Source organism: Amia ocellicauda, chromosome 15, assembly GCF_036373705.1.
Source record: "Amia ocellicauda isolate fAmiCal2 chromosome 15, fAmiCal2.hap1, whole genome shotgun sequence".
NCBI lineage: Eukaryota > Metazoa > Chordata > Actinopteri > Amiiformes > Amiidae > Amia > Amia ocellicauda.
Window position 1 is genome coordinate 3,870,690 of NC_089864.1, and position 134,564 is coordinate 4,005,253.

The 134,564-nt window shown below is 42.5% G+C and overlaps 7 protein-coding genes across 8 annotated transcripts; 6 read left to right on the forward strand and 1 right to left on the reverse strand.

The window, feature by feature from the left end:
• The first annotated feature begins 28,180 nt into the window (after positions 1 to 28,180).
• Positions 28,181 to 40,196, forward strand: LOC136772082 (secretory phospholipase A2 receptor). Its single transcript, XM_066724774.1, has 6 exons — positions 28,181 to 28,187; positions 36,250 to 36,324; positions 37,221 to 37,568; positions 38,682 to 39,008; positions 39,670 to 39,845; positions 40,108 to 40,196. The coding sequence occupies exons 1-5, from the start codon at positions 28,181 to 28,183 to the stop codon at positions 39,768 to 39,770; spliced, it is 858 nt and encodes a 285-aa protein (XP_066580871.1). The 3' UTR covers positions 39,771 to 39,845; positions 40,108 to 40,196.
• A 3,578-nt stretch (positions 40,197 to 43,774) lies between these two features.
• Positions 43,775 to 46,504, forward strand: LOC136772035 (V-type proton ATPase subunit G 2). The gene is made up of 3 exons (XM_066724707.1): positions 43,775 to 43,984; positions 44,912 to 45,012; positions 45,228 to 46,504. The coding sequence occupies exons 1-3, from the start codon at positions 43,786 to 43,788 to the stop codon at positions 45,399 to 45,401; spliced, it is 474 nt and encodes a 157-aa protein (XP_066580804.1). The 5' UTR covers positions 43,775 to 43,785; the 3' UTR covers positions 45,402 to 46,504.
• A 241-nt stretch (positions 46,505 to 46,745) lies between these two features.
• Positions 46,746 to 53,492, reverse strand: neu1 (neuraminidase 1). The gene is made up of 6 exons (XM_066724706.1): positions 53,253 to 53,492; positions 52,214 to 52,403; positions 51,722 to 51,984; positions 51,384 to 51,566; positions 49,226 to 49,445; positions 46,746 to 48,713 (listed from the first exon to the last, which is right to left on the reverse strand). Exons 1-6 carry the CDS (start codon positions 53,370 to 53,372, stop codon positions 48,493 to 48,495), a joined length of 1,197 nt encoding a protein of 398 aa, XP_066580803.1. The 5' UTR covers positions 53,373 to 53,492; the 3' UTR covers positions 46,746 to 48,492.
• A 97-nt stretch (positions 53,493 to 53,589) lies between these two features.
• On the forward strand, positions 53,590 to 66,063 carry LOC136772032 (mucin-2). 2 transcript variants are annotated; one of them, XM_066724703.1, is made up of 6 exons: positions 53,590 to 54,571; positions 56,180 to 56,233; positions 58,894 to 64,320; positions 65,000 to 65,088; positions 65,598 to 65,704; positions 65,857 to 66,063. In XM_066724703.1, the coding sequence occupies exons 2-6, from the start codon at positions 56,197 to 56,199 to the stop codon at positions 65,858 to 65,860; spliced, it is 5,664 nt and encodes a 1,887-aa protein (XP_066580800.1). In that variant the 5' UTR covers positions 53,590 to 54,571; positions 56,180 to 56,196; the 3' UTR covers positions 65,861 to 66,063. The 2 variants fall into 2 exon arrangements, with proteins under 2 accessions (XP_066580800.1, XP_066580802.1); XM_066724705.1 differs by lacking the exon at positions 53,590 to 54,571 and having other exon boundaries at positions 54,585 to 56,233.
• Positions 66,064 to 81,119: 15,056 nt separating this feature from the next.
• LOC136771934 (uncharacterized) lies at positions 81,120 to 90,816 on the forward strand. The gene is made up of 7 exons (XM_066724518.1): positions 81,120 to 81,663; positions 86,463 to 86,490; positions 87,027 to 87,059; positions 87,231 to 87,302; positions 87,594 to 87,629; positions 87,974 to 88,015; positions 89,755 to 90,816. The coding sequence occupies exons 1-7, from the start codon at positions 81,334 to 81,336 to the stop codon at positions 90,135 to 90,137; spliced, it is 924 nt and encodes a 307-aa protein (XP_066580615.1). The 5' UTR covers positions 81,120 to 81,333; the 3' UTR covers positions 90,138 to 90,816.
• Positions 90,817 to 116,372: 25,556 nt separating this feature from the next.
• LOC136771880 (tumor necrosis factor) lies at positions 116,373 to 120,002 on the forward strand. Its single transcript, XM_066724435.1, has 4 exons — positions 116,373 to 117,171; positions 117,647 to 117,677; positions 118,051 to 118,113; positions 118,791 to 120,002. Exons 1-4 carry the CDS (start codon positions 116,989 to 116,991, stop codon positions 119,192 to 119,194), a joined length of 681 nt encoding a protein of 226 aa, XP_066580532.1. The 5' UTR covers positions 116,373 to 116,988; the 3' UTR covers positions 119,195 to 120,002.
• Positions 120,003 to 125,546: 5,544 nt separating this feature from the next.
• LOC136771613 (lymphotoxin-alpha) lies at positions 125,547 to 127,014 on the forward strand. The gene is made up of 2 exons (XM_066724023.1): positions 125,547 to 125,603; positions 125,858 to 127,014. The coding sequence occupies exon 2, from the start codon at positions 125,860 to 125,862 to the stop codon at positions 126,343 to 126,345; it is 486 nt and encodes a 161-aa protein (XP_066580120.1). The 5' UTR covers positions 125,547 to 125,603; positions 125,858 to 125,859; the 3' UTR covers positions 126,346 to 127,014.
• The last annotated feature ends 7,550 nt before the right edge of the window (positions 127,015 to 134,564 follow it).

Sequence of the window (134,564 nt, forward strand, 5' to 3'; positions counted from 1 at the left end):
TACCCCTCCGCGCTGCTGGGAGTTGTGTACGAACAGCCCTATAGGGATTATGAGCAGTAAAGTATAAAATGCATTATTCGTGGACTACCTGCAACTATATTCCAGGAAAGATACAGACAAGTACAAAATACAGGAAATCAAATGTACTAATCACATTAGACAACATGCTGAGTGATAGCATTGTGGCTGGTATACTGAACTGGCAGAAATTGACCTATGAAATGTGCAGACAATCTTACTGTGCAATGATCGGCAACATTAACAACATATGTCATAGGCCTACATTTCAAAACCAAACTACAACCTCAAACACAATGTTGCCAGACCATAATGTGTGCATCTCTCTTAATTAAGATTTTGTTTGAGGGGGAAAAAAAGTTACTTTTGGTGTAGGGACTACAAACTGTCATTTCTATATGTCATTAATCACCTGTATACTATATCATTCATAGTTTAAAACATTATTGTTAATCTGACTTTTCCTCCACAATTTAATAAAAGAGCTTTGAGTCATTTTAGTTGTTGACTTTCTTGCATTTTTGTGATACTGAGAGTATTTTCTCCTCCATCATTAAAATCTGCATTTACAGTAGATGTATATTCCTTTCAAATGCAAAGACAATAACCAGTGTCCTTGCTGCACACGGAGACAAAAGCAGACTCAGAGTGACGTGCGAGAGTCAGTCAATGGGACAGCCAATGAGAAGAGACCTCAGACTCTGCTCAGCCAAGGGGAGGGGAGGATTATATTAAGTTATCTTATTGTATGGATGTTGTCTGTTATGGTGTGTCTGTGTTATGTATTAGTGTGTGTGCGTGTATAATGTGTGCTTCAGGTAATTTTCAAAATGTAGCAGTGAGAGGAAAAGCCTAGGCACTGCACAGAGTGAGAAGCAGAGCATTATCTGGGAAGAAAATACTAAAATATTTGGAAAATAAAAATTCAACATGTTTAAACTGTTTTGAATGTTGAGTTTCTCTCAAGTACAAACAGGAACAAACAAGCTGTGCAATAAAAGCTGTAATCAGCAGCAGAGAGAGAAACCCCTCTTTGTTCAGTACAGGTGCTGATTTGCATACCTGTGTAAAGAGAGACACAGGGAGTAAATGATTAGAGACAGAGCAGAGAGTCAACCCCATACTGCGGGACACACGGACAAATAGAGACAACGGTATGTGTCTACTTCTAATTCATCATTAGCCCCAGTAAGCCCTTGCATTAAGTAGGGCCTGACTACATTAGTATATTATTAATGTAACAGCAAATTGCTGGAGGTCTGAAAATACATATTGCTATACAAAGAAAAGAGATAAATCTAAGAAATGATTACTTAATACATAAAACTGTGTCAGTATTAGCACTTTTGGGATTGGTTTATTTCCACTTGCAGTTGACGCTGGTTGTGGACAGAGGTGTTGGGGGGGGAGTGTTTGCTTCTTCAGGTTCGCAGTCAGTTTTGTTAGAAAAATAACCTTTAAGGACATGGATTAGAACCATTTTTAATTTTCACCTTCAGTGTGTTTGTTTTACACACATGATTGTGTTTCTAAACATACATACTTAATATATAACATATATCATTGATCTTGTCAGTAAGTGAAGAGGAACACTAATTTCAGAGTATCTGACTTTCTGTGTGAAGTAGAAGCAGGGAGGCAGGGGGAGCTGGGGGTGGAAGGACAAGGAGGAGGGGCAGAGAGGGAAAGAGAGGAGGGGGGAGTGGAGGATGCTGGGGAAAGGGGGAGAAGGAGAAGAAGAGATGAGGTGAGAGACTGAGGGGGTGATAGGATAACTGACAATTTTGTATTTTACAACTTGGATGAAATTATGAATTATACATTATTATTGTTACTGCTACTACTACATGTCTTTCTTTATTTTTTATTAAAGTCTCAAATTAAAATAAATCTAAAACAGGACAAATCAAATCAAATCATAGCAGGTTTACTGATTATCAGTTGCAGGATGCTGTCTGTGTTTCTGTGTGTCAATGTGAATGTGAGTGTGAATGTGTGTGTATGTGTGTGTGTGAGAGAGAGAGAGAGTTTCATGCATTTGCATTACTGAGCATTAAAGATTTTTTCCTGCATCATTACAATCTGCATTTGCAGTAAATGTATATTCCTTTCAAATGCAAAGACAATAACCAGTATCCTTACTGTGCTCGGGGACAAAAGCAAACTCAGAGCCAGCAGTGCTTGACGTGCGAGAGACACCCGTCCTGTCTGTCAACCAGACAGCCAATGAGAAGAGACCTCAGACTCTGTTCAGCCAATCATCTGTGACTTGTCTCACAGCAACAGAGCAGAGAAAGACACAGACAATGTGCTGCTCTCTTTTATCCCACCCCCCAGCACCCGCCACCCCCCGTCTCTCCAAAACTCTCCAGTAACATTAAAACACTGAAGGAGAGCCTGTCAGTGCTGGAGATGGAGTTTGCCCAGTTCAGGGAGCAGACCCTGTCCACCCTGGCCCAGACCACCCTGCCCCAGCAGCTCCGGGGGGAGATGCACAGGCTAAAGCTGGAGCACACAGATCCAGGAGCTGAGAGCAGCAGTGAGAGACCTGCAGGAACAGAGAAAGATTTGGTTGAGGGGCTTCTGGGAACAAATTTTATGGGTTTTGTCATTAACTACATTTACGTGCAGTTATCTACATCTAAATGTCTAAAATCTTTAGCATAAATTCTAACAGCATTTCCAAGCCACATATGATATGAGACTTTTCTTTCAAGAAACACTGAGGGATAACTAGAACCTGCAGCATGAATACTATATATCAATATTCATATTGATATTACAGCCAAAGATCGGCTCATAATATTCCTAAAAAGTGCAAAAAAAGAAATATTGGTATGGCTCAAATGTTGCCCAGATTAGAATTCGTCAAGTGTATGTTGCTTGCATTAATTTACCTCGTTTTATGATGGTTTCATCCTTTGTCCAAGAGGTCCGAAATTTAGGGAGAAGGATTGGAGCTGCGATGATCTCAGGATCTTCAAACATATGCTTGAATAGTGTTTGGATTCCTTGTTGTAGGGCATCCACAAGGTGGCCACAGTACCGGAGAGAATGGTGGATTCCCTGAAGTTTCAAGCTTAACTGATGGACACTAGGCAGCAGCCACCCCAGCTGTGTAATCATTTCCGCTTGCAAGATGTCGAGTACTTTTGCAGCTGGACGCATTGTGTTGGCCCACTCTGTCAAGAACAGCATTTCTGCTGGATTAAACCTACAGGAGAAAATCGGCATAATCAAAGAGTATACAACAACAACAACCTAAAATTTGTTTACATCAATAGAGGGGAAAAACACTTACATTGGAACCTCAAGAGAGGTGCATATATTCCTAAGTGCACCTTCTCCTGCCTCTTTGCAAATTTGAAGAATTCTTTTAACAGCCATGAAAGTTGAATTCCAGCGCGTTTGGTTTGGCCTTAAAAGCTGAAACCTGTTTTCTGCTTCAACAGCTTCAGCTGCTAGAGCCGATTGGCTGCTTTTATTCCATAAAGCTTGACACTTGCCAAAGACAGATCTGTAGAGTTTCTTGTAGTGTTAATTTGAGAGAGCTTTTTGGGCATCAACACTTGAGACTAGGTTTAGTATGTGGCAGGCACACTTTTGATGTTTTGGTAGCTGGAATTCAAAGCCATCGTCATGGTCCAGGACTCGAGAGGCGTCTTGGAATTCCACACCATCACTTCCCTCACCACAGCCTTCAGAATCAGTGTCATCACTTTCACACCTTCTTGCCTCAGTCTCAATATCATTGTTTTCCACACCAAAAACTCTGAAAGCCTTCAGGAAGTTGGAACCACTGTCTGTGGTTGTGCAAACAACCTTGTCACGTATTTCATACTCTGAGTGGATATCATTCATAGCGCTGGCCAGTACCTCAAAAGTATGAGAGCCCTTTAATCTTTTGCATGCAAGTGCAGCGGAATGTCTTTCAAGACTTTCAGGGTTGATCCAGTGAGCAGTTACACCAATGAATGACTTTCTATGTGCAGTCCAACAATCCACTGTGGTTGCAATCCATTCAACTTCACTCATGGCAGCAGTCACTTTCTGTTTCATGATCAGAGCAGCTTCAGCTATCTTGGAGCGTAAGGTAGGCCTTGTAACAACAGAACTGCCAGGCTGCAGTGTACTAATCAGCTCTTTAAATGATGGCAGATCAACAGTGCTGAAAGGATGAAGTCCTTGAATGATGTACCTTAATATAGCTTTGTTCACAGTGACTGGAGACACATGTTTGACTGGGAAAACTGAGTCAACTTTCAGTTGCTTGCTGCTGGAAGCATGGGTGGAGGTCCCAATCTTTCTCTTCTGTGCTGTCAATTTAGAGTAGTTTTTGAGGTAATTTGAGTGACTATGGTCCCAGCTGCCTTGAGATCATTAACAAGATCCTCCCGTGTAGTTCTGGGCTGATTCCTCACCGTTCTCATGATCATTGAAACTCCACGAGGTGAGATCTTGCATGGAGCCCCAGACAGAGGGAGACTGACAGTTATTTAGTGTTTCTTCCATTTGCAAATAATCGCACCAACTGTTGTCACCTTCTCACCAAGCTGCTTGGCGATGGTCTTGTAGCCCATTCCAGCCTTGTGTAGGTCTACAATCTTGTCCCTGACATCCTTGGACAGCTCTTTGGTCTTGGCCATGGTGGAGAGTTTGGAATCTGATTGATTGATTGCTTCTGTGGACAGGTGTCTTTTATACAGGTAACGAGCTGAGATTAGGAGAGTCCCTTTAAGAGAGTGCTCCTAATCTCAGCTCATTACCTGTATAAAAGACAGCTGGGAGCCAGAAATCTTGCTGATTGATAGGGGATCAAATACTTATTTCCCTAATTACTTTTTTGAAATGCGTTTTTCTGGATTTTTTGGTTGTTATTCAATCTCTCACTTTTAAAATACACCTACCATTAAAATTATAGACTGATCATTTCTTTGTCAGTGGGCAAACGTACAAAATCAGCAGGGGATCAAATACTTTTTCCCCTCACTGTACATGGTCTGCAACAATGCTTTGGTAGGTGGTACGTGGCAAAGTAACATCCACATGAATGGCAGGACCCAAGGTTTCCCAGCAGAACATTGCCTAAATCATCACACTGCTTCCGCCAGCTTGCCTTCTTCCCATAGTGCATCCTGGTGCCATGTGTTCTCCAGGTAAGTGACACACACGCACCTGGCCATCCACGTTATGTAAAAGAAAATGTGAGTCATCAGACCAGGCCTCCTTCTTCCATTGCTCCGTGGTCCAGTTCTGATGCTCACGTGCCCATTGTTGGCACTTTCGGCAGTGGACAGGGGTCAGCATGGGCACCCTGACTGGTCTGCGGCTACGATGCACTGTGTGTTCTGACACCTTTCTATCAGAACCAGCATTCACTTTTTCAGCAATTTGAGCTACAGTAGCTCGTCTGTTGGATCAGACCACACGGGCCAGCCTTCGCTCACCACGTGCATCAATGAGCCTTGGCCGCCCATGACCCTGTCACCGGTTCACCGTTTTTCCTTCCTTGGACCACTTTTGATAGGTACTGACCACTGCAGACCGGGAACACCCCACAAGAGCTGCAGTTTTGGAGACGCTCTGACCCAGTCGTCCAGCCATCACAATTTGGCCCTTGTCAAAGTCGCTCAGATCCTTACGCTTGCCCATTTTTCCTGCTTCTAACACATCAACTTTGAGGACAAAATGTTCACTTGCTGCCTAATATATCCCACCCACTGACAGGTGCCATGATAACGAGATTATCAGTGTTATTCACTTCACCTGGTCAGTGGTCATGATATTATGGCTGATCGGTGTATATATATGTCTTCCCCCTAAACCTGTATAATATTTGGCATATTTAGCTAAAAACAATTGCCTTTAAGGCAGGTTTTCACATAAAAAACACCACCATAAGAAATAAAAGAGTTGGACCTGGGAGATTACCAAGAAAGGGAAAGGACTGTAGCTGGTGTGATTACAAGCTGAGAAATGTAAGTGGAACATTTAATTTTAACTGACAATGTTCAAAATTGTGATTTTAATATGCATATACTTATAATACATATAACATGAATTTAAAAGTTTGTGGGTAAATGACTGCTATTTAATATTCCCCTCACTGATTGTGTTAGCTTGCATAGATTAAAACAGGTGATGGATTTGTGTATATCTTGCTTGCTTCATTTTGATAGTTTGTAATTAATAGTTAATTGTGCAGAGGAAAGTGATTTTGCTATGAGTTCCCAGAATAAGCAAAAATACATAGACATTGTATATATTTAACTTTCATCACATTAGATGTTTGCGTAATTTCTATAGAGATGCACTTCTGTGTACATATTGTAGCTGTGGTGTCAGTGCACATGTGTGGTGGCACTGTTGCTGTAAGAGGAGAGTTCAGGGCAGGGTTGCCAGATTGGGGGGAAATATTGCATGGGGGGAAACATTGGGGGAAAAGGATATGAAACAGTGGGCAAAAGTAAAAAATGGGGGATTATTTTCCTCATTGTAAATTCCCCTCAGTGCTCTCAATAAGAATTCACTTCACCAGCACCCCCAACCATAGGCGCTGAGTTTTGAAATTCCCGGGGGGGCTGAGTTACTAAGCTGAAACTCCTAAGACCACTGTAATTAGCAAGAGTGGGAGGCTGACAGTGTTTTCTCCGGTAGGAGCGGGTTGGGGGTGTTTGTTTTATTTTCTTCCTTGAATGATTAAGTAACTCATCAAAATTCCAGGGGGGGCCAAGCCCTTGAGCCCCCCTGTAGTCGGCGCCTATGCCCCCAACCCAGTCCCTTCCCCAGACCTGACTTCACCAGCCCCCAGCCTTCATCAGTGTATATAAAAAAAGTATTCACTCTACTATTAAAGGAGTGTATAGGCCGACACGAATCATGATGCTTATCACAATATCAGCCTGCAAGGTGGAGTCCATGTTAATTCCTCTGTTCAGTGAAAACTCACCGAAATAATAATCACTATTTCACTGTTATTTGTATCCATAGCATCTATCCATCCATCTGAATCTATGGTTTACAGATTTGAAGCTATAAATGCCTCTGCACTGAAATAAATAAGCTTTTGAATATCAAACTGCATTGGTAGACTTGTGTCGTGTTTGTGTGTGTGCATTGGTGGCGCTAGACCCTGTATTTTCTCTCACCCCCCCTAAAAATATTACCACAAAAGAATCAAAGAATGAAGAAGTAACGCAAATAGCACAGGATGTTGGCCCGACGTCAACATATGGTTGGGATGGTTGGACAACAGTCGCAGTTGGGGGGGTGGCATATAGCTGACTTCGGCATATGGGTGGCATGGTCTGACAGCAGTGTTGGTCAGAGGGGTGCGACATATAGCCGACGTTGGATTATGGTTGGCATGGTCGGAAAACAGTAGGTCCAGGAGGTGGAGGATGACTGACGTTGGCATATGGTTGTCCTGGTTGGACAGCAGTTACGGTCAGCAACATGGATCATGTCCGACTAAATGCAGACAGATGCGATATCAGTGCAAGTTGTTTTACTAAATGGACCTATACAAGTTTAAAATATCATACCTATGAATAATAATCATTATGACTGTCAACAATATGCAGCTTCAATATTGAAGACGCTCAGCACTCTTCCTCCAGACTAGAGGTGTGTCCTCAGATGACCTCAGACCGGAGAGCCGCTGGAAAGTAAGTTCACCTTCATTATTAAATTGTTTAAATTTACTGTTTAAATGTACTGAAAAGTAAAATATTTCATTGTCTGAAGTACCAGATTGTATGTATGACTGTGGTTGTTTTCAAAATATCAGTTTTAAAATATCAAATGATAGGCTTTTAATTTTGTGTATCACAGAATGGTTTAAATTTAATTTAAATGACAATATATAGCCAGTTGGTTAATTCATTATGTACCGAATGTATTTAAATTTGTAATTAATTTGTAAGAACTGAAAAACAGAAGTGTTCACATTTTCTTCGTATTGTATTTTTCTTCAATGAGCTGGTTTCATTCCTGTATATAGGTGTAGTGTGTGAAGATGCCACGAAACAAGTTTTTTGTTTGTATTATTACTTATGACAAGACATGCACCACCAAGACTGGTACACACAAAACTGGATGAAGAAGACACTGAATTAGCCACAAATGTGACTTAATGGCTACAGGACAGAAGGGTCCATATAACTCACAAATATTTCAAAAATGCTCAATAATGATAATTAAGATTACAGTTATAAGAATTAATACAGCTTTATTTATTGAATGCCTTGTAGTTTACAGTTATTTTTTGTTTTTCTGTTTAGAATTGATCCAAGTCGTGTCCAGAGGATTCCTTGGGTTCACTTCAGGACCGCAGTCATTGAGAAACAAGATCAGACGTTTGTTGTTTATTCTTTTAAATGTTTCATCAACTATTTGTAAATGAAATTGGTGCTTATTATTCCTTAATAGTGGCTACTGCACATTTACTTATTTAATATTAAATGCGTTATTTAATTAGGCTTGGTTCTGTCACCTTGGTTCTGTTCTGTCACGTCACCTTTTTAAATAACTGAGTGTATTGGATCATACAAATTTTAGAAATACTCGGTTAAGCTTCTCATATTCGTACCTCACAGGGAGAGAGAAATGAAGCAATAGCATTGACACAGTGTGACTGTAGTTCTACTCTTCTGCAATATATTTCTACAAGATCAAGAGCGGGCTTTGAAAACACTGAGGCTACAGGACGAGCACAGCGAAGCAACAAGCAACACTGGATACAGGATAAGAGCAAAGGATAATTTGGGGATTTGCAAATCAAATCAAGGATGGGCCGATGTTGGACTGACGTCGGGCCATCGTCGTTTTGCTCACTGGCCTAATGTGGGCAAAAGACAAAAAGACAACGTCCCGACGACCACTCATGATCAGTTGGCCCAATGCTGCTGTGCTATCTGGGAACCTTGCAAAACACTGTCAGCAATCCCCACCCCACTCTGACCCGAGAACAAAACTTCCTCCACTCTGACACCAGCACCATCACATATTAATTATTGTAAAGCAATTATTGTTTGATTGTAAAATGTGTTGTCTGTTTTTTCTACCCTAAGTTCAAAGTCATATCTTTGAGTCAACACCTACCACATTCTTTTTTCTCTTTTGTCTATTTCTCTGCTTGTGGTGGTGCTTTTGAGCATTACTTGTATATGCATGACCAGTTTGCTTGTCTTAGTTCATTATTAATCCAATGAAATTACAATATGTTTTTAGATTTAGATACATATATATAAAGGACTGCTAGAAGTGTTGGGAACTCTACAATGCATGAGTGTTGATTTGAAACTTGTTGGACAGTCATGTATGTACAGTTTAAAAGGGTTGATTTTAACACCTACAGTGTTCAATTTGCTAATTATGTTTTGCTGTGTAGTGTTGCTTACACTGGTACAGAGTAAATTTTTGACTGTACCTAGTGTTGGAAAAATGCTGTTTCAACACTGAGTACAGTGCTATTAGCATTGATGTGGTATTAATTTTGAACACTCAGAGTGTTAAAAATGAACTCAGAGACAGTGTTAAAATTTCAACACTTTTAAAAGTTTTTGTGGTGGTTCCGATATATACATTTACATGTTACATTGAACACTCATGGTGTTAAATTCAAACATTCAAATTTGCTGTGTGTGAAAAAGCTTTAGGCAGGTGTGAAAAAATGCTGTAAAATAAGAATGCTTTCACAAATAGACATGTTAAAATATTATACGTATCAATTAACTAAATGCAAAGTGAATTAACAGGAGAAAAATCTACATCAAATCCATATTTGGTGTGACCACCCTTTGCCTTCAAAACAGCATCAATTCTTCTAGGTTCACTTACACAAAGTCATGCATTTTGTAGGCATATAGTCAGGTGTATGATTAAACAATTTTACCACACAGGTGATAATGATCATCAATTTAATGTGTAGGTTGAAACACAATCATTAATTGAAACAGAAACAGCTGTGTAGGAGGAATAAAACTGGGTGAGGAACAGCCAAACTCAGCTAACAAGGTGAGGTTGTTGAAGACAGTTTACTGTCAAAAGTCATACACCATGGCAAGACTGAGCACAGCAACAAGACACAAGGTAGTTATACTGCATCAGCAAGGTCTATCCCAGGCAGACATTTCAAGGCAGACAGGCGCTTCCAGATGTGCTGTCCAAGCTCTTTTATAGAAGCACAAAGAAACAGGCAACGTTGAGGACCATAGATGCAGTGGTTGGCCAAGGAAACTTACTGCAGCAGATGAAAGACACATCATGCTTACTTCCCTTTGCAAATGGAAGATGTCCAGCAGTGCCATCAGCTCAGAATTGGCAGAAAACAGTGGGACCCTGGTACACCCATCTACTTTCCGGAGAAGTCTGGTCAGAAGTAGCCTTCATGGAAGACTTGCGGCCAAAAAGCCATACGTCCGATGTGGAAACAAGGCCAAGCGACTCAACTATGCACAAAAACACAGGAGCTGGGGTGCAGAAAAATGGCAGAAGGTGCTCTGGACTGATGAGTCAAAATGAAAAATATTTGGCTGTAGCAGAAGGCAGTTTGTTCACCGAAGGTCTGGAGAGCAGTACACGAATGAGTGTCTGCAGGCAACAGTGAAGCATGGTGGAGATTCCTTGGAAGTTTGGGGCTGCATTTCTCCAAATGGAGTTGGGGATTTGATCAGAATTAATGGTCTCATCAATGCTGAGAACTACAGGCAGATACTTATCCATCAGAGCCCTGATCTCAACATCATCGAGTCTTTCTGGGATTACATGAAGAGAGAGAAGCAACTGAGGCTGCCTAAATCCACAGAAGAATTGTGGTTAGTTCTCCAAGATGTTTGGGCCAACCTACCTGGCGAGTTCCTTCAAAAACTGCATGCAAAAGAATTGATGCTATTTTGAAGGCAAAGGGTGATCACAACAAATATTGATTTGATGTAGATTTTTCTTCTGTTCACTCACTTTTTGTTAATTTTGTTAATTGATAAATATAATCTATTAGCATGTCTATTTTTGAGAGCATTCTCACTTTACAGCATTTTTACACACCTGCCTAAAACTTTTGCACAGTAATGTGTATATATATATCTAAGCATATCATATCATATGCTTTCACATGATCTACAGCTGCATTTTGGGCATATTGGGCAGCTTTGGTACATGCTTTCAATTTCAATGTATATATCCGGTTCGGCTTTGTCCAAGAACTTCCACTCAGTCGATGCACCTGGAAGTTGGGGTTTCGCATCATTTCGAGTCTTTTCCAAACAGATTTTCCACTGGTTTGAAGGCTCCAAGGTTGTGCACAAAATCTTCTTTGTAAGCAGGGTTTCCACCGTATTTACTTGAAGACAAAATCTTTGAGGAAAGCAGGGCCCTGTTCGGTTCCAAGGGTCAAGTTTCTTAAGACTCAAATAGCTATTTAAATGACTGACACTTTCGTATACAGTCGACTTAGTCAATTGTCCAGCTGTAAAACTCCACTGATCAGGTGGGCACAGGCGGGCAGCGCAGTCTGTAAAGTTCTTTATTTAATAAAGTCCTTTAAAAGAATTATTCGTACGGCTCAATCTCCTTCTCCCAGTTTAACTCTTCTGTTGCCACCAAAGACTTCTTTGATTTCTGGTTCCGGTTCTGGCAACAGAGCTACAGGTTGAGCTGTGGCATCGAGTTACTGGTTCAGGTGAGAGAGAGAGAGATGCCGTACGCTACTTTTTATACGCCTGTCAGATCAATAGATGATTGGTTCTTGAGTTTGTGAGATTGGATTTCGGTTTCAGCCCCCAGTGTCCTATTGGAGGGGGGCTTGATTTATGACTGATGTCAATCCATGCCATCTTTTGGAAATGCCGGTTGGCCCGGGTGTGTAGCTCTGTGTCGGGATTTCGGCTCTCGTCCATTTCTGCATTTCAAAGAGTTTTTATTACCTACAGGCCCCCTTCCCCAGACATCTCACAGCAGGATTCCAAACTATTTCGCCTATTCTCGGTGCCATCCTCCCAAGACTGTCACTTTGATGTAAACCAGTTCACAGCTGATGAGTTAAGGAAATCTGATAACTTTGGGGGGGAGAGGTCTTCTTTAGATCAGTGCTTCAGCTCAGAGCTAAAATGCTCTTATCAAAATACACCCAACATAATGATACAGCACTGACGGAGAAGTGGGCTGCATACACTGCGCTGCGTTTATGGAGGCCACACACTGTAAGAGCGCCAGGAACTCCCCATTGGCCAGCCACTGCAGTGGAGGCTCCACCCACCACTCTTCTGTGGGCTCGGCTCCGCGCAGACCCCCGGTGAGTGTCTCTCTTAGAAGGCAGTGCTCGTCTTCCTCTTGAGTTTCACAAGCAAGGGTGCAGTCTGTCTCCCCCTCTCTGCCTCCTTGCATGCTCTTCCCCAGGAGGAGAGTGTGTTCTCCCAGATGAAAGTCCCCATGAGCGAGGCAGATCTGCTAGATGCTCCGCTCCACGAACTCCTCCACGTTGCAGGAGACAGGAATCGGATGGAAGCTCCCCAAATGATTAAGACAGTTGGGGAGCTGTCGCACAGACTGGAATCCCAGGAACAGATGCTGAACTCTGTAGTGGAGTGACTCCCAGCGGAAGATGACATTCATTGTCTCCCTCAGCTACCATCACTGCTACCACAGCTCTCCATGTTTCACAGAGGAGACCAAGGTGGTGAGTTCAGTGTCAGAGCACTTTCAAGGGCTGAGCATGGAGTTCAAAGCCCTGATGAAGCATGCGGCTATGGGAGTGGCCATTGCCCGGTGCCCCCAGGAAGAGGTTCTGAAAATCCAGTTTGTGAGGGAGAAGACCACTAAGCCTGTGAAGATCCTTTCCCTCCTTGATGATTACGTGGACATTGTGCAATCCACGTGGAACCAGACGGCATTTGCTCCTGCGACTTCTAGGCAGGCGGATGCCATGTATGCAACGGCGGGGGCAGAAAAGAATGGACTGGGATCTTTCACACTGACTGGGGACTCTGTGTCCAGGCTGGATCAGGCAGGAGAGGCCTCACCCCAGGCCGCAACGGTCCAATGGCTCACAGCCTGAACAACACCACAGAAGCCAGCTGCAGGCGAGCAGGAGGAACAGGCTCTCCGGATGGAAGCGTAAGGGCAAGACAGACGCCCAACAGCCCCCTGCGAAGCTGCAGGATCGTCCCCAAAGGGACACAGCCACCCACGCCAACCCCACCCCCCCAACAGACCGACCGGACTCGACCATTGGCAAGCCTACACCCAGGACTCCTGGTGATGACCTGCAGATATGCCCTCTAATTCCACTCTGCCCCCATTTTCACCATGGTCTAGCAGACAGACACTTCCTGGTTCGGACAGACAACATGTCAGTGGTGGCCTACATCAACCAGCAGGGAGGCCTACACTCCCCCAGACTACATCATGTGGCGTGCCGGCTTCTCCTGTGGGCACAAGATAATCTCCGCTCCATAAGGGCAATACGGCGGACATTCTCTCCAGGGGAGTTCCAGACAGCTCAGAGCGGAGACTGAATCCTCAAGTGGTGGAGCAGATCTGGAAGAGGCCGGGACGAGCTCGGGTCGACCTCTTTGCTACACAGGCAACGACTCACTGTCCTCTGTGGTTTTCCCTGGAGATGGGAGGTGGCTCCCTGGGTGTGGACGCCTTTGCTCATCCATGGCCACAGGACCTGCTGTATGCCTTCCCCCCACTGCCACTTTTTTCACTGCCACTGGAGAGGATTCACCAGGAAGGAGCTCAAGTTCTCCTGACCCCCCCCGGTGGCTGAGACAATTGTGGTTTGCGACGCTGGCACAGATGATCAGCGCGGATCCATGGCAGCTTCTGCTGAGCCAAGCAGAGGGACTGTTATGGCATCCCAACCCAGCACAGCTGTAGTTGTGGGTTTGGCCCCTGAGAGTCACCACCTGATGTCTCTGGGGCTGCCTGTTAATGTCGTGCAAAAGCTGCAATCTGCCAGGGCACCCTCCACCAGGGCCCAATACACTTACAAGTGGTCAGCTTTCCAGAACTGGTGTCTAGAGAGACGTGTGGATCCCGTGTCGTGCCCCATATCGACAATCCTGTGCTTCCTGCAACAGGTGCTTGAAAAGGGGAAATCTGCATCAATGCTGAAAGTTTATCTGGCTGCCATCTCGGCTTGCCATCTCCACAACAGAGCTCCGCTTCCTCTTGCTCAAGCTTTCCTTGTAGCGATAACGCGGGCAAGGAGAATTAGTGAAATTCACTCCTTGTCTGTGGATAAAGCCTGTCTGATCTTCTCGGGAAGCAACAAACAGAGTCGCTCTCAAGACAAACCCAGCCTTCCTGCCCAAACTCGTGTCGGCATTCCACATACAGCAACCAATTGTCCTGGAGTCTTTCCATTCCCCTCCACATACATCGGATGAAGACCTCAGACTACACACACTTTGCCCTGTCTGGGCTTTGAGGTGCTATATGCAGAGAACTGCGGAGAACCGCAAATCCGACCAGCTGTTTGTCTGCTATGGTTCCACCATCAGAGAGAGGGCGGTTTCAAAACAGCAACTGGTGCACTGGGTGGTGGACACAATCTGGCTCACCTACCAGACTGCTAATGTTCCCATGACTGAACACATCTAAGCACACTCAACAAGGGGACAAGCCACATCATGGGCTCTCTTTCACGGTGCCACACTTGAAAAACTGTGCAATGCTGCAATCTGGTCCGGTCAACAGACCTTCACAAGGTTATACTGCCTCAACGTGGCGGACCAACTGCACCTAAGCTTGGGCTCCCCGGTACTTCAAACTGCTAGCCCTCAGGCGCGGTGAGGCTCTGCTATCCTTGTCATTGTGGGTCAGACTTAGTCAGGTGTCAGGACTAGCAACAGCTCTGGTATAATCTTCCCATTAGGTAATGGCTGTTTTTCGATTTGAAAGAGAAGGTTAGGTTATTGTCATAAACCTAGTTCCCTGAAAAAGAAAGACAGCCATTATTCTTCAGGGGTCGCTCGACCGGACGACCTTCCTGATGAAGAAACGGCAGGCAGTCAGGAGGAGACTTTTCACAGACACCGGGGGTGGGTCTTCCCGCAGCTTTGGTACATACTTTCAATGATTGGCAGGTCAAAAGGCTTTTCCCATTAAGTAATGGCTGTCTTTCTTTTCAGGAAACTGGGGTTATGATAATAACGTGTCGTTTTGTATTTGTTTAAAAAAAAAACTGTCTCCAAGAGAAGACAGGATAAGATGGCGGCGTGCTGAAAATGCTCACTACATGAGAGCGCTTTTAAAGTAGTCAAATGGGGGATGTTTTAAACATTTTACTGCCTTTGAGAACGGTAAAATTAAATAAACTTTTTAGTATTGTAAACTTTTAATTGGGCACATTGATTAGTATTGTACACAGTTAGACAGCGATTTGGAAGAGGGGGAGGCAGAAGTTTATCACAAAAATGTGGGAAGATACAGATTAAGAAGGTTTTAGTTTATTTCAGCTGATCGAAATAAATGTCAGAATCTCATTTTCAACACAAATAACACATAAGACAAATTGACACAAAAGAAAGCTGGTAAGATTAATAAATACACAGTAGTAATAGTCAGAGATGTATTTCAACATGGCAACAATCAACGGCCGATTTCTCCGTAAAGGAAAAAGATCTGCCCCAAACCGAACACACGAGTTTACAATCAATGCAAAGTAAGCAATGTACATGTATTATTATTATTATTATTATTATTATTATTATTATTATTATTATTATTATTATTATTATTATTATTATTAATGGTAGTAATAACAAGTACAACAACAATAATCTGTACATTTTTAAGATGCTTTTATATTTATTCAACACACAGCACAAGCTGACCTGCCAATTAGTTAAATTTTTGTTGTTTTGCTGTTAAATTCTGACTAGTTTCTAGAAAGGTGTGCTCCTTGCAAAACATATTATATATCTTGATCATGTATTTTTAAACATCTGTTTTTTGTTTTGTTTTTAAAAAGAACATTCTGGGGATTCGTATGTATATGATTTCTTAAGTGTTTATAAGCCAGGTTAGTTCTGAAAATGGTGTTTGTATAAGTTTTGTTTATTTTCCAATGCACATTTCTGTATTAATTCCCAAAACAAACGAATTATAGAAGAATGCAAAACATCAGTGTCTTACGTTTCTTGTGATAGATAGGTTTAATATTATGCTTATATGTATTTATGTAAAATTAAGTAATTTGCTGCACTATGTTAAGCACTGTGATTTTTTTTTTGTGAGCGCTCTAGGCCTGACGCATTAAGCACCCCTGTGGGCCTAGTGCTCTGAGGGTTAAAGGGTGATGTGTTTTTATTTTTTTCTTAAATATAAAGATACCAAAACCATAACATTACTGTGGCCCACAAACCGTGATACATACTGAACTGTGGGCCCACTGTTCCGTGCATCCCTAGCTGTTATAGATTACAAATGTGCACCACTTTATTTTAGGGGTTGCAAAATGATGTACAAATGACAAACAACAGCTTATCAGCTGTTATTTTAACATTAACAGTTATTTTAAATGTAAACACCTTGTATTTTAAGCACAGGTCTATATAATGGTGTTAGAGTTTAAATTTGTGTTTACTATTATTAATGAAAGCAAGTGTGGGACCTCGGTAGAATGTTGAGCATAAAAGTTGACACCCCCCCACCCCCTCATAATGATGCCCCCTTAATTATTTTTTTGTTAATTTGCTTAATGCTTTAATAAAATCAGACTATGTAATTTTAAATATACTGTACACTAACATATTATGTAATGCAGATATATTCAGAGATTAAAATATGGTTATTGTCACTTCGGAATTGTTTAGCCAGCTTAGAGGTCACAGGTAAGGTGCGCACAGTTTGCGTCATCAGGAGTAGACCGAGGTTGCAGTGCGACAGGAGCACTTATTTACATGTACTCCTGTGTTTGTGATTTCAGATGCAAAGGAAAATAAACCCCTTTTAAACCCAAGCATGCCTGAAAGTCGCCGTTATTGTTCAGGTGTGCAACACAAGTAATTGCCAGTTGGCACCAGGCACTCCCGTTGAAGAGCTAACGGGTTTCAGAGTTCAAGTAGTTCAATGTTTCTTAATGACATGGGCCAGAGAAGGTTTAGCTGTGCAGTGTGTCCACCACACCCTCCATAGTAAAAAGATGAAGCATGTGATAAAGATCCAACAATGTAAAAGATGTTTTGATGACTATGAGCAAGCAGTAGCAGTAATAGGTGTCTTTTGTTAAATAATTATGATGTGACTTACCTGGGTTATGTATTACCTTTCAAAACACATTGTAGGATGTAGAAGATACTACACGATTCAATAACAATTTAATTCACATGGTTATCAAGTATCCACAAGTCTGGATGGAAGGTGTGGACATCATCAATTCATTGGGATATGTAATGTTTTTATCCCAGTTGCATGTTTTGCAGGATATAAAAAGTGAAGACAAAAGTTGCTGCCATATTTATTTTCTTTGTAATGGTTCAGAATACCTGGCAATGTAATGAGAAACATACAAATAGAACACAATGATTTTCTGTCATATCAAAGAATAGACTTAGAGCAAAAACATATCACAATTCAGAGATACATCAGTAAAATTGATTTATAAATGGTACTTATAAGCTTACCTTATAGGTAGAGCTATAACACATAATGCAGTCTTTTTGTAGGTTATGTAACTAAATAGCATTATAATGTGTTTAATAGCAGCAAATAAATGGTATGGCAGATTATGATAATAGATCGATGTCGGCTTGAAAATGTCATGTTATAAAACTTGTTATTAAGTATGTTATTAAATATATTTTAACATTGCATTTTTTAATACAAATGTATAATATATGTTTAAGTTGTAATAATCATATAACAATAACATAATAACATGTTAATAGATTGTTTATAATGGACACTTAAATAAAGTGTTACAGTATTTTGTATTTTACAACCTAGGTAACAGGATGAAATGATAAATGATTATTGTTACTGCTACTACTACATTTATTTCCTCCTTAAATGCTTAATCATCCTGTACTGATTTTGTGGAATAACAAAAATGTTTAAACAAGTGTAAAAAGACAAAATTATTAAAGCCTACAACCCATATTATTATTATTATTATTATTATTATTATTATTATTATTATGAACAAGATCATCACATATGTGCTTTAGTATTATACACTCTACATAACTGTGTGTACATTTATCTTCACTGGGCCCTTGTTATGATTGTGACTCCCCTGTTTGTCCAGAGGCAGAGCTGAGCCCAGAGAGACCGTGTGTCTGTGTCTCCAGATAGACCTGCTGCCATGGAGGGGAAGGGGTGGCTCGTCCTCCTGCTGACAGGTGAGCTCTGGATGTGTCTGCAGTGATCCTTCTCCACAGCACAGCCGCTCTAATAATGCCCAAGCACTGCTCTCAGGATTATTACAGCTCACTGCATTCACTCGCTACAGCGACTGCAGCACAATCAGTTGTTTCTCCTTGGAAATGGCGCTGATTTCAGATTAACAGGATGAAATGGACACAGATCTGTCCTTGCAGAAGCACAGGGAAGCCATTTGGATTGAATTGTGCAGCAGTCTAGGCTTCACACATTTTGTTCTGCAGATGACAGTTGTGCAATTTGAAGGTTGATCGAGATTTTATATAGATCCACAAGCACGTGCAGTTTTATTGCCACTGCATCAACCATCACAGTCACTCATCATATCAAAACTATCAGTACAAACCTGAGCATTTATTAGCCAGAAGAGCCAGTAAATATGGGCAATACAGTTACCCATGTGACACATGTTTGATATGTCCTCCCCTGAGTGAAATTTGAAGTTTGTAAAGTGGGATAATGACTTTCTGGACCACAACTTAACTGTGTTAACAGTGCGTTTATTTACACATGAGGGATGTGCTTTTGAAACACAACTGATACATGCAGTTGGTTGGGGTTGCAGTACATGTGTTAAGAGAAAAACAGACAGATGAAAGGATTTAATGGTTGTTCCTTTTTGTCAGTAGGTGTCACTATGGGTTAATACATCCTCAGAGCATTCAAGAATATTTGTTGTATTATTAGAGTATTATATTTTCCTATATGTCTGTTTGCGCAAATGCTATACTGAGTGAATCCTGTGTCAGAATTATCCTCTTTGTGTTTCTGCTCCCAGTGCTCTGTCCTCTTGGATCCTGCCACTTCAGACAATTCTACTTTATAAACAAGACCCTGAACTGGACTGAAGCCCAGAGATACTGCAGAGACAATTACACTGACCTGGCCTCCATTGACAAACAAAAAGAACTAGACCAGCTCCTCAATGTCACACACAGTCCTGGCACAGAGACAGCCTGGATCGGGCTGCGCCGAGACTGCAGAGAGAACTGGCAGTGGTCTGACGGAGAAGAGCTGAGATTCACTCACTGGAAGAGTCACCTGCCCTGCGCTGCTCTCAACACAGAGGGAAGCTGGGAGAACAGAAGCTGCCAGGAGACAAACTACTTCATCTTTGAGACACAAGGTAGGGCCACACTGAGCACAGAGGGCAGACTATGCCTGCGTCCCAAATCGCATACTTGCTCCCTATACCGTTTGACACTTCGTGTGACGTTTACTGACCTCTGAGAGTGTGTATTTGAGTGAGGAGGGTGTAGGTGCAGGGCAAAGCTAAAATAGTTAAATGGGACACACTTCAACATCATCATTCGGTGCCTTTACCGGTGACCTGAGAAATTACCTACACAATCTTTTCTTGTCAGATTGTAGTTTTAAAGAATGGAGACTGCATTAGCATTTGCACTGTTCCTCTTCCAAATATGTTTTCTGTCTGTCTAACTGTCTAGCTTGCTATATTTACATTACATTTGTATGCACCCATCGAGCTAATTGACATGTCTCTGCCTTTAATGCACAGAGTTCTGTGACTTCAGCGCTAACACACTAACACTTAAGTGCAGTGAAGGACACAAATAGATCGATTAGGCTCATTCACGCGTTCCCTAAGGTATTGGGACACCCCTTAAGATGGCGACCATAGTAAGTCCACCCCGCAAGGAAAAGGAACGAGGGAGCAAGTAAGCAATTTGGGACGCAGCCTAAATAGATTAGGAGGGAAGTGGAGTCAGCACAGTAGACATGCAATGCACTCTGGGATCTGTAGTCCAATTGTACATTGTTGGCAACAGGAGAGAGCACTCCAATAGTTAATTTGTTTGACACCATGAAAATCCATGAAATAGACAAACAGTTATGAACACACATTACTTCCTGCTCTCTAACTACAATTATTGGATTAATTTTAAAACAATTTATTGACCAACTGAACACTGCACTGTAACATTATGAAACATGGATTAATTCACTGTTGCAAAATGTCCAATTTATTTAGGGACATGCAACTTTCCCAATAAAAAGTTAATCACATTAGTAAGCTGCCGTTGTCGTTTTAAGACAATGTATTGTTTGTGTATTAATAGATTAATTAGAGGGAATAATGATTAACTGCTGATAGGCACTACGCAGTGATGTACACAATATGATTTGTCTTTTCAGAGAAACTAAACACCAAAAAGACGTACAACCTTGTGATGCAGAACCAGAGCTTCAGTGCGGCTCAGAGATACTGCAGAGAGATGTGTACAGAGCTGCTCAGAATAGAGGCAGATCAGGAGTATAAAGATGTAAAGCAGGCAGCACAGAATCACACTGTGTGGATTGCTCTGTTCCAGGACGGCTGGCAGTGGTCTGATGGGAATCGCTCTTGGTATCGTAACTGGCAGAGTGGGGAGCCTAATAATAATATTATATTGATAAATTGTGTGGAGGTTTATTTACAGGATACAGCTCATCCTGAGAGACACAGAGGCAGATGGAACGATGCTGGATGTTCCCATAACTTACCCTTCTTCTGCTATAACGGTGAGTCTCAGATCTGAGTGAGGGCTGGACAGTGTGTTTATCCTGCCTCACTGAGAGTTCACATTCAGTTTAATTTAAAGCATGATATTGTGCAGTGTAATTCAGTGCAATTACCAAAGAGCAAGATTCAGTTTGTTACTGTGTCAAGAGACTTTCACAAGGGAGAACATAAGAACATAAGAAAGTTTACAAACATCCAGTTTATTTTTGAATGTTTGTAAATTTTCAGCTTCAACCACTTTGCTGGGGAGTTTGTTCCAGATTGTAACAAGACAGTGTCTCCTGTTTTCTGTCTTGAATGCCTTGAAGCCCAATTTTTATTTGTGTCCCAGGGTGCATGTGTCCCTGCTGATCTCGAAAAGCTCCTCTGGCTTGATGTGGTCAATGCCTTTCATGATTTTGAAGACTTGGATCAAGTCCCCACTTTCTCTAGAGCAGCTATATATTTCTTGAAGTGTGAAGCCCAAAACTGTACACAGTATCCAGATGAGGTCTAACTAATGCATTGTACAGTCTTAACATTACTTATCCTAGTTTTAAATTCTACACTCTTATCGCCACCAGGCGTCTCAAACACTTCAGCTCTACTTTCACCTTCTCTGGCTTTGTTTCTTACTGCACCTGTTTATTTAATAATTGCCCAGTCTCTTCTAATCATTTCACTCACTCCAGTCCCAGTTACTCATTCCCTCCCATAGTATATACAGTTAGGTCCATAAATATTTGGACAAGGACACAATTTTCAATAATTTGGTACGGTATGCCACCACAATGGATTTGGAAGGAAACAATCAATATGTTTTTTTTTTTTAGTGTAGACGTTCATCTTTAATTTGAGGGTAGTTACAGCCAAATTGGGTCAACGATGTAAGAATTACACCCATACATTACCCTGAATGCCTACAGCTTCCAATTTTAGGATCAGTCTTTGGTATGGAACCTTATCAATAGCTTTCTGAAAATCTAAGTATATCATATCATATATGCTTTCACATGTCATATCATATATGCTTAAACAAACTCTAATAGATTAGTAAAACACAATCTGCATCGTCTAAACCCATGTTGACTATCTCCAAGAATATGGTTTTCATTAAGATGCTCCTCTATTTTCTGTCTAATCATTGTTTCCAAAATTTTCGGGTAATGTAGGTGGGACTGATTGGTCTGTAATTTCCTGGCTCAGTTTTGTCCCTTTCTTGTGGATTGATATGACATTAGCAGTTTTCCAGTCAGTTGGCACATCCCCTGTTCATTTGGAATATTTTAGTTAGTGGCCCATAAATAATGTCCCTCATTTCTTTATCCCTTTGCGGGCCTATGTCGAACTGGATTTGACATTGTAAAAATGCAATTGAGGTCCTGTGTCGGACATAGACATAGTCCGACATTTCTTTAAACGCATCTTTTGTATTGAAAAAAATTATTCTCTTCCGGAAAATGCTAAGCACAGGCTTCAGCAGCCTTTGAAACATCGTGATAAGTTGGAAAACACTCGAAACTTATGGGCTAACCCCCCCCGAGAGTGTCTGGAGTCAGGAAGTGATAGAGAGAGACATGCAGGCTTTCACTGCAGGCTAAACATGACGCGTCAGCATCACAGAGTCAGAAAACAGCACGCATATCTGCACAACTGTTACACATGTTAGAATAAGCAGACCGTGAAGTAAATAGTTATTTAGATGGAGGCAGAAATGAGACTACATTCTTATGCAAAACCTACAGTAGAAAGACTGTCTTACACCAAGATGAATGCTTCAAGAAGCATAATACACAGCAAAAACACAGATAGACCATTGAGCATTGCATCACAATTGTACATTATATATAGCTTTCAGGTGATTGTTTGTTATAGCATATTTTTGTGCATTTTACATATTTCTCTTTATTTTTTGTTTTCAAACCTCTGCACATGTAAATAGTTGTAAATATTGATGTAAAATATTTTAGGTAATTTATTGCCAGAAAACATTTTTTTTTTAACCGTTTTGCACTTTTTTAAATTCATTTGCACCCGGAATAAGAGTCAAAAAATGACTAATAAAAGGCTTTTTTTCAAAATGTTTGCAATATTTTCAAATGTGAGGGTGTCCTTTGGAATAATACTGCTTTTGAATTATTTTTTGAAAAAAAAGTTGAAGTTATTTCAACTTGAACAACACATGGTCTGAAATGTAATTTTCTTCACAAAATTAAATTGGACCTGTGCAACCTGACACCTACAAAATAATTGGACTGCAAAGGGTTAAGTACTGTTGGAAATATACCATCTGGCCAATCAAGCAAACAGAGATGAAACTAGTCGTGGTCGGTAATTTGGTTAGAAAGTCAGGCCATCAGGCAAACAAACTGTATTTGGGAATCTAGGAAACGTAATACAGGGAAACCCAGCAAGGGTCAAAACACTATTGGGGCAATACAAGTAGAAAAGGATCAGAAATTACATGGGAGAGTAATCAAGACTTTGTAAGGATGTCTGGGAATGGAAGCATATAAAAACTGATGGAAAGGGCAGGGTTAACTGGGGACAGGTGTGATGAATGATATGATATGAGGGAATGAACTGATCAAATGAAATGTTAGCAGCAATCCAAACATGGACAACAGTGACCTCTGGTGGTAAACTGAGGCTTTCAGATCATTATTGTCTATGTGAGAGCAGTTCTGATGTCCCGGAGTGCAGCTGGAGATCATAGCCAGAGTCCCAGACCAGGATGGGCGGCTTCAGCACTGAGGGCCCAGATCTGTAGGATTGCCCAGAGTAGCCAAACAGCAGGAAGCAGCTCTCAGTAGGGATGGCGGGCAGTTCCCTCTCTATTCCTGCTCACATGTGTATAGGATGTGGATTGTAAAACTGAAGCAGCAGCACTAACAGCTGATGGGTTGAAATACAGACTTAGAATCTGAAGCAAAGGACTGATGTCAGGGGGTTCAGAGGCACTAGAAACAGTCCATGTGTCTTCCATTGTGTTTCATTTGAAAGGGGTAGAGCTGTGTATTACTCAGTCGTGCTGTTGTAAGAGGAATCTTTGCACTCATGATTGTCAGATAATCCACATAACATTTTAAATGAACCTCACACCCTCATCTCTATAGGATTCTTTTCTGATGGAAAACACAGCCAGTCACTTTGCAAAAATCACTATTCATTTGATGTGAAACTAATCTCATGTGATTATATTAGTAGAATATGAAATCTGAGCTTCTGTTGTGAGAAACAGAGAGAGCGTTATCTGGGATTCCTCCGCAATCAGAGAACAATTGTTAGAACTGAGAACAGCAGGGCTGGAGTCAGGACTGCAGCTGGATTAGGGGACCAGCTCTGTCATTTCTGTCTTTAACTGTTTTACAGCTGCTGTAGAGGAAAGGTCACCTGAAAAGTACATATTCATACAATTTAAATTGAGCTGGGAAGCGGCTCGGAATTACTGCAGAGCAAATCACTCAGACTTGGTCACAGTGTACAATAAAGAGCAGCAGGACCAGCTTCTATCACTGACAAATAATACTAAAGAAACTGGAGCCTGGATTGGGCTGGGTCCCAAATCAGAGAGCGCCTCCAAAGGGCAGACTGTTGGCTACTCCAACTGGACACAAGGGCATCTGTGTGTGACCCTGGACTCAGAGGGACAATGGGAAGAGAGAGACTGCGGGGAGAGCAACTACTTCTTGTGTTGCACCTCAGGTAGACACAGATCTCTGCATTATATAGTAAATATGAATGAGCCATAAGCAGATTAATACATTTGCCCATTTATAAAATGTATTTAACCACATACAAAAAAATCATTAAAATAATTAATGGTTGAATTATATCAATATCTAATCAGAGTTTCTTTCAGAGTGGCAATACATTTAAAAAATATTTAAATGGAAAGAACATAATTAAGGTCATTTCCCATGAAAATTAAAAAAAAAACATAAATACAAATAAAGTGAAAGAGGTTTTTGTGATCTTACCTTTGAATAAATTTGATTAAACGTCTGTGTGGGTATTTTAAGATACGACAGACACTGACTGAATTGCAGTTTGGAAATAACCTCCAGACATGTTCTGTATCTCAGAAAACCTTAACATCACCCTGATTCAGGAAAACAAGACCTGGCCTCAGGCACAGAAACACTGCAGAGAGAAGCACACAGAGCTGCTCAGTGTGAGGAACCAGAGTGAGAATGATGAGATCGCAAATACGATCACAAATAAGACAGCGCAGGGTGTCAGGGTGTGGCTGGGTCTGTACAACGAGCAGTGGAATTGGTCAGCCCAGGGGACGGCTTGCTTCAGGAACTGGGCAGAAGGGAAGCCGGCTGGAGACGAGTGTGTGGGGGTGATGGTGAATGGGACACTGAGAGGACAATGGACTGACGCCAACTGCACTGAGGAAAGGCCCTTCATATGTCATTATGGTGAGTACAGCTCTGCTCTTATATTGGCTTTTCTACCTGATGAAACTGATGGGAAACATTCCCTCTTGTGGGAGACCATATGAGGTGCATGTCCTGAGTGGGGTTCTGGGGAAGCCCACACTGGAACATTTAACAGGCATTTCTTTGGTTCTTGGACTGAATAGCCTGTGAGTATCATGGTGAATGAGCTAACATTTTCTCCTGAAACATGTAACCTTTCTAATGCTTCCTCTTCTCCTCCCCCTCCACCCCTCCCATTTCCAAAGATGTTTTCTTCCTAATCGAGGAGCCAAAGATTTGGTTTGATGCCTTGACTCTCTGCCAGTCTAACCAGTCTGAGCTGGCTGAAATACACAGCTCTGAAGAGCAGACACAGATTCAGGACTTGGTTAAAGGCAACCACCCAAGCCTGGTCTGGCTGGGCCTGAGAAAGAGCCGGATCTGGGGTTTCTGGTTCTGGGTGAGCGGAGAGACTCTGACCTACAGGAACTGGAGTGGTGGGGAGGCCCCCCAAGACCTACAGGACAAGCACTGTGCTGCCCTGGACAGAGAGACAGGCTCCTGGTATGGCCACGACTGTGAGGACGAGCTGAGCTTCATCTGCAGAAGAGGTACTGAACTGGCTCCTCAGGGTTAAAGTGTTCATATACTTGGGATTTATTTAAGGGTACAATTATATACTATTTATGTCATGAATATGATGTAATCCATGCATTCAAAACTTCAAGCCTTCAGTGACATCATCTTACCATTATTCAATAGGGTACCTTTTACAGATAATTTTTAAATGTATCAGTTCATAGAACTGTGTATGTTTACACTGCCAAAGAAATGGAAATGTTTCAAAACAAATCTTTAATACAATGGTTAACGTTTCATCAAGGTGTCTGAATTATGTTATTATATGTAATAAACAATCATAATTAAACAAGAAGGGGAGGTGCACATCAGTATAACACATCTGCAGTTATTAATTGTGACTAGTTTTTTATTTTGTACATACTGATATGACTGTGTGAGACTGTGTGGATATCTGTATGAACTTTGGACCAGAATTGTCTTTGAAAGAGATACTTTAAACTACAAGTTTCATCTTTCGAAGAGAGTCTGCGGTTTGTGTTTCTCTTCCTCTCTGGACAGAGCAGTGACAGTGCTGGAACTTCTCAGTAGGATGTGTAGCTCACCACACCTCAGCACCACACCTGCTGTACCCCAGGACACAAACTGCAGCAAACAGCTGTTGACACTATGTCTCTGGAGTTAGTTCTGCTTTCCTTTGTTCACTACACTCTACCATGAATACAGAACGATCTACATATCCATCATGGTACACCAGGGGATGAAGTTCCAGTGCAGATAAGCACAGTATATGCATGTTGAACGCCTGGGACTGCATTGTAAAGTGATGTTAAAACCACATTGAAACCATGTTCAAAGAGGAAGAATCCTGTGCTACATTTACCGGGGTACATTTGTTTACTCTGCGTGTGCCTGAAGGTGCTGTGTGTCCAGAGCTCCTCCTGATTCTCTGTGTCTTTCTCCCTCAGAGTGAGCAGAGTGCCCCCTGTGGGTCACAGAGCAGCTGAAACGCAACTGCAAGAGCACCGGCTTGGAATCATTGTGAAGAACAACTAGAGTCAGACTGGCCCACTTCACAACACCCTTCAACTCACCTTACATTAGAGTAGGAGACAATTGAACCACTTTAAATAAGGAAGACTATCTAAATGTGTAGATAGATAAACACGAGTTTGTGTATGTAACCCAGGCTGTTTTGTTCTGATAAAATTATTTCCAGTAAATGTATCAGCTTAGCTTAATAGCTTATTTTACAGCATTTTATATCATACATTTTGTATATACTGCGGAATTCGGTCTTTCACTCGTGTGGAACTCATGTCATAGGTATGATCATTGTATGTGAACCAGATATTTTACTTAGGGGCTTATTTTTAGGGGCTTTTTCCCCCTCCCATGTATCTCCCCTGTCTCTCTTTCATTTGGTTTTAATTTCTTCTCTGTGATGTCATCTATGTGTGTGTGTGTGTGTGTTCCCTCCAATGTTTATAAAGCACCCCAGTTAACCAAATAACATTGTGACAACTTTGTAAAATACATGCGTTTGAATACATGAATATAATGTTTTGGATACACAAACTTGTAGAATCCAGGTGATGTGGTCAAGACATTGTAGTAACGGATATAAATTGACTTGTATACACAGGTAATCCTCGAATAGTGTGATAGTTACGTTCCTGGAAATCGCTACTTTAAGTGAAATCACATTATTAGAAACCTGTGTAAATGTTACGAAATATCAGTCAAGTACATAATGCCAACACAAAGTTGATATTAAAAAGTAAATTAGAATCACAGATTGCACGCAGAGCCACAATAACTGTATTTCACTTTATGGTTAAGGCTATATAAAGATATCAAAATATGTCCTGGAGTTGTTTCTGGGGGATATAATTTGGCTAAAATGAACCAAACGATGATGGGAGTTTTGGAGCAGGTACCCCTCTGTGATGCAGGGAGTCATGTACAAACTGCCCTGTTGGGATTATGGGCAGTAAAGTGCGTTATTCAAGGACTACCTGTAACTATAGTCCAGGAATGATATAGACAAGTACAAAATACGGGGAATAAAATGTTAAATGAATCACATTAGACAACATGCTTATGTTGTAAGTCGCCTGGATAAGGGCATCTGTCAAGAAATAATAATAATAATAATAATAATAATAATAATAATAATAATAATAATAATAATAATAATATAATAATAATAATAATAATAATAATAATAACATGTTGTGTGTATGCATGGAGTGATAGCATTATGGCTGGTATACTGAACTGGCAGAAATTGACCTATGAAATGTGCAGACAATCTTACTGTGCAATGATCGGCAACATTAACAACACAATAAGATCAGCATTGAGCATATAATGTGCTACATAGTGCTGATGTCATAGGCCTACATTTCAAAACCAAACTACAACCTCAAACACAATGTTGCCAGACCTTAATGTGTTTGCTCTGCGTCTCTCTTAATTAAGATTATATTTTTTATGTGAGGGGGAAAAAGTTAATTTTGGTGTAGGGACTACAAACTGTCATTTCTATATGTCAATAATCACCTGTATACTATATCATTCATAGTTTAAAACATTATTGTTATTCTGACTTTTCTTCCACAATTTCATAAAAGAGCTTTGAGTCATTTTAGTTCTTGACTTTCTTGCATTTTTGTGATACTGAGAGTATTTTTTCCTCCATCATTAAAATCTGCATTTGCAGTACATGTATATTCCTTTCAAATGCAAAGACAATAACCAGTGTCTTTACTGCACTGGGGGATGAATACAAGTTGGAAGGATACACAAAGTTTAGGAGAGGGGGTGGGGTAGCATTATATGTGAAAAATGACATTGAGGCAGAAGAACTTGTATTAGATCCCAGTAATGGAATAGAATCTTTGTGGGTGAAACTTTTGGACAATAGATCTGGAGGATTAGCGGTAGGAGTGTGTTACAGGCCACCAAACTCAGATATTCAGAAAGATGCTGCATTGTACAGTGTAATCAGGACTGCATGTAGCAAGGATGTGGCTGTTATAATGGGGGATTTCAATTTCCCAAAGCCCAGTGGGGACTACAGAAGCAGAAATAGAAATGGTTGAGATGGTAAATGACTGCTTTCTAACTCAATTTGTCAGGGAACCAACCAGAGAGAGTGCATGCATTGACTTGAACTTTTCAAATGACCAAGACAGAGTCAGGGGGACAGTAGTTAGAGAACCAATGGCAAATTGTGATTACAATATGGTTAGCTTTGAGGCATTCTTTCAAAAAACAAAGTCCAAGTCTAAAACAATGGTCTACAATTTTAGAAAAGCAAACCTTGAAGGTATGAGACGACACTTAGAAGAGGTAGACTGGAGCACACTGGATACAGAGTCAGTTGAAAATGGATGGGTATATTTTAAGAATATACTACTTGAGGCTCAGGAGCAATTTGTACCAAAACTTAGCAAATTGAGGACCAAAAAACACTGGCCAAAATGGTTTAATAGAGGTATGCAAAAAAATATAAAGAGAAAGAAAATGTTGTATAGCACATACAAAAGGGATGCTGACGAAACAAAATACATAGAATATGTTGAGCTGCAAAGAGATCTTAAGAAAGGGATCAGGAAAGCAAAGAGGGAAATAGAAAGAAACATTGGAGCTTGGAGCTAAAACTAATGCAAAGAGTGTTTTTCAATATTACAACAGCAAGCGGTCAATAAAGGAGGAAGTGAAACAGATCAAGGGCAAAAATGGAGGTATCTTGGAAAACGAACAAGATATTCTAAATGAGTATTTCACAGAGGTTTTTACGAAAGAAAAGACAGATAACATGCCACAGGTTGACAATCAGTCCAGTCAAACCCTAAGAGAGATCAGGATAAATGAGGAGGAGGTACCAAAGGGACTAGCAGAATTATAAACAAATATTTCCAACAGTACTTAAAGAAATGAGGGAAATTATTTATAGGCCGCTAAGTCGATTTTTCCAAATGACACTTAGAACAGGGGATGTGTCAACTGACTGAAAGACAGCAAATGTCATACCAATCCACAAGAAAGGGGACAAAACTGAGCCAGGAAATTACAGACCAATCAGTCTCACCTGCATCACCTGTAAAATGTTGTAAAAAATGATTAGACAGAAAATAGAGGAGCATCTTAATGAAAACCATATTCTTGGAGATAGTCAACGTGGGTTTAGATGAGGCAGATCATGTCTTACTAATTTATTAAAAAAAATTGAACATGCAACTGCAGCTGTAGATCACGTGAAGCTTGTGATATGATATACTTAGATTTTCAAAAAGCTTTAGATAAGGTTCCACACCAAAGACGGATCCTCAAATTGGAAGCTGTAGGCATTCAGGGTAATGTAAGTAGATGGATTATGAACTGGTTGATGTATAGGAAACAGAGGGTGTCGATTAGAGGAGTCGCTTCTAACTGGAGTGAGGTTGTTAGTGGAGTTCCACAGGGATCAGTACTAGGGCCTTTGCTTTTGCTAATCTATATTAATGATCTGGACTCTGGGATAGTTAGCAAACTTGTCAAATTTGCAGATGATGCTAAAATAGGTGGCTCAGCAGATACAATCTCGGCAGCACAGGCTATTCAGAGGGACTTGGATAATATTCAGTTGTGGGCCGACACCTGGCAAATGAAATTCAATGTGGATGAGTGCAAGGTATTACATGCAGGTAACACAAATGTCCACTATAATTACACTAAGGGAGGAATAGAACTAGATGAAGTAACGCATGAGAGACCTAGGAGTCTATGTGGACTCCTCACTTTCTCCATCCAAACAATGTGGGGAAGCAATAAAAAAGGCAAACACAATGCTAGGGTATATTGTCAAAAGTGTAGAATTGAGAACAAGGGCAGTGATGTTCAGACTGTACAATGCAATAGTTAGAGCTCATCTGGATACTGTGGACAGTTCTGGGCACCACACTTCAAGAAGGATATTGCTGCTCTAGAGGCAGTTCAGAGGAGAGCAACCAGACTTATTCCAGGTCTGAAGGGAAAGTCCTACTTGGAGAGACTGAGGGAACTGAACCTTTTCACCCTGGAACAGAGGAGACTACGTGGGGACTTGATCCAAGTCTTCAAAATCATGAAAGGCATCGACCACATCAAACCAGAGGAGCTGAAAAGTTGGGAACATTTAAAAATAGACAGGATAGGATCCTTGGATCACTTAGATATTAATGAACACCAAACAAGCACGATGGGTCGAATGGCCTCCTCTCGTTTGTAAACTTTCTTATGTTCTTAAGTTCTTATGCACACGGGGACAAAAGCAGACTCAGATTGACGTGCGAGAGACACACGTCCTGTCAGTCAATGGGACAGCCAATGAGAAGAGACCTCAGACTCTGCTCAGCCAAGGGGAGGGGGGGATTATATTAAGTTATCTTATTGTATGGATGTTGTCTGTTATTGTATGTCTGTGTTATGTAATTGTGTGTGTGTGTGTGTGTGTGTGTGTGTATATAATGTGTGCTTCAGGTAATTGTCAATGATGTAGCAGTGAGAGGAAAAACAACCTAGGCACTGCACAGAGTGAGAAGCTGTCAGGGCTGGAACAGTGAAGACTGAAGAGAGGAGGATCCAGTTGCGTTGTCTAGAAAGCCAAGAGGGTTGTATCAAAGAGTAGTTGGGGTCACAGAAGGTTAGTCAATCGATCGGGCAAACAACGATACAGTAAAAATAAAGGCTGTAAAGGTCGGTACACTGGAAACACGATAATAGACATAAAGCTCTGCATTGCTGCAGGTAGGCAAGGCAAGACTTTGTGTTTGGCAGAGGGAACAAAGGAGAATATATGTGTTTTAATGAGTGTGGGAATTGGAAACAGGTAGAGATGATTAATAAGACAGCGGTGATGATAATTGAATAATGGAGTGATCATATGTCAAGCCAAATTATAATTTAGAGATATCTCTAAATAATTTAAAGATATCTGCAAATCATTTAGAGATATCTTCAAATATTTAAAGATATCTCTAAATAATTTAAAGATATCTACAAATCATTTAGAGATATCTTTACATGATTTCAAGATATCTCATTTAAAAGCACATTCAGAGATATATTTAAATTGTTTCAAGATATCTTTAAATGATTTAGAGATATCTCTAAATGATTTACAGATATCTCTAAATCATTTAAAGGTATCTGCAAATCATTTAGAGATATCTTAAAATGCCTTCCTGTTCATTTAGAGATATCTGCAAATCATTTAGAGATCACTTCCTGTGGGTTAATGACAATTCGTCGTCCCCATCATTATATATTCTCCACTTGAGCATTTGTAACCATGAGTGCATTCACTTATTGTAGACTCATAGAACACACATATGTGTATATATAGAGAATTATTAGTATTGTAGCGACCTCGCCTTTTTAAAGGTTGCTAATGAAATAAAGCACTCGTGACTGAGTTTTTCCAAAACAAAAACTGTGATTTATTGATCTGGCACAGAGGTACTTCTCTTTCCCCTTTTTCCCCCTCAGATTTTCTCTAAACACACAGATGATCCTCTCCATTAAACTCCCGCTCCACTCAAACTCTAACCTGTCACCATGCCCTTATATATTCCCCTGTCTGGTGACTCCCTCCCGTCCAATTACCGCTGTACCACCCCGAGACGGGGGGAGCCACACAGACACACTTACCCACAAATATCCCTCCCTAACCCTTCAAAACAATGCCCCACACGTAACACACATTCACACTCATGCACACATGCAAGTAGACAGACAGAGTCCCCGAACTGACTCACCCACCCTCCACACACTCTTTTACACCCTCTCCCACTCCTTTGGGTTGCCCTACTGGCACATTCACACAGACACCCGCCAGGATCGCTACAATATTAGTATTTCTTATCCAGGTCGACTTACAAAATATAATATAGTAGGCTATAGTAGGCCTTAGTGCCAATTGGGCATCATTTAAATGCCATGGCCTACCTGAGCATTGTTTCTGACCATGTCCATCCCTTTATGACCACCATGTACCCATCCTCTGATGGCTACTTCCAGCAGAATAATGCACCATGTCACAAAGGTTGAATCATTTCAAATTGGTTTCTTGAACATGACAATGAGTTCACTGTACTAAACTGGCCCCCACAGTCACCAGATCTCAACCCAATAGAGCATCTTTGGGATGTGGTGGAACGGGAGCTTCGTGCTCTGGATGTGCATCCCACAAATCTCCATCAACTGCAAGATGCTATCCTATCAATATGGGCCAACATTTCTAAAGAATGCTTTCAGCACCTTGTTGAATCAATGCCACGTAGAATTAAGGCAGTTCTGAAGGCGAAAGGGGGTCAAACACAGTATTAGTATGGTGTTCCTAATAATCCTTTAGGTGAGTGTATATATATAAACGTAATTATTTGGTTTATTGTTTCAAATAAATGTATCGAGTAAAAACAATAATTATAATAAATAATACAAAAGTGTGTGTGTATGCTATATGTAAATTTCTTACGTGTACATTATTATTATTATTATTATTATTATTATTATTATTATTATTATTATTATTTAAATAAAGTTCCTGGAATTAAACAGTATCAGAGTAGAAATAACAATTGGAAGGCGATTAATAAGGATTTAAAATTATCCTAATTAGAATTGCGTTTCAATAATAGGGTTGAGGTAACATGAACTAGTAGCAAATCAGACAGCAAGGCAAATCCACTCAGTAGTATCCAGTTACAGTGGATCATTATTCGAATTCAGCCAAACTTAATGTAAGAAATCAATAATAATAATAATAATAATAATAATAATAATAATAATAATAATAATAATGTACACGTAAGAGAATTATATATACCAATCGGAAATCGAACCCGGTTCACAGTGCTATTCCCTAACCACTGCGCGAACTGACGCATAGCGTTTGTACGAAACCTATTTTAAGTAGCGTGCAGCTGTTGTGGCTAATTGTATAAAATGTAATTATTGGGATTATTGTTTCAAATAAATGTATGCAGTAAAAACATTAATTATAATAAATAATACAAAATAGTTGTGTGTGTGTGTGTTTGTATATGTGTGTATATATATATATATATATATATATATATATATATATATATATATATATATATATATATATATATATATATATATATATATATAGCCTGCTATATTATATTTATGGAACTCGCCCTGGATAAGGGCGTCTGCTAAGAAATAATCATCATCATCATAATACTATATATACACATATGTGTGTTCTATGAGTCTACAATAAGTGCATGCAGACATGGTTACAAATGCTCAAGTGGAGAATATATAATGATGGGGACGAGAATTGTGATAAACCCACAGGAAGTGATTTGCAGATATCTCTAAATTGTTTGCAGATACCTCTAAATGATTTTCGTGTAATTTTAAGTCAAATATATGTATATGTTAATGAGTTTGGCAGATTTGGTTTGCCAAATTAACATTTACAGATATCTCTAAATGACTTAGAGATATCTGCAAATCATTTAGAGATATCTTTAAAAAGCACCTTATTAAGATATCTCTAAATGATTTGCAGATATCAATACATTATTTAGAGATATCTCTAAATGATAATTTGGCTTGCCATATGATCAGAGGTCTGGAACAGTTTGAGGAAAGTGTGGCTAGGGTGGCCTCTAGTGGTGACACCGGGGAACAGTCAGGGCGCAGGTGTTACAGAAACAGAGCATTATCTGAGAATAAACTAAATCACACACACAAAAACCTAGACTTCTTGAGACTTGTACGATGCTGGTTCATCTTATCTTTTACGTAGTGATAAAATGGGAGGACCATTTGGAAAATACAAATTCAGCATGTTTAAACTGTTTTTGAACTTTGAGCTTCTCTCAAGTGCAAACAGGAACAAACAAGCTGTGCAATAAAAGCTGTAACTGGAAATGTCAGCAGCAGAGAGAGAAGCCCATCTTTGTTCAGTACTGGTGCTGATTTGCATACCTGTGTAAAGAGAGACACAGGGAGTCAATGATTAGAGACAGATCAGAGTGTCAACCCCATACTGCTGGACACACTGACAAATAGAGACAACACACCGACACTGACAGGTATGTGTCTACTTCTAATTCATCATTAGCAGTAGTACCAGTTGCAGCAGAACTAATAGTAGTAGTAGTAGTAGTTGTTGTTGTCATTAGGCAGATAATTGTACTACATTAGTATATTATGAATGTAACAGCAAATTGCTGGAAGTCTGAAAATACATGTTGCTATACAAAGAAAATAGATAAATCTAAGAAATGGTTCTATAATACATAAGAGTGTGTCAGTATTAGCACTTTTGGGATTAGGTTATTTCCACTTGCAGCTAATGCTGGTTGTGGCCAGAGGTGTTGGGGGGGGTAGTATTTGCTTCTGCTTCTGGTTCGCAGTCAGTTTTGTTAGAAAAATAACCTTTAAGGACATGGATAAGAACCATTTTTCATTTTCACTTTCAGTGTGTTTGATTTACACACATGATTGTGTTTGTAAACATACATACTTAACGTATAACATATATCATTGATCTTGTCAGTAAGTGAAGAGGAACACTAATTTCAGAGTATCTGATTTTCTGTGTGAAGTAGAAGCAGGGAGGCAGGGGGAGCTGGGGAGTGGAAGGAAAAGGATGAGGGGCAGAGAGGGAAAGAGAGGAGGGGAGGGGGAAGGAAGCTGAGGAAGGAGAAAAATAGAGATAAGGGAGTGAGAGGATAACTGACTGTACTTTGTATTTACAACTTAGGTAACAGGATGAAATTATGAATTATAAATTATTATTGTTACTGATACTACTACAGTTATTTATTTATTTTGTATTAAAGTTTCAGTGAAAATTATAAAACAATAAAAATGCCAAATCAAATCAAATGGTAGCAGGTTTACTGTTTGAGAGAGTATGTGTTCTAGCATAACATGGAACACATAAAACACATTTTGTTGGCATTTGGTAAACATCTGTATCTGTTGAAATAATGTAGTCATTTAATAAATAGTTATTTCAAGTGTAAAAACTGAGTTTCTCTGTCACTTCACAGATCATGTCATCCTTCCTCCTTAAATGCTTAATCATCCTGTACTGAAATTTAGGGGAATTACAAAAATGTTTAAACAAGTGTAAAAAGACAGTTATTAAAGCCTACAAACCATATCAAAATTATTATTATTATTATTATTATTATTATTATTATTATTATTAACAAGATCATCACATGTGTTTTAGTATTATACACTCTACATAACTGTGTGTACATTAATCTTCACTGGGTCCTTGTTCTGATTGTGACTCTCCTGTGTGTCCAGAGGCAGAGCTGAGCCCAGAGAGAAGAGACCATGCGTCTGTGGAGGGGAAGGGGCGGCTCATCCTCCTGCTGACAGGTGAGCTCTGGATGTGTCTGCAGTGATCCTTCTCCACAGCACAGCTGCTCTGATAATGCCCAAGCACTGCTCTCAGGATTAATGATTACAGCGACTGCAGCACAATCAGTTGTTTCTCCTTGGAAAATGCGCTGATTTCAGATTAACAGGATGAAATGGACACAGATCTGTCCTTGCAGAAGCACAGGGAAGCCATTTGGATTGAATTGTGCAGCAGTCTAGGCTTCACACATTTTGTTCTGCAGATGACAGTTGTGCAATTTGAAGGTTGATCGAGATTTCATATGGATCCACAAGCACGTGCAGTTTTATTGCCACTGCATCAACCATCGCAGTCACTCATCATATCAAAACTATCAGTACAAACCTGAGCATTTATTAGCCAGAAGTGCCAGTAAATATGGGCAATACAGTTACCCATGTGACACATGTTTGATATGTCCTCCCCTGAGTGAAATTTGAAGTTTGTGAAGTGGGATAATGACTTATGAACTTAACAGTGTTAACAGTGCATTTATTTACACGAGGGATGTGCTTTTGAAACACAACTGATACATGCAGTTGGTTGGGGTTGCAGTACATGTGTTAAGAGAAAAACAGACAGATGAAAGGATTTAATGGTTTTGATTTTTGCAAGGCCTACCTTGCATACACATACAAAATACAATACAACCACAAGAACAATAACAATAATTTGACTTTATTTTTGTAATTACAGCTACTGCAGTTGTTCCTTTTTGTCAGTAAGTGTCACTGTGGGTTAATACATCCTCAGAGCATTCAAGAATATTTGTTGTATTATTAGAGTATTATATTTTCCTATATGTCTGTTTGCGCAAATGCTATACTGAGTGAATCCTGTGTCAGAATTATCCTCTTTGTGTTTCTGCTCCCAGTGCTCTGTCCTCTTGGATCCTGCCACTTCAGACAATTCTATTTTATAAACAAGACCCTGAACTGGACTGAAGCCCAGAGATACTGCAGAGACAATTACACTGACCTGGCCTCCATTGACAAACAAAAAGAACTAGATCAGCTCCTCAATGTCACACACAGTCCTGGCACAGAGACAGCCTGGATCGGGCTGCGCCGAGACTGCAGAGAGAACTGGCAGTGGTCTGACGGAGAAGAGCTGAGATTCACTCACTGGAAGAGTCACCTGCCCTGCACTGCTCTCAACACAGAGGGAAGCTGGGAGAACAGAAGCTGCCAGGAGACAAACTATTTCATCTGTGAGACACAAGGTAGGGCCACACTGAGCACAGAGGGTATATGTAGACTATGCCTGCGTCCCAAATTGCATACTTGCTCCCTACACCCTTTGACAAGTGTACACTTTGTGTGACGTTTACTGACCTCTGAGAGTGTGTATTTGAGTGAGGAGGGTGTAGGTGCAGGGCAAAGCTAAAATAGTTAAATGGGACACACTTCAACATCATCATTCGGTGCCTTTACCGGTGACCTGAGAAAGTACCTACACAATCTTTTCTTGTCAGATTGTAGTTTTAAAGAATGGAGACTGCATTAGCATTTGCACTGTTCCTCTTCCAAATAACTTTTTCAATGATTTAGGCAAGTAGTATCTGTACAAGATAATAATAATAATAAATAATAATCATAATATGAATAATAATGTGGAAATATATTGTTTATTTATATCACCTCCTAGTATTATACTTTTTTGCTGTACTTATATATATATATATATATATATATATATATATACTTGTATATTTAAATCATGATGATAGAATACGTTTATATTATCTATGTATGTATTATAATGTCCTTGATAAAGAATTTATCAATATCTACAACTGTCTAGCTAGCTATATTTACATTACATTTATATGCACCCATCTCTGCGAGTTCTGTGACTTCAGTGATAAAATACTTCCGCATAGGTACACTGTTTTGTACACTCAAAGTAGTGTAGTGTAGTGCCCAGAGTAGCCAAACAGCAGGAGGCAGGTCTCAGTAGGGATGGCGGGCAGTTCCCTCTCTATTCCTTATCACATGTGATAATCCACATAACAGTTTAACTGAACCTCACACCCTCATCTCTATAGGATTATTATCTGAGGGAAAACACAGTCAGTCACAAGTGTGCAATAATCACTATTCACTTGATGTGAAACTAATCTCATGTGATTATATTAGTAGAATATGAAATCTGAGCTTCAGTTGAGTTCCACAATGAGTGAGAAACAGAGACAGCGTTATCTGGGATTCCTCCGCAATCAGAGAACAAGTGTTAGAATTGAGACTGTTAGAACTGAGAACAGCAGGGCTGAAGTCAGGAGTGCAGCTGGATTAGGGGACCAGCTCTGTCATTTCTGTCTTTAACTGTTTTACAGCTGCTGTAGAGGAAAGGTCACCTGAAAAGTACACATTCATACAATTTAAATTGAGCTGGGAAGCGGCTCAGAATTACTGCAGAGCAAATCACTTGGTCACAGTGTACAATAAAGAGCAGCAGGATCGGCTTCTATCACTGACAAATAATACTAAAGAAACTGGAGCCTGGATTGGGCTGGGTCCCAAATCAGAGAGCGCCTCCAAAGGGCAGACTGTGGGCTACTCCAACTGGACACAAGGGCATCTGTGTGTGACCCTGGACTCAGAGGGACAATGGGAAGAGAGAGACTGTGGGGAGAGCAACTACTTCTTGTGTAACACCTCAGGTAGACACAGATCTCTGCATTATATAGTAAATGTCACATAACTATAACTACCTGCAGAAAGTGAAGCTGATAAAGGTGAGTGTGTGTCTCACAGAAGTCTAGGTGTCGTGCAGGTACTGAGAAGAGCTTTCAGATCGAAAGCGTTTTCATCGCAATGTATTCTAAAGCACAGAAAGCATTTATGTTCCAGATCAACAGAGAATCAATCTGGTATAAAGACTCGACAACTTCTATCACATCGCATATTAATGAGCCATAAGCAGATGCATAGAGTAATACATTTGCCCATTTAAAATATATTTTTAACCATGTTCTAAAAAATCATTGAAATAATTAATTGTTAAATTATATAAATATCTGATTGATTCAATGTCTCACCAATACTTAATCAATCTCTTGATTTTGTTTCTTTCACAGTGGAAATATATTTTGAAAATATTAAAATAGAAACAACATAATTAAGTTATAAGTTATGAAGTTCCATTAGAAAAAAACTTCATATAATTACACACTTCCATGGAAGATTTGAGTTCAAAATGAAAGAGGTTTGCCATCTTACCTTTGAAAAAATATGATAATATGACTGTATGGGTATTTTGAGAGATGATCACTGACTGAATTACAGTGTGGGAATAACCTCCAGACATCTTCTGTTTCTCAGATCGCCTTAACATCAGCCTGATTCAGGAAAACAAGACCTGGCCTCAGACACAGAAACACTGCAGAGAGAAGCCCACAGAGGAAAGGAGTGTGTGGGGGTGATGGTGAATGGGACACTGAGAGGACAATGGACCAACGCCAACTGCACTGAGGAAAGACCGTTCATATGTCACTATGGTGAGTACAGCTCTGCTTTTATATTGGCCTCTCAACCTGATTAAACTAATAAGAAAGAACACTCCTCTTATGGGATACCTGATGAGGTCCCCGAGTGCGGCTCTGGGGAAGCCCACACTGGAGCGTTTAACAGGCATTTCTTTGGTTCTTTGACTGAGCAGCTTGTGAAGATAATTTATGCAGATTGTTTCTCCTCAAGTGTGTCCTGTTCCTTATACACCTGTCCTCTTCTCCTCCCCCTCCACCCCGCCCATTTCCAAAGATGTTTTCTTCCTGATCAATGAGTCAAAGACTTGGTTTGATGCCTTGACCCACTGCCAGTCTAACCAGTCTGAGCTGGCTGAAATACGCAGCTCTGAAGAGCAGAGACATATTCAGGACTTGCTTAAAGGCAACCACTCACGCCTGGTCTGGCTGGGCCTGAGACAAAGCCGGATCTGGGGGTTCTGGTTCTGGGTTAGTAGAGACACTCTGACCTAGGGGAACTGGAGTGCTGGGGAGGCCCCCCAAGACCTACAGGACAACCACTGCGCTGCACTGGACACAGAGACAGGCTGCTGGTGTGACCACGACTGTGAGGACGAGCTCAGCTTCATTTGCAGAAGAGGTACTGAACTGAACATACTCTGGCTGGCTGGTAGTCCATGTCTTCAACAAGAGTTCAATCTAGAGTTCAACAAGCACTTTCCTTGAAAAACATTTCCATTATTTGAAGAAACAAAGTAACTTTTTTTTTTTTTTTTTTTTTTACATTTCTGGCATTCATATGTATAATTTCCTTGACACATTTTAAATCTAAAATAAAAAATAAAAAATAAAAAAACATATCTATTACTGTGCATATATATTTTGTATCTTTAAAGCAAAGGCCTCTTGGAACATGAAAGAGAACAGAAACTATTGCTCTTGAAAGCACGAGAGACAAAATAACTGCGTCAAGATGTGAAGCACAGAAGAAGTCGGTTTACTCTGCGTGTGCCTGGAGGTGCTGTGTGTCCAGAGCTCCTCCTGATTCTCTGTGTCTTTGTCCCTCAGAGTGAGCAGAGCGCCCCCTGTGGGTCACAGAGCAGCTGAAACGCAACCACAAGAGCGCCGGCCTGGAATCACTGCGGAGAACAACTAGAGTCTGACTGACCCACTTCACAACACCCTGCAACTGTCCTTACATTACATTAGCTTTGGTGAGACAGGTGTAAGAGTAGGAGACAATTTAACCACTTAAAAAAATATATATACATACACTATTTTCAGATTGATACATACTAGTACACTTGTATGCTGCCAGCCCAGGAATACAAAAGAAATAGAAAGGTACACAATATATAAAGCCTTCAACCCCAATCCCCCATTAAGTAAAAATGTAACACTCAAGTTTAGAAAGTTTGTGTTTTGGCCCATATTTCATAGATTTGGAGTCCCATGGAGTTGGGACCCATTATCTTGCTTAAATCAGTGACAAGATAACATATTGAGTTACAGTGTATTTATCAGCTCTGCTTTAAGGCTTTTCAACATCATTTTAGATCCTCAATTTTAATTATATTGAAAATGTATTTCACTTGTGTATGCAAAACATGTCACATGTATGATCTTTGTTTTCTTCTGTCAGATGGTAAGTTCATTTCTCATGTTTTTGCTTTTATCTTTGCCATCTGTTATTTTTGAGTTTTACTTTGATTTCTCCGTTTTCTTTCAATCAAATGTTTTTTCAAAGGTTGTGCGTAACTTTAAACTTCTGTTACAATGGTTATTTACAATGGTTTGATTTCTATTATGTAATTTAACATATACCTACCATTTAAATTGCTATAAAGATGTTCCATAATAAAACAATTTTGTAACTGGATTCTTTTATATTGACAAATGTAATTCTTTTAATTGAATTTCTTCCTCAAAGAAACATGATAAAAAGTGCTTTATATGATTTTAGGTGTTTTTATTTTCTTTGATGTTACCAAGAGATTTAATTGACCAAAAGTGAATGGACCTATTGAAGTTTATGTTATGGTGTTTATTGGCAGACGTAGTTTGCACAATAAGCAACTTAAGCATTACAAAAGTGCAACAACACAACATTACAATAAGTAAACATCAAAGTTCAATGAAGTAACAAGTGGAGGTATAATACAGCTATGTGCTAAAGGGAGAGAGGCATAGGAGAAATCACAGTAAAACACTAGAAGTTCCAACAATGTACAAGTTCTCAGAGGCATAAGGACCATGAACAGCTCGGGACAATAAGCTGCCACGTTAAGGTCATTCCTCCAACTAAGAGCAAGATTTCAAAAGGAGTGGGAACTGAAGGGAGGAGAGCAGAGAGGGAGTAAAGTTATTCTTCTGATCAGGTCAAAATGGTCAAAATGCTGAATGAGATGCAAGCCAAGATCGGGAGCCAGTGGTTGAGATTGAGATGATGTGAATGTATCCTGGAGATGACTGGAAGAAATGAGAGGGGGGTGGGGGGACATAAGAGTGAAAATAAAAGACCTGGGATAAACTGCATAGAAATGGTAGCAGAAGTCATGGGCTGTGATGAGGAGCCCCAGAGAGCACGTGTAGAGAGTGAGCAGGACGGGGCCTAGGACAGAGCCTTGGAGCACACCTGTTTGGAGAGGTTGTGGTGTGGAAAAATAAACCATGCCATGTCACTTGGTAGGTGCAGCCATTGAGGTAGGAAGAGAACAAGTTGAGAGTAATCTCACAGATTCCAAGATCAGCGATGGGAAGAGAGGAGGATGAAATGACTGAAAGTGTCAGCAGGGAGATCAAGGAGGATCAAGACAAAGGAGAGGAACGCTGCACGAGCAGAGATGAGGGAGTCAGTGACTGCATATAATTAACTGAAGGCTGCAGAGATTGTAAGACATCCAATCCAGTGACTCACCTCACCTCACCTCACCAGTCTTTCTCCTGGTGAAAAACTGCTCTCTGCAGTACAGCTTGGTGTCCTTGGGCAGTTAGGTCAAAAATATTTGGACAATGACACAATTGTCATCATTTTGTCTCTGTTTTCTTTCAAATCCCTTGTGGTGGTGTGTAATCAAGATTTGCTTTAAGTGTAGACTTTCATCTTTAATTTTAGGGTAGTTACATCCAAATTGGGTGAACAGTGTAGGAATTACACCAATTTGTATAAGTGGTCCCCCAATCTTAGGGGCTCAGAAGTAATTGGTCAAACTAACAATCATGAATTAAATTGTGAGTTTCAATACTTGGTTGCAAATCGTTTGCAAGACAGGCCTGGCAGAGCATCACCAGGGAAGAAACCCAGTATCTGGTGATGTCTATGGGTTCCAGACTTCAGGCAGTCACTATAAGAGGGCATGACTTGCACAATACAGGTACATTAACCCATGCAAGGATGGAATGGGATTTCCACCAATAAATTAAAACACTTGAATATAGTATTTCTGGGACTTACAATGTATATTCCTGGAGATTTACCTTGCAGTTTTTATATACGTACTTCAAGGGCTTGAATTTCAGAGCAAAGAAAAGTCAAGTTGATGGTCCATTACCAAAATTAAAATATTGATAAAAGTGTGCGCCCCGGTGCTGGAGGCATGTAGGGCAGTAAAGTACTGTACAGAAAAGTCAGGAACCTGGGCAAAATACGAGTGAGCTTCAGCCACCGCCTGAAAGCAATCAGGACTGCAGACTTGATATTACACAAATGTAACGCTGTTATATCTAAAGGAATCTATATGTCACCTAAGCTTAAATTTGACTGATTTGTGTCATAAGAAGAACAGAAAAATTATCAACCCCTTTCAGGATTTATTAATAAAAACAACATTTTGTACTATGTATTATGGGTGTGTTTAAAATATATTAACTTTAAAAGACAAAAACCAATACAAGCAAAGGTTAGCTCTAACGTGTGTGCGCGCAAGTGAGAGGTGTTGTGCTCTTAAATATTACGTCACAGTAATAGCATCGTATGACCGCTGCACTAGCGCACAGAGGAGACACTGCAGACACACACGACACAAGAGCCGCAGACAGACACGCAAGAGTGATCGCGTCAAATAAAAGGAAAAGGAAAAGGAAAGGAGAAATGGCGAGCCAGTCTCAGGGTATCCAGCAGCTGCTGCAGGCGGAGAAACGCGCCGCCGAGAAGGTGGCTGAGGCGAGGAAGAGTAAGAGACGGCGGCCGGGAGGTGGATGGGGGCCGCTGGCCCTGGCAGAGAGCGGCTGCAAGAGAGCAGCGCAGACAGGCGTGCAGGGGGGCAGTCGCGCTCGTGTCTGCGCAGATGTGCGCTGCTCCACCAATGGAAGCGGTGGGATTCTGCACATCTGCGCACATCTGCGCTACAGGAACGCGACCGACAATACTGAGCCAAATAACTGCTTCGTGTTTACCAGCTATGGATCACATCGTATGATTAATTTGTCTCCCTTTCTATTGTTTCGCTGCGATCGCCATTCAAAGCACTGCAGTGATGATGTATCAAACCGCATCTGATCACTGTGCTGCGCAGGAGCGGGTGGGGGGCGAGATGCATGCACTGAAATAAAACGGTAATATTAAATACGTTTCCTTGTTTTGGATAATTAAATAGCTGCATTTTATACGTATTTCCATTTTTCCCCAATCAGGTGATCCGTACAAGACGTTGTTTTACCCATTTAGAAAAAAAGCGATTTTCCAATACAATGAAAATGAACGTAGCTGAGAAAAATGCAACACATGCGACAAAGTGGACTAATATGCTAATTAAGATCCGGAACCGATTTAGTTAATATACGAGTGCATAATTTTCTGTATGTATGAATTATAAACAACGACCAGCCTGTGTGTGTGTGACTAGCACTGTTAAGTAATACTGATAGGTGTTCAAAAACACATATATTACATGTGTGCGTGGCCGTTTTGATCAAAGAAAGCTGGCTGATAAGAGTCAGTCAGTGCCTGGCTGTAATAACCACCTGCCTATATATCTATTAAGACAATGTTCAGTCAGTGTCTATATTAACCCCTCAGCTGTCAGACAGCACCTTTGTAAACTACCATGTCCAGTCCAGTCCTAAGAAACATCATTCTCTCTCTCTCTCTCCCTCTCCAGGAAAGACTCGCAGACTGAAGCAGGCAAAGGAGGAGGCCCAGGGAGAGATTGAACAGTACAGGGCAGAGAGAGAGAGGGAGTTCACACAGAAACAGCACACGGTGAGAGAGATTAATACAGACAATGACTGTGCATGGAGCATTTACTGGGGTCTCTGACGGGTTTAGACTGTGTAGGCTAGTGAAGGGTGTGAGTAAAGTAGTGTGTAACAGTGCATCAACGATTGTGCATTTATGGACTGCAGTCTCTGGTCATTGGTCTGCGTTCTCCATCTTCTCAATCAGCTTGTATCAACTCACCGCTCCTCCTCCTGCAGGTGCTGGGCTCTCAGGGAAACCTGTCCACTGAGGTGGAGCAGCAGACCAGGCAGAAGATCCAGAGCATGCAGAGCAGCTACCAGCGCAACCGTGAGAAGGTGCTGAGACAGCTGCTGTCCATCACCTGCCACCTCAACCCCCAGATACACTGCAACTACCAGATCACAGCGTAGGAACAGCCCCCCAACACAGACTCTGAAAACCACACAACACGGCACAGACACAAAAGGCACACCCTGCAGACACTCACTACACTGCATGTGTTTTAAAACGTACATCATTGCATAACAAGACAAATCACTACATAGATACGTACACACTAAAAACACAACCTCAGCCCGATACACTAGTTATCAGTTCAGAGATGGAGAGCACATTTAATTTCACACACAGCTACCAGATCTCTGCAAAGATGGACACACTGCAAATATTTGCTGCACACTCACCAAAAGTACACCCCCCAGCCAGACTAATTACATCACTGCATAGACTTACTGTAACTGTACCTTATATTACACCCCTCCCAGCACCAGATCTCTGCGTAGACCCAATGCAGGCACTTGCCCTCACTCCTGAACCCAGTCATTAACTCTGTCCAGCTTTGCAACATCGGCCTTGTGCGTTTGGCTCATTGTGGAGACAGTGTGCACGTGTGATCAGTGATAGTCATGTGCTTTTGATCTCAGTTATGCCATTAGCATGTCACTGCTTATTTAATGTACAGTGCAAAAATCAGGCGGATAGTCTTTCGGTAATGGGGCAATTTCTATGCCAGTGTAGTGGTGTCAGTAGTAGTTAGCAGCGGCAACAAAACAGTCCTAAAACCGATAATTAACCCTGGTGTGACCGCAGACATCTACACTAAATGTTGCAAATACATGCAGAGTCAGTCCTTTGAGGGTTTGTCATAGGTTGCAAAGCTAAAGGATATTTTTTTTTCCACCCCCCAAATAGTGCACATACACCAATCGCTGAATCTTGATTTAGCGTCAAAGTGGTTATAAATAAATTCTAAAGCCCAGATTGACTCCTAATAAGAGACAGACACTTCACACCATTGACAAATTCAGATTAACATCCTTTCCTTGCAGCTACTTACTCTCACCAAATTCTACACTGAACACTACTGCTGCCGCCCTTGAAAGTCCCATCTTCTACCCTCCACTGCAATTAATCACAGCTACATTTTCCCCTTTGCATGGCAGGGATTGCTAATCTATCCCTCAATTATCTGCCTGTCTGTATGGTAACCAGTTCAATAAAGTGGTGTACAGCACTCAGTGTAAAGTAGTGATGTATTAAGTGCTTGGTTCTGTAACCACGCAAAGTAACAAACAGCTCTTAAGAAGGATGTAAATAACTTAAATTGGTTGATCACACCTTTGGCAATAGTGAGGGGTCTATATTCTACTAGGACAGGAGCATTGGTATATTGAAGTGACTCCTGTCTAAAACTAAAACCTTGCAGCCTTAAAATGTAGATCTGTACCATTGCATACACCAAAAAAAAAAAAAACTTGTAGAAGGGATTTCTGAAGAGTTTATTTCCAGTTCAGCTTATCAAAAATACTCCAAGTATGTACAGTAGGGGTGTACACCTCAAGACCTAGAGAGTCCAATTGCTTTTTAATAAGACCTCTGCTCTTAAATGATCCACATTACAGTGATTTGCTCTAGATGATCGGACATTGAAACTGTTCGGCTAAATAGCAGAGACCCCCCGAGCTCCACCACAGCCCTCCAGGACCGGAGACGCACCCCCCCAGCTGAAAGAAAATATTCCCGTTTCCAATACCAAAGTAAAGACCTCAGAACTTGGGAACACTGACATCTGCCTCAGCACCCCCCCTCCAATCCACATAACAAGGATTAATTCTTCACCAATCCAGCAAGTGCTCTGAAACAGGATTCATACAGTGCTCCACAAAATACACGATCACAAGCGAGTGTGTGACTGCTTTCAACCTTAATTCAGAGCAAGACCACCTAAGAGAGGGGCAGAACCTTGAACCTGCAAAAGGGTAAGAACAGATACTCTAGTTGATGGTGTTGCTCCATCGATCGCTTTCAGTGGTTATTTTGGTGTACAAGTTTAAGTAGTTTTAAAGGCTTAGTTAAATCTGGCACAAAGCACCAATTAGATCCTCCTCAGTGAGGACAGGGGTGAAGGTGATTGGCAGTCACAGCATTCAAGGCAGGAGAACAGGGTAGAAAAAGCTGTAAGCCCTTAAAGCATTCCATTGGCTTCACAAACATCAAGGGCAAATTAAATATTACAAAACATATTTCACTGGTGTACAATTAATCACAACTAAGTCTGACAATTTAAGTACAAACTGCATAAGATTATAAATACAAGAACTGCTGTGCTGAAGGTCTAGGGTTGGATATTGAACATAAAGAGCACTCCAGGTTAGCCACAGTCCGGCATCAGATCACTGGCATTGTGCTGATCAAGGGCTTTCTGATGTGCCAGGGAGAGAATTCAGTGGTATTGCACAGATCATGACAAACACACAGCCCGTGCAGATTAGCAAGCTTAAACACTACAGTCCCTTCAGAAAGGGAGTTCCCTTATTGCACAGATCCCTGAACGCCACACCGCAGTGCTCAGAAACCCAGGAGAGCAGAGCAGGGCACCCCTTCACACCAGCAACTGAGTGAGTAAGTTAGTCTTCAAGTTTAAGTCCCTAAACTTGCCTTTCCGCAGCCAGCACACAAACAGGCAGACAGTTAGAGTATAGAAGTGTACGTTTATCCGGAGGAGATTGCTTGGCAAATATTAAGCACTTAAATCCCCATCTAAAATAAACAACAAAGACAAAATCCTTATTCCACCCTGGCCGTCAAGAGAGAAACCCAGGTGTCACACACATGGCCTATTGTCCTGCTCTTCAGGGGCCTCAGATCAGATTGTATAGGGGCAGTCAGTGAATCAGTTATTAGACTAAAGCCAAAAAAAAAAAAAGATCCAATCCATGACAGAGCAGGGGGTAACCCAGAAGCCTCATTAGCCCACTAGGATGAAAAAAGGGCAGGAGTTGTGAGCTACATGCACACTACAGCAAGGCATCTGTACAGCTGGTGTAGATTAACAAATTGTGCAGACCCAAAAGTGGGGGAAGGGTCAATGTTCAGTAGCCTAGGAGTCAAGTTAAACCATGGGGTACAGTATGGAGCGGCCTACAAGCAAAGGCCAAGTGGCTCCTGCCCAGAGCCGTGAAGATTCTCCAAGAACCTTCCACCCCAAAAGTCTGCATCTTACTACAGCCCCCCAAACAGGTGGATCTTGGCAATGGAGATAGTCTCGTAGGGGTCCTGGTGGCCCTTCTCGTAGATCACAAAGATGTATTTGCGGTCCTCCACCTTGTTGCCCCTCAGCGCGGTCATGGAGGAGTAGCCGCTGGGGCCTGTCCACAGCTTCACCAGGGCCGACTCCCAGGACGAGCCGTTCGTGAAGGACCAGCGCAGGGTGAGGTTGATCCCTGGGCACGGAGAGGGAGATGGTTGAAGACTGGTGTAGTGGGCAACACTCATTGCCAAGCAATTCATACATACACTGGAGCACACGTGGGTGGGAATGGGCTGAAGACAGACAATGGTCTGTATAAAACCTATTGGCTGCCAAACTGCATGTTATTGTATCTTAGAAGCTCTACTACACCTACTACCCTCCCCCAAAAAAAACACATTTAGGAAAATCAACGGGTTACAAAAAATGACCTTTGCCTTTCCACAGGTTCTACAGGTGTGCCCTGCATACTTTGGTCTGAGGAAAGTTTTAAAATCCTTTAAAATGGATCAAGTAGAGCCCATCCCCTGTGAATCCAAGGGAAAAAGTACAGACCAACATGCACTAAAAAGCAGATTTGACTACTTTAAAGTTTACCATTCAAGAGTGTTTGAAAACCAGAACTGCTTGAAGCCCACTCTGATGGAAGGACAGCAACCCTGACAGGGAGGGGGGAAAGAGAGACCCTAGCTCACAAATACTGACTCTTGTGCGTGTCGGCAGGGTTGGTGAAGAACAGCACCCCCTCCTTGACCAGCGCCCCTGCCGCCACCTCGGGGTCGATGAGGGTCTCGTCGAATCGCAGCGTGTCCAGCGGCAGCGTCTCGCACCCGTCGTCGCTGCGCACCACCAGCCGGCAGCGGCAATGGTAGCTGTTCTGGTTCCGGGCATTGATCACCACCGAACCGTCGGGCATCTCCACTGGCTGCATAGAACACATTGACTCGGTTATACTACAGCATTGCCTTTGTACAGGACTTTAAAAGGCCTGTAATCTCTGTCAATACAGCAGCACTTGGATTTAAAAGGCTGTCAAGGAAACCCGCGCTGATGACGTGCGATTGTCTGTGCGAACACGTTGCACAGCGGTATGCAAATATAGATTGACCGACAAGGACATCCTATCATTACATTTAGACCGAATGCAATGATTGGTCGATCCTTTTTTAGTCCTGTCCCTTCCACAGAAGACCATCTTTTTTACATTTAGACCACTTAAAATTATTGATTGCTATCAGGATGTGAAGAGACTTTCAACCAGTATAACAAAAAATGTTTCTGGAAAAGATTGCATACCCTACCTTTAAGCTTCAACCAGTGATTTCCCAACCTGTGGGCCGTGGCCCACTAGTAGGCCGTAGAGGTACTGAAGGTGGGCCACAAACTTTTTTTTTTTTTTTTAAATGCTTTTAAAATAGGAATACATTTTTTTGTTTAAAAATTATAATTAGGCCGGTCTTGGAAGGTTTGTTCGGTCTCCAAACCTTCGGAGGTTTTGAAGGTTTGTCACGCGACAATCAGATCTTTTTTTCCTTCTTGTCGATAGAAGTTAGCTGTATTCAAAACTGCATACTACATTTCAACATTACTGAAATGTTGGTATGTAGTACGTATAGTATGCAGTTTCAAATACAGCCATTGACTTCAGATGTCACTCGTAGTCCATCTACATTAAATAGTTTGATTTGTATAATGCCCATTACTTAAAAACCATTGTGTCAGCAGGTATTGGACCAGATTACATTTAAACAATGCATTTTGAAAACATACAATTACACTGATATTTAACTTTGTGAAAGAGTACAATCATCCATCTATCCATCTATCAGCATGCATGTGGACCACTCTTATTCTGCATTGTTTCATCTGCCATTGTGCAAGGTGTTGTGCAATATACTGCAAACCAAAAAAGTAAACAAATGTCTTGAAACACATCTGCAGTTTGGGAAATGCACAGAAGACACCCAAAAAGTTGAATAAGCTGTACAACTGAAAAGTGGTAGATCAATCTCCGGGATCATTTAAATCTACATTAGGATTAATGGGTCAATTGCAACGAACTGAAAGCAGCACACTAACTGGAGATGATCCAGTGGTTAGTCCGGAGATGCTTATTTATTTTGCAATTTACCCAATTATTATATAGGTGAAAAATGTATAAATGTTGACAAACTGTAGAAGGGAGTCTTTTAGTTAACCCAACTATTAAGGTTACCGTGTTCCATTGTCTTTCAGATTTACTACTTTCAGTATAGTGGTCTTTAAGGTTACTGAACACTGAGGTTTATTCACCGTACACCGTTTTAGTACAGATTCATTATTTCCGTCAATTTTCTCTATTGAATAAAATACAAGTTAAAGATAACGTGCATAGGTCACCACACATATAGTTTATTAACAGTAAAGTGCTTTTACTGGAAGGTTAACAGGTTTCATGGAAGTTAATAGCCTACATATATATAAACCATGTGCTTGTAAAAATAAATTAAAACTCGATCCCCTTTAAGATGCGTTAAAAAAAAAAAAAAGTCATTCAATTCAATACACTAGCTAATTATGTCATTGACAAATTATGCAAATATTTAATGTATTTAAAAATTTGTTTTTGGAATGGATTTTGTGGGTAATAGGCCTTAAAGATTTATGATGTTGATCAAGTGTGCCTTGGAATGGAAAAGGTTGGGAGGCCGTGGTTTAGACCAACCATGAATGCACACGGATTACAATAGATTAACAGCACACAGGAGAGTCGCCAGATGGGTTGAAGTCTATAGCCCTTTCATTCCTGTAGTCTTGGTACCATTAACAGCACGATTCCCACACAGTGTGTGCAGATTCATGGCCCGGATCCTCACAAGCTCACCTGGCACTCATCTGGGTTGAAGTCGCCGGGTTTCTTGGGCTGGTTGTAAGGGATGCTCTTGAGTGCTGCGCCGTTCCTCCAGGTGCGGCCGTGGTCGTCGCTCAGCACACAGAACACTCCGTCGCCCTGGATGGTCCCATGACCGCACACGATGAGGCGGCCCCGAGCCGGACGGAAGCGCTTCTGCAGGGGTGTTAGAGGGAGGAGACAGGATTGTGCACAAGTTAAGTCAGATTTGTTCCCTATAAGGGCTGGCATGCACTACCTACTGCTTCAGTTGTGCAGTACTGAATTAAGGAACCTATCCAATGGTCTTGCTTTACCCACCCCCACAGTACCTGGATGCCATAGCCTGGCCCTGGGGCAAAGGCCTTGGCCCCCAGCTCAGAGGACAGGTTCCTCGGGTGGCTCCAGCTCAGGCCGTCATCGGTGCTGTAGACGAGCATGGTGCTGGGCTGGGCGCACTGGGCACGGTGGAAGCAGAGCGAGTAGAGCAGGAACACCACACCAGTCTCCTCGTCCACCACCACCGAGCCCAGGTTCAGGCCGTCCGCCAGGGAGCCATCGTCCACGATGAACGAGGTGGGGCTCCACACCAAGCCTGGGGAGGGGGTTCAAAATTACTTAAGTTGTCTTTCTACATGTCAAGTACCAACAGGTAGCACAGAAGTAATCATAACATTAAAAATAGTTCTGAATGTCAACACTGGGACTAGAAGCACAAGTAAGCTACGCTCAAGAGATCAAATATCAGCCGTGTGATCCTGTAGCAGTTGATTGTTTTTGCAGCCTCACACCTGCACAGACTATAATAACGAGAGGAGACGCACCCCCATCTGTGGAGCGCCGCACCGCGATGAACTTGGCCCCAATGTCGCTGGAGGAGCTCTTGCGGGCCTCAGAGAAGGCCAGCAGGCTGCCCCGCTGGGTGAAGGTGACCAGTGGGATGCGGTAGGTGTTCACAGAGCCTGCACCCCCACTCACCCACAGCAGCTGCTCATCAAACACCAGGGGGTTCACCTGGGGAAGGAGGGCATTAAATACACCACCACACGACCACTGAAGACACTGCAAACTGACTCACTCCACAGCAGATTAAGTAACTTTCCAGCTTTGCAATATTGGGCTTTACAGCATACATATTATATACCATACATACACAAAATAGTTTAAAGTCAATTTGCTTCCAACTATACATTTTAATTGACATAAAAGAGTCCAAATGCAATCTGTTGACATTGAAACCTTAAGCAATTTCTTCAGTCTTAACATGGGTCTAAACATTGCATGGATGTCTTCTAGGTTGTGTCCCATAGAACAGATTAAGCTTCATCCTCTACAATGTTAAGTGAAAGGCGAGACCCTGCAATTCACAAGTTCCACTGCAAGTGAAGAGTTTATAATTACAGTAGACTGGTGTGCAAGACTCATGCAGTGCAGCCACTTTGATTACATTTCAAAATACTTCCTAACTTATCCATTAAAGGCAGTTTTCAGTGTTGCTTTCATAAGGAACAATGTGGCAATAGTTACATTAGTCCCAGTATGTGCTGTGGGTAAGAGCACCATCATTAGCAGAAAGCGGTCAGTTCAGTGCTCAGTGACGCAACACACGGAAGAGGCGACGGAAGTGACGTGGATTCAGTTACACAACAGGAAGCCAGCCGTAATAAAACCATTTTAAGGTTCACCGCTTTGATGGTCTGGACCGCTTGATTGGCTTCTACTAGATTTCGTCTGGTCGCTTGAAAATAAAACCCCATAACGTGCATTTCCGTTTCCTCTTCCTCTGCTCTATATTGTGATGGCATCGGTAGTAAAATTACCACTGCACAGCCAGCAATACCGGGGAAATAACGGAGAACTTACCGACAAGAGGTTTGCACCGACGAGCGGGATTAGAAGTAACAAGGCGACAACACCGCAAAGACCGGCCGCCCAAGCTCGGCCACTAACCCTGCAGGAGCCGGTCCACTGTGCGCTGCCCATCTCTGCGGAGCAACTACCGCAAAAAACATAGAAAACGTGCCACCGAGACGCTTTTTAAGGTGGATACATCTTGTCATATGACTACGGTTTGACCCACATGGCTCCTCTGGTCATGTGTTCCACGGAAAGCAGACAGGGCAGGGTACTCGGAAACTGCGGACATTGAGGCTCAAACCGCAGCGCTTTGGCTAGCATTGGAACCTGCAACGGAAGAGGAGCCAAGATGGCGGTTCACTAAAAGCAGTTTCACATGGCGTTTTCTATCCTTCAACGTCACTGCCTGGGTAGACGCACGTCGCCATGAACCAATCAAAGCTCGCTGCGTCTCGGTCTTGTATGTGATTGGGTAAAAGATGGAACAACACAAACGAAACCCGTTTAGGTGCAACGCATACTAGTATAATATTATATTTAAATAGAAACCCTGTCAACTGTACATTTTATACTTAGATTTTAGATTAATTCACAGCACAGGTTGCAGTCTGTCCTAAGCAGTGTAAAACGTGTGTAGGTGGGTGTCAATAAGTCTTTACGCAGTCGCTAATAAAACGCATTTACTTTATTGTATACGATGTTTACATTTTCTTATTGGTTTTCTAGAGGGTTATACAATTATTTATTTTTTTAAAACGGATTGTAATGCTAATTCCTTTCCAAAAGATTAAGCAATGTATATAAATGCAGCATCGAATCATAAGACATCTGAATGCACATGTTCTTGATTTTAAACATGTATGTCTTTGCAATAGAATGTAAAACCTTGCACACTATACAAATCACTGTACATGGTCTAACTCTCTCTCTCTCTGTGACTGAGAGAGCAATAGCACCGAAGAGGGGTTGATAGCTTGGCTTAAAGGATGTAGAAAGGCTTTATTTATTTTGTCTCTTCCGTCGAGGATGTGGGGAGACGGTTGCACGGTGTGCGATGCCGGAATATGAGTCATTTCTCTGTGTATCTATGTAAACTATCGTTCCTCGCCTCAGAGAACGAACAGGAGTTCATTGTTACAGAGGGGTGCTATAAGAAAATGCATTTGCATTTTCCCTGTCACAGTATTGATGAAATACAAAGTTCAGTAAGACGGTGACAGAGTGACAGGCACACAGTGACACAGGATTGGGAGGCAGAGAGACACACGACCACAGCACCCAGACATTGACACAGAGGGAGTTACTTCAAGTGACCTTTGGATCAGGTACTTGTGTCACGTATGCATGGTTTTATTTATATATTTATTTTAACAATCTTAATCACTTTTGGTTAATAATGTGTGTCTTTATTGTTATGATGCATTACTTTGTCTGGCGGTGCTCAGGGAAGACTTGAACCACTTTAGATACACCATGTTCCTCTACTGTGTTACTGGTGTCATTTTACTGGATCCCTTGTTAATGGGCAAACAGCTTACCACAGGCAACAGACAGCTGACAGCTATACAGTTGTAGTCACTTCATTTTAAACAATGTTATTTGGTGAGGCATTCAGTTTCCATGGACTGGCATAATATAGGCTTACATCCAAGAGACTCTATTTTAACTCTGTTAAGTGGAGCTAAAATAATATTAAACTAAATGATTCCATACATACCATTGTTTCAAATGAATGATGTGAACAACTATATATGATCATCAGCCTATATTGATCAACTGCTAGATGAAGGCTTCCCCAAGATGTCTCCACCTATTTCGTTCCATAGCTTCTCTTTTCCACGTCATGCTTAAAGGTTTATTATTCCTCTTCCCATCTTTGATGTGGTCATTGTCTAGGTATTTTTTAATCTCTTGGGATCCATTCAATAGCTTCCTTTGTCCTTCTTTGATCTGTTAGTCTTGCTATGTGTCCGGCCCATTGCCATTTTAATATTCTCACTATTTCAGCAATCTCTCATATTTTTGTTTGATATTGGATCCATACATGTCTTTTCCTGTTATTCCAATCTTACATTTGTCCATGTTTCTTTATGTCTGTTATAGTTGCTGTAACATTTTCATGTTTAGTGACCAGGTTTCAGGGTTATAAGTGAGAACTAGTAGGAGGCATTGATCAAATACTTTTCAGGCAAATGGGGAGATGTCCCTCCCATTTTACTCCTAATTTTGATTTCTTTCATTATATCTATATGAGAGAGAGGGAGAAAGAGGGAGAGGGTATGAGAGCTGTATGTCAGGGTTCTGTAGTTTGCCAAAACCGACACAAGACAGGACGTGTGTGTATGTTGGTTCAATAATAAAAAAAAGTTATTAACAGCTCAGGTAGAACAAGCAACACAAATCTTAAGCATCATTTATAAACACACACAATTGTGATCAGTTTGCTATACAATACTATTACATATAACTATCTACTGAAACAACAGCTACTTCTGCAACCCCAACATCCACTATTCCAAATACTTGTTCAAATTCTTCTCAGTACAAGTTGCAAAGTTGTGTTTGTTCATCATTGGTTTGTAATAGTGGAGCAAGAAACTTCTTTTGTGATATACATTGAGATTTCAATTGAGAATGTTAGGGATTAGTACATCTCAGATAAAAGAAACATTTTATTTTTGTATCAATGTATGTTTTATTTTTCCTTTGTAGTAATTATATTGTCTTTTAGTGGTATCAAACATTCAAATCCATTTTAAGAGGTAATCTTGTTCTCATGAAGAAAAAAACTGCAATTCACCTGTTAAGTTATGTCTTAAGTAGGTATGATATCAAATACAGAAGGAGAGGAGAAAAGTCAGGGCCAAGGCACTGAAAACCATCCTCCTTCACAGAGACAGTGAGTATTGACCCGTGTCTCTGTGTGGTTGCAGACTGACGGGCCACAGTCATGGAGCGGAGAGTATCTCTCATCCTGCTGTTCTCAGGTCAGTGTCAGTTATTCAAATTTTAAAAGTGAAAGCAGTCAAGATGTCTGCCACGGTGGTTCTAAAGTTTGTCTGTATAAATTGATTTTAGCATTTGGGGGTTCTAGAGGGTTCTAGTCACTGTCTACTGCGCTCATTAACTTCACAAATGTAACATTTAAACATATATAATCTTATGAGCCCAAATACAACTGACAGAATGAACACAAGAAGACCATTTCTGTCTTAGACCCCCTATTCAATGCTCTGTTCATTTTCTTTGTGTATTTTGCATTCCAAGGCCTATGATAGGTTACTTTTGACACTTTGTCTGTCTACATAGACATTGGAAATTGAGATGTGTCATTAGAGTACAGTCTGTGAAATGTGTAGGGCAAATGCAAACAGCTGCAGGACAGTGTTGTCTGGACAGTTTCTCAAATATGAAGCAAGACAATCAGCTTTAATTAACCACATAATCTATGAATCTCTACTGTCAGTGTGGCACCTGCTGTTGACCACAAATCCAAATTCCTATCTTTGCGTACCTATTTACACGAGCTCACAGCCAACCAAACCCACTGTCAGCCCATGCTGGCCCCACAGCTGCTGGGCCCCTGTGTGCCTCTGCTCTGAGTGACAGTCTGTGTGTGTTGTGTTGTGTGTTTCCAGGGCTCTGCAGTCTCTCCTCATGTCTCGCTCGTCAGTATGTCTTAGTGAACACACCTCTGGGCTGGAGTGACGCACAACAATACTGCAGAGAGAAACACACTGACCTGGCCTCCATTGACAATGCAGAAGAACTGGACAGGCTGCTAAACAGTGCAGGCAGGACTGATAAACTCCAAGCATGGATAGGACTGTACAATGGCATCAGCAATTGGAACTGGTCTCTAAAGCAAAATGACTACTATAATGTGGAGTATTACAATTGGAGATCAGGACAACCAGACAACTTTTATGGTGCAGAGTACTGTATCGAAATGAACCCTTCTGGTACATGGAATGATTTCCAGTGCTCCGGGAAGAAGTACTTCATTTGTTATCAAAGTAAGGTTTGTTTTTCAGCTTCAAAAATAAAAATACATGTATAGTCTTATCAATAAACTATTGATTTACTCCAGTAGACACTGCATGATCTGCTATGACTGATCTTCTTTATTACATATACCAGTAATAAGACACAGAGACACATCCTTAAACATGTGTATTTCATTCTGCAGTGGACATGCAATGCATTCTGCAATAATTTAAATCATGCCACAGAAATCTTAGGTAACCAAGATTGTGCCACAGTAAACATTGCACTATCTTCAACAACTAGGCATTGTCTTTACAGAGACCAGTGACCCCACACAGAGATATGTGCTGATAAGGGAAAACAAGAGCTGGAGTGACGCACAAAGATACTGCCAAGAGAAACACACAGACCTGGTCAGCATCAGGCACCAGAGCGAGAACGAGGAAGTGCAGAAAACGGCTTCTGGTAACAACGTGTGGATCGGTCTGTTCAAGGGCAGTTGGAAGTGGTCAGACCAGAGAAACTGCTCATTCTACAACTGGAAAACATTGCAACCAGACAACATGAATGGCATAGAGGAGTGCACTTCAGTGTCTTTGCATGACACTGACGTACTGCTATGGGGCCAGCAGGTCCCACAACAGAAGGGAAAATGGGAGGATGTGGACTGCAATCACAGTCTCCCTTTCTTTTGCTATGATTGTGAGTTCACCTGACCTCCTCCTGGACTAGACTCACATTCTGTCCACTCAAGACATCATTCTCCACTGACAGGAGATATATTTATATATATATGGTGGCACGGTGGTTAGCTTAGGATAGGAGAATTAGTCAGGGCCAAGGCACTGAAAACCATCCTCCTCCACAGTGACAGTGGGTAGCTCCAGGGTCCCGGGTTCGAGTCCTGGCTCGGTGTGTGGAGTTTTCATGTTCTCCCCGTGTCCATGTGGTTTTTCTCCGGGCACTCTGGTTTCCTTCCACCGTCCAAAGACATGCAGGTTAGGTTGATTGGCTTATCTAAAATTGCCCTGTCTGTGTATGTATGTGTGTGTTTCCCAGTGATGGACTGGCGTCCCATCCTGGGTGTATTCCTGCCTTGTGCCCTATGCCTGCCAGGATCGGCTCTGGCATCCCCGCGACCCTCACCAGGATATGTGGTTTCAAAGATGGATGGATATATATATATATATATATATATATATATATATATCAAAAGTTTTAGAACACCTAAATCTTTCCATTTTTTATGACGGTCACAGATCACTCAGTTTTGATCGGATTTGTTTGCAAATATTCTTGTTTAGTTTTAGAACAACCTAACAATTATTATTTGATGTTCTATCAAACACAGAGAAGTTCAGATCCAATTATGTAAAATCGTTGTGTATTAGTACACTGTAAACAGAGATTGCCACCTTGACATGTTGGGTGTGTGTTGCTTCTACCAAAACGTGGATGGTCTTGTTTTGATCAGTAGACTGTGTAGTTCCAGAATATGTCATAATTGTCAATATTTTCTGAGATTTTGTATTCCTACTCAGACCAAGTATCCCCCCACCAGATTTGTTTTCTTTCGACCGGTAAAATATAAAATGTATTGTATGTCTAATACATTTGCTAATATTCAGACTACTTATGTTTTCCCCCTTTGTTGCTACAGGGACAAGCCCAATGGACACTATATCAACCACTGAGACAACGGTAACTTCTTGGGCACCAACATCTACTATGTCAACCACTGAGACAACAGTAACGTCTCGGACCCCAAAATCCACCATCCCAACAACTCAGCCAACAGTAACTTCTGAAACTCCAGCATCCACTATCCCAACCACTGAGACAACAGTAACTTCAGAGACCCCAAAATTCACTATCCCAACTACTGAGACAATGGTATCTTCTGAGACCCCAGCATCCACTCCAGCATCCACTATCCCAACCACTGAGACAACGGCTACTTCTGGGACCCCAGCGTCCACTATCCCTCCCACTCAGACATCAGTAACCTCTGGGACCACAACATCCATTATCCCAAACACTGAGACAACAGTAACTTCTGACACCCCAAAATTCACTATCCCAACCACTGAGACAACAGTAACTTCAGAGACCCCAGCATCCACTCCAGCATCCACTATCCCAACCACTGAGACAACAGTTACTTCTGGGACCCCAGCATCCACTATCCCTCCCACTCAGATATCAGTAACCTCTGGGACCACAACATCCATTATCCCAACCACTGAGACAGCAGTAACCTCTGAAACTCCAGTACCCACTATCCCAACCACTGAGACAACAGTTACTTTTGACACCCCAAAATTCATTATCCCTACTACTGAGACAACAGTATCCTCTGAAACTCCAGCATCCACTATCCCAACCACTGAGACAACAGTAACTTCTGAAAAGCCAACATCCATTATCCCAACCACTGAGACAACAGTATCCTCTGAAACTCCAGCATCCACTATCCCAACCACTGAGAAAACAGTAACTTCTTGGACACCAATATCCATTATGCCAACCACTGAGACAACAGTGGCCTCTGAAACTCCAGAATCCACTTTTCCAACCACTGAGACAACAGGAACCTCTGAAACTCCAGCATCCACTATCCCAACCACTGAGACAACAGTTACTTCAGAGACCCCAGCATTCACTATCCCTCCCACTCAGACATCAGTAACCTCTGGGACCACAGCATCCATTATCCCAAACACTGAGACAACAGTAACCTCTGAAACTCCGGCATCCACTATCCCTCCCACTCAGACACAAGTAACCTCTGGGACCACAGCATCCATTATCCCAACCACTGAGACAACAGTAACTTCAGAGACCCCAACATACACTATCCCTACCACTGGGACAACAATTACTTCTGGGACCACAACATCCACTATCCCAACCTCTGAGACAACAGTTACTTCTGGGACCCCAACATACACTATCCCAACTACTGAGACAATGGTATCTTCTGAGACCCCAGCATCCACTCCAGCATCCACTATCCCAACCACTGAGACAACAGTAACTTCTGAAAACCCAACATCCACTATCCCAACCACTGAGACAACAGTTACTTCTGGGACCCCAGCATCCACTATCCCTCCCACTCAGACATCAGTAACCTCTGAGACCCCAACATACACTATCCCAACTACTGAGACAATGGTATCTTCTGAGACCCCAGCATCCACTCCAGCATCCACTATCCCAACCACTGAGACAACAGTTACTTCTGGGACCCCAGCATCCAATATCCCAACCACTGAGACAACAGTAACTTCAGAGACCCCAGCATTCACTATCCCTCCCACTCAGACATCAGTAACCTCTGGGACCACAGCATCCATTATCCCAAACACTGAGACAACAGTAACCTCTGAAACTCCGGCATCCACTATCCCAACCACTGAGACAACAGTAACTTCTGAAAACCCAACATACACTATCCCTCCCACTCAGACACAAGTAACCTCTGGGACCACAGCATCCATTATCCCAACCACTGAGACAACAGTAACTTCAGAGACCCCAACATACACTATCCCTACCACTGTGACAACAATTACTTCTGGGACCACAACATCCACTATCCCAACCTCTGAGACAACAGTAACCTCTGGGACCACAGCATCCACTATCCCAACCACTGAGACAACAGTTACTTCTGGGACCCCAGCATCCACTATCCCTCCCACTCAGACATCAGTAACCTCTGAGACCCCAACATACACTATCCCAACTACTGAGACAATGGTATCTTCTGAGACCCCAGCATCCACTCCAGCATCCACTATCCCAACCACTGAGACAACAGTTACTTCTGGGACCCCAGCATCCACTATCCCTCCCACTCAGATATCAGTAACCTCTGGGACCACAACATCCACTATCCCTCCCACACAGACATCAGTAACCTCTGGGACCACAACATCCATTATCCCAACCACTGAGACAACAGTAACCACTGAAACTCCAGCATCCACTATCCCAACCACTGAGACAACAGTAACTTCTGAAAAGCCAACATCCATTATCCCAACCACTGAGACAACAGTATCCTCTGAAACTCCAGCATCCACTATCCCAACCACTGAGACAACAGTAACTTCTGAAAAGCCAACATCCATTATCCCAACCACTGAGACAACAGTATCCTCTGAAACTCCAGCATCCACTATCCCAACCACTGAGAAAACAGTAACTTCTTGGACACCAATATCCATTATGCCAACCACTGAGACAACAGTGGCCTCTGAAACTCCAGAATCCACTTTTCCAACCACTGAGACAACAGGAACCTCTGAAACTCCAGCATCCACTATCCCAACCACTGAGACAACAGTTACTTCAGAGACCCCAGCTTTCACTATCCCTCCCACTCAGACATCAGTAACCTCTGGGACCACAGCATCCATTATCCCAAACACTGAGACAACAGTAACCTCTGAAACTCCGGCATCCACTATCCCAACCACTGAGACAACAGTAACTTCTGAAAACCCAACATACACTATCCCTCCCACTCAGACACAAGTAACCTCTGGGACCACAGCATCCATTATCCCAACCACTGAGACAACAGTAACTTCAGAGACCCCAACATACACTATCCCTACCACTGGGACAACAATTACTTCTGGGACCACAACATCCACTATCCCAACCTCTGAGACAACAGTTACTTCTGGGACCCCAGCATCCACTATCCCTCCCACTCAGACATCAGTAACCTCTGAGACCCCAACATACACTATCCCAACTACTGAGACAATGGTATCTTCTGAGACCCCAGCATCCACTCCAGCATCCACTATCCCAACCACTGAGACAACAGTAACTTCTGAAAACCCAACATCCACTATCCCAACCACTGAGACAAAAGTTACTTCTGGGACCCCAGCATCTAATATCCCAACCACTGAGACAACAGTAACTTCAGAGACCCCAACATACACTATCCCTACCACTGGGACAACAATTACTTCTGGGACCACAACATCCACTATCCCAACCACTGAGACAACAGTAACCTCTGGGACCACAGCATCCACTATCCCAACCACTGAGACAACAGTTACTTCTGGGACCCCAGCATCCACTATCCCTCCCACTCAGACATCAGTAACCTCTGAGACCCCAACATACACTATCCCAACTACTGAGACAATGGTATCTTCTGAGACCCCAGCATCCACTCCAGCATCCACTATCCCAACCACTGAGACAACAGTAACTTCTGGGACCCCAGCATCCAATATCCCAACCACTGAGACAACAGTTACTTCTGAGACCCCAGCATCCACTCCAGCATCCACTATCCCAACCACTGAGACAACAGTTACTTCTGGGACCCCAGCATCCAATATCCCAACCACTGAGACAACAGTAACTTCAGAGACCCCAACATACACTATCCCAACCACTGAGAAAACAGTAACTTCTTGGACACCAATATCCATTATGCCAACCACTGAGACAACAGTGGCCTCTGAAACTCCAGAATCCACTTTTCCAACCACTGAGACAACAGGAACCTCTGAAACTCCAGCATCCACTATCCCAACCACTGAGACAACAGTAACTTCAGAGACCACAGCATTCACTATCCCTCCCACTCAGACATCAGTAACCTCTGGGACCACAGCATCCATTATCCCAAACACTGAGACAACAGTAACCTCTGAAACTCCGGCATCCACTATCCCAACCACTGAGACAACAGTAACTTCTGAAAAGCCAACATCCACTATCCCAACCACTGAGACAACAGTAACTTCAGAGACCACAGCATTCACTATCCCTCCCACTCAGACATCAGTAACCTCTGGGACCACAGCATCCATTATCCCAAACACTGAGACAACAGTAACCTCTGAAACTCCGGCATCCACTATCCCAACCACTGAGACAACAGTTACTTCTGGGACCCCAGCATCCACTATCCCTCCCACTCAGACATCAGTAACCTCTGAGACCCCAACATACACTATCCCAACTACTGAGACAATGGTATCTTCTGAGACCCCAGCATCCACTCCAGCATCCACTATCCCAACCACTGAGACAACAGTTACTTCTGAAAACCCAACATCCACTATCCCAACCACTGAGACAACAGTTACTTCTGAAAACCCAACATCCACTATCCCAACCACTGAGACAACAATAACTTCTGAAAACCCAACATCCACTATCCCAACCACTGAGACAACAGTTACTTCTGGGACCCCAGCATCCAATATCCCAACCACTGAGACAACAGTAACTTCAGAGACCCCAACATACACTATCCCAACCACTGAGAAAACAGTAACTTCTTGGACACCAATATCCATTATGCCAACCACTGAGACAACAGTGGCCTCTGAAACTCCAGAATCCACTTTTCCAACCACTGAGACAACAGGAACCTCTGAAACTCCAGCATCCACTATCCCAACCACTGAGACAACAGTTACTTCAGAGACCACAGCATTCACTATCCCTCCCACTCAGACATCAGTAACCTCTGGGACCACAGCATCCATTATCCCAAACACTGAGACAACAGTAACCTCTGAAACTCCGGCATCCACTATCCCAACCACTGAGACAACAGTTACTTCTGGGACACCAGCATCCACTATCCCTCCCACTCAGACATCAGTAACTTCAGAGACCCCAACATACACTATCCCAACCACTGAGACAACAGTTACTTCTGGGACCCCAGCATCCACTATCCCTACCACTCAGACAACAGTAACTGCTGAGACCCCAACATACACTATCCCAACCACTGAGACAACAATTACTTCTGAGACCCCAACATACACTATCCCTACCACTCAGACAACAGTAACTGCTGAGACCCCAACATCCACTATCCCTACCACTCAGACATCAGTAACCTCTGGGACCACAGCATCCATTATCCCAACCACTGAGACAACAGCTACTTCTGGGACCCCAGCATCCACTATCCCAACTACTGAGACAACAGTAACTTCTGGGACCCCAACATCCACTATTCCTACCAGTGAGACAACAGTATTTTCTCAGACCTCAACATCCCTCATCCCAACCAATGAGACAGGTGCATCTACTAAATACCCCACAACTGTCATGACTACTGTTACACGTGCATTTACTTACACCCCCAAAGATCTGAGAATAATGAATCCAGTGAAACGACAGCAGACTCTACCTCTGAAACAGCTACTAAGGTCCCCACATTTAATATCCCTTCAAGTGGTACATTTACATTCTTAACCTGCCCCTTTCACAAAGCATCCAACCACCAAGATATTGCCAACTACAGCATTGACAACTGAGGGTACTGACCGATTAACATTTGTATTTTCCATATTATTTTAAATTGTGTACTATATTATATAGAGAGGATTGGCATTTACACACAGTAAACCCGTGAAAATATTTATTAAATTACTATTAAATTATATGTTTACTAGTATATACTTGAAAACAAACAAGAACAAAATGTCCTTCTTGTATGGCATAAGACAGTTGGCTTCTTTCCACATGGAACAGGACTGGGTTTACACACATATGACGATCCTTGATTCGGTCTGTTCGGGAACAATGACCAATTCCAAACATCCCATGCATGTTACACTATAACACCATTAGTAAGATTTTCAGAAGGGGCAAGATCTGAAGTCAAAGAGCCTGGCTGCCTCAGCAGGGTGGTCAGGAGAGAGCTGGTATTGCTATATTGAGGGTCTGGTTCTACTTTTCTTCTCTCGCCACTGCAGGCAGGAACGTGATAATAGGAGTGAGAATCCACGTGGATAGGATTGCAGCTCGGGATGAATCTGCGATGAGACAGCTGGCCTTGGACCAAGTAAGTGGTATTGCATTTATGTGTGTCAGTGTTACATGTAGTAATGCCATGTTTGTGTTCACATGTAACATGTTGTAACATGCTACCACACCCAATAAGGGGTTAATAGCAGAAAGGCAGTGCGGTGGGGAGGGGCACAGAGAGGGGATGAAAGGGAGGAGGAAGTGGAAGGAGGGAGCTGTGTGTTCAGTCTCTATCCTCTGTGTGTATCGCTGTTTAAGTAATTAATAAAGCTGTTGTAGTTTTACCTGCCATAAAACCTTGGAAAACCAGGCAAATACTACAATATGTAACAATGGACACTAAAGGGATATCGGTTGCTATTGCTTATATTGACTGTTAGAGGACGGACGCTATGAATATGTGGGGGGGAGGTGATACACATCCACTGGTACACATTACTGGGGGGGATAATTTAACATTCTCTCAATACTCTCACCCCCTAAACCTATGCCTATGCCCTTGGCCACAGTCCTGCTCCAGTCAGTGTGCTGCTGCTGTGTTTTCAGATCAAGAGAGAATGGATCAAGCTGGGTCTGCCGAAGGACACCACACTGCGCTGGAGAGAGCAGCCGGACGGGCAGGTTTTCCACCAGGAGGAGGGAGGAGGGATGAGGTGAGACAGTGGCACCCCTTATCATACAATCACTGCAGTGTTCCTGTCTGCCTCTATCAGTGCAGTGTCTACACTATCTGTACTGTGTGTGCAGAGTGCAGCTCCAGGGCTGGTGTGATTGTCTCGCTCTGCTGTTTGTGGTTTCTTCACAGGTGACTCTGGCTCCAGAGGACACTCAGCTCCAGTCTGACAGCAGTCTCTGGCATTGCTCTGGGAGGTTTGGGAGACTGTACTTCTCAATACAACACTGGGAGCTTCCTTTTGGTGTCAGTCAGTTGTATAGCACTATGAAGCATCCTTACATTTAAGCTACACTTCAAATTGCAATATATTTTAATAAAATATTAAAGATTTCAGAGCACCTGCTTTAAATAATAATTTTTCATTCATTTTACCTTATAATGTTTCTATTTTAGGGGATTGGGATTATGTATTCTACCACATTTTTCCTCTATTACATTGTGTAATATGCATTTAATAATTACCTTTAAAAATGTATTTCAATTTTTAAAAACTTATAGAGTAATTTCAGTATTTGTAAAAATATATTATGATTAGTTACAACTTTGAATACACCTTAGCATTGACTAGCACTAGTTCTCCGAGGCATATAAACTGTGATGAATGTGAGACTGTCTGCATTTCTCTAAAAATTTAGAAACTGTTAATAGTCTGTTTTTAAGTTTGTGTGGAATAAAAACTTACCAGTATGCATCTAAAATGCAGATGTTGATGTAATAGTATCCATAATATGTAGATACTATTCACAGATACTGGTTGTTTAATATTATTTCTAGCTTTTCAACAGAAAAAGTGTTAGCATACATAACACAAATCCCCTTGAGTAGTAAATGGTTAATATTTTAAAATGTGAATTATAAAGGTCAAATGACCATTGGAAAAAATGTCTGAATGAATTCAAAAGGCAGATTAATTGACTATAATTGATTCATTAAAAAGGTGGAGACTGTGTATCTGCTATAAAACAATTTCCGGTTAATGTCTGGCATCTGGAAAAGCACTGTGACCAGTGCAACGCAGATCAAAGCATAGTACAATTTACAAGTTAAAAATTACATATTTATGTATTTATTTATTTTCGGGGGGATAACTAAGTTGCCTTGGGTAGGGAAGTCTCCTTACATACATACAAATATAATAGTACTTTTAATAGTAATAATAGTAGCCTACCATTTATAACAGCAACATTAATAATAATGATTTAAATAATAATTATTATTATAACACTAATAATAATAACAATACCCAGACAGCAATTTTAGGTTGGGCCAACATTCACCCATGGTTAGCGTGCCAATTGAACACTTGATAACCAAGCCAACCATAAACCAACATTGGGCCAACTTATTTTGCTGTTTGGGTAATACCTATATAACCAGCAAATGGAAAAACAACAAACAAAAAATAATGTTGCCACCAGAGATTGCTGAATTTTAAATGTAGCAATTTGAACACTATTTTGTGTTATTCCTGTTAACTGCAACTAAGGGGCAGTTTGCCTGAACTTTACGGTTGAATGTATCACTAATACGTGGTTATAACACTCGGCCCGTTACAGTTGCGCAGGCTTAACTACTATTAATGATACTAATATACAGTAAATCTGTAGATTCTGATTCGGTCCATTATGTTACAATGTGCATCTAATAATATGATACAAATAATGACCATTAGGTGTCAGCAAAGACAACTAAATATTTAATTTCACATAGTATAATGATAATTCTGGATTCTTTCATTGTTTCCTACATCTCAAAATATTTTGATGCGAATTGTGCTATTTTCGAGGGCACTATGTTCGATTTTTTAAACTAAATTAATACAATTAAAATAAAGCTTTATTTACTTTGTTCACAACACCCCATTAACCCCTAAACAGCAAGGACAGTGCAACAGGGGTAGCCCAGGGTGACCATGGCCACCCCTGAAAAGTGCTTGGCCATCCCACTGGCCACCCCATATTTTATCACTGAAACTGTCACAATTATATTGTAAAATAAATATTTAATAATTTCACTGGACTTGCAGCTGTAAGCTGACAGATGGCTAGCTAATAAAGGTTCAAAGCTAAGCATTGTGGGTATTGCATACTAGCCCAGTTTAAGTGTACTCTTTGCTTGGCCTAGAAACAATAGCTTTGATTCACAAGCAGGGAATTGCTGACAATGAGTGATTTCAAAGGAAAACCACTAAAAAGCAGCATTCTGTGATTTGTATCATTGGCCATGGTCATGGATAGATCAGATTGTCTTGAAAATGAAAATGACATAATGTTCTGCTAATGCTTTCCCTGACAACTTACCCTTACCTTACCTTACCCTAGTCAAAATGAAGGCCCAATACTGCTTAACCACAACGTAATTCGTAATTTCTAACTTCAAAGACACATAACAGTGATGTGTAAGATGTCATTTCCACAAGCGAACTATCCGATCTAGCCAAAAAGATTGGCCACCCTGAAGAACTGCATTTCTCTCCCTGTGTGTTTGTGTGAACAAGGTCACTGTCTCACTGTGCTATGGTACTGTGCTATAGTTCAACCCTGAAACCCAGAGGAACAGAGTCTGATAAGAACCAGTTTTCTCCAGCAATTTGGGCTTGATACATCGTACAAACCCCCGTTATATTAAACATTACGTATGCTTTAATTTTCCCCGGTTTAACCATATATGGGTTTTCCTAACGAAACCGAACTTGCACTCCATGTGGACATGTGGGTCCTGTTATCTTTCTCTCCTGTCTGGTCTGCATAAAAGTGCCTGTAGTTTGTAACTTCTCTAAGACTGTTCTTGAGATCGCCTCTTGAACCTCTTCCTTGCAGCTGCATGTATTAAAAACCTTTGACTGGAAACATATATCTCTCTCCAGATATCTTCGACTCTTCACACCCCATGAGAAATCATTGTCCCGTCCTGGCCGCCCCACTTGAAAAGTTCTGGCCATGGCCATTTCTCACAGCGCCGCACCTCTCACAGGACAGTCCGGGACTGACAGAGGGAGGCTGGGCCTCTACAAATTAATAATCTGTGCTTTTGTTAATATGTAGTGTATTTCTACTTAAAAAAGGATTAACAATTGACATTATTATTATTATTATTATTATTATTATTATTATTATTATTTAGCATTAATGTGGCATTGATGAAGTGTAATATTTTTCAGTCAGGGCAGTATCTATTGTCCCAGGGATGGTTTTTGAAGGAAGCCTGACAAGGTGACAGCACTCTCCAGAGCCTACAGGGCTCAATTCAGCCACTCAGCAACACTGTAACAATACCACACCTTTGCATTGATTCAGGCAGGACGTGTTGCAATGAAAAATACTTACTTAATATATGTTACAAGTGTATCAAATCACCATACACGTGTTCTCCATAGCCAGTGCAATGGGGAGTATGCAGGTCTACTGATAGTGAGTGAGAGAGAGGAAGAGGAGGCTGGCAGTGTATGTGTGTGTGTGTGTGTCCGCTCAGTGTTCGGGGGAGCGGGACTGCCAGTGACACTGTGGAAAATCCACTGAACCCACCCCCACAGTCAGCAAATAAAAGGTCAGAGAGATCGACAAACAAGACAAGAGTTGATACACTGGTAAACAAGCCCAACCACAGACACACAGACAAACAGAGTCAGACAATCACATACACACACAAAAGTACAAATGCACAGACAATCGTATATTTAGAAATTCCATACACTCTATACAAAAACACAAAATCAAAGACAAGTACACATATTTTGGACAACAGTAAGTCACCTTGCATGAGAGAGGGTGTCAGCTAAGAAATAAATACAGCATTAATGAATAAAGAAAATCAGCCATGCAAGTGCATAAGCAAAGATACATCTATACATCTAAACATACACACATTTACACACACATGCTAATGTGCGGAATCACATGCAGACATACACATAGATACATAAAAAAGGGGAGAGGACAAACATGTTTAAATAGATAAATAACAGATAGGTGAGTAACAATATACATTTAATAGAAATGTACAGTGAGGGAAAAAAGTATTTGATCCTCTGCTGATTTTGTACGTTTGCCCACAGACAAAGAAATGATCAGTCTATAATTTTAATGGTAGGTGTATTTTAACAGTGAGAGACAGAATAACAACAAAAAAATCCAGAAAAACGCGTTTCAAAAAAGTTATAAATTGATTTGCATGTTAATGAGGGAAATAAGTATTTGATCCCCTATCAATCAGCAAGATTTCTGGCTCCCAGGTGTCTTTTATACAGGTAACGAGCTGAGATTAGGAGCACTCTCTTAAAGGGAGAGCTCCTAATCTCAGCTCGTTACCTGTATAAAAGACACCTGTCCACAGAAGCAATCAATCAATCAGATTCCAAACTCTCCACCATGGCCAAGACCAAAGAGCTGTCCAAGGATGTCAGGGACAAGATTGTAGACCTACACAAGGCTGGAATGGGCTACAAGACCATCGCCAAGCAGCTTGGTGAGAAGGTGACAACAGTTGGTGCGATTATTCGCAAATGGAAGAAACACAAAATAACTGTCAGTCTCCCTCGGTCTGGGGCTCCATGCAAGATCTCACCTCGTGGAGTTTCAATGATCATGAGAACGGTGAAGAATCAGCCCAGAACTACACGGGAGGATCTTGTTAATGATCTCAAGGCAGCTGGGACCATAGTCACCAAGAAAACAATTGGTAACACACTACGCCATGAAGGACTGAAATCCTGCAGCACACGCAAGGTCCCCCTGCTCAAGAAAGCACATGTACAGGCCCGTCTGAAGTTTGCCAATGAACATCTGAATGATTCAGAGGAGAACTGGGTGAAAGTGTTGTGGTCAGATGAGACCAAAATCAAGCTCTTTGGCATCAACTCAACTCGCTATGTTTGGAGGAGGAGGAATGCTGCCTATGACCCCAAGAACACCATCCCCACCGTCAAACATGGAGGTGTGGGGGGTGTTTTTCTGCTAAGGGGACAGGACAACTGCACCGCATCCAATTGATGATGGACGGGGCCATGTACCGTCAAATCTTGGGTGAGAACCTCCTTCCCTCAGCCAGGGCATTGAAAATGGGTCGTGGATGGGTATTCCAGCATGACAATGACCCAAAACACACAGCCAAGGCAACAAAGGAGTGGCTCAAGAAGAAGCACATTAAGGTCCTGGAGTGGCCTAGCCAGTCTCCAGACCTTAATCCCATAGAAAATCTGTGGAGGGAGCTGAAGGTTCGAGTTGCCAAACGTCAGCCTCGAAACCTTAATGACCTGGTGGCCAACTACAAGAAACGTCTGACCTCTGTGATTGCCAACAAGGGTTTTGCCACCAAGTACTAAGTCGAAGGGGTCAAATACTTATTTCCCTCATTAACATGCAAATCAATTTATAACTTTTTTTTAATGTGTTTTTCTGGATTGTTTTGCTGTTATTCTGTCTCTCACTGTTAAAATACACCTACCATTAAAATTATAGACTGATCATTTCTTTGTCAGTGGGCAAACGTACAAAATCAGCAGGGGATCAAATACTTTTTTCCCTCACTGTACCCTGTTAATGATGGGCATACATACATAAAAAAGAAAAGTCTGACACATGCTGTCACAACTCATCTGTAAGGAGAAAAGGCAAACCAAGCACTTTGTACCACAGGAGAAAAAAAATACATCGAGAGAGAGAGATAGAAACTGTAATCGGGCAGTATACTTTCATTGACACAAAATAAGAGCTATAACCACAATCACCCTGGCAACTGGGGGACTTCCTGTGAAAGGCTAAAAGAGAATGGCGGGGGGGGGGCAAAGAGAGAGAGAGAGAGAGAGAAGGGAAAGGATTGAGTTGAGATAGATATGTATATGTCTCTGACCTTTCATATACATTTATATGAAAGGTGATGATAGTAGAAGACAGACAGAGAGAGAGAGGGGCGCTGGGGGGAAGTGGTCAGAGAGGGAGGAAGTAGGGTGACAGTGTTGAGAGAGAAAGAGCGGTGGAGAGCGGGGAGGATTTGGGGGAAGTGGTCAGAGAGGGAGGAAGTAGGGCGACACTGTTGAGAGAGAGAGAGAGAGAGAGAGAGAGAGAGAAGGGGAGGAAGGGAGACAGTGGGGATTGCGAGGTTGACCTTCAGAGGGTGAGGGTATGAACACTGACTAAGGAGAACAGTTGAATAGAAATGCAGAAAAAACACTGTCTCTCACCAGGACCAGGGCTGGAGACGCCACACATTTACAGGTGAGCCAACTGTGTGTACACCTGCCGAACCAACACATCAAAGGGGATCTCAGCAGAGCCAGTGTGGGGGAACAAGACCATGCTCTTTGATGGTGTCCTATCCTCTACAGACCCCGAGCTCACAGGAGTGTTATTGGGCAGTGGAGTAGTTGCGGACTGTGTTCTTCAGAAGACATCTTCTTTTTCTTTTCACCTGCCTTTTTTTTTCCCCCTCTCCTATAGGCATAGACATGTCCTCTGTACACCGCAAACAAACACACTGACGACATTGATCAGAACCCCCCCCGCACACGCACACACACACCGTCTCTGACGCACATGCGGACAACATCTTCTCCCTGATCCCTCCCTCTTTTCCGTTCGTAACCCCCCCACCCCAGCTCTCGCCACCTCCCCTCTCTCTCTTCATCATTCATATACAGTCGAATCACAGGTCCTCCACTGTCCTCACTAAGATGTTTATCTGCACCCCATTGTGGTTCCTGAAATGCCACGATGACAGGTTCAGCTCTGTGGACTGCAGATTGCAATGAGATCTGTGCAGTGCCTCCCACTGTTTCGTTCACCGTCTCCGTGCCTTCCTCTGTGCAGACCCACACAGCACATTGTAGGAACTATATATATACATATCCATGTACCCACTCAGCACATTGAGCACATCCACCCATCATTTCTATCTGTCTATCTATCTATTAAACTATGGTGTGTGGAATGTAATGTGTTTGTATTTGAATATCATTGATAACTTCATTGACAGCCACTTCATTGACTGTATAATTAAGTATTAATTAAAGCACTATTAAGAGCTATAAAGCAAACAGAGATGGCAGTTCATTGCTGTATACTAACCAAGCTATTAGCAATTAAGGTTTAGCAAAGAGTTTTTATCAGGGAGAACAGAAGAACTCATGTAAGAGCAGCACCTCTTATGAAACTGTACTATACTTCGACCTTTTCTCATGCTTTTTGCAATGGTTAATGCATACATGTTCTTTGCTTCACCACGGTCTATATCAGGGGTAACTGTACTCAGGGGGGCACACAAAAATACCCACACTGATTTTGTGGTACACAAGCATTTCTTTTTCAATTTGTCAGCTGTTCAGGCCAATGGAAACTACTCCCCCCCGGCTCTCTCTATTACTTCCCCGAATCCCTCTCTCTCCATCTCTCATTTTCTCTCTCCTGCCCCCTCTTGCTCTCCCCCTATTCCGCTCTCTTCCTCCAGTATTATCCATTCAAAGCTTCAGATGCAGTTTCCTCAGGACTGCGCTGTTGCTTTCTGCACATCTTAAACAATGTGGTTCTGGTGGTGGGAGGGGGGGGGGCATTCCGTTCTGTCAGCTGATTGTGTCGGTTATCCCAGGTGTTCTCTATCTAGTCACAGTGTTTGTTACTGAAATGCCCTCTGTACTCTCAGTGTCAGTCGTAGTTTCATATTGTCATTCCACAGGTGTACCTACAAACCCCTAATCTCAGCAGGCCCAGACTACGCCATGCCACGCCATATGTATCTGCCTGCCTGCCTGACTGTCTGTCCTTGTTTTCATTTATTCGTTCATTCATTCATCCATTTATTTGGTTGTGTATTTATTAGTAGATGTCCAGGTGACATATAGTTGTAATAGAAGAAGACAACAACAAAGGTACTAGTATCTGTATGAATATATAATATATATGAAATGTAGTATCCAACCTTCTACATAAACTCTGGTAAATAAGCAGAAGCAGCTGCAATATCATTATTGTTTATTTTCTTGCACATGGCCTCATGCAGGATGACTCCAGCGGTCACAAGACATGCATGTCAACACACAGCACAGCCTAAGCAACAAAAACACACTATACAACATCAGTCCTGATCAGAGGAGAATGAACCGAGAGCCCATTCAAAACCCGGTGCACGGTTCTGCTGAGGAGAGGCTGAAGGACAGAAACTATGGCAATACTTACAGATCAGCGCCATTGACAGAGGAGTCAGTTTATACAGACAGTCATTAATGATAGCAATTCAGGTGCAGGGATGTACACTGATATATATATAATCAGGAACACTGGGAGGGATCAGCAAGACTACAATATGATTTAACTTTGCTTGCCTATGCTTGACTGTGCTCTTACCCTTTGTAGACTACGGCACACTTTTGTAAGGGGAAGGAGGAGGAACATTCATTAAAATACTGTTCAAACTGGCAAACATCACCCCACCCATAGCCAACCAGTTGGCAAGTGCCCTGCAGGTAAGTTGGTCTCAAATCCCAGCATATTGGCACAGCGGGTTTCAGAAAGTTCCAGTGAGTCATTGCTAAACTAGCACAGTGTGTTCACTATGTGCTGAGCTGAGGTCTAAATTGGCCCGGGACATACAGTGGAAACAGAGACTGACACACAAACAGCGGGGCTAAAATTAGAGCCATATTCAAATCAGCCCTGCCACAAAGTCACAGATAGAGAGAGAGAAAGAGAGAGGGAGTGGGAGAGTACAGGAGACTGAAAGATAGAGAGGGAGGGAGTGATAGTGATAGAGAGAGAGATGTACACTTTCAGGTTGATGGGTTCACACGGTGAGGGAGGGTGGCAAGATAAAGAGGAATGCAAGGGAGGGAGGGAGAAGAGAAAGGGGAGGACATTTTACTGAAAAATGGTACAATCAGTGATGGTGATAGAAACGTCTCAGTGCCAGCGAGCCAAAAACAAAACTACTGCAGAGTACTGAGAAATCATTGCTTCACTACCGCAGAGTAATGAGAAATCATTGCTGCACTGAACTCACTTGATTGATGTGATTCTTGCGCAATAATTATTGTGTTGTCTTGAGATTGTACTGCCTTAGTTCAACTCCTTTCATTATTCTGCAGTATAATACAATCCTTCTTAAATAACTTTTCCCATAATAATAATAGTAATATGAAGAAGAAAAAAAGACTAAGAAGAGTTTGATTAAATCAGGGAACAGCCTTGTTATGAAATAAGCTCCTATATTTGCAAATATTATTGATGTATTATTTATTATGACCTCGCTATTACTCTGGGCAAGTTACAGCTGTTGGCACACAATGTACACCTTTGTAGTCACAGATTATTTATACATAGAATTTAAAGTGCCTTTTAAGAAACCCAAGGACACTGTACAAAAGGAAATGAAACAATAAAAATTGAATAAAAACCAATATAACTGGATTAAGCTAGCGCTGAATAAACTGAGGGGAAAGCCTGACTGAACAGGTTGGTTTTCAATCTTCTTTTAAAGGTGGCAATAGAATCGAAGTTACGGGTCACTGGGGGAAGAGAATTCCAACGTTTTGGGGCAGCGGCAATGAAAGTCCTGTCCCCCATAGTGCAGTCTTTTTTTGGCGATGTTGAGTAATCCAATCTCAGAAGAGCGGAGACTGCGGTAGGGTGTGTTTGCAGAATTTTACAGGGAGCCAGTGAAGTTGATATAGAGTTGGAGTGATGTGTTCCCACGGCTTAGGGCGAGTAAGGACCCTGGCAGCTCTGGAGGTACTGGAACCGATCCAGGGCTTTACCAGACACCCCGTAAAGGACTCCATTACACAAAAGCACGTATAGGGTCTCAGCTACTGGATCTGTCAGAGGCGGTCTTAGTCGGGAAATAATACAGATGTGAAAAAGGCAGATTTAATGATGGACATGATGTGGGGCTCAAAGGACAAAGGGGTCTAGGATTTCTGATCTCTGATGATGGGCAGACAGACCAGAGTGCCCCTTCGTTTGTTTCAGCCAAGGCTGTGCACGTGCCTGTTTGTAATGAACTCAATGTCCTCCCGACCAAATCTAAATCATGCATGAAGTTAATCATTGGTATACTTATTGCATGCCTTTCTAATTTTTTGAAATACATTAAATACATTGCATAACATATTCAAGATGTATATCTTTTCCCAGTTTCTCTACTTTAGTTACATCACAATATGTCTAAATCCACCCTGAATCCACCCTTCCAGTGGGATCAAGATTATTATATTTTTGATGCTGAAAATCAGGATAATCTCACCCTTTGAGTTTTGAAAAACACACAAATATTTAAGCTTACTTAAAGATAGGATTGGATTATGAATATCAATACCCAAATACCCAATTCTCCAATTTAATCCAATCTGATCACTGAATTCCTATCAGAAAAGTTTTGAAAAACTGGGCCAGAGAGGGAGCTGAGAGGTAAGCATTAAACAGCTCATAAACCACACAGCTGCATGAAGGGGTAAACATGAGGCTAATGGGTCAAGGTCTCACAGGGAATTATGAGCCTCATTGGTCAAGGTCTCAGATGTATAATGGTTGGGTAGATAACAGAGGGGGGTCTCCAGGACCAGGACAGGGAAAGCACCTGTTTATATCTGTTACTTTGTTATAGTGTGTTTGTGCTTTTTGAACCACTGTGGAATATTTCACTGTGTCACATTTAGCCCCCACACACATAAACACTGATATGACATTCTGAAGCCAGCTTGTAAATTGTTGAAGTTCAGTGGGTCTCCAGATGAGTCTGTGGTCGGGTACTTTCATTCTTTCATTCAGTTCATGGTTTTGAACCATTTCCAACTTTTTAGTGAGTGTAATTTGTAAAGATACCTGCTGTACGTTCACTGCAGCCCCCTGTGTTTGCAAGAATAATATGCAGAGATGTACTTGCACTGCAGCTCCCTGTGGTAGCAGGGTACTTTTACAAAAGCCCCCTGCTGTACCAGAGCTAGTGTGCTGTACTGCCACCCTTTTGTTACAGCGATAATGTAAGAGCACTTTTCTACTGAAATACAAACAAGGCCCCATTGTTACAGGACCTACCTTCTGTAATGTGTTTTTAATAAATGTGCCACACAGTAATAACCAGCAGCAGCAACAACATTAATATCTGTGCTGTGGACTGGGGTGCTTTCGTGACCTTATGAGCAAAAGAGCGAGAGATCCCACAGAGAGCAGACAGGAGAGGAATTCAGGAGGAGGAGGAATGCGGGGGGAGGGGGGATCCCAAAATAGTTGGGGGCAGTCCCGGATAGCCGTATCCAAAAACACCCAATGGAGGGAAAGAGAGAGAGACGGAGAATGTCTTTAACACAATATGCAAACTGTGGCCTACTCAGACTGACAGATTGACACACTTTACATCAAACTGTTGTGAATTTCATCATTTGGACGTGTAATAAACAAGCTATTAACAAAGAACTGTAGATGACAACCTCAGTTTAGGGGAACATTATTAATTGTATTATTATTATTATTATTATCATAATCTAGAGGAAATGTCTAAATACATTACAATTCCTGAACTGCCACTGATGATGTTGCCAATGCCAAAGCGAAAACAATAACTACAATATTGATCGTGATAATAGTATTGATCATAATAATGAAATGGATCATGATAGTCGAACTGTAATTAAAACAAGAATCTCTGCCATGAACTTGATATTATGATTGCGTTACCCTATCATTATGTAATTTAGTTCCAACTTTTATAGACAGACTACAAAAGAAGAAAAGATGAAGGAGGAAGAGAGAAAGCAATAATAACAAGAAAAAAAAGAGGGGAAAGAAGGTGGATCCTGAGAGAAACTAGGTATGTAGGGATGTAAACAAGAAACAAGAAATCCAACCAAGATAATACAGTCAGCCTTGTTCTCGGTTGTTGCTACACGCTTTCCCTCTCCAGTGCGAGCGATTGTGAGGGAAGGCATCACATGGTTTATTATTAACTCACTTTTCTTCGTTTTTTTCCGCAATCCTTTAAAGATTGAGATCAGAGTGGAGGCCGAGGCCGTGGCTGGAAAGGAAATAAACAGCAAGAAAGTACAAATAACAAGAGAGAGGTGGAAATATGAAAAAAGAACAAAGAGAATGTGAATAAAATAAGTACACACAGAAAGGGAAAATAGTATAGAAAGATAAGCTTAAATGGACATATATAGATAACGTAATGAGATGGAGAAAGATTTCAATACATCTGAAAAAGTATACTAAAACACACAAAACAGGAAAAAGAAGAACAGTAGTAAGAAAGGAAATGACAAACATTTAAGTCACAATAGTATATTTTTGATTTGTGGAAGTATTCTTGCAAATACCTGGCACCCACACAACCACAGACACGCACACACACCTACACATCATTCGCATACATACACACTCCTGGTTATGACCTAACAAGTCCCAGCCCCAGCCCAAAACATGTCGCTAAGTGCTGTCTAGTCTGACCAGCTGTTTTGACCAAAATATCATTCCCCCATTTTACTGAGGAGCACCCTGCCCATACTTCGTAGGCTTATTTCTTTATTTATTTTTAAGGCCGTAATGATCCATTTACTGTGAATATAAAGCCACAAGCAATACAGTCAAACTCAGAAAGCACCGTGTGTCTGAAACTACAAGCAGGGGGGAAGCAGTAAGTTTCGAACCCTGCCCCATGTGTTTGTGTTGGCTGTTCGGGTAATGCACCCGTCATTTAATCCGCTTGTTCAGTTTCTTATTTTGTTTTGCTTTTCAGTTTGTTTTCATTTCGTACTTATATAAGGCAAGACGAACTCCACCCCCCATGGCATCAGAAGCAGGCTTGTAATGATGCTGGGGGGGGGGGGGTTAACAAAAAAATAAACGTATCTTTCCTGAATATAGCGCCCTTATTAGCCCCTATACATCAGGTACAGCAATAGTGAACACTCAGGTGCACAAAACTCCCAGGCAGGAAAATAACTCTCTGGGGTGTCTGAGGTCTAAAGCTGTTGTTACTTGAACTGTGCAAGCTGTCCATTGCAGTCACTACACTAACCATCCAGGGCCCAGGGACAGTAATCAAGCGTCTCCAGTCAGCGACCTGTTCTAGTGGAAGCATCCATGGTCTTCGGCTTGAGGCACACCTACAACAAAAAAACGAATTTAATGTGAATAAAGATCAACTTTTTATTATTTCTATATGACTTACATTATTTTTGAGTGGGAATTATCCAGAAATTCTGTGGAACCCTCGCTAATGTTTGACGGCACAGATATGAGCCACAGCAGACTGGCAGTAAAACACTGAGCTAGACGAGTTTCTACTAATAAACTATGAGCTAGATGGAGTTTCTGCACCCCATACTTCAGATCCAATAACAGCAAGGGGGTCCGTCTTAAGATACATCGGGACACAGGGTTTTCCAATCACTCCACAGACCTGCCAATGGGAGACTGATCACTGGAAACAGCTGAAATCCCTCACCCCACCGAGTCCTGACTGGAGAGTCGATGGTTAAAAGAGAAAACACCAGTTGACCTTCAGTGAGCTCACATGTAAACCCCCAAGTTGCTCATCTCTCCCTCTGCGCAGAATTTCCCTGCTCTTCATATCGCCTCAAAACCACTCTCACTTTTGCCTGGCCTAGCAAGCGACAAGCCATGAACAAGAAAAAGCACCCACCCACCCACCAGTTTAATATCAACTCAATATTAACCCAGTTACGTTAACTGCCCTCAGGTCACACCCCATGGGCAACAATTGCTCAGCGGGAACCGCCATACAAGCATGCGAAAGTGCATTGCAGATTGTGCATCATGCTGACAAAAGTATTGACAAGCGACCAGCCTACAAAAGACTGTGAATTTACCCACATCTAACTACAGTGCAGTGCTATATAATGTAGAGGAGGACAGTATAGTGAAGTATAGAACAGTACAGTATGGTATAGCACCTTCCTTCTCTTTGAGGGGCTGTATCTCTCCACCTGTTGCTAGTGTGTGTGGTTGTGATTGTCTTAGTTGACATGATATCGCTATGATATATACCGTAGTATATATACTACGATATAGAACAGTATAGTATAGGAAAGCAGTGTCGGACAGTATATCAAAGTATGAACAGTACAGCATAGTATGGAATACTATACAGTATAGCTCAGTATGGGAGAGTACTGTTTGAAATAATAATAAAAAATAAAAAAACACAAATCAGCCTTTTCTCTAGAATATTAATGCACAATATCCCTTTCCTAAATAGAAAATGGCAAGCTAGCCACCCTGTCAGAGCTCCTCCCTGACCCTTTCTGTCATGGGATGGATACGCGATATCATGTCAAATAAGACACAATATACCAAGATGACAATCACAACCACACACTAGAAACAGATGGAGAGATACAGCCCCTCAAAGAGAAGGAAGTCCGTTGGCAGAGATGCGACGATATAGAGTGAGTAAGAGCTGTACAGAATATCGTAGTGTAAGGTATAGTCAACCAAAGACCTTACATTAAAATTAGTATAAACGTCACTGCGTATACAACAGTGCTTCAGACACCGTGGGCTACAGGGAGTATGATAGTACGATGTGTATCCTATATAAAAACAACAACAAATATAGTATATTGCAACATCTAACAGCCAACACCACATCATAACCCAGTGAATCACGATGACACTGCATTAAATTAAAAGTGCAGTAAATACAATCAATCAGAGTAAGCACACATCCAGGTGCAAATCAAACAAAAAACAAACTAGTGCAGACATGAGAGAGATTGGTCCCCAGTCTGTGCTAAGGGTGGGGTACTGTAGGACTATGGAGGAGTTACAGTACATTTGTGAAAGTGCTAACAATGTGTAAGAATGAGGGAGCAGAGCCAAATAAAGTGCATAGCATTGGGCTGCTGCGTTACAGCTACTGTCTGAATGGACATCTTATCTTTCAGAGAGCGATTATATAAACATGTCCAGAGGTTTTCTGCAACCATGCAAAGGGGACAAAGTTGGGCCGGCTGGTTGCCCAATGGTATCTACACAGAAGACTGACGGTGTTGGGGGTTTGCAGTATTAACCACGCTAACCGTAACCTAACACTGTAAATGAACTATAAGAAGCGACAACAAACATGATTTATCCATTCCAAATGTAAATAAAAAAAACCATAAACAGCCCACCTACATTCAATTAAGCTCGTTGTTATATTTAACGCTGATATTCTTTGCCTCCCAAATAGACAGAATCTGGAAAAAACACCATCCGTTTCGGATAAACGTGTTATCTGCATTACTGTCTCGCTTCATCTGACACTTTTCTTTTTTTACAACTACTTTCACAATGCGTCGCCCGAGCCCTCTACTGGAAACTACTCAAAACACAGTGATAATAATACAAATAAATAACAAAAATTGAAAAAAACATCCGGTACTGCCAAGGATCCTACATTGCATTTCAACAGAAGCGTCCCTATATGGGTTTCTAGGCAAGAACGCTTGGACCAGAAACGGTTGAGGCAGTATTCATCAACTGAATTGGAAAAAAAACACATGCTGATCGACTTGAGGGTGGACAGCAGAGGAAAGTTCAAAGGAAAAGATAAAGAAAGAAAGAAAGAAAAAAAAAACCCTGCCGCAACGTGACATTGAAAAAGACCCCACCGCGCTCTTTGATGTGCAGTCTCAGCCCACACCTCAAGGCGCAGGGAAATCCCTTCCAAACGAGACAGATAGCACAGCGAGAGAGAGCAAAAAGAAGAAGAAAGTGTCATGAATCTTATTTAACGAGGCGATCACGTCCCAGCACGCAGCTCCTGCCCGGGTCTCTCCATCTCCTCCTCATCTCTCTCTCACACACAGGCGGCCGGAGAGGCGTGGCGATGTGGCCCTGTCCGGCCCAGAGGGTGGCCGCGCTGCTGGGGCTGTGGTGCGGCGTGCTGACCGTGGCTGCCGTGGCTCTGGCTGTGGTCGTCTTCACAGGGCAACACGACGACCAGGCGGGGGTAAGAGTGTGTGGGTGCTTGCACTCACCCTAGATGTATTGTTTGTAGTTATTGATTTTGCAATAATAATAATGTGTACTACATTCGTGCATTTGTATGCGTGTCTGTGCATTGTAAATACACGTGTTCTTGTAGCACTGGAATTGTGGCGTGTAAAATTAGTTTGCAATTATTATTATTGTACTATATGCTTTTGTTTGCGCGTTCTTCAACATCTGTTTTAATGCTTTAAGTAGTAATGCAATAATAAGAATATTGTTTGGGTGGAAAGTGGAAAGCAGAGCTGGAAATCCAGGTGCTCGGATGAATTGCAGGCGCTCTGCTCGATATAGCAGCTGTGCACGGTGACTGCACCTCGAGCTTTTCCGATGCGTTGGCTTCGGCGGGGCTCTCCTTGTGATTTCAACGCACTTTCGTAACAAAGAGATAACAGATTAAGTAATGATGAACGATAAACATCCCCACTGATAATAAGTGCTCAGCTGCAGACCTCGCTTTACAGTGCATATCGCAGGGTCTTCTGCACTGTATCAGTGCCAATGTGCCAATGACAGCTGCCTTTTTCTTGCTGTTTACGGTACTTTCTCGAAAATCGCTGGTGTAAATCGGTTAACATTTTCCTTTTCTTTTTTCTTTTTTTAGTTTTGTTTTGTTTCATTATCTATTAAAAACAAAACAAGGCCCTGAAAAGTCCCAAGGATTTTACCTTTTTTTGGCCAGCTGGTCCTTTGCTCTGGTTGGAAATTGAATATTGAACGTCAATAAACATACAGTGCAACCGATATCACAGTCAATAAACTCAATCCAAAAACTGCAAAATCCGTATAAACTATACTGATTACACATAAGACACCGTCGTTACAATCAGCTACAATGTCCATCAAAGACAGTACAGTCAGTATAGGCTGAACAGAATATATAACACATACAGGATATAGCAATCGCAAGGATGTTAACTACACTGAAACCACTTTTTCAAACACATATGTGTTGCAGCGCCTAAATCTGCGAGAGATTATAACACTTTAAACAGCGAAATCACTGTGCTTGTAATGTCCCATGTGCAATAGTTCCCAAGTACATAGGGGATGGACCGGTACTGAGGATGTCCAATCCTGATCGCAGGAGATGGAGAGGTATAGCATAGTATAGTCTAGTGTCTTATAGCATTGCCTATCATCGTACAGTAAAATAAAACCATAGAGCAGGAAAAAAGCCAAGTGCAATAGTGCATGCAGTGGTCAAACCAGACAAATGTAAAGTTGTATCTGTGGTAAACGGTCACAATACCGGCACACTGCAAAAAATACAAGTCTTATCAAGCATATTTATCTTGTTTCCAGGTTAAAGAATCTAACCATCCTTAAAATAAGATACAGTTCCTTAACAAGCAAGATAATAACACTTGTTTCTAAGAACATATGCCTTGAATATGTTGTATTTTGTCTTGTTCCACTGGCAGATTTTTAAACTTATTTTAAGCAATTCAAGGCATATGTTCTTAGAAACAAGTGTTATTATCTTGCTTGTTAAGGAACTGTATCTTATTTTAAGGATGGTTAGATTTTTTTTCCTGGAAACAAGATAAATATACTTGATAAGACTTGTATTTTTGGAAGTGCCGTGTTAGCACTGGGCCGACACTCACACCTGTGTGGGGGCCAACCTTAGGTAATGAAGAAGAATCAGATAATGCAGGTGAATCGGCACATCTAGATAATGACAAAGCCACCTATCTGTCTATCTATGAATCATTGACTCAGGGTTGACATAGTAGATTAGCAATGTGAGTGTGTGTACCAGCGTGTATAAGACGATGTGTGCGTAAAGCAGTGTTTTGCATGTCTGTGCACCAGTGTGAGTGTAGATCAGTGCCTGTGTATATCAGCATGTGTGTGTGGAACGGTGTTTGCGTGTATGTGCGTATGTAACATGTATACGTGTGTGTGCAGCAGTGTGTAACGGTGTGTGCAGCAGTGTGCATCGGTGTGGAGGTGGTTTTGATTGTGGAGGAGAAATCGCCGTCTCACTCTGACTCAGCCTGCGCTTTGAAACGGAGCACAAAGCTTTCCCATTCAGCCAAGTCAGACATCTCCTGGACTGGGGCCAGACGATCCGACTACTCTAACACACAGACACCTGTCAGTTCACCTCTCCACTCCCCTTCCTCTTCCTCCCTCTCTCCCCTGTCCTGTTGTGTGTTTATTAGAGGGCTTATCCTCCATCTCTCTCCGTGTCTGTTACTGTCTCTCCTCTCCTTTCTGTGTGTATTAGCATCCGGTATATGTGTGTCAAGGACGTCCCTCGCTGTAGAAGAGCTGTCCCCTCGCAGCTTGGGTTCTGGCTACACACAAAAACCGCACATCTCTCATGTCATTTATATAATGTATTACCTTTTCATAAATCACAGTGAAAAGAACAGTTATCCCGGTTAATTATAACATGGCTAATATAACGTATCTCCGTCTTAAATCACGGTCGGTCCGTGATTGGTGGTGATGGACCCCTGACCACAGCAATTGTGATGATTTTATTTCTTTCAGTTGTGCGTTACAACACGCTATACACATTTTTCCCCGAACAAACCGAAACAGAAAAGCCAAACAGAAAACACACTGGTCCAGCTGTTAAAGAGCAACAGGAGACTACAGCAGGGGATTCTCACAGAAACTCTTCCCTATTTCACAAACCCCTACAGCGGCTTCCGCACGGCGGCGCCTCTTGGATTTTTATGTCGTTTTTTGTTCCTCCGACCTGTAGCGGGAGGCGGTTTCTTCAAACACAACCCTGACCTTTATTTAACTGTGAAAATAACCGAGAAAGTTTTGTTGGGACACAGGGGACGTGAGGGGAGAGAATCTCTTCAGAGCAATTTTGAAACCCAGTAATGGCACGCAAAACTATAGCACTCCGGACACGGCTGATGTGGTGTGCAGTGCACGGGTCCGAGCCCGGTTCCTGCTCTCTGCAGTCTTGGTTTGCATTTAGAGCATTCTGGTCTGAGAAGCACCTACAATCATTCCCAGCCTCAAGGTCAAGTCACACAAGAGCAGCTGCATCTCTACAATCTTTACACCGAGGACATTACAGTTGCAAATTCCTCAGCAGAGAAACAACAGCCAGAGCTCACCAGCGAAAGTAAAGATGAGATTAGGAGTCTGGGTGCGGAAAACAGCGCTTTTTTACAAAGAGAGCTATGGGGGAACAAGCTATCCCAGCCATGTAGTTAAAACTGTCTGAAAACTGATTGATACACTGACTGACCCATTGATTTACTTACTGACCGATACATTGACTAATTGATAAACTGATATACCAACTGACTGATACATGTATTGACTGACTGAAACCTTAATTTACTTACTGATTGATAGACTAATATATCAACTGACTGATACACGTACTGACACATTGATTTACTTACTGAGACACTGAATAACTGAGATACTGACTAATTGATACATAAATATATCAACTGACTAATACACAAACTGACACACTGAATTACTTACTGACTGATTGATACATGTAATAGGTGATACACTGATCTACTGATAAACTGACTGACTGATACATGGACTAACCGAATGATAAACCGACTCACAGATTGACCTCACATCGTTACATCAGCTGTTTGATAAAGTGACAGATACACTGAGTGTACCAGCCAGCTCTCCTGCACACAAACAGTTCAGTGAGCAGGAAAGCCACTGATGAATCCCCCTCTGCCCTGAGTTTAGCAGAAATCAGTTGCTAAGTAATCTACCCTGTGGCTACTCATTGTAGTCATTAATAGACTTCCCATGGTTTCTAGTGTCAAGAACCACTCATGTCCACTTGTTAACCTGAATTTAAACATTACAAAGTAACGCATACTTGCGTATCAAATGCAAACAAGTCTTAATTTAACCCAGAATCGTACAGGATCATATTAGCGCCATAAGTATTGAATTCAAAATAATAATAAAAACATTGTAAACGAGAATAAAAGTTGAAAATGTAACGACAAATTGAGTACAAGTTCAATAATGAATGTTGAGATCAAAAATAAAACAATCAAAAGCAAAATGTATAGAACTGCAAACAAAAAGAATATCAAAAGTACAAAACCTAATGAGAGCAGAATACTAATTCATTAATTGAGACCATTTCGATCACGCTCTCACCTGGGGTTTCTGCCTTTGGTTACAATACTAGATTATTTGCTTTCAATTTCTTTTTTTCCCAGTTGCGCGTTTTGGGACAATTTTTCCGTGAAGGTGTGGTTTAGAGGAAGGCGTATATCTGGGGTGGCTAACCCTGGTCCTGGAGAGCCGCAGGGTCTACAGGCTTTTGTTCTATCCAGATCGTTAACTGCTTAATTGAACCAATCATATCCATTGGGTACCCATTGATTGGTAATTTAGAGAGACCTGGAAATCCTGCAGGATTGCAGCTCTCCAGGACCAGGGTTAGTCACGCCTGGCATAGATCATGGCTCTCCATTGGTCCACTAAAATCTTTTACTATACTTTACCACAGATTGTTTCTATATGACTGAGTGGGGTTCAGAATTTAATTTTAAACAAAGCATGTTTTTTCCCAATTCAGCAAATGCATATCCATGACAAAACTGATGCACTTCTGATGTGTACAATATATAAAGTACAAAGTTGCTGCCAATAAGTAGCACGGTCAGAGGTTATAAAGGTTAAATTAGTGATCGCTTTTTTTGCTTTATATCAAACTCCCACCTGGCCACCCCTGAGCCCTGTCACAGTCTGCATTGATCATAACCCCAGACTCTCTGCTTCTTCCAGGCGCAGGGGAGGAATCCTGGAATAGCAGGTGAGAGAGTGACTGATCACAGTTAAAGCCTTTTCAAAGACCTGGATAATAAAACGGAAAATAAATCTCAGTACTTCCCAGCCATGCCCTTGGAGGAAACCCTTTGTCTCCTGGCTTCCATTACAGCCCCAGGTGTTGTTGCCCCCTACTGGCCTGACCCATGTCCACCTGTTTCAGAGCTGAAAAGCAACTGACAGGTTAAAGTCCGAAAGTCACTATGTGAACAATTAAGAGCTCAGTTTTCATGACGAGCAGCAGACACAGGGCTGGCATCACAGTGTACCTGAATGGTACAGCCACCCAGAGCCTCACATCTGTACCGAGGAATCCTGGGAAATGTAGTGCTTGACATGCATGTGTTTGCTTGCATGTACATGTATGTATGTGCATGTTTGCATCCATGTATGTACAGCAGGTGTGTGTGAATGTAAGTGTATACTGTGTATGTATGTATTTACAGTATATGTGTGTGTCTAATTATTTCAAGTTACAGGAGTAAAGGTTTGTACTAATGCTGCTCTGTTCTTTCTGCACAGACGCTATCGTTGGCCAGCACAGTGAACCATCTGGTGGGTAAAGGGTCTCGCCTCCATGTTTTATTAAGCTATGTAGTATAGGACAGTACAATTTGGTCATGCTGTGTTGCTGTAGGTTTTGTGTCCATGCTTGTGCTTGAGTCGCTCAGACGGATTGTTGTGTTGCTCAAGTGTGTGAAGAGATCACTGTCTTCCTGGTTGCAGGTGGAGACCCCTCTTCCTCCCCATCCCCCCCTCCCTGGCTTCCGTCAATCAAGGCACCCAAACACAGAAAAGGTTACTGATGATCAGGGTCTCCAAAAACACTTGGGGGCGGGGGGGTACAGGGGAGGGACAGGGAGAAAGCAAGAAAGTGGATGGGGGGAGGAAGGAAGCGGAGAGGTGGGAGAAGGAAGGGATTGAGAAAGAGATGGAAACGCAGGGAGCAAGGGAGGGAGGGAGACAGTGGGACAGTGCTGGAGGAAGAGGAGTAAAAGGGAGAGAGATGGTTGATGGTAGAGAGGGAGAGGGTGAGAGAAAAATATGCTGTTTTGATTTTCTAAAAGATGTTTGTATTGTTTCCTGCAGGGGAACATTCAAGCCCCTGCCCCCTGCAAGCACAGAGTGAGTCACCGACCGACAACACGGTGTACTACACTTCCTATGGTGCCTCTCGGTGCCACACTGAGATCTCATGGGAATTGTAGTCCCCTATTTCTGGTCCAACACACACACACACACACAGTGACTGAGTGCATTGAGGTGAGAGGGACACAGTGCCCATAAACAGAGATTCACACAGCCAGGCAGAGAGACACACATATATACACACACTACTACATACACAACAAATACTGTTTCCCAAACCATAGACATTCAAAGGTCACATTAAGACACCTAAACAGCTGCTCTGTTCTGACGCACCTCTCTCTCTCTCTCTCTCTCTCTCTCTCTCTCTCTCTCATTAGCACAGCAAAAGATATATGTACCATTGATCCATCTGCATCTGGGTGAGTGTGTCAGACCGTGCATGTTTCCTTGTGTGAGTATTTATGTGTCTTTGTGTGTGTCACACATACACACAATGCCTGTAGAAATTCTACACCTCCTTGAATGCTTTTCACATTGAGTTGTGTCAGTGCCTGAGTTTCATGCATTTCATTTTCTTTTTTTCCTACTCATCTACACTTCATACACCATATGTTAATATATACACTCACCTAAATGATTATTAGGAACACCTGTTCAATTTCTCATTAATGCAATTATCTAACCAACCCATCACATGGCAGTTGCTTCAATGCATTTAGGGGTGTGGTCCTGGTCAAGACAATCTCCTGAACTACAAACTGAATGTCTGAATGGGAAAGAAAGGTGATTTAAGCAATTTTGAGCGTGGCATGGTTGTTGGTGCCAGACGGGCCGGTCTGAGTATTTCACAATCTGCTCAGTTACTGGGATTTTCACACACAACCATTTCTAGGGTTTACAAAGAATGGTGTAAAAAGGGAAAAACATCCAGTATGCGGCAGTCCTGTGGGCGAAAATGCCTTGTTGATGCTAGAGGTCAGAGGAGAATGGGCCGACTGATTCAAGCTGATAGAAGAGCAACTTTGACTGAAATAACCACTCATTAAAACCGAGGTATGCAGCAAAGCATTTGTGAAGCCACAACACGTACAACCTTGAGGCGGATGGGCTACAACAGCAGAAGACCCCACTGGGTACCACTCATCTCCACTACAAATAGGAAAAAGAGGCTACAATTTGCACAAGCTCACCAAAATTGGACAGCTGAAGACTGGAAAAATGTTGCCTGGTCTGATGAGTCTCGATTTCTGTTGAGACATTCAGATGGTAGAGTCAGAATTTGGCGTAAACAGAATGAGAACATGGATCCATCATGCCTTGTTACCACTGTGCAGGCTGCTGGTGGTGGTGTAATGGTGTGGGGGATGTTTTCTTGGCACACTTTAGGCCCCTTAGTGCCAATTGGGCATCGTTTAAATGCCACGGCCTACCTGAGCATTGTTTCTGACCATGTCCATCCCTTTATGACCACCATGTACCCATCCTCTGATGGCTACTTCCAGCAGGATAATGCACCATGTCACAAAGGTCGAATCATTTCAAATTGGTTTCTTGAACATGACAATGAGTTCACTGTACTAAACTGGCCCCCACAGTCACCAGATCTCAACCCAATAGAGCATCTTTGGGATGTGGTGGAACGGGAGCTTCGTGCCCTGGATGTGCATCCCACAAATCTCCATCAACTGCAAGATGCTATCCTATCAATATGGGCCAAGATTTCTAAAGAATGCTTCAGCACCTTGTTGAATCAATGCCACGTAGAATTAAGGCAGTTCTGAAGGCGAAAGGGGGTCAAACACAGTATTAGTATGGTGTTCCTAATAATCCTTTAGGTGAGTGTATATTAAAAAGAAAATACTGGAATATCATAATTGGATAAGTCTCCACCCCGAGTTGGAAGCACCTTTAGCAGTAATTACAGCGGGAAGTCTGTGGGGATCGGTCTGTACCAGGTTTGCACACCTAGATTTGGCAATATTTGACCGTTCTTCTTTAAAAAACTGCTCAAGCTCTGTCAAGTTCCTCAGGGAGCGTTGATGGACAGCAACCTTCAAGTCATGTGTGTATATAAGGGTGTGTGTGTGTGTGTGTGTGTGGTCTAGTCTACCAGCTTCCCTAACCTCTGCTCTTCCCCTTCCCTCCCCAACCTCCACAGACCGTAACCTCGCCTTGAGCATTGTCCACAATCTGGGCTCCCTGACCCTGACCAATTCATCCGCAGTGCAGATCGGAGAGACGGGCTTCTACCACCTGTATGGCCAGATCACCTTCTCAGTGAAGGCCAACTGCAGCCAGTGTTCAGTGGAGGTGTGGAAAGTGGCACGGAGCAAGACCCAGAAGAGTAGGTCTCTGAGCAAGGCCGTGACGGAGATCCAAGCGGGACTGGGAGCAGGGCGCAGCCTGCCTTTCACGACTGTGGAGCTGCTGCAAAAGGGAGACCGGTTGGAACTGCGCATCCAGCCCAAGGAGCAACATCACCTCAAGCTGAACGATAATCTGTCCTTCTTCGGGGTGTTAAAGGTGTCTGACTCCTCGTAGGGCCCTATCCGCTGGGGGGGTGGGTGAGTGGGGGATTGCAGTGCTGAGACAGAGATTGTAGATTACCCTCTCCTCCCCCAACCCCCCCCCCCACAAAAACAACCACTGACAGTTTTTTACAGCGCAATGAATGTACAGCAAAGTCACTTTTTCCTTTGTATTGTCCTGGGCTCATAACTCACAGGCCAGTGTCCCAGTCAGACCCCAGATCCCTGTACTCTAATCATTAGCCTTTAAAAAACGACTGACTGACTGACTGTGCTGGAGGAGCGCCCCCAAACCCCTCACTCCCTAGTGACAGCATGGTCAATTTCTGAGGACCATGTACAATGTCTATTTGAATTCAATGTTACATGTATATTATATATTGTTTTTATTATATAAGATTTATAAACACATACACATTTTTCTAAGATCTCACTGAACTGAAGACCGTGTGTGTGTGGTGGGGGCTGGGGGAGGGGAAAATGCCATATTTTAAGTTCTCTTTCTTTCAAAATCTAATTTGTTTCCTTTCTCCTTTACCATACAACGAGACAAGTGTGTACCCTATGATCTGTACAGCGCTGTGAGCCAGATCCATGCCATGCTTTACAGATGTGTATTGTACTATGTACTGTGTTGTATTGTACTGAGTTGTACTGTAGTGTGTGTGTGTGTGTGGGGGGGGGGGGGGGTTAGTGTGTCAGTCATAATCATGCCTCTGTCTAAATATTCTCAGTGTAAAAGCATCTGTGTTGTTATTTATTTAAAGTAAAGTATTTAAATACATCTTAGTAACAACAAGTGTTGGCGTTTTCTTATTATTATTCACATGCTTATTGCTGCGAGTTCTCTGTTGCCTAATTGTACAGATGAAGGTGTTCCGGTCGATCGGTGTTAAACTGGCGCCCCCTGGCGGCCTTGTAGCTCCGCGCTGCCGTACCCTTTATGAAGTTCAGAGTTAATCTAGTCTGTAATTTGCGTTTGCCTCGGTCAAATGCATTCATAATATAACATCAATGTCAATTTTAAAGGCATTTGATATTATATCTTACACTAAGAACCAACAAAGCACGGACAATAGGCATGGGCTTCATTTATGTTCTAGAATACAGAAGTCGAATGTCATCATATAAAAAGGTATGGAACCTTTGAAGATAAATGCTTTTGCATCGTTTACAACTTTAATCTTTAAAATGTCACTAATAAATCCATATGACTACTATACACTGTGCCTTCTCGAGTAGCCGGTGTATTAGTAGCGGCGGGCTGCGCTGCGTGTGTCGGTGGGGGGGCGGGGGCAGTTTGAACGCGCGGTTTTATACACCGGAGACACCACCGTTGAGCCTGTGATCACCGAACTGTAATTAAAGCCACACTAATTCTGATTTTAATTGCCGCCTATTCCTGTCACTGTCTACCGCAACCAAAACTTGCTTCAGTCTAGTGAGCTCATGAATATTCACGAAGCGGCAACTTCTGACAGCACTTCTTGTCAGGCCGGGCGAAAACACCGTTCGTTGCCAAAATAACGCGCATGTCAGGGAGGGATGCCTCTCTTACGATGCAGAGGCATTGCGTTAAAAGAGAGCCTGCAATACCACACAGCAGCAGCGCCGACCTCCTCGTCATCCCACGATGCCCCGCAATCCCGCTGCTGAGACACGTCTTCACAGGGAGAACAAACAACCCGCCGCAGCTCGGCTGTGTGGGGCCGCCCCCGTGTCACACCCCCTCCCTTCATCCAGGAAAGCAACAGCACGCATGTGCATTTCGTTATTTGATCAGTTTTAAAAGCAAATTCATGTTTAAATCGCCCAAAACGCACACACTGCTTCTGTACAAATATACAGTGACTAGTACTACTCACCACACTACAGATATAATAATGACACCCCAATAAAGAGCAGCCATTACTGACCTGCCGTCCTCCGTCACTCTAAAACTGGAGGGACTCTGAAGGTGGAAGGTCGCAGCTAATTGCGTTTGTTGCTCTTCTTGCTCCCGCTTTCTTGCACAACCCCTGCATCTCCCCCTGCTGGAGCCCGAGCCAAGATCGTTTAATTCTTTTATAAAAGATTATATTTTAAAATGAATTTTAAAAATGAATTTTAATTGATTTTAAAGATTTAGTTGTTTTTAAAAACACTAGTTTGATTGGTTTTTTGGGTTGTTTTTGTTATATTTCTTTGACAAATGCATTGGCCGTTTGGTTTTAATTTTAAATGAATTGGACTGTTTTGGTTTGTTTTTTATTTTTCTTGTTTTATTTTCTTTTTTTGATTTGTCCGATTCATTTTCAGTTATTTTCAATGTATATGACATTTTTTGTTGGTTAGCAGGTTTGCTTTTAGTACATTTGTTTTTCTTTTATGCACATGTTCAGTTATTTTGAATTTAATCACTTTGAGATTTTAATTTTTTTAAGTGATTTTAGTAATTGATTAAAAAAAATTTAATCACAAGAATTAAAATTTTGAATGTTTTTATCTGTAAAATGTAAAATACGTTCACCTAATAAACAGTATTTCTTGCACAACCCCTCCGTCTGCGCAGACACCCCGCCGCACCTGCGCACACCTTCCCTTCACATGCAGTGAGCACCGCGGGTCACACGGGGGCAGCCAAGCACCGCAGCATCCAACACCGCACTGTGTTAAACTCCGACACGCACAATGCCTAGAGAAAGTACACCCCCTGGAACGTTTTTTACATTGCGTTGTCAGTGCCTCCACTTCTAATCACAGTGCAGGTAAATGAGTTTTTTTTCTACACATCATACTCCACATTGGTAAGGGAAATATATATATATATATATATATACACTCACCTAAAGGATTATTAGGAACACCTGTTCAATTTCTCATTAATGCAATTATCTAATCAACCAATCACATGGCAGTTGCTTCAATGCATTTAGGGGTGTGGTCCTGGTCAAGACAATCTCCTGAACTCCAAACTAAATGTCTGAATGGGAAAGAAAGGTGATTTAAGCAATTTTGAGCGTGGCATGGTTGTTGGTGCCAGACGGGCCGGTCTGAGTATTTCACAATCTGCTCAGTTACTGGGATTTTCACGCACAATCATTTCTAGGGTTTACAAAGAATGGTGTGAAAAGGGAAAAACATCCAGTATGCGGCAGTCCTGTGGGCGAAAATGCCTTGTTGATGCTAGAGGTCAGAGGAGAATGGGCCGACTGATTCAAGCTGATAGAAGAGCAACTTTGACTGAAATAACCACTCGTTACAACCGAGGTATGCAGCAAAGCATTTGTGAAGCCACAACACGTACAACCTTGAGGCGGATGGGCTACAACAGCAGAAGACCCCACCGGGTACCACTCATCTCCACTACAAATAGGAAAAAGAGGCTACAATTTGCACAAGCTCACCAAAATTGGACAGTTGAAGACTGGACAAATGTTGCCTGGTCTGATGAGTCTCGATTTCTGTTGAGACATTCAGATGGTAGAGTCAGAATGTGGCGTAAACAGAATGAGAACATGGATCCATCATGCCTTGTTATCACTGTGCAGGCTGGTGGTGGTGGTGTAATGGTGTGGGGGATGTTTTCTTGGCACACTTTAGGCCCCTTAGTGCCAATTGGGCATCGTTTAAATGCCACGGCCTACCTGAGCATTGTTTCTGACCATGTCCATCCTTTTATGACCACCATGTATCCATCCTCTGATGGCTACTTCCAGCAGGATAATGCACCATGTCACAAAGGTCGAATCATTTCAAATTGGTTTCTTGAACATGACAATGAGTTCACTGTACTAAACTGGCCCCCACAGTCACCAGATCTCAACCCAATAGAGCATCTTTGGGATGTGGTGGAACGGGAGCTTCGTGCCCTGGATGTGCATCCCACAAATCTCCATCAACTGCAAGATGCTATCCTATCAATATGGGCCAACATTTCTAAAGAATGCTTTCAGCACCTTGTTGAATCAATGCCATGTAGAATTAAGGCAGTTCTGAAGGCGAAAGGGGGTCAAACACAGTATTAGTATGGTGTTCCTAATAATCCTTTAGGTGAGTGTATAAATATAGTAGTGTGCAAAAGCTTTAGGCAGGTGTGAAAAATGCTGTAAAGTAAGAATGCTTTCAAAAATAGACATGTTAATAGATTATATGTATCAATGAACTAAATGCAAAGTGAGTGAACAGAAGAAAAATCTATATCAAATCCATATTTGGTGTGACCACCCTTTGCCTTCAAAACAGAATCAATTCTTCTAGGTTCACTTGCACACAGTCAGGCATTTTGTAGGCATATAGTCAGGTGTCTGATTAAACAATTATACCAAACAGGCACTAATGATCATCAATTCAATACGTAGGTTGAAACACAATCATTAACTAAAACAGAAACAGCTGTGCAGGAGGAAAAAACTGGGTGAGGAACAGTCAAACTCAGCTAACAAGGTGAGGTTGCTGAAGACAGTTTACTGTCAAAAGACATACACCATGGCAAGACTGAGCACAGCAACAAGACACAAGGTAGTTGTACTGCATCAGCAAGGTCTCTCCCAGGCAGACATTTCAAGCCAGACAGGGGTTTCCAGATGTGCTGTCCAAGCTCTTTTGAAGAAGCACAAAGAAACAGGCAACGTTGAGGACCGTAGACGCAGTGGTCGTCCAAGGAAACTTACTGCAGCAGATGAAAGACACATCATGCTTACTTCCCTCCACAATCTGAAGATGTCCAGCAGTGCCATCAGCTCAGAATTGGCAGAAAACACTGGGACCCTGGTACACCCATCTACTGTCCGGAAAAGCTACACCTCTGACGTGGCAACAAGGCCAAGTGACTCAACTATGCACAAAAACACAGGAACTGAGGTGCAGAAAGATGGCAGCAGGTGCTCTGGACTAATGAGTCAAATTTGAAATATTTGGCTGTAGCAGAAGGCAGTTTGTTCACCGAAGGGCTGGAGAGCGGTACACGAATGAGTGTCTGCAGGCAACAGTGAAGCATGGTGGAGGTTCCTTGCAAGTTTGGTGCTGCATTTCTCCAAATGGAGTTGAGGATTTGATCAGAATGAATGGTCTCCTCAATGTGGAGAAGTACAGGCAGATACTTATCCATCATGCAATATCATCAGGGAGGCATCTGATTGGCCCCAAATTTATTCGGCAGCATGATAACGACCCCAAACATACAGCGGCAGTCATGAAGAACTATCTTCAGCTTAAAGAAGAACAAGGAGCCCTGATCTCAACATCATCAAGTCTGTCTGGGATTACATGAAGAGAGAGTAGCAACTGAGGCTGCCTAAATCCACAGAAGAACTGTGGTTAGTTCTCCAAGATGTTTAGGCCAGCCTACCTGCCGAGTTCCTTCAAAAACTGTGTGCAAGTATACCTAGACGAATTGATCCTGTTTTGAAGGCAAAGGGTGTCACACAAATATTGATTTGATGTAGATTTTTCTTCTGTTCACTCACTTTGCATTTAGTTCATTGATAAATATAATCTATTAACATGTCTATTTTTGAAAGCATTCTTACTTTACAGCATTTTTCAGACCTGCCTAAAGCTTTTGCAAAGTACTGTATGTGTGTGTATATATATATATATATATATATATATATATATATATATATATATATATATATATATACAGTGAGGGAAAAAAGTATTTGATCCCCTGCTGATTTTGTACGTTTGCCCACTGACAAAGAAATGATCAGTCTATAATTTTAATGGTCGGTGTATTTTATCAGTGAGAGACAGAATAACAAATAAATCCAGAAAAATGCATATCAAAAAAAGTTATAAATTGATTTGCATGTTAATGAGGGAAATAAGTATTTGACCCCTTCGACTTAGTACTTGGTGGCAAAACCCTTGCTGGCAATCAAAGAGGTCAGACATTTCTTGTAGTTGGCCACCAGGTTTGCACACATCTCAGGAGGGATTTTGTCCCACTCCTCTTTGCAGATCCTCTCCAAGTCATTCAGGTTTCGAGGCTGACGTTTGGCAACTCGAACCTTCAGCTCCCTCCACAGATTTTCTATGGGATTAAGGTCTGGAGACTGGCTAGGCCACTCCAGGACCTTAATGTGCTTCTTCTTGAGCCACTCCTTTGTTGCCTTGGCTGTGTGTTTTGGGTCATTGTCATGCTGGAATACCCATCCACGACCCATTTTCAATGCCCTGGCTGAGGGAAGGAGGTTCTCACCCAAGATTTGACGGTACATGGCCCCGTCCATCGTCCTTTGGATGCGGTGCAGTTGTCCTGTCCCCTTAGCAGAAAAACACCCCCAAAGCATAATGTTTCCACCTCCATGTTTGACGGTGGGGATGGTGTTCTTGGGGTCATTCCTCCTCCTCCAAACACGGCGAGTTGAGTTGATGCCAAAGAGCTCGATTTTGGTCTCATCTGACCACAACACTTTCACCCAGTTCTCCTCTGAATCATTCAGATGTTCATTGGCAAACTTCAGACGGGCCTGTACATGTGCTTTCTTGAGCAGGGGGACCTTGCAGGTGCTGCAGGATTTCAGTCCTTCACGGCGTAGTGTGTTACCAATTGTTTTCTTGGTGACTATGGTCCCAGCTGCCTTGAGATCATTAACAAGATCCTCCCGTGTAGTTCTGGGCTGATTCCTCACCGTTCTCATGATCTTTGAAACTCCACGAGGTGAGATCTTGCATGGAGCCCCAGACCGAGGGAGACTGACAGTTATTTTGTGTTTCTTCCATTTGCGAATAATCGCACCAACTGTTGTCACCTTCTCACCAAGCTGCTTGGTGATGGTCTTGTAGCTCATTCCAGTCTTGTGTAGGTCTATAATCTTGTCCCTGACATCCTTGGACAGCTCTTTGGTCTTGGCCATGGTGGAGAGTTTGGAATCTGATTGATTGATTGCTTCTGTGGACAGGTGTCTTTTATACAGGTAACGAGCTGAGATTAGAAGCACTCCCTTTAAGAGAGTGCTCCTAATCTCAGCTCGTTACCTGTATAGGGTATCATATTGATAGGGGATCAAATACTTATTTCCCTCATTAACATGCAAATCAATTTATAACTTTTTTGAAATGCGTTTTTCTGGATTTTTTTGTTGTTATTCTGTCTCTCACTGTTAAAATACACCTACCATTAAAATTATAGACTGATCATTTCTTTGTCAGTGGGCAAACGTACAAAATCAGCAGGGGATCAAATACTTTTTTCCCTCACTGTATATATATTTCCCTTACCAATGTGGAGTATGATGTGTAGAAAAAAAATGTAAAATGTAAAAAATGTTCCAGGGGGTGTAGACTTTCTCATTGTGTGTGTCAGAGTTTAACACAGTGCGTTGTTGGTGTAGCTAATTGATAAATATAATCTATTAACATGTCTATTTTTCAAAGCATTCTTACTTTACAGCATTTTTTCACACCTGCCTAAAACTTTTGCACAGTACTGTGTATTAAAAAGAAAATACTGAAATATCATAGTTGGGTAAGTCTCCCGAGTAAATATTTGTTGGAATTACAGCTGTGAGTCTGTTGGGATCGGTTTCTACCTACTTTCCAGACCTAGATTTGGCAATATTTGACCGTTCGTCTTTACAAAACTGCTCAAGCTCTGTCGAGTCCCTTGGGGAGTGATGATGTGTGTGTGTGTGTGTGTGTGTGTGTGTGTGTGTGGTCTAGTCTACCAGCCTCCCTAACCTCTGCTCTTCCCCTTCCCTCCCCAACCAAGTCAGGCCACAGATTTACAGTTGGATTGAGGTTGGGGCTCTGATTGGGTGACTCACGGTAATTTACCTTCTTGTTCATTAGCTACTCGTGTGGTTCTGGCTGTGGAGTAAAAGCCAGTTGTTCTCCCCGGGTCTGTGCCGTCTGGCCCATCGACTGTGGGCTTAATTTCACACGAACACAAATCTTAAAAAGTGGGTCAGTGGCTGGTGTGCTGGTGGGAAGGGGTTCTAATATTCATTCACTGGTGTTTAATTGCAAAGGGTGACCTTTAAAACCTCCAAGTGTTTATTCAGAACAAGGGACTTTTTGTTTTTTCTCTTACACTCCGTAGAACACAGACAACTACACTTCTGTTTTTCTGATAACTTGCTTCTCTTCTCCTGTCCTCTCCCTCTCTCTCTGCCTGTCTGTCTGTGTGTCTATCAGACTGTGTCTCTCTATTTCTTAGAAGCGAGGGAGGCTCTACAGAGAAACAGACGATAAACCACAGAGAAAAACAACAGAGAAGAAAAATGCAGGGAACAAAACCAACAGCGGAGAAATCCCCTGCTCTACCTGAACACCCACAACAAACACACACACCTCCCACCTCCATCTCAGCCTCCCCCTCTCCCTCCCTCCATCCTTCTTTCCCCCTCACCTGCATCTCTCTCTCTTCCTCGCTACCTGCCTCCTCTGCCTCCTGAAACACCCCCCCTCACCCCACTTCTCTCACTCTGCCGCTCACAACACTCCAGTCACTCTGTCACTCCAGTCAGTCTGTAAAATCCCTTTTTCATAATGCGCCAATGGTAGCATCCAATACATCAGTATCTCTCTCTCTCTCTCGCTCCCATCAAACCCCATCACAAGTGGTAACAGTGATACATGATCATCAGGGGCTGTCTCTTACATCACCCCCTACTGCCCACCTCCACCACCACAGACACATGACAGACTGACACACACACACACACACACACACACACACACACACACACACACTTCTAATCACAGAGAGACACGCAATGACAGACACACACTTTTACACTCAAAAAGACACACTACAGATAGAGACACCAGTGCTAGACAGACACACACACAGACACACCAGTCCTAGACGGACACTCACTTAGATACACACTTACTCTCTCTCTTGTTCACAGACGCACAGAGAACCACACTGACACACTGTGTGTGTGTGTGTGTGTGTGTGTGTGTGTGTGTGTGTGTGTGTGTCAGTCTGTCTGTCTGTCTGTCAGGGTGTGTGTGTGTGTCAGTCTGTCTGTCTGTGATTGAGTGTGTGCATGTGTGTCAGTTTGATGTGCTGTTAACCTACATTGATTGTCACACCAATGAACGCTAGCTGTGGGACTTTCTGCATTTCAATGAGAATTCACAAAAGAGAGAGGGAGTGATGACCCACAAACCCTTTTCACAACCCACCGCTCTCCTGACCTTTTCTCTCCTTTCCCCCAATCTCTGACGCATTCACACACACACCTCCACCGCAAACACACCCCTCTCACTCTTTTTCCTACCCTTTTCTTCCCTCTCTCTCCGTTTTTCTGAAGAGCGAGGACGGTGCGAGGAAAGCGACAATAACGTAGGCAAACCAAAACCGCATCTCTCCCTCTCCATCTCTCTCACCCCAAACACGGTCTAATTACATTAAAGAAGGGGTTGTGTCATCACTGTTCAGAGCAGTTTAGACCAGACAGAGCCTAGAGCTGCATCACAATCTGCGGGAGTCTCTGTGTGTGAAGCCATGATGGGTGGGGTTTTCAGTTGTTGTCGGCATTGTTGTCGCTGCTGTCGTTGTTTATCTTGTTAAATGTACCGCTGCACAACACCGAGCACCAAAGGGAACAGACACTAACACCTCAATTCCCCTCTGGCCTGTGACACGTGGTCAGTGGTGCTCTGTGTTATTATTAGCAGTACAGAGCCCCGCCTCCCTCTCTCTCCCTCCCTCTGTCCGACTTTCCAATCAGAGGTGCTTTGCTGTCTCAGGGTTGAGGGGCACAGGCAGTGTGACCAGCAAGAGTGTTGTGCTTTGCTCAGCTGGGTTGCATTGTGTTGCATTGTGCTGTGCTGTGCTGTATTGTGTTGTATTGTGCTGTATTGTATTATTTTGTATTGTGTTGCATTGTGTTGTGCTGTGCTGTACTGTGCTAGAGTGGCAGTTGTGTGTTTCCTATCACAGTCACCCTGACTTCCCTGAAACCCTGCAGGTGGGGGGGGGGGGCAGGGGAATCCCTTCAGTTGCTGTGAGGATGCTCTGCACCAGATAACACAGTGAGTACTGTACTGACACAGCACTCGCTCAGTGAGGGTGCATGTGAAAGCATGTGCACCATACTATACTATACTATACTATACTATACTATACTATACTATACTATGCTGTACTATGCTTTGCTATTACTATACTATATTGTACTATACTATACTATCCTGTACTTTACTGTACTATACTATTATATACTTTACTATACTATACTATGCTGTACTATGCTTTACAATTCTATACTTTACTATGCTGTACTATACTTTACTATATTATACTATACCATGCTATACTATACTACACTATGCTGTACTATACAATACTATACTATTCTATGCTTCACTATACTCTACTCTACTCTACTATACTATGCTGTACTATGCTTTACTATACTATACTATACTATACTATACTATTCTATGCTTTACTATACTATATTATGCTGTACTATACTATACTATACTATACTTTACTATGATGTACTATGCTTGATTGTTCTGTCATGCCATGCTATCCCAACACTGTGAAATGTCATAGCATATTATACCGCACTAGACTACCCTATTGTGTGCTATGCCACAGTGCACGATACACTGAGCAGCTGTCTTCCTTCAGGTCCTCACTGTGCAGCCCAAGACTGGTCAGTTTGCAGGGACATTCAGGACAGACTCTTTCACAGGAGAATACCCCAGCTCCCCACCTCCCTCCTGTGCCTACCACAGTGTCTTTACTGTAAAACCTGTGCGCTGTCTCTCTCTCTCACCTCACACTCTCCCTGAGCCAGGGCTGCACAAACCACATGAAGAATCAGCACAGGAACCGTGCACTCCTGAAATGACTGTCAGGCAGTGTGTTGGGCTCCTTTTCATACAGAGCTGCATGGCAATACTGTGTTAGGTGTTGGATGAGTCACTCAGCACCCCCCCTCCATATTCTCCATCGCTCGCATGCTCGATCTCTCTCTCTATATATATATATATTATTCTTAACTGCTGATTTTGGAAAATATAAAATACATGATGGAAATAAGTGTTACCCAGTACTGTGGCTGTCTCCTCAGGGTTAAAGCATGCATTTGAGCTCAGCGCCTTGATACACAACGGGGAAACAAACTGAGTCTTTTTAAATCTTTTAAAAAATGCTATATCTGTAACATTGTTGTTATTCTATGTGATGAAAAAAATATTGCAAAGATGAACCTCGCCATATATTCACCATCAATACACACAATACACACTGAAATATACACTCACCTAAAGGATTATTAGGAACACCTGTTCAGTTTCTCATTAATGCAATTATCTAACCAACCAATCACATGGCAGTTGCTTCAATGCATTTAGGGGTGTGGTCCTGGTCAAGACAATCTCCTGAACTCCAAACTGAATGTCTGAATGGGAAAGAAAGGTGATTTAAGCAATTTTGAGCGTGGCATGGTTGTTGGTGCCAGACGGGCCGGTCTGAGTATTTCACAATCTGCTCAGTTACTGGGATTTTCACGCACAACCATTTCTAGGGTTTACAAAGAATGCTGTGAAAAGGGAAAAACATCCAGTATGCGGCAGTGCTGTGGGCGAAAATGCCTTGTTGATGCTAGAGGTCAGAGGAGAATGGGCCGACTGATTCAAGCTGATAGAAGAGCAACTTTGACTGAAATAACCACTCGTTACAACCGAGGTATGCAGCAAAGCATTTGTGAAGCCACAACACGTACAACCTTGAGGCGGATGGGCTACAACAGCAGAAGACCCCACCGGGTACCACTCATCTCCACTACAAATAGGAAAAAGAGGCTACAATTTGCACAAGCTCACCAAAATTGGACAGTTGAAGACTGGAAAAATGTTGCCTGGTCTGATGAGTCTCGATTTCTGTTGAGACATTCAGATGGTAGAGTCAGAATTTGGCGTAAACAGAATGAGAACATGGATCCATCATGCCTTGTTACCACTGTGCAGGCTGGTGGTGGTGGTGTAATGGTGTGGGGGATGTTTTCTTGGCGCACTTTAGGCCCCTTAGTGCCAATTGGGCATCGTTTAAATGCCACGGCCTACCTGAGCATTGTTTCTGACCTTGTCCATCCCTTTACGACCACCATGTACCCATCCTCTGATGGCTACTTCCAGCAGGATAATGCACCATGTCACAAAGGTCGAATCATTTCAAATTGGTTTCTTGAACATGACAATGAGTTCACTGTACTAAACTGTCCCCCACAGTCACCAGATCTCAACCCAATAGAGCATCTTTGGGATGTGGTGGAACAGGAGCTTCGTGCCCTGGATGTGCATCCCACGAATCTCCATCAACTGCAAGATGCTATCCTATCAATATGGGCCAACATTTCTAAAGAATGCTTTCAGCACCTTGTTGAATCAATGCCACGTAGAATTAAGGCAGTTCTGAAGGCGAAAGGGGGTCAAACACAGTATTAGTATGGTGTTCCTAATAATCCTTTAGGTGAGTGTATTTCACACACATTCCATATAGTTGCAAGTTTAAAAGGGTCCAGTTTTGGCAAGGATCATGCTTTACTAAGAACTATGACAAATATATGTGTCTGATCTGTATGGGTGAAACACACAACAACAGTAAAAAGATGTGACAATGTGATAAGTCCAAACAAACCATAATCAATTAAAATCTGCATGACGAGGCTTAGATCATCCAGAGTTTGAGCAATTTTAGTGCTAATTAGGAGCAAGTTACGTTTTTTAAATTTAAAACTTAGACACAATGCAGATGGTTCCTTATTTTAACTCAACGGAGTCAATCGTAAACCAACCGCAGACCTTCATTGTGGGCAGTGCATTGGTACACAGGAGGAAGTGCTTACTTCATTTCTAGGTGACCTCATGCCTTTCCCTTTAGTGTCTGTAGTTTTCAAGAGGGAGAGGGATAAAGAGGGAGAGAGAGAGAGAGAGAGAGAGAGAAGGAACACAGTTATCAGTACTAATTTATTAAATACCAACTGCAGAGACAATGCGAGAGACAGAGAGAGGAAAACGAATAGTTATTAGTCCCTAATAGTTATAAGCACACACAATAGGAGCACAGGAGACAGAGAGAGAGAGGAGACAAAAGAGGAAACTTTGAACTCTTAGCTCACTGCCTCAGTTGAGATAATAAAAACACTGACTTCACCGGGGAAAACTAATTGTTACAGCGGTCAGTAAACTTCCCTGGCCATGCGCTGAATTCCCCTGCCTCTGCGGCCGGCCTCCTCTCAGCCGCTCGCAGCGAAACCTAAACTTCCCAAGAGAGGTGAGTGAAAACGAGGAGCTTCCCCATTCCACTCTGTCGCCATGCTTTCAGATATCACTTCCCCTTTCATCTCTGTGTGTGACTCCATGGAGGGCTGCTTTTTCAGGCTGTTATTTTTTCCAACACAGAAATTCCCTGGAGAGATACAGACACTCGAGATAGTGTTGGCTTCAATCTGGGCCCTATACTATAATCCAGACCATGCTGGTTCCTGTCTGGGCTCTCATAGATGCTACTACTACTTGTTACCACTTCTACTATTACTACTGCGACTGCTAATACTAATAAACTGTGGAAACCAGTCAGGCAGTCAGTGTGTCTGAATCAGCTATCACACCCTCATCCCACACACCTCTCTCCTTCTGTGACAGTTAAAAAAGCCAGGGAGGGAGAGACGGAGTGAGAGAAGACGAAGGGACACACGCCCAGTCTGAGTCTGTGCACCTGTGTTGTCAAGCAGAGGGACTTTCTCGCAGGAGCGGTTCCTGTGAAGCAGCTGGGTGTCTCTCACTCTGTTTCTTAAAAACGGGCCGCTGTCCTGCGTCCTGCCTGAAAATCCCCCGTGCTTCTCTGTACCAGATAATTCACACCTCTGTTTTCCCCTCTGTCTTGCTTTCTCTCAATCTCTGTGCATTGCTTACATTCTCTCCTTTCCTGCCCCCCCTCTCCCTACAAAGGTGAGAGTAGAACAATAGAATAGTAATATAGTGTAGTGCAGGGTAGTGCAGTAAAGAACTGAATAGCTTCCACTGACTTTGCTGAGTCTTAACATACGTTTCAGAGACAGAACACCTCTGGGATTATCTTCTCTGGCCGTACTGCACTAGAATCCATGGCAAACTGTACTCTGCTGTGGGATGGAAGAAAGAAGAACTGTACTGTACTATACTGCACTATTATGCACTGCACTGCACAACAACTACACTGTACTGCACTGCAATACACATCAAATATACTGTACTATATTAAACTATATACTATAACTATACAGTGCATAACAACTAAAATGTGCTATACTATATTTCACTGCACAACACAACATCTATACTACACTATACTAAATTGCACAATAACTATACTATGCTACACTGCACAACACAACAATACAGTATACTGCACTGTTCTATAGTGCACTACACTAGAGTATACTGCACTGCACTGCTCTACTACATTACACAACAGCCTATTAAACATCATTTTGTACCTTTTGCCCCCATTGGTCTCCTAATATTGCCATGTGTGGTAGCAAAGGCGGCCAAGCTGCAGTCAGGGTCACCACTCTGTAATCCAGAATATGTGTGTGTTTGTCTGTGGAGTGTAGGTCAGTGTGTCATTGTGTCAGAGTGACGAAGCTCCATGTGTCAAGGTATCACGGAGGGAGTGAGGGCCTAGAGCGTCGTGGGGGTGGGAGTAGAGGTTATCGTAGTAGAAACTGATAAAGCGAGAAAGAGTGTGAGCGAGAGTGTGAAACTGAGAGAGGAGAAGAGCGGTGACTGGCCTCACCTGGGGAAGGACAAGCGGCAGGGTGTGAACAGAGTTCTACATGGGACAGTGCTGTGAATGACAACGTGTGTGTGTGTGTGTATGTGTGTGTGCGTGCATGTGTTTGTGTGTGTGTGTGTGTGTGTGTGTGTGTTTGTGTGTTCATGTGTGTGTGCATGCATGCGTGCATGTGTGTGTGTGTGCGTGTGCGTGTGCGTGAGAGAGAGAGAGATTGAATACAAGGGTTGCCACCAAACCCACTATAAAGACACCACCATCTCCTACAGGAACTGACATCATGGGACTCACCGAGAACAATGAGAGAGAGACACAGAGAGAGACTATTATGTAGTTGTTATTACTATTTGTATTGATATTCTTACTGATACTATTCACATGGTTTTTAGCAATTGTCATTATTGCTTTGGCAAAACATTTACTGGTCATGCCAATAAACCATTTGAATCTGAGAGAATGAGAGAGTGATGGGACGATTGCAGAGGAGTCTTCAGCTCTGGTCTCTCTGTGTCTCTGTGTGTCTGTCTATCAGTGTCTGTGTCTCAGGACGTGACCTAGACCTCCATGGAAAGCTGGTTGAGATACAGGAAGGCCCGAAGTCAGACCTCTCAGAGACACAGCACTGAGCCAGAGCACACACTCACTGCGCCCACAGCACCCCTGAACAGGAAAGTCCCTGCACTCCCCCACACACACACACATACACTGATAAACACAGAGATAAACACACATACACACACAATGATACATATAGAGACAAACACACACACACTGATCAACACAGAGACAAACACACACTGATAAATACAGGGAGTGATCAAACAAATCCACAAACATACACATGCTGAAAACACAATAACCCACTAACCGACATTGACATTCAGACACACACTGAAAAAGTTTACACAGCGACACACACACACACACACACACACACACACACACACACACATTGACAAGCTTTACACAGAGACAAAAATCCACAATGACAAAAACAAACTGAACATTTCTACACAAACACACTGAAAAAGTCTGCAGAGACACAAATCCAGAATGACACAGTGACACAATGACACTGGCTCTCCAAACTGGGTTGCACACCAACAGCAAACAATACTCTGACTCACTTTTCCAGTCTTCTTGATGAAGAGCCAGATTTAGTTTTCACAATAAAATAATGCTAAGAAAATTCCCTTTATTAAAAGCCTGGGGCCTCCCCATAAAACGATGTTTCTCCGGATCTGAGCTCTGTATAGGCCTCACATCTTAGAATTCATCTTCAGATACACTACATCATCAAAAGTATGTGGACACCACCTCGTTGTAGATTTCATTCCATTAATATGGAGTTGGTCCCCCCTTTACTGCAATAACAGCCTCCACTCTTCTGGGAAGGTTTTCACTAGATGTTGGAACACTAGATGTTGCTTCCATTCAGCCACAAGAGCATCAGTGAGCTCGGGCACTGATGTTGGGCTTTCAGGCCTGGCTCACTGTCGGCGTTCCAGTTCATACCAAAGGTGTTCGATGGGCTTTAGATCAGGGCTCTGTGCAGGCCAGTCACATTCTTCCTCACCAATCTCGACAAACCATTTCTGTATGGACCTCACTTTGTGCATGGGGGCATTGTCATGCTGAGACAGGAAAGGGCCTCTCCAAACTGTTGCCACAAAGTTGGAAGCATAATACATCTAGAATGTCATTGTGTGCTGTAGCTTTAAGATTTCCATTCAGTGGAACAAAGGGGCCGAGGCCGAACCATGAAAAACAGCCCCAGACCATTATTACTCCTCCACCAAACTTAACAGCTGTCACTATGCACTCGGGCAGTATCCACTCATTAGAAAGGGTGTCCACATACTTTTGACCATGTAGTGTAAAAATAAACACACCGAGACACAGAGTCGCACTCTGATAAACACAGAGACTGAGAGTATACTTTCTACTACACCTGTACATCTGCATAAAGACACTTCCCTTGTGTGACAACATAAACAATAGGGTGTTAAGATCTGTAGTTCATCACAGTACAAATGCATCACAACAGCCACGGTCACAGCAGGCCATGACAGATTTACTGTGGGAAATATGTGGTGCTACAGCAGTGTAGTGAAACACAACACTGTGGCTGCCATAGAATAATAGGTTGATTTAGGACATATGGTCACACTCACGCTCACTCGCACACACACATGCACTGAACAGGAAGTGGGCTGCGAGGTTGTACTTTTTGCAAGGTGAGAAAGAAAGAGAGTGACAGAACAATAGGTGAGGGAGAAAGATCGGGATGAGTAAGTAAAACCCAACAAAAAGGTACAAAGGTGAATTCCACTACTCTCCACTCGAGAAATAACAAGTATAGAGAGAGAGAGCCAGAGAGAGAGAGAGAGAGAGGTAGGTAAATCCCCATTATTACCAATAAACCACCTTCTCACCCACACATTCACACAGAATTACTGACATTATTATTGTTATAATTTAATACTGTTATTATCACTATTATTGTTGTTGATAATGCTTTCTGTAAGTATTATTGTTATTAGTTTATCTGTAAAAGATGTGGTAGTAGCAGTGATAGTAGCAGCAGTAGTTGTTGCATTAATACTAGCTGTAGTACTAGTGCTGTTAGTAGCAGTAGCATTTTAGTATCTGCAGTAGAGTTAGCAGTAGCTGCTCTAGTAATAGCATTGTAGTAGCTGGAGTACTAGTGTCAGGAGTAGTGTTATTTGTAGCTGTAGTAGCAGTACCATTGGTAATAGTTGTACTTGCAGTTTTAATGAGTATGTTTAGTAGTAGCTGTTGTATCAGCTAACACCTTTATCCCAGTGTATGGATATTCGGAAACATAAGCACGTTCCCATCTTAAAGGGCAAAGTTCAGTTCAGAAGTGAGATGTTTCAGATGCGAGAAGTCATCAGTGCATCTCCCTACAAAACCACTAAAGTATCTGAATTCTGCTGTGATGCTGATATGCTACCAACATGATTCTACCATAATCCTTTTTTTAGGCTAGTGTCAATATCTTTTCTCCAGATCCTAGCTGACACCAGACTCCAGAAGCAAAAAGCAAAATAACTTTTTTCATTTTTTTTCAACTGGGAAGAGAGAGAGAGAGAGAGAGAGAGAGAGAGAGAGAGAGATAGGGAGATAGAGAGAGACAGAGATGCGGTTTCCTGTCTTGTTTGATGTGCATTTAGATGCCGTGCTAAAAGCAGCACTGAATAACTGGGCCAATATCTTATCTGTGCATTTGCATGTGTTTGTGTGTTTCTGTGTGTATGTACACATATAAGAACATAAGAAACAAGAGGAGGCCATTCGACCCATCATGCTTGCTTGGTGTCCATTAATAACTAAGTGATCAAAGGATGTATTCTTGAATGTTCCCACATTGTCGGCTTCAGCCACATCGCTGGGGAGTTTGTTCAGATTGTGACGCCTCTCTGTGTGAAGAAGTGTCTCCTGTTTTCCGTTTTGAATGCCTTGAAGCCCAATTTCCATTTGTGTCCCCGGGTGCGTGTGTCCCCGCTGATCTGGAAAAGCTCCTCTGGTTTGATGTGGTCGATGTCTTTCATGATTTTGAAGACTTGAATCAAATCCCCACGTAGTCTCCTCTGTTCCAGGGTGAAAAGGTTCAGTTCCTCAGTCTCTCAGTAGGACTTTCCCTTCAGACCTGGAATAAGTCTGGTTGCTCTCCTCTGAACTGCCTCTAGAGCAGCGATATCTTTCTTGAAGTGTGGAGCCCAGAACTGTCCACAGTATCCAGATGAGCTCCACAATCTCCACACTGGGTCAACACTCTCACACTCCCAGTTTCAATAAGCAGAATGTACGGTCCATAGTGTGTGTGCCTGTGTCACATTCAAGCAACCACAAACGCACAATTATAGATACACAGATCACCCTAATAATAGTAACACGCATAATTCCAGCATGGGTCTGTGGTTTTTCCACGTGTCTCTAGGTCGCCGAGTATCTGTGCCGCTCTCTCGCCCAGCGCTCTCCTCGGCGCGCGTGTCTCTATGGTAACCCCCGCGTGACACCTCGCAGTGTCTCTGTGTGGCGCCAAGGCATCGGGGCGTGTCCGTGTGTCTGCACCACAGCTCCAGTGCGTGCCGATATTAGAATGTGTGGGTCTGTGTTAGTGTGTGTCAGTTCATCCATGGCGTGTGTGTGTGTGTGTGTGTATTGTGTGTGTTCACTTCCACTGTCAATATTTGGCTATATTCATCAACAATCCTGGTTGTCTGGTATCTGCCACCAGCAAAACTCTTATTTTTGGACAGTGCCTTCTCATATTAGCACCTACCTCGCCCTTCCTCCCTAACCACCCCCCATCCTCTCTCTCTGAGCCCGTCAGGCCTAATATGGGCAGCGCTCAAAATGAAGCACAAAACCCTGTTCCCTCGAACCTCCTGCGCTTCCATCGGCACACTGGCTTTCACAGAAACAGACAGTCAGGGTTTCCCAGGTGCTATGTCAAAAGTTACCATTACATCCTTTGTACTGTTTTAAACACCTTCCCACTCCCCCGCTTTTGTCTGCAGCGGTATTTTGTGTGTGTGCTATCTCCATTCATATTTATGGTTAGAGGCTTATACTGGCAGACGGACCCCCTGGCTGCCACAGACGCAGACACACGTACCGTGTCTGACTGACCCACTAACACCCTGAATGACACACTCACACCCTACTGACCCACTCATACACTGACTGACACACTCACACCCTGACTGACACACTCACACCCCACTGACCCACTCACACACTGACTGACACACTCACACCCGACTGACCCACTCACACCCTGACTGACACACTCACACCCCACTGACCCACTCACACACTGACTGACACACTCACACCCGACTGACCCACTCACACCCTGACTGACACACTCACACCCCACTGACCCACTCACACACTGACTGACACACTCACACACTGAATGACACACTTACACCCGACTGACCCACTCACACACTGACTGACACACTCACACTCGACTGACCCACTCACACCCTGACTGACACACTCACATACTGACTGCAGACTGTTTTTCAGTCGTGGATGGGTGGCTAAACAGACTGATGGGGAGAGTTTAACAGAGACACACTGACTGGACTCTACAGTACAACCACAATGCACTGCCACAGAGAGAGGGAGACTGTGTTGACAGTGAGAAAGAATGAGTTTTGAGGAAGCATTGAATGGTTAGTGAAGAGGGGGAGGGGGCAGGGGTTGAGTCAGGGTGTCCCCATGAAAGCTACTGAAATAGCAATAGAGGAACTACACTTATAAACCAGGGGAAGAGGCAGGCGGAAGGTGGGGGGGTGTCAGATTATCTAAAAATAGAACATTCAACCATCTCACCATCCATGACAAATAACACCATTATTACACAAACCAGTCGAGCTGCTATAGGGAGGTGGGGCACAGTGAGTGGGTCATGGGATAGAATATACAGTCCGGTGGTGGTGGGGGGGGGGGGGGGGGGGTGTTTTGCATATGTGCCTCCCCACCCCGGTTTTGCAAAACTGAAAAAGGAAAAGAAATGTGTGTGAGTTTGGAACTCGTACACACTATGTCATCACATTAAGTAACTTGGGCCATTTCCTTTGCCTGACTACTTTGGATGTGCGTGAGAGAGAGAGGGAAAAGAGAGAGAGAGAGGGAGAGAGGGGTGGAGGGAGAAAGAGATAGACGGGTGGAGGAGAAAGACAGAGAGAGACAGAGAAAGAGAGAAAGTGTGAGGGGGAGACAGAGAGAGAGAGAGGGAGAGGAAGGAAGGGTGAGAGAGAGATAATTCCGGCTGCTGGGGCAGTGCCTAATTTCTGTTCTGTTTGGTTGTTGCAGCTGAGGCCAGAATAAATGGTTTTCTCAATGTTTCCATCAGTCTTTTCTCTGTTTTTTTCCTCTCTATTTAAAATAAATAAATAGATAAATAAGCCAGTGTTGGAGTTATAGCCAATGAGCTGACTTCAGAGTGAACAAAACCACACACTGCAAGTGCACTACACTGTACTGTACTACACATTACTGCAATGCACTGCACTTTACTGCAATGAACCAGGTTTACACACAGTTGCCAATGGCTGACTCTGAGGTACGCGTGTCAGAGGTGATGTCTGATAGTGTGCCTAACCCACAGAGTCAACACGCTAGCACGGCCCAGTGAGCCAGGCAGAGTGATTTGGAGGGAAAGTCCCTGTCTTAAGTGTTTGTGAGTAATACTTTTTTTCCCTTTTTTGGAAATGAGAGAGAAAAATATTAAACATGAGAGGCCCTCAGAATCAGTCAGTAGGAATACAATGATACAACTGATGTCTGGCTGGGAAGTCCCCTCAGGAAGAGAGAGGCATAGTGTAGTGTGGTGGGGTGGGGAGGATGGGGGGATGGGAGAGGTGAGTGTGTAAGGAACACGGGTGTGTTGTGTGAGGTGTGAGTGCAAATGTGTGTTGCACTATGTGGTGTAGTGTGCTTTGTCATGCTTTTGTGTGTTTTGCATTGTTATGAACTGTATGTCAGGCTTCCAAAACACAGGGCCCTGATAATATTATTATTATTATTATTTTTATTTCTTGGCAGACGCCCTTATCCAGTGCGACTTACAACATAAGTGCAAACAAAGTGCAAAAATACAGTGAAGTACAAGGCATCAATCATTACAAATTCAATTTAGCTAAAACAGGAATTCAAAATAATACATTTTACAAATTCCAATTTATGTGTGTGTGTGTGTTCATACATTTGTTAGAGACTGGAGACCCTGCTGGATTGGACTGTGTCTCTCAGGACCAGGGCTGAGACCCTGCTGGACTGGACTGTGTCTCTCAGGACCAAGGCTGAGACCCTGCTGGACTCTCCTATATCACCTCATCAATTTCTTTTCATTTTTTTTAAATTTCTTTCACAGTCATCCAGAGCGTATTCAGTTCTACCTTCAAACTGGCACACAAGGCAAAGACAGACGCAGAGAGACACAGCACAGCACCAGACACTCCCATTCACAGTCACTGGTTCAAGATGGGTGAGCAGCTTCAGGGGGGAAATGTAGTTCAACATTTCCCGCCACCCACACTTGCTTCCTTACTCATAAGGAAACATAGCAGACAAAGCTGGAATTTCACAACCAACAGTCCTCTCTCAGGGTCCTAACTATTGAGTCCCTAAAAGAAGTTGAAATGCTCATAGTAAAAAGCACTCTGATGTAACTGTGCAGATGACTGTTGCAGCGGCTCAAACTGGGAGCTTCATTAGATAATAACTCCATTAGATACTACAGCTGGAACGTCATGATTAATAGTAGCTGTTAATCACATCTTTGTGCAATCAGATCGGATTCTGACTCTACAGGAAAATCTGACACATGAGGGACTGGACAGAACTGGACTGCACTGTATTATATTGGACTGGGCTGATCAGGACTATACTGGACGGGGATGGACAGGATTATATTGGACTAGGATGTACTATACTGGACTGGGATGGACAGGAATATATTGGACTGGGCTGGGCAGGATTATATTGGACTGGGCTGGACAGGGTTGTATTGTATTGGGCTGGAGAGCATTATATTGGACTAGGCTATATTATACTGGACTGGGTTGCTCCATATACTTATGCAGGGGAAGGCCGAAGTCAGGCGTGAGATTGAAGTGGTCCTCCTCCTCAGTTTAAAACCCCATTGGTGTGGAATGATTCTGCTGATGTGTTCATCAGGAACTCGTCGCACTTCCGTAGACAACATTTTGTGTCTGTCAGTGGAGACAGAAGCCTCAGAGAACGTATTGTTGACCTAGAAGTGTGTGTGTGATACGAATAGACACTGAATCGCACTCCCAAGCAGAACACAGAAGTTAAAACAATTAGTTCTCATCGCCTGGGGCTGGATACATCGGAATGTGTGTCTGTCTGTTATTAACCAAGACTCGGGCCCACCCACCTCATTCCAGACCAGACTGAGTGGGGAATGTCCTCCCCCGTCTCCTCCCACAGTTCATGCTGTATATCAGTACACACTGTCCCCTCATACACTGACACACACACACATACAGACACACCCATGCCTATGGACGGACAGACAGACAGAAAGTTGTGAACAATCATCATATCAAGATTTTATATTTGTGTTGTATGTCTTATTCGTCCTATAAGTTGCACTTTAGTGGCGCTGGTTTCTTACTGGTCACAGCGAAGTGAAGGCCTGTGAACGGGGTGCACATTTGGCCTACTTCACCAATTCCGCTTCAGTTCAGTCGAGTTTAGATTTGAAACCCCATCCTGTCTCGACCTGCCTGGTTATTTTGAGCCCATCGGTTCTAACGCTGACTCACACTCCCACATACACACACACACACACAGTGGTGTTTCTGGTTGAGGTTCATGTAAAACGCATCATATACATCTGCAGATATACATCAAGTGATAAGACTTTAAAAAACACTTTACCACCAAATTCTTATTAAACCCCTTTAGAAAATGAAGCACAACATATCTCAACGGAAAATAAAACTATTAATAGAAGGAAAATGATTCTCAAAAAAAAAATATATATACTGTATATATAATAATAACCATAAGACCTAATGAAAAATGGTAAATTGACATGAGTCTCAAATCAATGTCTCCGGTGCCAATTAGGAACATTTCAGTGTATATGTCTAAATAAGGAAGGAAATCAATAAATTATTAATATTAAGATGCGGGTAACTTACAAGACATTTTCTGACTGAATTACAGCTACGGACACACACATTTTATTACTATTTGTTTGTCAACGGCATCTTAAAATGAAGAGGCAGCTGTGAGAGTGTGAAGTGTCTCAGGTTGTATCATTGAAGCCCCTCAATGACTGGATGAGTCTTGGCTCTGGCTGGCAAATGGGCTTCCCATAGTGTCACAGTACTAGTAGTGAACTAGCAGAATAGTATCTGTAGTGGTTGTAGTAGTAATGACAGTGGAAGTAGTTAGTAGTCATAAAAGTAGGAAAAAGAAGACTTTACTTTCACAGCTGTGCTCTTTCTGTGGAGAAGACTTTCGCGAAACCTGTTTAACGTGAAAACTAATGCCAAAGAGAGAGTCGGGTGGGCGGAGGTGAACGCCATGTATAGACCTGGCACACACTTAGATTCTCGGCACTACCTTTCAGAGCTGAGTCAACCAATCGTCACAAAATGTGAAATTCTGAACTTTTCCATGTTGTTCACAAATGGTGGGTTGAACAGGATTGCATTGGCTGCAGAGACCTACAGAATTGTATTTATAGGTTGCATCAGCCCATGTACACAACATATTACAGACGCTGAGCATTTGTACATTTTTATATATATGATGTTTACTGTACATGAGCGAGTCAATATCACTTGCCCAATTCCCCAAAATCCCACACGGCTTTTAAAGGAACGATGGTTCCTGGATGAATTCAGGATGATGGCTATTGTTGATCGTGGGAGCAGTTTTCAATATCCAGACCAAACGTGGCCTTCGTTAAACCAAAGTGTCAGATTCTCACTGGCTAAATGATATGAATTAATCTCTCTGCTGAGAGACACACAACAAAAACAACAGGTAGTTTCTGTTGATAATCATGGGTAAGGTCAACCAAATTCACGGGGAAGACTAAATGTGTTAAAATAACTAAAAAGACCACATTCAAATAAACTGTGGTTCCACATTCACAGATTGTGGTTTGAAAGTTACTACCAGAGAGACAAACAGTCAAGCTGTTATTGTACCTTCAGTGAGCAAACAATTGCAATGGAAGAGTTTACACAGTTATTGTAATATTTACCAGTGTATGGCTTTACAGCATATAATGTTCAGCATATAAAGATTGTGTGAGTATATCATATACATCTAGCCATTACAGAAAGAAACACTAAGGGCTGGACTAAACCACCACTTCACAGATAATGAAGTTGTACCCTATCGTGTTATGATTTACAAATAGTATAAAGTGGCTTCTAACAATAAATTAAGGGGTGATAGGGTATAGATTTGTACTTCTTTGACCTGTGTGATAGCTCAATGTCTTGATTTGACCACACGTTGACCTACAACCCAATCTTACATTTAAAAGCCCTTGACTGTCGGAGGACACTTTCCACTACTTAAAATCCAAGGACACTATGAGTGCAGGGAGGGTATAAGATTGTAACTGGCCATTTTTCTGGAGGTTCTAAAGTTGCAATTTGGCCTAGGCCTAAGCTAGTTAGGGAACATTTATAATCAGACTGGATAGGATCCTTGGGTCACTTAGTTATTAATGGACACCAAACGAGCATGATGGGTTGAATGGCCTCCTCTCATTTGTAAACTTTCTTAAGTTCTTATGTTCTAGCAAGTGACAGTGAGAAATACTTTCCAAAGGCAGCGTGTATTGCAGAGCAGTGCAACAGGGTGATGGTGCACTTGCACACTGTATTGTGCTGTGGTTAAACCTAGTGACGGTGCAGTTTAGTGGAGAATCCTTGAGTGACTGACACTCAATGAATGTATTCTTTCCAAACAGAGATGCGCTTGTCATCACTGCGCGGTTTCCTGCCCCAGCCCGAGGTGGTAGGAGACAGGAAAAGGGGTTTCACTTCTAAATCTTGGGTTGCCCTGTGCAATAGGAAAAAGGAGAACCCGAGACGAAGAACCAATGAGAGAAAAGAGGACAAACTCACAGGGGGACACACTCTGTGGGTTTTATTTTTTCTTCTGTTCTGAGGTCAACAACTGAAGACAGCTAAATACGAAAAGTGTTTTTTTTTTTCATGCTGGTTTATGAAACTCAAATTGTTGCCTTAATATTCATAAAGATATAACGAAAGGTGGAGACATGACACACTGTCTATAAATAATTTGCAAGCCGTTAAAGTAAAAGTGAGCCGAACAAGGTTTTAGAAACTATTTTGCAGTCAATTTTTTAATCTGAAATTTTAACCTTAGAATTTCAGTATTCAGGATTCAAAGTGATAGGGCCATAAGAAGTGATGCAAAAGATAAGATTACAGAGTGGAAAAAAAACTAAAGAATGGAAATAAAGGAAATGAAAAAGGGAAGAAAAAAAATAATGAAAGCAAAGTGTGTAACACATGGTTCCCAAACATTTTGAAATCAGTGGCCCAGCTTTGTGGTATTGAAATATACAATAGGAACTTTACAGACAGCGTCCAATTTAGCGCATATAAAACCCACAGCCGCACTAAGATAAAGATATGTAATGCCAAGACAAGTTAATGATCTTATTCAAATTCCACAGTGGATTTGGGATTCATTTGATAGGGTGCAGCACGAAATATGACACGGAAAACGTTTTAGTGAAACAGGAAACAACAAGAAGGAAAGAAAGAAAGAAGGAAAGAGAAAGAGAGAAAGAAAGAAAATACATTTACATAAACTGAATTGCCAGCTTCACTGTGGCAGACGGGTGGGTTAAAACAAACCGGGGGGAGGGGTTGGACTACAAAAAGCACTTTTCAGGTGATATCTACACCAAGTCAGGTATCTGCCTCCCAAGCCCCTCACACAGAGCCCCACAGGTCCGCTGGGCAATAGGGGAGGACAGGCGGACCCCAGAGCAGCCCTCTGTCCGCCGCAGACACTGCGCTCAGGTTAGGGGACTGGCTTTACCAAATTGTGTATTTTAAATATGTACATGCATGAAAAGGAGGTGTGTGTGCATGTTTCATATGTAACATAATTCTATAGAATTGTTTAGTTGTTTTTTCTATCTCTAAAAAGGGAATTAACGACTTCTATGAGAAAAGGTGTTGTGAAAAAAAGTCTTGCTGGATTTTTTCCGTCGTGCTGAAACGGAGAGAGCGACTTGTTTCTGAGAATTACATCACAGCCCGGAGTTCCCCATCGCAGCCTGTGCGTTTAAAAGCCGGCCGGCGAGCAATGAACACTCATAATATCTCAGCTGGGGCTAAGAGCTCACCCTGCAGCGGCTCTCTCTCTCACAGGACCCGGACAGCTGCCCAGAGGAGCCACCAAAAGAGCCTTCCCTGCTGTTACCACAAACCCCTTCATCTCCTTCAGCACATTCAGACTTCAACAAGAAAAGTGCAACAACGAAAGAGGGACCGGCATCGGACTTTTAAGCGAATAGCAAGATTGAAATCAATAAATATCTCTAAAAACACCAATGGAGGGATACCAGTCGCAGTTCGACGCCGAGAAGGGCGTCGTGATTGTGCGGGAGAAGCCGCGGCGCTGCGGGGCGGCCCGGCTGTGCGCGCTGCTGGGGCTGCTGGCGCTGTGCGGGGCGGCGGCGGCGCTGCTGTGCGTCTGGGCCAGCGACAGGTGGCGGCCGGAGACAGAGACGGAGGTGAGAGTGCGTCCCTGTTCAAAGACATGCATTCAGTCTTTTCTTATTCCTAGTCTTTTTTGAACATTGCTCCTTCGTCTTGTTTCTTGCTCTCCCCACTTTGTCTTTGTCTTCCTGCAACTCACTCGGGCCTCTCTGCGGTTGTCTGGGCTCAAATTACAGGACGCTGAGCGCTACGCAGTGTAGCCCACTCCAGACAATGCTCAATAGGGGGTAGTTAGCTGTGCCTGTGCAGCCCCTCCCGCAGTGCGCATTCATCGGTTTCATCGTGGGCAGCAATATGAAAACAGCTTTGGCACACACTTACAAGCAAAATAATAATAATTCACAATTAATAGGTTATTTGCTAATCAGTTTGGACCTTCTGGCCCTCACCACCTTCTCTCTTTCTCTCCATGCTAATGCCGTAAATTACAGTTAATTAAATAAAGATATTAACCCCTTCTCTCCCCGTCTCTCTCTTGTTGTTTTGCAGAAGGAAATCCAGGCAGAAATGCTAAAAAGCGGTGAGTGTCTTTATTTAATGTCGTCTTTCTCTCTCTGCTGCACCACCAAACCAAAGTCCATACATGATTTACCTGATATACACAAACTTACTGTACCCTGCCACATGTACCCAATACGAACCAAGACCCAGCACAAAAGAGAGGATGCACCTCAATCCAGGATCACTGCATGTGATCTTCACTGTGAATGATACCTGGCAGGGCCTGAGGCATGTGGTCACCACATGAGGACGGCTGCCGTTGAATACAGCAGGGGGCAGTAGAGAGATATACAGACATACACTAGGATTATTACTAGGATTTTGTCTCAAAATGTATGTTAATTCTGACTGTGTCTCTCTCTCTCTCTCTCTCTCTCTCTCTCTCACTGCAGATGCCACAGCTAAAGCCATGAAACAGATCGCCAGTACCAAGAGAGCTGCCATTCATTTAATAGGTAAGTCTCGCTAAACACCATTCAACCTGTTTTATAACCCCCCCTCTCTCTCTATCTCTCTTGCCCTCCCCCTTCTTTCTCAGTTTCACCTCATCTCCTATACGACTGTGGGAGTCTCGTGTTGCCTATTTTCTACCATTCTCTCTCGGTTCAATTCAAAATCTAATTTAATTCAAGCTCTATTGGAATGACTAAGTTACATCAGTGTTTCCGGTCATTATACATTTAACACCTGATGAGTATCGACAGACTTATCTACATGGAATGTATTTAGATCTTAATTGTCTCTCCCCAAGGATATTTTGTGATTCTGAAGGAGTTTCTATTGTTATTAATACACACATACATCCGGACTGGGGAAGCGATTAGATGCAGACAACGAGAGAGAGAGAGATGAGAGATAAGAGACGATGCATTAATTATTTCCTACTTTCAGTTTTTGCAAACATACTGTTAGTGTTCAGTGTGAGCATCGCCCTCTATGCGTACAGAGAGAGAGCGGAAGTGTTCAAGCATCCTGCAGGATCACTACAATCCTCTGCCACGTCCTTCCCCTGCTCTCTCTCGTTGTCACACTATCACTGCATCTCACTCGTTTTCTCCTGCTCCCTCCGCCACCCCGTCTCTCACTGTATGCAGTGGTGTCTAACCCTCCTCTCTCTCTCTGTCTCCCCCAGCAGGCGATAAGGGAGTAAATGAAGTGCAGTGGTTGAAGGAGGACGACCATTCATTCTTCCAGGGGGGGCTGCAGCTGGAGGAGAACCGCGTGGTGATCCCTCGAGGGGGGCTGTACTTCGTCTACACCCAGGCATCCTTCAAGGGCAAATGCCAAAGCACGAGTCACCTCTCCCACAACGTCATCCTCCTCCCCAAGGCCTACGGCATGGAGCATTCCCTGCTCAGCGCCATTCGGACCGTGTGCAGGGAGAGTGTGGCGCCCAATGCTGATTGGTACAACGCTCTGTACCAGGGGGCCGTGTTCAGGCTGGAGGCGGGGGACAAGCTGCGCACCGATACAAGGTCCATGAAATGGCTGGACGAGAGTGAAGGCAGGACTTTCTTCGGGGTGATTGAGCTGTGAGGAGGAGGAGGAGAGATGGAGACAGGGGAAGTGGGGGGGAGAGAGAGAGAGAGAGAGAGTGAGAGTGAGACTGAGGAGAATAAGCTATTTTACTGGATCTCACATCAGCCATCATTCCCTGCTTTAACAAGAAGAGCTGGGCCTGTCAAACACAGTGCCTTTAAAAGACACAGTGATTAAAACCTGGTGCGATACTTCACACACTATACTGTACACACTGTAGTGGGTAGTCATCAGCACAGGGCCAGGGGGTGCTCCTTCTTGTGCTTGGTGTTGGTTCAGAGTTGCAGTACCAACATGCCCCATGGTTAACGGGCCGCAGTGACCACATGAACACAAACCTGTTTTACATTAAAACAGCCCGTCTGTACTAAATATCTCCACCAGAATGGAGCAGTATTGAGATGTATAGTCTTCACTATGATGAATGTCCAGGTGACCTCAGTACAGGTTTCTTTATATATATATATATATATATGAGAGAGAGAGAGATATTATCATATTGCTATTTTTCTATCCAGTCAGTGTCTTAATTTGTTTATATGTATTTATATATAGGAGGAATAATATTCTGACTGAAGAAAGCATTGTCAGCCAATATTGGGTTAGTGTTATAGTCTATATATTTGAATGTATTTATTTGTGTATTTATTTATTTATTGCATTTTGCAAGTTTATTTATGTTATTTTATTCTGTGGATTGTTGTAATATTTATGGCTTAATATATGTATTTTATTTATTGATATGAATGTATATTTATGAATGTACCATTAACTGTTACTTGAACAATGTTCTCAATAAAAAAAATGTAAAAAAAGTTATTTTTTATATCAAATGTTGATATCTGAGTCTTTTCTGGACATGAGATGTGCAGTTCTGTCAGCTTGTCTCCTTGTCTCTCTCTGTCTATTGCTCTTCTCTGTCTTTCCCTCCTCCTCCTTCAAATGCCATTCACTAGTCTTCCTATTCCCTCGCTTTTATCTTTTCCCTCTCTGTCTCCGCACAATCTCGCTCTGCCCTCCAAAGCACAGCTGGCTTTCACAGGGGTCAGTTATTGATTTTAATGTCATTTTAAATGAGTTTATATAATTATATTTTTATCAGCTGGTTATTGCTTTAGCACTTATCTCACACATTTCTCCCTCCCTCTTCTTTTCCTCTCTCCTTTTCTCCCTTTCCCTCACTCCATCTGTCTCCCTCTAACACAAACTCTACCTCTGACCCTCTTTCTCCCCCCCTCTTCTTTCCCTCTTTCTCTCCTTTCCCCGTCTCCCCATCTCTCACACACTCTACCTGTCGCTGTCTCCCTTCTTCTCTCACTCTGCCCCCCTCCTCTACCTCATCCCATCTTCCCCAATCTTATCCTCTCTCCCTGTCTGTCTGCCCTTCTCTCTATCTCTTCCTGTCACGCTACCGCTCACTGTCTTCCCCCTCCCTCTCCATCACTACCTCTTTATTACCTCTCTCTTTCTCTCTTTAAAATTAAATTAAAAAAAAGTCTGTCCTGTAGAGGGAGGTAAAATGCGCGTTTATAGGGCCATTTCTGAGCAGGATCAGAAATGGCAGTGTAAACACTCGACCAACACAAGTGCAGACAGCAGAACAGCCTTCAAATCAGTGAAGCAGACAGGTGAACACTTCCCTACTACCCGTATTATAAATAAAATATTGTTAAAATTAACACTAATTGGCAAAAATATATGATTTAATTTTTATTTGAAATCCTTCTTGTTAGAATAATTTAAAGACAAAGACAGTCTTAAAAACAATACTTAAAAAAAACAGATAAAGCTCTGTGTTCTAATGGACTAATTTAATATATGCATATAATGAAGTTTGGACTTGTGTGCTAGTGTGAAGACCCCTGTGGCGGCTGAAGGTTGATCTAGATCAAATGGCAGTGTAAACGCACCTAAAGATCACCAGGCACCTCAGACTGAGAGACACGGAAGATAATAAGCAGACCCTTTAGTGCTGTGCAGCCAACATCCTGCTGTCATACAACTGAGGGAAAAAAATACATTATAAAGATTGGAGAGATATATTGATAGTTAAACTATGATAGGAACCTTAAATAAAGCATCATGCTTGCCTGGGGGGGGGAACTGTATCTTCGTAAACTTGACCATAAACCATGATGGAATATACCATTTAGGCTATCTATGGCATTCAGTGGCATGTAAAAGATTATATTTCATATATATTAAAAATATATGGTAGAAATTATTCCTGTTACATATATTTGGACCCATGTAATAAGTCTATGGATTAGCAGGCTAAAATACATTTAAAATATGGATACATTTTAAATGTATTTTAGCCTGCTAATGTACTTCAAAACACACAAAAACATGTTCCAGATCTGAGGGTATGGATATCTTCTATGTATGGATATGCTTCTACTATATTTTAAAATATACAGACAGGTGACAAATTAAAGGAAAAATCAACATAAAGTGTCTCAGTAAGGTGTTGGGCACCACGAGCCCCAGAACAGCGTCAATGCTCTTGGCACAGATTCTACGCGTCTCTGGACTCTACTGGAGGGATGAACACCATTCTTCCAAAAGACATTCCCTCATTTGGGGTTTTGATGATGGTGGTGGAGAGCGCTGTCTAACACGTCGGTCCAGAATCAACTGCGAATGCTATAGCATTTGATTCACATCATCTTCATACTCATCAAATCATTCAGTGAGCCCTCGTGCCCTGTGGATGGGGCACTGTCATCCTGGAAGAGGCCACTCCCATCAGGATAGAAATGTCACCATTAGATAAAGGTGATGACTCAGAATAACTTTGTGATGATTTGCAGTGACCCTTCCCTCCAAGGGGACAAGTGGACCCAAACCATGCCAGGAAAATGCCCCCCACAGCATAACAGAGTCTCCAGACCTGTCGGGGTCCAGCAGTCAGGCCTGTACCGTTCTCCACACATGACCTCACCCACCTGTCTAGAATATGGTGAAGGATGACTTATCTGACCATATCACTTTTTTCCACATCTCTGTAGACCAGTGCCTTTGCACCACTGAACTCTCCTCTTGCCATCTAGATCCAAATTCGTGGTCAACTGGGCCTGCTCAGCATTTTTATACATGCCACAGAGCATGAGAGGATGTTAATAGTATCATGCAGTACACCTGTTCGGAGGCATCTACATTCGTTATGTTCCTCCACTCATTTATTCAGGGTTTTCCTTTGTCACCCGTCTGTATATGCTTGTTTGACATAAACATGAGTGAATGGCAGATCACTATTCTTAGCGTGGGGTCTCGAGACTTGAAGTGTGAAGTCCTGAGAATCCTGTGACATCGTGGTCAGACCTGGGGAAGTACAGGACCCCCCAGGATCAGTGCAGCTGGTCGAGTGCAGCAGTGAAACAGGAAGCGGCGCGCAGTCTCGTCAGCCCGTGGAGTTCCACGCGGAGGCCATGTTTCGAAGCCCACATCCCTCTGCTGCGTACTGTGGTGCCCAGTTCCATTTTTCTGCTTTGGATTCTGTGTTTTCAGATGCATGTTTTGCATTTTGTGCTTTCTTGGTTTTCGCTGTGTTTGTTATGTTGTGGTCTGTGTTTTGGGTGTTGTTCAGCCTTGCAGAGGAACTTTTGTGGATTAAACTGTCTAGGAATTTCTGGGTAAAACTTGCACAAGTATCGCCATCTCAACAATGTGTTGTGATGCAGAAAGACTTGGGTCTTTCTTACTCAGACACACTCACAGAAACACACTTCACAAATACAGAGAGAGAGAGAGAGAGAGAGAGAGAGAGAGAGAGAGAGAGAGACATACATAAACATACACACACATACATAAACACACACACAACATGGGAAATTCACTCTGGAGTGCTGTCCTGCCCCACCCACAGCCCCTGCTCCCCTGATGCCATGCGGTGACACACTGGTGGCATCCCAATGCTGCCCACACCCTGGCCTTTTGGCTCGCAAAGCTGAGGGTTTACAAATCTGTGGTCAGCCCACACGAGGCCCTGCCATCTGTGCTGACTACACTGTACCACACGTTACTGTACTGTATTGTACTGAACACCATGGAATTGCATTGTATACTGTGGTACTGTACTTTACACAATATGCTGTGTGCACAGTGTTGTATACTATTGTCTGCCCTGCCGTGTATTATATTTTATACAACTGTACTGTATTGTACTGTTTTGCACTTTATTGTGTGGGACTGTGTTGTATTTGTCAAGTCTACAACCACTCGTTGTCACAGGATGGTTCTAATGTACTTTCTGTTGCTGCTGCCCTGTGTTGTGAAATATACTTATCTCTCTTCCTCTTTCACTACTGCTTCAATCTCTCCAAATCAGTCCCTCTTTTTAACTTTCTTGTCTCACTTAATCCAGGTGAGATTAAAAAATGTCCACCCCCGAATACAAAATGGAAAATGAGGAAAGGAAAACAGGAGGCATAATTTCACACTCTAAAAAAGGAAAAAGAGCAAAGCAAAACCTCAATGGGTGGAAAAGGAGGTTTACAGAGAGCCTATATTTGCCAGGGCTTCATCAGGTGCGGGAGGGGAAGTCCCTCCGCAGCGGAACTTCCAGCACTGCGGGACATAAATGGCGCAGTGGCCGACTTGCGCTCAGAGACGCGGCGGCACAGTTACACAGCAGGACAGACAGACACGGAGACACAACTCACAGCCGCAAGCCAGCAACTGAGAACTGCTTAAACATTAACGGAGATACCTTGTCGGAATAAAGACAGACAGAGGGAGAAGGTGCGAGGGACCGTTATTTTCTATCAATTAACCAACTGCAGGAGTTCAATCAAGGGGACGGCTTCTGTGAGACAGAGAGACACACGGGACAACTAGGCATCTTCAAAGAGTACAGCCAAGCAACCAACCTCAACTAAAAACAGACACCATCATACTGATCATGGAGACGTCGGCATTGAAAGAGCGGTCCTCCGTGGCGGTGGACCTGGAGAGGCAGGACGGCTTAATCGTGGTCCGGGAGGCCCGGGGCCGGCCGTGGGTCTGTCTGGGCGCGATGTCCTTGGCGATGATGGCAGTGGCCCTGGCAGGGGTGGTGCTCATGTACCTGTCGTGGAGACCAGCGGCAGCGGCGGGGCAGCAGGAGAAATGGGTGAGGGCAACACCGCCGTCTGTGGGTCCTGGGCAGAACTAGCATGAGCAAACTGCAACAGTCGCCTTGCATCTATTTCATTGTTTCTGTATTAATATTAGTATTCTGTATCTGTGTGCATTTTATTTCATTCTTATCAGGCAGCACAGAGTATATTTAGATGCGTCTATATTAGTTTGTTTGTGTGGTTGCTAGCATGTAGGGTGTGCCTCAAAACTTAGATTTCCTTTTGTGTTTAAGTTGCACTACCTAGAGAAAGATGTGCCAGATCGATCAATAGATAGATAGATGGATGGGAAGACGGGTAGATTGAAATATAGATATTTAAATACGTTTCATTGCGCAGTGAATCTAACACACACACACAAACACAAAAGCACCATGATGTTACTTAAATGGATGAATAATAAGAAAATGATAATGTATGCGGTAATCTACTATGCGTGGAATACAGGCTAAACGATATATACGACTAGATACATAGATTTAGCCGGTATTATATGTTGAGTGCGGGGGTATTTAAATATGTCAGTGTGAGTGTTAGTTGGAGGCTATTGTAGTACAGCATCACATGTGTGTGTCAGATACTGCACTTCTGAAATCTAACATCTCTCTCTCTCTCTCTCTCTCTCTCTCTCTCTCTCTCTCTCTCTCTCTCTCTCTCTCTCTCTCTCTCTCTCTCTCTCTCTCTCTCTCTCTCTCTCTCTCTCTCTCTCTCTCTCTCTCTCTCTCTCTCTCTCTCTCTCTCTCTCTCTTTCCTAGGTGGCGGAGAAAATAACCCAAACAGCGGCTGACGGCGACCACAGCGCACAGAGTGAGTGCAAACCCTCATCCGCGGCTCTCGCTGTTACTCATCGCCGCTTTGTTTTGCGATGCATTTGGAGTTTTCCTCCCTGTTTTTTGGCTTTTACTCCATGGAGTAAATCCATGAATGACTTCTGCCTCAGAGCGCCTTGCCAGGCCAGTGCAAACCTGTAGTGCGGCAAATAAGCCATTATTAGACAGTGTCCAGATAACCTTACAGACAGAAAAAGAGAGAGATTTGTAGTAAACTCACTCAGCGTTGATCATTGTGATGTAGGGGTAGTATATAGTAGTAGTTTATGTGTATTTACCACTACAGTATTGGGGTCGTTATTAACTCTCTCTCTCTCTCTCTCTCTCTCTCTCTCTCTCTCTCTCTCTCTCTCTCTCTCTCTCTCTCTCTCTCTCTCTCTCTCTCTCTCTCTGTAGCACTCAAGCAGCTGAAAGAGATCGGAGTCCGGCCGGAAAATCCCGCTGCTCATTTAATCGGTAAGTCCCACCACACACCTAGCAGCCTTTCCCACACTCCAGACTCCAGCTACATAATTATTGATTTATATTTACTGATAGCACTGTGGTACGTTTGTATTTTTACATGAATGCTGTGTGTGTCTGTATGACAGGATATGACACTTTGAGGCCTTACACTCTGAAAAAACATTAACAAATGAAAAAGGACTGTAGTGTCCAGTCAGTCATTATATACTCTATCTATACTCACTCACCCTCTCTCTCTCTCTTAGCGATGTTGTCTGAAAACAGAGCTGAGCTGAGCTGGCTGAGTAACGTTGACCAGGCCTTCCTGCACAGCGACATGGCCCTGGTCGCCAACAACACCGAGCTGCTGGTGCCCAAAGATGGCCTCTACTTTCTGTACACTCAGGCCACCTTCCAGTCCCCCGCCTCCTCCTCTACCTCCCTGGCGCAGAGAGGGCGCCCGTGCCGCGGGGAGGATGGCAACCCGCTCTTCCTGTCCCTGAAGGTGGAGCAATACAGCCTCTCATTGCCCGACAGGTTGTTGCCCATACTGAGCGCCTCACGGTCTCTCTGCCTGCCGATGGGGCATGACGGCGGCGACAGCAGGTTCAAGTTCTGGACTGTGCCTCTGTACCAGGGCGCCCTGGTGCGGCTCTCCCAGGGGGACCGGCTGCGGGTGAAAATGGATCCCATGAAGCTGCTGGACGACCACACGTCCTACTTTGGAGCCTTCGCCGTGTCCGTCACTAAGTGAAGATGTCCACATATGTATTCGGACAGATACAGCACAGCGTCTATATATGTCTATATATTTATATATATATTGAAGCAGTGTGCGCCTATGTATATACATAGAGAGATAAAGGGCAGTGTGTCTATGTGTTAATTTATTTAGCTAACTCTTGTTTTTGTTTTTTGGCCTCCCGTGCATAGAAAGTATTCACACGGCACCCAACTGTGGTGCAGACGCTGATGTGAAACACTACCTGTTCTGAACCAACGAATGACATCGGAATGTACCAGAAGTTACAAGCACCTTATTCCAGTAGACCATCATTTTAATCTTGTTTAAAAAAAAACTGACAAAGCAATTAAAACAATTATGCTAAATTTAGCTTAATTAGAACTGGGATGAGTTACTCTGCTTAGGGACTTGTATGTGATGACATTGGGGCATCATACATTGTTTTATAATATTTGTATTTCGCATATTTATTAATTTACCTGTTTAGTCTCCAGACTGAACATTTTGTGAGAATAATTACCATAAAAAAGTTAATTGCTTAAGCAATCTGATATTTGAAGTTACTGTTTCATATTGAAATATGTCAGGACAAGCTTTATTTATTTAAATATGTGGTCTGTTCACTTGTATTTTTATTTATTATTCAGAGTATTATTTAATTATTTATTGTGGGTGTTATTTATTGAAGTTTTATTGTTAAAAACTGTTATTGTGTTTTACTATTTTGCATTTGCTGTGAAATGTCAACAAAGTATATTTATTTAAAACGTTATTTATTTTTTGATACTGTCATCTGAAAAAATAAAGAATATTTATATCTATATTTAAATTGCTTTCAGATGTGTTGCTGTTGTTTGCTGGTGGTCTGTTGTGGCATTCTTGTTGCCGCAGTTGTGTTTACTGACAGAAACAGGGCAGAAGAAGTTTAGAAAAGGTCTTTGTTTCAGGTGTGACTGGGTTAATATTGCAGTACATCGGGACTGAATGAATAAGACTGCACAGATATGGGAAGAGAGGGGGAGACTGAGAGAGATAAGGGAAAATATGGTGTGTTTGTGTGTGGGTGTGTACAGCATCTATATTGTTTAGAGCATTACCTCACCAATCTCACTGCCACGCTCCTTCCACCGGCACTCCTGGGGGGTCACTGAACACCAGACACCTACAGCGGCTCGGTGAGGTTATCACCGGGGGACGAGGGAACTTCCCAACCTCTGGTCCCACACACAGCGCAGGGCACCAGTGAGACGGGGAGAGTGAGTTAGAGGGGTGGAAGACAATGGAGAGGAGAAAAGATGTGGAGTGAAGGGGGAGGCGGGGGAGAGAGTGGGGGGTGAAAGAAGCTGTTGGAGAGACGGATGGACTGGGAGAGGTAGAGATACTGAGAGGGGAAGGTGCAAGGAAGAGAGATGCAAACAGAGAGAGGGGGGAGCGGCAATGGATCTTCATGGGACAGAGTCACATAGCTAGTCTGCACAGTCATCAAACACACTGATAGAACATGTGTGGGCTCTCCTCAACCTGTTGCGGTAACCCCCACTCCCCATCTATACTGGGGTGTGAGTGTGGTTCCAGTCTATTTACTCCTGTCAGGTATCTTTGTCCATTTGTTTTTTAGGAGTTCATATACAGCGATAAAAAGAAAAACATAATAATAAATATAGATGTATAGTTTTAGTCTAGATGATGTCCATCAATCTAATTATATTGGAATGAGTATGCGCGCTTTATCATCACTGTAAGTGACAAAAAAACAGAAAGCAAATAAAGAAGAGAGTGGAATAACACCGTGCATGGAGCAGTTTCCATCTGATTGGAAAGAAAAGAGAGAGAAAAACCCTGAGAAAACAAAAGTCCAGAAAACATTACTGTACCAAAATCTCAAGCTGTTTACAGTTTCGATTGCTAATGTTTGTTGTATTGTTTTAAATATCTGGGATCAGTCATCGTTTTGATGCAGCGCAGTAAGTTTGAGTTTCTAAACGCCGAGCGGGGGCCGCCCCGCCACTTCCACGCTCGGGCCGCAAGCCTCCTCGGGATTTCCCAGCGTCCCACGCCGCCTCCCCCCGCCACTCCACAGGGCCTGCGGCGGGTGGCAGGCCCGGGCAGCCGGCCAAGTCCTTCACGCCGGGCTTCCAGACTTAGCAGGGAATTGCTTTGTCTCCTTTATTTCTTTCCTTTTCCTTTTTGTTACGTAATGTTATTTTATTGCATTGTTTTAAAACGTAGTGTGGAATATTTATTTTAGTTGTGTACATTTAGCCTATTTACTACACAGTGAATGGCAGTCATGAATATCATTGACTTATATTGTATCGTTGATTTATTGGAGAAACAGCCGATTAATTGTATAATTTATCGGGAAAAAATGCACAGAATAAAAATGTATTTATATTTGATATGCAGATACATTAATCCGTCGTACACAACAGGATTTAAATCGATCCACGTCAATATGTTGGCGACGTCTTCTTCTTCTTCTTCTTCTTCTTCTTCTTCTTCTTCTTCTTATTATTATTATTAGAGCGACGACTTAAAGTTTCGGTTTGAAAATACAGTCGTCTCATTATAATTGCATGTCGTCTGGTCCCCTTTTGAAATGCATTGTTATTAATTCAGTCAAATACTTTTTTTCATTCATTTAAGGTGTGATCTAGCAAAACCCATCCGTACATTTGAGGATTATGGCTGAATAGACGTGACAAAGAGAGAAATTAAAACACCCGGGGAGGCATGTGTGTCTTGTGACCTCGTCTAAACCAGGGATGCGGTTTTTTAAAGTATTTTATTTATTTATTTATTTTAGTTTTTGCCAGCCCGCCCCTCACTTGTGTGCGAAACTGCAATAATGTGCGAAAATTTGGGAAAATGTGGGAAAATGTGCGCTTCACGGACGAGGTCAGTGTCATGAAGTCGTTCCTGCGGCGCTGTGGCATCAGGATGAAAAGACAAACTGTAAGTGTGTCTTGTGTGATTCATTGTGTCGGCAATGGACGTGTCTGTTCAACACACGGGGGAAAGCATTTTGATTACCGGTATCTCCTGTATCAAATGGTCACAATCATTCATATTTAACACTTCGACAATTTACACTTAATAAAGTTTGGGAAAAGAAAGCTGTACATTCTTAAAAATAAATACATTATGTCTTTCATTTGTATAATACATTTGTGCACACTCATAATCACGGTAGATTGATACCACTGCCTTATTTTTTTCTTAAAACATAAGTGCCACACAATGTATATTAATCTACTAATCTACTATTAATCTACTGCATATTTTAGCTATTTCACAAAATGTAAAAGCAGTAGATATTAAGTAAATACAAAATACAAAACAATATGAAGGGTTACTAATGAAGCCAAATGAACTAACTTCTACTTCTAGTAACGGCAGAGCAATGGAGAATCTGTGGGACTTTGTTTTGGGGGTAGATTGTGATTTTAATGGGGGTTTTTAAATGTACTTTAGCATTATAATCTTCAAACTTAATGCGTGATGAAATGTGATTCATGCATTTTACTGCACTGTATCAATACTGCAACATATAAATTATGTATTAATTGTATGATGCACTTATTCTTTATTCTTTAATGGTGTGACATGCTTTGGCATGGTGTTGAACTATATACAATTAAGATTGATTTAATTTGAATGATGATTAAAGATTCCCATTGTGCAAAATAAAAAGGGACCTATTCCAAAAATGATCAAGCTAGTGAAGTGCTATTACTATTGCTTTTTGTATTTGTAAATTGACAATAATCTGTGAAAAATGGAACCTGCATATTTATAACCTTTTTTGGGAAGAATATGTGCCTCTCTTCATTCAACTTCATACTCTGCAGCTGCACTTGCTCTCAGACTACAGAAGGATAAAGAGGTGGGTTCAAGGTGGGGGGAGGTTGGCATTGGATGCAGGTGGCAGGTGGGTGGGATTGTCCTCTCTGTAAATAGTTTTTAGATTTTTCGGCTTGTTTTGTTAGCATGTTTGCTTAATAACTTAATTACAACAATATATATATATATATAAATATTGGTAAAATAAATGCTGTTTAGCCCCTGTATAAACTTTTATATCACTAATTTATCATTGGCACCCTTTGGCACTACAAACCAGACTTCGGGCACTCCAGCCAAAAAAGGTTCACCATCCCTGGTCTAAGCTATTTCTGGTAGCCCATATTATCTTTTGTGTTTCCTTTGAAAGTACATTATTCTGTACTATACCCCAGGTTGATTTATTGAGTTGTTGCTGCTTTACCTGCAATAGCATATTCCCTACTGATTTCTGTCTATTTATGTGCTTCTGGTATCATCAGCAAAAGGGCTCAGACAGTTACAGATTTATAATTTTATGCTTTTGTTCACTGTGTGCTGTGCTGATGAATCTGATTTCAAGTAATATACACATGCGCATGGACTGTATTGTCTAGGTAGGTTTTCTAGCTCTCTCTATATATGGATCTAGATCTGAGCCCACCGTGAGGTTAATTTAATATTTGAAGTAAGGTAATATTTCATATTGATGTAATGGAGTCTTTAAGTATTTTAATGATAATATTTTAATATTATTACATATTTGATCTGAATGTAGATATACATGAGAAGGTCTAGCCTACAGTGAGGGAAAAAAGTATTTGATCCCCTGCTGATTTTGTACGTTTGCCCACTGACAAAGAAATGGTCAGTCTATCATTTTAATGGTAGGTGTATTTTAACAGTGAGAGACAGAATAACAACAAAAAAATCCAGAAAAATGCATTTCAAAAAAGTTTTAAATTGATTTGCATGTTAATGAGGGAAATAAGTATTTGATCCCCTATCAATCCGAAAGATTTCTGGCTCCCAGGTGTCTTTTATACAGGTAACGAGCTGAGACTCTCTTAAAGGGACTCTCCTATTCTCAGCCCGTTACCTGTATAAAAGACACCTGTTCACAGAAGCAATCAATCAATCAGATTCCAAACTCTCCACCATGGCCAAGACCAAAGAGCTGTCCAAGGATGTCAGGGACAAGATTGTAGACCTACACAAGGCTGGAATGGGCTACAAGACCATCGCCAAGCAGCTTGGTGAGAAGGTGACAACAGTTGGTGCGATTATTGGCAAATGGAAGAAACACAAAATAACTGTCAGTCTCCCTCGGTCTGGAGCTCCATGCAAGATCTCACCTCGTGGAGTTTCAATGATCATGAGAACGGTGAGGAATCAGCCCAGAACTACACGGGAGGATCTTGTTAATGATCTCAAGGCAGCTGGGATCATGGTCACCAAGAAAACAATTGGTAACTCACTACGCCGTGAAGGACTGAAATCCTGCAGCGCCTGCAAGGCCCCCCTGCTCAAGAAAGCACATGTACAGGCCCGTCTGAAGTTTGCCAATGAACATCTGAACGATTCAGAGGAGAACTGGGTGAAAGTGTTGTGGTCAGATGAGACCAAGATCTAGCTCTTTGGCATCAACTCAACTCGCTGTGTTTGGAGGAGGAGGAATGACCCCAAGAACACCATCCCCACCGTCAAACATGGAGGTGGAAACATTATGCTTTGGGGGTGTTTTTCTGCTAAGGGGACAGGACATCTGCACCGCATCAAAGGGACGATGGACGGGGCCATGTACCATCAAATCTTGGGTGAGAACCTCCTTCCCTCAGCCAGGGCATTGAAAATGGGTCGTGGATGGGTATTCCAGCATGACAATGACCCAAAACACACAGCCAAGGCAACAAAGGAGTGGCTCAAGAAGAAGCACATTAAGGTCCTGGAGTGGCCTAGCCAGTCTCCAGACCTTAATCCCATAGACAATCTGTGGAGGGAGCTGAAGGTTCAAGTTGCCAAACGTCAGCCTCGAAACCTTAATGACCTGGTGGCCAACTACAAGAAACGTCTGACCTCTGTGATTGCCAACAAGGGTTTTGCCACCAAGTACTAAGTCGAAGGGGTCAAATACTTATTTCTCTCATTAACATGCAAATCAATTTATAACTTTTTTGAAATGCATTTTTCTGGATTTTTTTGTTATTCTTTCTCTGACTGTTAAAATACACCTACCATTAAAATTATAGACTGATCATTTCTTTGTCAGTGGGCAAACGTACAAAATCAGCAGGGGATCAAATACTTTTTTCCCTCACTGTATATGAACCTAATACGACCTTTACATGCAGACAATATACACTCACCTAAAGGATTTTTATCTGTAAAATGTAAAATACGTTCACCTAATAAACAGTATTTCTTGCACAACCCCTCCGTCTGCGCAGACACCCCGCCGCACCTGCGCACACCTTCCCTTCACATGCAGTGAGCACCGCGGGTCACACGGGGGCAGCCAAGCACCGCAGCATCCAACACCGCACTGTGTTAAACTCCGACACGCACAATGCCTAGAGAAAGTACACCCCCTGGAACGTTTTTTACATTGCGTTGTCAGTGCCTCCACTTCTAATCACAGTGCAGGTAAATGAGTTTTTTTTCTACACATCATACTCCACATTGGTAAGGGAAATATATATATATATATATATATATATACACTCACCTAAAGGATTATTAGGAACACCATACTAATACTGTGTTTGACCCCCTTTCGCCTTCAGAACTGCCTTAATTCTATGTGGCATTGATTCAACAAGGTGCTGAAAGCATTCTTTAGAAATGTTGGCCCATATTGATAGGATAGCATCTTGCAGTTGATGGAGATTTGTGGGATGCACATCCAGGGCACGAAGCTCCCGTTCCACCACATCCCAAAGATGCTCTATTGGATTGAGATCTGGTGACTGTGGGGGCCAGTTTAGTACAGTGAACTCATTGTCATGTTCAAGAAACCAATTTGAAATGATTCGACCTTTGTGACATGGTGCATTATCCTGCTGGAAGTAGCCATCAGAGGATGGGTACATGGTGGTCATAAAGGGATGGACATGGTCAGAAACAATGCTCAGGTAGGCCGTGGAATTTAAACGATGCCCAATTGGCACTAAGGGGACTAAAGTGTGCCAAGAAAACATCCCCCACACCATTACACCACCACCACCAGCCTGCACAGTGGTAACAAGGCATGATGGATCCATGTTCTCATTCTGTTTACGCCAAATTCTGACTCTACCATCTGAATGTCTCAACAGAAATCGAGACTCATCAGACCAGGCAACACTTTTCCAGTCTTCAACTGTCCACTTTTGGTGAGCTTGTGCAAATTGTAGCCTCTTTTTCCTATTTGTAGTGGAGATGAGTGGTACCCGGTGGGGTCTTCTGCTGTTGTAGCCCATCCGCCTCAAGGTTGTACGTGTTATGGCTTCACAAATGCTTTGCTGCATACCTCGGTTGTAACGAGTGGTTATTTCAGTCAAAGTTGCTCTTCTATCAGCTTGAATCAGTCGGCCCATTCTCCTCTGACCTCTAGCATCAACAAGGCATTTTCGCCCACAGGACTGCCGCATACTGGATGTTTTTCCCTTTTCACACCATTCTTTGTAAACCCTAGAAATGGTTGTGCGTGAAAATCCCAGTAACTGAGCAGATTGTGAAATACTCAGACCGGCCCGTCTGGCACCAACAACCATGCCACGCTCAAAATTGCTTAAATCACCTTTCTTTCCCATTCAGACATTCAGTTTGGAGTTCAGGAGATTGTCTTGACCAGGACCACACCCCTAAATGCATTGAAGCAACTGCCATGTGATTGGTTGGTTAGATAATTGCATTAATGAGAAATTGAACAGGTGTTCCTAATAATCCTTTAGGTGAGTGTATTTTAAAATGAATTGTATCTTTTTATATAAATAACATTTGGTAGAGGTTCATCATCAACATTTAGTTGTACACTCTTCAGAGGGTGGGGGAGGGTAAAACAGAAGAGTACTCTGTGTGCACTTGGAAATGTTGAACCGTGTTGAAGGTCAGCAGGACACAAACACACAATTTCCATACTTTAGATTGATTCACTGTGAACCAGTGACTTGACTTTACTTGACCGGGTTGTGTTGCTTGACTCCAGGCGGGGCCTCTAACAGTATTTTTAGTGATTAACCGCTAGTTTCCTGTCTGATGGAGTCAGATTATTCTTTCCCACAAGACATAATGCATTATCATAGTTGAGAAAATAGTGACTTGCATTTGTCAGTGTGGACTGTTTCTGTGCTAATCAGTTTTTTTCATGATCATGTACTATTACTATGTGCAACTAATATTACATCACATAAGGGTTGACAGACGTG

Coding starts and splice junctions, on each gene's coding strand:
- LOC136771613 (XM_066724023.1), top strand. CDS start 125,860: ATGTTGTCTGAAAACAGAGCTGAGCTGAGCTGGCTGAGTAACGTTGAC.
- LOC136771934 (XM_066724518.1), top strand. CDS start 81,334: ATGTGCAGTCTCAGCCCACACCTCAAGGCGCAGGGAAATCCCTTCCAA. Junction 87,630..87,973: donor CTGCCCCCTGCAAGCACAGA/GTGAGTCACCGA, acceptor CTCTCTCATTAG/CACAGCAAAAGATATATGTA. Junction 88,016..89,754: donor ATTGATCCATCTGCATCTGG/GTGAGTGTGTCA, acceptor CAACCTCCACAG/ACCGTAACCTCGCCTTGAGC.
- LOC136772035 (XM_066724707.1), top strand. CDS start 43,786: ATGACCGCTGCACTAGCGCACAGAGGAGACACTGCAGACACACACGAC. Junction 43,985..44,911: donor GGTGGCTGAGGCGAGGAAGA/GTAAGAGACGGC, acceptor CTCCCTCTCCAG/GAAAGACTCGCAGACTGAAG. Junction 45,013..45,227: donor TCACACAGAAACAGCACACG/GTGAGAGAGATT, acceptor CTCCTCCTGCAG/GTGCTGGGCTCTCAGGGAAA.
- LOC136772082 (XM_066724774.1), top strand. Junction 37,569..38,681: donor TTTCATCTGTGAGACACAAG/GTAGGGCCACAC, acceptor ACTGTTTTACAG/CTGCTGTAGAGGAAAGGTCA. Junction 39,009..39,669: donor CTTCTTGTGTAACACCTCAG/GTAGACACAGAT, acceptor TCTGTTTCTCAG/ATCGCCTTAACATCAGCCTG.
- LOC136772032 (XM_066724703.1), top strand. CDS start 56,197: ATGGAGCGGAGAGTATCTCTCATCCTGCTGTTCTCAG. Junction 64,321..64,999: donor CATCCCAACCAATGAGACAG/GTGCATCTACTA, acceptor TCGCCACTGCAG/GCAGGAACGTGATAATAGGA. Junction 65,089..65,597: donor GACAGCTGGCCTTGGACCAA/GTAAGTGGTATT, acceptor CTGTGTTTTCAG/ATCAAGAGAGAATGGATCAA.
- LOC136771880 (XM_066724435.1), top strand. CDS start 116,989: ATGGAGGGATACCAGTCGCAGTTCGACGCCGAGAAGGGCGTCGTGATT. Junction 117,172..117,646: donor GGCCGGAGACAGAGACGGAG/GTGAGAGTGCGT, acceptor GTTGTTTTGCAG/AAGGAAATCCAGGCAGAAAT. Junction 117,678..118,050: donor GGCAGAAATGCTAAAAAGCG/GTGAGTGTCTTT, acceptor CTCTCACTGCAG/ATGCCACAGCTAAAGCCATG.
- neu1 (XM_066724706.1), bottom strand. CDS start 53,372: ATGGGCAGCGCACAGTGGACCGGCTCCTGCAGGGTTAGTGGCCGAGCT. Junction 52,404..53,252: donor TCGGTGCAAACCTCTTGTCG/GTAAGTTCTCCG, acceptor CTCCTTCCCCAG/GTGAACCCCCTGGTGTTTGA. Junction 51,985..52,213: donor GCGGCGCTCCACAGATGGGG/GTGCGTCTCCTC, acceptor CCCCCTCCCCAG/GCTTGGTGTGGAGCCCCACC.